At 37.2% G+C, this 127287-nt stretch overlaps 1 long non-coding RNA gene across 1 annotated transcript; it reads left to right on the top strand.

Moving 5' to 3' along the window:
• The first annotated feature begins 18780 nt into the window (after positions 1-18780).
• On the top strand, positions 18781-102215 carry LOC125150608 (uncharacterized). The gene is made up of 6 exons (XR_007146403.1): positions 18781-18818; positions 20817-20915; positions 77760-77991; positions 81028-81117; positions 83993-84070; positions 102020-102215. It is a non-coding gene; the product is annotated as an uncharacterized LOC125150608 (long non-coding RNA).
• The last annotated feature ends 25072 nt before the right edge of the window (positions 102216-127287 follow it).

The following is a 127287-nucleotide window of genomic DNA, read 5'->3' as shown; positions in this document are numbered from 1 at the left end:
AAAGCTGAAAGGTAGCTATATCTCTTTTACTTTCCTTAGGGAAAACTGTTTTCCTATTTGGTCTTAGATCTGCTCAGTGTAAACAGCAAGTCCTAAATCACGACTTTTGGAACAATACATTTCCAAACAAATCTATGCCATAACTTCCTGTTAGAATGTTCCAATTTTATGGGTTAACATCTCCTGTCTTTCTAGCCGCAGGAGTTTCTGGGTTTGTAGACTTGTGGATGTGAAAGAACTATGTTATAGTCAAAACTATAAGTGCTTTTATTCACCCTTAATAATTTATTAAATTCCAGTTTCTTAATATAACTGCACAATAAATACACAGTCTTTGTTGCTTAGAGAGCAGCAGCATTTTTTCTTGTTAAGATTAAGCTTTGGGCTTCATATATTTGTAGAATGTTGGGATTACCACACCTTCCAAGATAATTTTTTAACATTTCTATTTTACAGATGAGAGAATCATAGGAGCAAGCAAATGATTGTGTCAAAGATCTCACTGCTTCAGTAGTGACAAGGACTCTATGAAATACTAGATCTCAACATTTCATAGTCCGTTCTGTTTTCTGACGTGTCGCATACAAACTCATAGCATTTCCATACACATCTCCAGAAATGAGCCTCCGGCTCTCCCTGCACAGCCCCCACTAACTCCCAGGGAAGTAGGATTGTAGCTTGAAGTTTCCCTGACTTTTGTAGTTAAAAAAAAAAAAAAATCTCTGTTCTCCCTTTATGATGCAGTGGAAAGAGCTTTTATTTGGAATCATTTATTTAACCATTTTTATTGAATGCCTTCTCTGTGCCAAGCATGAGACCAGCAGGACCTGGGAATACAAAGTGAATGAGGGATGTGATCCCGGCATTTATAGTCTGTTTGAACTTCTAGTCTTGCCACTCAGCAGTTGTCTGTCTTAGGCAAATCATTTCACCTCTCTGAGACTCCACTTTCAGATCTTTAAAATAAGGGCTAATTCTATTTTTGAGAGTTGTGAGGATTAATTAACATTAAAAAAAAGGTAAATGTCTTGGCATATTTCTGACAAATAGTAGGCGTTCACTCAACAAATGTTAGTATCTTCCCTCCTACATCCAAGGGTTACTTTGAGAATCAAATATGATAATGAACGTGGAAATGTTTTGTGAATTGGAAATGGAGTCATAGACAAAGTTAGAGTTTTAGGGAGTCAACACATACTACCACTTTCTTCACCTTGCAAGTTCAAGTCAAATGAGAAGAGGCAGACATCTCAAGATCAAAGTAGCAACCTAATTATAGATTAAAGCTGTACTGATGATTGTAGTTTTGATGTGCTTCCCAGTGCTTTACTATAGAATTAAATGTACCCACTCAGGCATATGCAGAAAGGGTAGGTACAAGTCTTATCCACTGGGACAGGTAACTTACGTCCTGTAGAGAGGCCAAGAGAACCCTGGAGCAGAGTTGCATATGGGCAGTTCTGTTTTCAAACACACCACTCAGGTAAGCCACTCCACCTTATGTGGGAAAGAAATTGAAAGTGCATTTTTTTGGGGGGCGGGGGGAGTCTTTCTGCCTGGAAAGGAAACACGACAACAGAAAAATAATAAGTCTTTTAACAGATTCACACGTTGTTGTGAAGAAACTCAAATTTAGCCTCCCTCTGCCAAACTCCCTTTCTCATTTACGGCTATTTTGGAAATGGCTATATCATATATTAAAATATCTTTGTATTTCCTTCAAAGCTGGTTAAAACTCTTTTACCAGATTATGATATGTTCAATGAAAAATGCAGATTAGAAAATTCTACCATATTACAGTGTATAATATATTCTGTACATGTAATGTATATTGTATGTATGTTTTGTGTGTGTGTGTGTGTGTGTGTGTGTGTGTGTGTGTGTTTGTATACTAAAAGAATGTATATTTATAGAGGAAATGGAGAGTGAAATTACATTAAAGTGCTTAATGTGACCATTTCAGGTGTGATTATGGATGATGATGTTTATTTTTACTTTTCAGAATTTGTGAATCATGTGTTTTTAAAAAGTTGACAGACCCCTTCCCCCTCCAAAAAACCAACTGAAAAAAAAAAGCACAAATAAAAACCCAAACCACCCCTATTGTTTCTTCTTCCCTGATTTTTGCAAAGTTTTATAATTTTTCCTTTGTGGTTTTTTTTCAATACAAACTCACTCTGTACACTTAACAGGGATGGAAGAAAAATTCACCGTGGGACTAATCAAATATTATTAAATTGCAAATTTCAAATATTATAGGTGACATTGTCATTCCTAAATACCTACCTTCTAATTATTTGTGAATAATGATAGGTCCTGAAGGTAAGGTCAATAATTCTAATTCCTTTTCTTGATCAGCATGTGAGAGAGCCATCTGTATTTACAGTTCTGTGAAATATATGTTCATATTCTTTGCCTATATTTTCTATTGTTTTTTGAAATTATTCTGCTCAGTATGCAGATACTCTTTGTATACCAGAGAAGTATTAGAAAAATATTTGTATATTCAAGAAATATTAGCCCGTTGTCTGTAATTTGAATTATAATTATTTTCTCACTTTGTTATTTTGCTGGTAATCTTTGACATAAATTTTGGTGAGTTTCTTTTTTGTCATATAGGTTATATTTTTAAAAATTAGGTTTAATTTAACCATCTTTTCTTTTATAGCTTCTCTGTTTCCATACTTAAAAACACTTCTACTTCTGGGTTATGGAAGTGGTTTTTTCCCATATTTTCTTCTGAACTGCTATGTTTTCATTTTTACATTAAATATTGATATATTGGAGTGTTTGTTAGAATAAGATATGGGGTATGGATGCAATTATATTTTCCCCCAGATGGCTATCCAGATTTACAGCATCATTTATGGAATAATGTCATTGCCTTATCTTTATTTTATACTAAATTTTTGTATGCATGTGTATTTATTTCCTGACTTCTATTTTGTATTCAAGGTTCCAATTTTTAAAAAGTTATCATACTTTAAAAGTTACATTGTTATGTTTTGTATTTTAAAATATGGTTAGTTAAATCCCATCTCTTTGTTCCCAGAATACAGCTAAAAGTGAACTCAAGAGTTGGTGTTTGCTGGAAAAATCACACATATATCTATCATCTTTAATTCCAACAACTTCAGCAGTTTCTTTGTTTTGGTCAATATTATAGCTTTTGCTACCTTGGAAATGTGCCACTTGAAATGACATTTAGTCAAGCGCCTATGATGCAATTGATCTTTCAATTATTAGCAATCTGGAATGCAGCTGGGTTTCAAGTAGAAGGAAAAGTCAAGGATGGGCAACTTCCTTATGTAAAATTGGTTATTATCATACAAAGGCAGGGACAGAACAAGGAGCTTTGGAGAAATATACATCCTTTTTCTTTATCTTTTGCTGAGACAACTTTTCAGGATCTATCTGGATTGAGAAATATTGCCTATTTCTCAATTAGAAAAGCCTAGTGGGTTGTGCCATCATAGATGGCAAATTTGTGTGTGTATAGGTATGTGACATGATGGGTACTTAAAATACATCATTCTAAATAGTACACGAGCTCAAAAATTCATTCCACTGGTAAATATGCGTCTTCTCATCCAATTCAAGAAATAATTCCAATCTACTTGAACATGTCATTAATTTGCAATATGTCAATACTGTCAGCGCATTGCAAATTTTAGCAGTATTTATGTAGATTTAAAAAAATGTTTATCTTATTTTTGAGAGAGGGAGAGAGAACACAAATGGGGGAAGGGCAGAGAGAGAGAGGGAGACACAGAATCTGAAGCAGGCTCCAGGCTCCGAGCTGTCAGCACAGAGCCTGATGCGGGGGTTGAACCCAACATCCGCAAGATCCTGACCTGAGCCAAAGTCAGATGCTTAACTGAGCCACCCAGGCACTCCTATGTAGCTTTTCCTGTGTGTTATAATTACTAGAAGGAAGCATCTCCAAAAAATAACTAGAATTCTTTAATTCAGCATATGTTTTCTGCCTTCAGTTTATATGGTTCACTGTGACTGACTTAAGAATTCATCTTCTAGAAATTTATCCTCAGGAAATAATGAAAATCTTAGCATATATACAGAATATATATATACACAGATATATATATATATATATATATATATATATATATATATGTAAAGATTGAGGAGAAGGAGGAGAAGGAGTACTATTTTTTACTACTCAGTCTTTTATCATCAACCTGATCCTCTATCCTGACAACATCTTTGTAAATGTTATTTTAAACTGAATATGCCATACCTGTAAATACTCTAAGTTACATAACCATTCTCCTAAATGGGAGCATTTCAGTTCTAATTTGGTTAGTTTAAGTAATGCTAAGTTGTACACCTTAAACTAATGTAACATTGTGTGTCAACTATACTCAAATGATAATAATAAAAAAGTAGTCACTGAAGAGAAAAAAATAGGGATACCACAGGTAATATCAGCTATTAACCTTACACTATAACTGTGAAATGATATTAGTGGTCCTCTGAGTGTTGGGATTATGGATTGTCAATATTCTTAGCTCCCGATTTTTGTGGGTTTTTTTTCCTAAAATTTTTTACAGTCAATGAAAAATGTAGTACTCTGCATATTTTGTGATGGGGGAGTTGGGATGAGAACATTTAAGTTCTACTTTCTTAGCAAATTTCAATGATAGCATGCAGTGTTATTAACTATAATCACCATGTAACATAGCGGATTCTCAGACCTAATTCATCTTACAACTGAAAGTTTGTACCCTTTAACCAAACTCTATTTTCCCCAATCCCAGTTCCTGGCAACTACTTTTCTATTCTCTATTTCTATGAATACAGAAGTGAATGCTGCAACGAACACGGGAGTATAAATATTTTTTCAAGATAATGGTTTTGTTTCCTTTGGATATATACCCAGAAATGGGATTGCTGGATCACATGGTAGTTCTATTTTTAATTTTTTTGAGGAACCTCTGTAGTGTTTTCCATAGTGGATGCACCAGTTTACATTTCCACCAACAATGCACTGTTTCCCTTTTCTCCACATCTTTGTCAGCATTGTTCTCTCACCTTTTTGATGACTGCCATTCTAATAGGTATCAGGTGTTTTGCTCTGCATTTCCCGGTGATTAGTGATGTGCATATTAAAAAATTTTTTTAATGCTTATTTATTTTTGAGAGAGAGAAGGAGAGAGAGAGAGAGACAGGACACAGAATCCGAATCAGGCTCCAGGCTCTGAGCTGTCAGCACAGAGCGCAAATTGGGACTCAAACCCACAGACGACGAGATCATGACCTGAGCTGAAGTTGGACGCTTAACCGACTGAGCCACCCAGGCGCCCCAGTGCATATTTTTATGTACCTGTTGGCCATTTGTATGTCTTCTTTGAAAAAAAAAATGTCCATTCAGGCCCTCTGCCTGTTTTCTAGTTGTATTATTTACCTTTTTTGGTATGAATGAGTTCGTTATATATTTTGACATTAACCTCTGATCAGATATATGGTTTGGAAATATTTTCTCCCATTCCAAAGGTTGCTTTTTCATTTGTTGTTGATTTCCTTTGCTGAGCAGATCTTTTTGATTTAATGTGGTTCCACCTGCTTATTTTTGCTTTTGTTGCCTTTGCTTTTTGTATATCCAAGAATCGTTGCTCAGACCAATGTCAAGGAGATTTTTTCCCCATGTTGTCTTCTAGGAGTTTTACAATTTCAGGTTTTAAATGTAATCCTTTAATCCACTTTGCGTTAACTTTTGTGAGTTGTGCAAGATAGGGGCTCAATTTTATTCTTTTGTGAATATCCAGTTTTCTCAACACCATGACATTAATTTATTTTTGAACATTAAACCAGTCTTGAATACCTTAAATAAAACCCCAGTTCATCACACTGTATAACTCTTTTTATGCATTGTTGGATTCAATTTGCTCATATTTTGTTGAGGGTTTTTGCGTGTATGTTCATGAGAGTTATTGATCAATAGTTTATTTGTTGGTAATGTCTTTATCTGGTTTTGGTTCTAGGGTAATGCTGTCCTTACAGAATAAGTAAGAAAGCTGCTATTACTAAATTCTTAATCTCTACTCTTTAATTCACCTGCTGTGCACAATGCTCCATTTCTCCCTTGTATTACCCTGATAGACACCACCCTGATTAGATCATTTCACTATCAAGGTCATATATTTTTTTTAAGTCTTTGTGTTTAGCATATTATACTGAAGACTTGCCATCCAAGAGGGGAATTAGCGTGCAACACAGCACAGTATACAATTCTAATTTATATTATACAGGCTTCTTTTAAATACCCTTGTGCTATTTCATATAATGTGAACCTTTTTTTTCAGTAATTATTCTGCCTCATCTATCTGTGGACTTTAGTTGTATGGCAGGGCCCTTTTTTTTTTTTTTTTTTTTTGGTCTTTTCTCAGCTCTCTTTTCAAAAATCATCTGGTTTTATAACATAATTCAATTTTCTTCAGTTAGTTCTGGGCCTATGTTAGTGTATAAGTTGGGGGAGGCTGATATTGTTTGTGTAATAAAATGAACATTTAATGTTTATGTCATGGTTTGCTGTGGGTCCGTAGAGAGGCTCTCTGCTCCTTGTAGTCACTCAGGGCACCAGGCACCTTTTATGTAGTGGCTCTACCATCTCCTTGGACAAATGAAATAAAGAACTTGAAGGAGGTCCAAGAGATTTTGGGGTCAGGCCTGGAAGTGTCATTTGTCACTCGCTCCTGCATTCTACCATTCAGAACTTATTCACTAACTCCAAGAGAGGGTGCAAAATACTGTCTGGCTGTGTGCTCCAGAGAAAATTTAATGTTCTCTGATGAATATATAGGACTCTTTCTGTCAACCCTCAGAAAAATATTAGGTTGGTCTGCTAACTAGAAGCCTAATCTGGGTCTCCACCCCTTTACTAACATTTTAGCAAAAAATTCCTTTCTTTATCCATGACCTCACCATCTTAAGCAGGACTTCTTGTTTGGTATGATAATCCCAAATCCCTTAGAAAGAAAGGTTTTCATCAATTTTATTTCTTTGTTTTATTGTTTGTTTATGTAAGTGTCTTAAACGGTCCTTTTTATTGTTTCTGTACTTAGCCTAGTTTATGCAGTATGCATATATACTTTGGTACCTTTAAATTTTTCACTAATAACACTCAAGGGATCTTTTCTTATGGATTGATGCTATCTACCAGAATCTGAAATGATACTGGCTGCATTTAGTTCTGATTTTAACTAATAGGCTCAATGTTAATGTCTCTTGAGCTTTTTGATTATAGTTGGAAATCTGTCCGTACATTTTGTAAAAAAGCCTGCTTCTTTTATTGTCCTGTAAGGATTCCCCAGTCACCTTTTTCAGTTTGTCAGCTGCTTTCTTTATTTTTATTTCTTATCTGTTTCCAAGTTATTCACTGTAGCTACCTTGATTTCTTTGTCTTTTTTTTTTAAACTTTGATTGCTCCCCATGTTCTCATAATCAACTGGGAGGTTGTTTATCACTCCTTACACATTCAGTCCCCCAAAGTGAAAGGAGTTAATGAGTACTTCAATTACTTCTGTTTGCTCCCCATTCCCTGACCTTCCCACTATTTTTAGTCTCCCAGTGTGTTTTATACATTATGGTTGCATTTTGTACAATTTCGTTTTTCAGAATTTTAATATGTGAATCAATTTGACTTTGAATTCACTTTTTATGGACTATTTTGTGACAGTCTTTATCAAGCATTTCTGAGATCAACCAATGCTATACAAATAAGGATTGTTTAAATTGAACTCAGGAGAGGATTTCTATGGACATGGTATGAGTTGAAGAGATTATAATCCCAATAAACTAGGAGAAGCAATAAAACGTTTTGTTGGAATTTAGATTTTTTTAATATAAAATAGCTCTCAAATGAAGCCCTTTCAATGCATACATCAGTTTAGAATCTGACTACTAGGCTGCTGCTTTTGCTAGTGAGATTATCTCTCTTTTTTTAAAGGTAATGGGTTAAATATAATGGTTGCCCTTAGTAGAGTAACCATTACAACAAAATAATTGAAACTAAGGTTTAAAAAAATCTTTTTTGGTGGTGGTGATCATTTTATGGAGGGTAATTTCTTAGAAGGATGTGGATAGAGAACTGTTTCTTGCCCTGTGAGTTTCTGGAATAGCTAACACTTTTGTTTCACTGACAGTAATATGTATATGGTTTATTGGCAAGCTTCTGCGTCCCCAGTGTTCCAGAAGCCACTGCTTACTATAGGGATGACCGATGAGCACGTTATCAGGGCCTGGCCAGTTTGATTGATTTGGAGATGGATGTGTGACTCAAATATGGCCAATAAGAGCCCCACCAAAAATATTTGCTGGAACTTTCAGCAAAAAGTACGTCCTCCATACCTGAGTTGCTAGATTTTAAGTTGGAGCTGCTGGGAGCTCTTGTTGTTGCCATTAAGTGGAAAGAGCTCTGCCTAAGGACAAAGCAGAATGAGGAACGTGGAATCAAGAGTGAGAAAGAGAGGGGCACCTGGGTGGCTCAGTCGGTCAGGTGTTCGACCTCAGCTCAGGTCATGAGCTTACAGTTCATGAGGTCGAGCTCTGTGCTGACAGCTCGGACAGAGCCTGGAGCCTGCTTTGGGTTCTGTGTCTCCTTCTCTCTTTGCTCCTCCCCCATTCATGCTCTGTCTGTCTCCCTCTCAAAAATAAACATTAAAAAATTAAAAATAAAAGAATGAGAAAGAGAGGATTTACTGATGGTAGTTTTGTAGCCCTAGACCTATTTAATGGAGTCTCAAGTCAGGACCTCTTAGACTTCTCAGGAATGTCAGACATTAAGTTGCCTTTTCATGTAAACTAGTGTTGGTTGAATTTCTTTCACTGACACTAAAAGTATGCCAACTGAATCACTGATTACCTAGAATTTTTTTTTTAAATAATGTCACCGAAGTAGAATATTCATTTCTGTGGGGCAAAAAGGCCCTTTTCTATATTATTCAATGTTTTATCTCTAATATATATTACAGTAACTGGCACAGAGCTATGTTTAATACATACTTATGGAATGGATACATGATTAATTAGTCCAATTTAATTTAATAATTTAGTTCAATCTGTTGGACACAACTATTTTGTGCAATGTCTTATCTTAGGAGATGGTAAAATGATAAAAGGAATAAGAGTCTGTGTCTCTAGTTTCTGATTTTGTGTAGGCAATGAGGTATAACAATAATTTAAGGCAGAATAAAAGAAGGGCTAAAGGGAGTTAAAGTTGTATGTTGAGGTGTAGCCAAATCATCAAAGGGTTTTAGAGTCAGATTACCTGGATTTGAGTCCATGCTCTACACTTGTTAAATGAGTAACTTTGGCTACGTAATTTACACTCAGTTTTCTTATCTGTAAAATGGGGGTAATATTTGTAAGTTCTTTATGGATTTGTCACGAGGATAAATCAACATATCCTACTTAAAATGGTTGAAATGTCTAGGATATTTGAAATACTAAGTAACTTTTAGTTTTTTTTATTTCAGCAAGCAGCCCATGGCTATCACATGATTTAAATATTGAAAGGAGAGAGAATTGGATATAATGTAACCCTTGGAAGCTGAATACTGACATCTCAAGTCACTATCAACTATTAACAAAATCACACATTCATGTGAAATACAAAATGATCCAGCAAAATCTTGCTTTAGTGTTAAGCGAGTTCGATTTATGCAGTGGTGTTTACTTTTGAGGAGACGGGTTAAGACCTGCATCCTTGGTAACTGGGCACAAGAAAGTAAAGACCTCTATGTTATATTTTTAACATTTTATTTTAACGTTTTATTTATTTTTGAGACAGAGAGAGACAGAGCATGAACGGGGGAGGGGCAGAGAGAGAGGGAGACGCAGAATCGGAAGCAGGTTCCAGGCTCTGAGCCATCAGCCCAGAGCCCGACGCGGGGCTCGAACTCACGGACCGCGAGATCGTGACCTGAGCTGAAGTCGGACGCTTAACCGACTGAGCCACCCAGGTGCCCCTATTTTTAACATTTTAATAAGAATCAACTTAACGTTTTAAACCCAGAGTGGTAATGGCAATGTTGGTTTTTTGAAAATTAAAAAAAAATTGTACGAGATATTATGCAGGAGGAAAGGGGAAAAAAGGATTTAACAGGATATATCTGTTTACTTGTCTGCTATGAGGTAGAGATGCAGAGGATGGAATAATATATAGAGTTAGAGATGGGCTTCTAGTTCGTGAATATACAATGCTTAAACTTCATAAAATCTGAAAGTTTTCAAAGTCTCATTCCGGAATAAATATCCTTCTATGTCACAAAATGCTTTTTATAACTACTTACATTCTTTTTTAGTTTAATCTGCACTTCAAAGTAGTAATTTCCTGAGGGTCTCTGGGCATAAAGGAAATTGGGGGTGGGGGGAGCACCTGGATGGCTCAATCTGTTAAGCATCCACTCTTGATCTCAGCTCAGGTGTTAATGTCAGAGTCATGAGTTCTAGCCCCATGTTGGGCTCTGTACTGGGCATGAAGCCCACTTAAAAAAATGAAAATGGAGGCCTGTTAGTGGGAAAAAAAGTAACTTTAAATATCCTTAATACTGCTGGCCTACACATTTGAGAAACATGGGGGTATTTCCACTTGATTCAGGGGTCTTACGGAGAGAACGGAATAGCACGGTATAGTAAACAACACAGGCTTTGGAAATAGTAATAAGAATAGCGTAAAGTTGTGTGACCTTGTATTGCCTATATAGCCTTTCTGAGCCCATGATTCCCCCTGAGTAGAAAGTAGATAACATTAACTTCATAGTCTTTTTGTGAGGATTAGAGATAATATTCACAGGGTAACACTCTCGGTTTTTGGCATGTGGGAGGTGATCGATGTATGATAGCTATTCTTATAAATTATATATTATCTCTGGTTATTAATAACAGAAACACATCCATGAGATTTGCTATAGTAATGGGAAATATAAACATATCAAAATAAAAATAAAAGAATGGATGACTACTATAAATTCGAAGGGAGAAAGATGTGAATAAATAAAACTGTAGAGACAAATGCTGTGTAACAACTTGCAAGATTTTTGTAGGTGTTGATGAATCTTAGCTGATGTCATTGCTGATGCATAGCCATGTTCAGCGTTGTCACTTAACTCTTTCCATTTCGACCTGCTCCAAATCCAAAGGGAAGAGGGTAGAGGGTGTCCAGACAAAGATTAGGACCATGAAACAGCTCCTCCACCTCCTCTCCTCAGGCTGTGTGCCTTTTTTTATGTAGCCAGTGAAGTACATGTAACTAGTTTCTTCCAGGAACCAGAATTCCTGTCAGCGTTCTCTAGCCAACTTCCTGCCCTTGCTCCTACAGCCTTTTCTGGCCTTCTCTCCTGACCTCGCACTCTGTCCAATTTCCCTTTCTTGTTTGTTTAACGAGAAGTTCTCTCACCTTTTCAAAACTGTGTTCCTCAGGGGCAGTCTTAATACACCTCACACCATGGAAGGAACACAGCCCTGCCAAAGAAGTATAAAACATACCGTAGGATGTCAAAAGCAGTTATTTGGCGTGGGGGGGAGGGGGGGGCGTAAGGACTCTTCATTGTCTTCGATTGGAATAGATGAAATTCCCAGATGTTTATTTTACCATATGTAACTTTATCCACTGGCCCAGGTGTATCCTTAAGAAGTAAGTTTTCTTCTTTTTCTTTTTTAAGGGAACGCTTCTCTGAATTTGTATGTTGTCTGTATGTAGGGACCATGCTAATCTCTGTATCACTCCCGTTTTCGTATATATGCTGCTGAAGTAAGCCTGCTTCTCTTCTCTCCCCTTCTCTACCCTTCCCTTTCTGTTTTCTTTTCTTTTCTTTTCTTTTCTTTTCTTTTCTTTTCTTTTCTTTTCTTTTACCACTTACATATGGTCTGTCTGCAATAGTGTAAAACTTCTTTTTACTTTAAGCACATACACATTTTTTCCTTTTTTCCTCCTGTTTTCTTTTCTTTCTTTTTCTTTTTTTCTTTTCCCACTTAACATATGGTCTGTCTGCAAAAGTCTAAAACTTCTTTTTACTTTAAGCACATACGCATTTTTTTCCTTTTTTTTTTTTTTTTTTTCCTTTTCTTTCTTCCCTGGTAAAAATCTTGCAAAGCAAGTCCAGGATATAAAAAGGAAAATTCAAAGCTGCTCTTGTTGAGGGGTATGTGGGTCTAGATCTCTCACTGCTTTTTCATCCCCATTATTTCTGTGGCCTCCACTACAGTAGCTCTGAGGAGCCCCCCTGGCTGGGGGAAACACAAGTGAAAACACTTGAGTTAGTGACATGGGTTATTACCTGGAATTCTGAAGACTCAAGTTTTAGCTTCAGTTCTAACATTAAATTTGCATGTGTCACTGATAGGGTTAATTGTTTTATCTGTGAAACAAAGGTTTAGAACAGTGGTTCTCAATTTTGGCTGCCCGTTAGAATCACCTGGGGAGCTCTTAAAAATCCTGATGCTTAGGCCTCACTCTCTACCAATTAAATTAGAATCTCTGGGGCGTGACCTAGGCAACAGCATTTTTTAAAGCTCCCTGGGTGATTCCAGTTTGCAACCAAGTTTCAAAACCTCCAAAGAATTTTTGAGTAATAGTGTCCCACAAGTCTATGGGTCTGTGCAGCTTGTTTTTGTAGATGTCGTTAGAATGTGAGCCTATTCACAGATAGATGGTACTCAGTGAGGAGTGGGGATGAAGGTGGGCATAAAGATTGGAAAGTAGGAAAAAGTTTTTTGATTATCTTAATAGCTCAGTGTGTTGGGCAAAACACTTAATTTTGTTATATCCCTGATGGGAGTCATTTTAACTTCCTGTAAAATGATGCTGTCAACTGAGAAATCCTATTTAAATGCAATGTTATTATTTTTATACTAATACTGATACCATTTCTCAATATGATCAGTCAAGAATTGCATCTAAATACTTTATTCACAAAGGAAATAGAAAAGGCATTGACTACTGAAATGTAAAATATGGTTAATATCCCTCAGTTGGTGGTATAGATTGAAGATACACTGAAACAACATGTTGATAACAATGGAAATCTTGGATACTGAGATGCTGCATTAAAAGTGTGTCCATCAAAGAGGCAAAGAAAAAAATCCCCAGGATTACCTCTATGAGCTTCTTGTCAGTTATGAAAAACTACTGTTTCAACAGAGTTTTTAAATTAGGGAAAAAAAAATTCACAGTATTGGTAAGCAATTGATTCTAAAAAATATACAAATTGGATGACAATGCCTAGGCTATAATCTTCAAAGTCAAATGAATTTATCATGATTGTATAAATTACAGTGAATACCAAATAGTTTAAAAATGATAGCACAGTTAGAACAAAATGATTGATATTACATGTGTTAGATGTATAGCTAAACAGAAATACCTTTTCATTTTCTTATTACCAGGGCCATTTACATATTTTGTCTCACATTTGTGCAGCTAATAGGTGTTCAAGATTTGTGTGCTTTGATCTTCCCTTTTAACAGAGTAGCTCTTTTCTGGAACTTGGTGACCTTTAAATAAAAGAAAAAGTGCAGTTATCACTTGTGGCAGGGTGATATATTAATAATTTTATACCTTGTTCTTAGGCTTTTTGCTGGAATAGATTTACCAGCAACGGAATAAAAAAAAATAATTTTACACATTTTCCGGCTGAAAGGTCAGCCAGTGCTTAGTGTTTTTGTGTTCTAGTTCTTACCTAGAGAAAAGTTTATACGAGCTTTTTTATGTGGAAATGCCCCCAAAGGTTGGCTATAAGCCCCAACATTGACTTGACAGGTGTGGAGAGTCCATAGAGACAATTTGACAACACGGAATTGAGCCTGTAACAGCACTGGCCACTTTGAGCTGTGTTAACAAAGACAGTGATTCTTTTAGCAATGGCCATGAATGACCACCAGTTGAGAATTTGCTATACTTTTCTCAGATTTTTTAAGTTCTGATGTCTTGGTACAATATAAAATGAATGAATGAGTGAGAAGAATGGGGCTGGGGGGAGAAGGGGAGGGAGAAGCGGGGAGAAACATGCAGGGAAGTGGAATGTAGTGAAACAAAAAAAATTATTGATGTTGGTCTTTTCACTAAACTTGGTCAGTGGAGACTGGGAGCTAAATATAATTTGATTTAGATAAGTTAAAAGCACATAACATTTCCCATAATTTATGTGTTATGTAGCACAATTCTTTTTCTTTCAAATTTTTATTTAAACTTTAGTTAGTTGACATAGAGTGCAATATTGGTTTCAGGAGTAGAATTCAGTGATTCATCACTTACATATAACACCCAGTGCTCATCACTTATAGCATAATTCTTAATTGTCACATATCTTTGAAAATGTATAATTGGTCAAAATAAAGCTCAATATTCGGTCATTAGTGAGTTACCTTGTTTTAGAGAACAAATCTCTAAACCACCTCTGTGAAATCTTCTCAGTTTGCCCAGTTCCATTGTGATCCCTTTTCTACTATGCACTTCAATTATTTATTGTCTATATCATTCATTTTATGACTTAGTAATACACTGCTTTGTGATTTTTTTTTTTTGGTTTGTCACATCATTTAACTTGCATTTTATTAACATATGTAGATTAAGTTTCTGCTGTGATAGGAATTGCCTAAAAAACGTTGAACAAGGTGGGGTGCCTGGGTGGCTCAGTCTGTTGAGCGTCTGACTTAGGCTCAGGTCATGATCTCACAGCTCATGAGTTCGAGCCCCGTGTCGGGCTCTGTGCTGACAGCTCGGGGCCTGGAGCCTGCTTCGGATTCTGTGTCTCCCTGTCTCTGCCCCTAACCCCCTAACTCATTCTGTCTGTCTCTCTCAAAAATAAATAAACATTTAAAAAAAAAAAGTTGAGCAAGCAAATGTATGAACATTGTTGTAGACTGTGTCCTCTAAGAGTAGGAACTAACAATACCGTTTACCCATGTGTTTTCAGCAATGAGTACAGTGCAGGCATGTGGAAAGTACTCAGTACCTGTTTGTTGAAGGACTACATGAGTAGATGAAGAGACTAATCCAGAATGAAGGCACAGTTGAATGTATCCACTTGAAAAGTTGATTCATTCGTATCTCAGGAAAGATTAGTCTGTTACACCCAGATACGAATTTCTAATCTAGCAATAGATGCTCTTTGCTAACATATTTAGGCAACCAATCTGATTAATGTCATAATAAAGGGAAATTTGATCCGACCTCACAAATGATAAGGCCTCTTTTAATTTTTCAACCAAGTCTCATATTTTGTATTGGTTTATTTTTCTCTTTTCTGCAAAAATGAAGATAGCAATTCTCCCACCAACACTCACACTCCATTGTCTCTCAAGCTGCAGCTCATAAATTCTGTTATTTTTCTCTGAGAGTTTATATCCTGAGTTTCACCAAACCATCGTATCGTGCCACTTCACTTTATCTCAGGGACATCTGAGAGATGAACTCGAGTTTCTTTTGGTGGAATTGTTAGAAACTTCCTGTACGATATTTCTGCAACAGTTTAAATCAGTTCTTTGGCAGTTCTCTCATTGAGATATGGGGTCCCTGCCCACTCCCCTTGTATCTGGGTGGGCTCGTGACTGCTAAAACCAAGAAAATATGGTGGAAGCGATACTTTATGCCTTGGGTGTTCTGACTTGTGAATAAAAGGCCATGGGTGTTCTGACTTGTATGTTGGAACAATGAGTTTCTGTATGGGAAGCCTGACCACACTGAGGCCACAGGCTGGAGAGGCCATGCATAAATGTGCTCACCTAATCACCTACCTGAGGCCAGCTTTGCAGCCATCCATTCCAAGGTGCTGCATGTGTGTGTGAAAACACCACCTTGAAAGTGGGTCTCCAGCCTCAGCTGTCCTAACTCCAGCTATTTGAATCATTCTCAGCTGAGGCCCAAAATATCAAAGCGCAGAAACAAGCTGTACTCTGAATTTTTGACTCACAGTCTCTGCGAGCATAAGAAGAAAGCTTGTTTTAGGCTCCCAAGTTTTGGGGTGATTTTTGCATGTGAGAATAGTAACTGAAACGATTTCAAGACCAGCTTTTGTATACTGAAAGATATATTTTATTTAAAAAATTATAATCAAACAATGATTGTTATTTGTCCTTTTATAAGTAATATATCATTCTAAATTTAATCTGGGAAACTTCAAATTTACTTTTATTCTCTTCTATTTTAAAGTTTGAAAATCACCAAATGATAAATTCAGTGGCTTGTTTCAGCATATTTTAAGCACATTTGGAAAATATTTTAATGTTTTTTTTTAGCTGCTGCTATTTTTGAGGAGGGTGGGTTGGGAAGAAATATAAGTTACTATAGAGTGCTGCCTCTATTTTAACTGTACCTGGAGTTATCACTATGGAGGCCTGACTTAGCTCAGAGTTCCCTGAAGGCATTGTTCCCAGCTTGGGTCATTTTTCCACTGGACTTGCTTCTGGCATATGTTAACATATATGACAAAATAAAAGGTTTACATTGTCAAATAGTTGGGAAATATTGCATCCTATATGCTCTTCTTAGAGAGTCATAATGAACATTAGTATATTGAATAATCTGAGAGGTCTTAACATAAGGAAATCTGTTCAATTCTATTTAAACGAGTGTTTCTAAACTCTTCTGACCACCCTCAGGTCATTTGACCACAGAGCCCTTTTATAGAATACATCTATAATGTTGGTGTTTTCCATTAGCACTTTAGAAAATGTGGATTGATCTAGATGGATTCATTATTAGTAAATATTCAAAGAGTTTGCTTCATTTTTTTCCTTTCATATAAGTCTTCAAGTGTAGGAAGTACATGAGAACATAAATGCTGGCCTTTAGAACTCCAAAGAATGAATGAGTAATAAATGTGAAGGCAAATATTGAAGGAAGTAGGATCAGAAGGAAAGGCACTAACATGGGGCACCTGGGTGGCTCAGTTGGTTGAGCAACTGACCAGCTCAGGTCATGATCTCATGGTTTGTGAGTTCAAGGCCCACGTTGGGCTGTGTGCTGACAGCTCAGAGCCTGGAGCCTGCTTCAGATTCTGTGTCTCCCTCTCTCTCTCTGTACCTCCCCCACTCATCCTGTCTCTCTCTGTCTCAGAAATAAATAAACATTAAGAAAGAAAGGCACTAACACCAATTAAAAGCTATTGTAAATAACCTAGCTCTGTTATTATTAACTAGCATCCTCTTCCCCAGCTCCATTCCTCCTACTTGATTCCAGACTTTTTCTCGGAATTTCCAGGAGAAGCACAAAAAATGTTGTTTGAAATAGGCATGTTTAACATTAAGGTAATTTAAATTTGTCTTTAGTTGTACTATTTAGCTCTCTTGAATTTTCAAATAATAGCAGAAGAGGGTGTGAGCATGAATATTAAGCAGGTGAGAGCTCCAGGACTAGGTAGAAGAAAACATTGACAACTTTGGACAGTGAGGTAACAGCTTGGTATCCCAGTCTAGTTGGGGAGTGGTATATTCTTGTCAATCAAGTTTGCAGTTATTTCATTTTTTAAAATGTTTGCTTATTTTTAGAGAGGAAGGGAGAGAGGGAGAGGGAGAGGGAGAAAGAGAGAAAGTGAATGAGCAGGGTAGAGACAGAGAGAGAATCCCAAGCAGGCTCCACGCTGTCAGCATGGAGCCTGATACAAGGTTCAGTTTTCCAACTCTGGGATCATGACCTGAGCTGAAACGAAGAGTTGGATGCTCAACCGACTGAGCCACCCAGTTGCCCCCCGGTTATTTCATTTTTGACAGTGAAATTGATATTACTGTTTAGGTGTGAGGGTTGAACTGTAGAATGCTCTGGATTGATTTTTCAAGAGGTATATACGTTTTTAGAAAAGCAGCACTTTAACAGCTACAAATCTTTAATAGAGTTGCTAGACCATCAACTAACATGTCAACACACCTTGAAAGAGGCTTCATCAAATGCAAAGGTGAAGTTCTGTCAGATGTTGTTAGCAGAACAGAATAAACTCATAGGAAGAAGGAAGTATTTCTTCTAAATACCCTGGTGTTATAAAACACAATGCTTCGAAAGTCCTCAAGAAGGTGTTTCAAATAGGACGTCTGGGTGCAAATGTGAGAGATTGAAAAGGCAATAAAGTAAATGAAAGCACTTCTCAAAAGATTTAACTAGGGAGTGGCAAAAATGCCAAAGTGAAGCTTTGTTTAGTAATGTGAAAAAACAAAAACAACCCAAAAACCCAAACTCTACTTCCTTTAAACGGAATCAACTGTGGATTCCATGAGGTGAGAAAGAAATGAAAGATAACACTTCACAGACTTGGAGAAATAATATAAATACTATTAATACTAACTTAAATTGGGTCAGAAACTGCTTTTATTAGATAGTTTCTGACAAAAATGGGTTATGTGGTCAAAGAAGTTCAGGAAAGTTATGTCAAAAAATGTTGGAGATCTTTTTACTCTAAGTTTTCTGGGGCTTTAATATACTAACATGCATTATGAATCATTCTGATATGCATCTATGGTACAGTGTTTCCAAAATTCACTTGACTACAGAATTTTCTTTTTTGTAAGAGATAATCTCTTTGGCACTTGGGCTCCAAGGGAGCAAACCTTGGGAACACATATTTAGCCCTTCTGTTTGATAAAGCTCTTGTTGACCTATATGATGAGACTAGTTGGTACATGGTCTGTAGGCATCTCATGGTTCCCCCTTGGTGTATTCATAGTTGTAATCATTACGACCAGTTTAAGTGGTGCTTGTGCCTTTTCCTGGATTAAATCACTGTTTTAATGTTTGTTTGTTTGTTTGTTTATTTATTTATTTAAACAGGGATTATTACCTTTTGTAGAGGAGAAAAATGGAATGAAAAAAGGTGAGTAGACTCTCTGGAAGTCATGTGATATATGTTACTGTATTAGAATTTGAAATTTATACTTCTTCCCTGTTTGCTGAGTGTTATCTTCTAGATTTTTTTATTTTTTAATTTAATTTTATGTTAATTCCAGTGTAGTTAGCGTTGGTTTCACGTGTACAATATAGTGTTTAAACAATTCCATATATTACTCAGTGCCCATCATTGTAAGTGAACTCTTAATCCCCTTCACCTATTTCATCCATCCCCCCCCAACCTGTCTCCCCTTTGGTAACCGTCTGCTTGTGCTTTAAGTTAAGGGTCTGTTTTTTGGTTTGTTTCTCTCTCTTTTTTTTTTTCTTTGTTCATTTGTTTGGTCTCTTAAATTCCAAAGTGAAATCATATAGTCTTTGTTTTTCTCTGGTATATACTTCACTTAGCACTATACTCTCTAGCTCTGTTTGTGTTGTTCAAAATGGCAAGATTTCATCCTTTTTAAGGGCTGAATAATATTTCATTGTGTGTATATATGTATGTGTATACACACACACACACACACACACACACACAGCTTCTTGTATGCATTCATCTATTGATGGACACTTGGGTTGCTTCCATATTCTGGCTATTGTAAATAATGCTGGAATAAACACAGGGGTGCATGTATCCCTTTGAGTTAGTGTTTTCATATTCTTTGGGTAGACACCCAGTAGTGCTGTTACTGGATCATATGGTAGTTCCGTTTTTAATTTTTTGAGGGACCTCTGCATTGTCTTCCACAGTGGCTACACAGGAACCCCCGTGCACTGTTGGTAGGAATGCAGAGTGGTGCAGCCGTGGTTACTTTCCAGATTAAAAAACGAAACAAAACAAAACTGTGTCTGGTTAACAAGTCCTGGCCTGGCTGAGTCCCTCTTCTCTGAATGGGACTCTGGTTTGACTTGAATTTTGAGAAAAAGGTCTGAAGTTTCTGATGAAAGGCTGTATGTATCTCCAATAGGGTTTACTCTTTGGATAGTAGGGATTGTGGTAGAGAATAACAGGAAAGGAAGGGAAAAACCTGTTCCCAGTTAATAAAGAAGACTTTTTAAAAGTGAAAGTAGCCTTTGCAACTTGAATAATCATGCAAAGGTGATTCCTAAAAATGAATATATTTTGAAGGATTTTAGAGAAACTTTGTTTCTGATGCAGAATTATTCAAAAGATGGTTAGAAACTTGGATGTGGAACTTGGGAGGACAGACTGGCTGGAAATAGCCTAGTCATCTTCTTACATTTGAAGATGAGGGAACAGCTATTGTTATATTAATAGTTCTCAAGTTAGAGCTCTCTCTCTGTCGCTTACTTTCTCATACTTCTCTATATTTTTTCACACTTCTACTGCTTTCTTTTTCTCTTGTATAAATCCATCTTTGTGAATCAGATATTCAATGATGGGGCGCCAATGGGAATATCTAATTTTGTGGCCCATTTGTAGGGAGCTAGTATTTTCTGGTAGGAGCCTTCTTTGCCCAAGGCGTGATTTTACTGTGATCATGGTGCGGAGGTCTGTTTATTTGTTTGCTTATTTTTTCAAAATCAAGTGTCATTATTTTATTCACGTGATTTCCTACATTTAATGTTTTGAATTCCCCTAAATAGTTCTTTGCATGTGGACAAGGCCTATTAAGGTATGGAAGTAGATTGATTTATCTGAAAACTGGCCGGTTTCCACAACACATGTACACCCTCTATTCCTAATTTGTGGAAATTATATGTTGAGAGCGAATGGTAGGTGTCCTGATAGAAGTTTGAAGGCGGGCACAAAAGGGAAGAGAAACTTTAATTTTCTAAAGTCACTCTTTGTGAGGAAAGAATGCAATAGCTTTTAGGAGTATCCCCTCCTGGGTTTGGTTATTTACTTTTTCTGTTCATGCTCTAGTAGAGTGAGCTCTTCACGCTGGAAAACTCAGGCAATATATTGTCTTCAAAACAAGCAAACAAAAGGTTAGCTCACCACTTCTTGCTCTTTCCTGTTTAGGAGGAGATTTTCCCTTGGGCAATTCCCTGGCAATTATGTAGATCTTCTGTGAGCCAATGAAATGTCTTCTGTGAGATATCAATGGTTCTCTGGGAATAGGTGAGCATTAACTTAGATGGCTATGAATATAGTTAGAAACAAAACTGAACCCTCCCTTCCTAGTGTAAAGCTATGGAAACTTAAAGAGAAAAATTCCAGTTTCTCAGAAATTAGATTTCTAGGTGGATTTTCTTCATAGCACCTCTCGCATTTTCCTCCTTATTTGCTTGCTGGCTTATGGGTTTATTCCATCCCATCCGCATATACACAGGAAGTTAAGATACACGTGTACTATTGCATTCTCAGTGTCTAAAATAGTGCTAGGCACACAGTAGGTTTTCAATAAATACTTGCCGAATGAATGAGTGGATTAGTAAATAAACACGTCTTCATTTTAAGGGGAAGAAACTGAGTCTGCTGAGGTTAAGTGATTAACCAAAGGTCATATAGCAAGCTCAAAGCAAAACTGCTTAAAACTGAATGCTGTCTCCATATTCTCAGACCAGTACAGGATGTTGGATGTTTTCCATTTTATCTATTATAACTGCATATGTTTACACAAAAAAAAGCATTTAGAAATTCAGACTGGATTATATGCCAGACCTAGGATAAGTCATGTCTGATGACGAATCCTTTAATAACCCATTGACACTGCACTTTTTGTAATGTGACAGTGCAATTTTTGAGTTGTCTGAGATTTTTCCTCATGCTTCAGTGTATTGAATAAACCTTGTAAATATGAAACTTGTATTCATCTTCCATTATGTGGAGTTCTAGGTACATTCTTCCATTAGATGATCTGATAACAGAATTATAATACTGATTTAAGAAATAAATGTATGTTATTATTCCTGAATTATTTATGGTTTTGAATCTATAACATAAATTTCATTTGTGTATTAATATTTTTCTCAGATAGTTATATTTTTACTTTAAATTGATTAATTTTACATTTTCCTTTTATACTTTAGTACCAAAACATAGTTGATTTTAGTGGACTAAATTAACTATTTACATTATTTCTATTCTTTCTCTCTTCCTTTCTTTTTGCCTTCCTTTTTTCCTTCCTCCCTTCCTTCTCATCCTTCTACCCTTCCTTCCTCCCTCTTTTCCTTCCTTCTTTCCTTTTTTTATGACCCAGAAGTTCTGTACCTGTTGGAAGATTGGCAATGCCCTGTTCTTGACCTGCGATGGTTACATAGGAGTTAGTAATTACACTAATATTTATAAACTGTATCATGACTGTGTCCTATACACTGTTCTGCACGCATATTTCATAAAAATTTAAAAAAAGCAAAGTCATATATTTCATATGCTTTTAAGTTTACAATGGATTTCAGTTTGGTCATGGGAACATATGTATATGTTATGATTTCTAATTCTCAGAAATCTGTGAAAGTTTCAGGGTGTGGAACTTTCTATTTTTGTTCCACCTTATGAACGAGCCTCTAAACACAGTGCTCGTAAGTGACTTACTCCACTTAAAATCTACTTTGATTAGACATGTAATGAATTATATAAAGAACATAAAAGATAAGAACTTCCTGTTTAATAATAAAATAATTTTATTTTTTATTGTTCTGGCATAAGTAACCAAGTAAATTTTTGTAAAATTCCCAATGTGCAAGGTAACAGTATTTTCAAGCCTTTTGCTTCCAGTATCCGTACTTTACACATAAAGACATATACTTAAGGCCTTCATACAGCATTTGTTGGATGAACATATCTTTGACAAACTTTTGTTCTTTTACTCCTTTGGGCAAATATATTTATCACATATTTCCCCGGCATAATGTAATTTTGTTTTGTCTTTTTCTGTCAACAGATAATTAAAAGCATTTTTTTTGTTTACAAATTTAATTGCATATTTATTGCTTTCTAGGTATTCATGGATTCCAAGTACAAACACGACGAGCTTATCTTGTGCAGATAAAAACTAATACTTTAAATAAATTTAAAAACCTCCTATCATTATATAATATAGCATTTGTAACATCCAGTGAAAGACAACATGCCGTGTTCACTTATATCATTTTATTTCCCACATGACAGGATATTTTTGCATAAATATAGCTGTGCCCACAAATAAAATTTTGAGTTCTGATCCTTTGAATTTAGGACTGAAGAAGGATTTCCCCAAGACCTTTTTAATATTAATTCTTCTTAGAATAAAAGAAAGTGAGGATCATGAAAAAAGTTAGAGAGTATTTGGTTCAGAATGTAGTCTTTTGTTCATATATACAACAGTAGATGTTGCTTCTTTGTTGTACAATAATTAAACTTTAGTGGGGGAAAAAAAAGAACCAAAAGGCAGGATACAGCTACTAATGAGCTAGTGTTGGGAGTAAATCAGCCACTTGGGAATGAATTCCCACTTCGGAAAACACAACCTGAAGGAACATATTCACGCTGATTCTTGATGACAGAAGCAAGGGAATAAAATTTATATAAAGAACGAATTCTGATTATATCATTGGGATTGCATTTGTGCAGGTTGCTTTGAGACTCACAGCAATGCTTTGTCTTTCCCCTTAACAAACAAGATTTGAAATCGGGAGCTACTGGGTAGTGGTCCCAGTATTCTTTCCCCTCTACCAAACTTTCTCTCATTGTGCTATTATTCGGGTTATGCCTATGGATTGGCACAGATATTTAACTTCAGATAAAAGACAGGACAATTTGAGAAAATTATTCTTTAAATTGCCTGATATTCACTTGGTCTCCTAAAATCTTCAAAGTTCCCTGCCAGAAGGTTAGAGATATAAAGAAATGTAAAGATCACAGGCCTTGAGCACAGTGTGCAGCACATTCTTATTTGTTGATGGAATGAATGATGAGTATATATGAAAGAAGGAAGGAAGGAAGGGTGGACAAGAAATTGGAAAAAATGTAAATGACTGTTATAAGTTGAAGTTAAGTGGGTGCTGTAAGAGTAAGCCATTCCTAGTTTCGTGGAAGGTTAAGAAGAGAGAGAATTAACATACAGTTGGGAGAAACACAGGAGAATTTATGGAGTAGTAGGTCAAATGTGAGATGAATTTTGAGGGATTACAATCAAGACATATTGCATGGAGGAGTTGGTAGTTGAGGTAAGTGGAATGAAAGTTGAAAATAATGTTGGGCTTATTTTGTTGTTGTTCTTTTTTCCAGTTTGAATGAGAACCATGAATCAACCTGAACTTGGATACTCTTTATTTGGAAAGTAGGGCGTTTTAAGTGAAATCACCCTTCCCTAGCAAGGGCAGGGTTTTGTTATCGATCTTATCTTCATTATTAATGCAAATTAATATTGTAAGACTTTGACACTTTACATGAAATGGTGCCTAGCATTTAGTAAGTGCTTTGTGTTTGTCAACTCAGCTGATTCTATCTCAAGTTAGTTACAGAAAACAATGAACCAACTGATCCTACTTGTCTGGTTCCTCTCTTTATCACCTTTACTGGCTTTTCCCAAGGCTCAGTTCTTGGACTGCTTCCATTCTATGTCTGAACTGACTATTGGGATCATCCAGTCTCATGGCTTTAAATACCATCTATACACTGACTAGTCACAAATGTACAGCTCTAGCCCTGAACTGTCCCATGAACTCCAAGTTCTTACAGGTACTACTTATGTTACATCTTCTGTCAGATATCTAACAGTCATTTCAAACGTGACATATCCAAAACTGGATTTCTCAGTGTGCTCCTGCCAGGTTCCTTACTTCATCTAATGCCACCCAGATCCTCCAGTTGCTCAAATCAAAGACCTCGGAGTTCCTTTCTTTTATACCCCACAACCAATCCATGAGCAAATCTGTTGCCTCTATATTCACAACACATTCAGAATCTGACCATTTCTCTTGATCTCCGTCACCGCCACTCTGGCTCATTCTACTACCATCTCTCCCGTGGGTCACTGTAGTATCTTCTTACACGGTTGTCCTGTTTGCACACTTCTTTCAGTTTGCACAGGAAGAATCTTCTCTGTAATGATCCTGCTAAAATGTGTATCAGATCATGTCACTCTTCTGCTTAAAACCCTCCAAGGGCTCCCATATCACTGTGAAAGTCCTACAAACCCTCGTACTATCTGTCCTCATTCTCTCATTTATTTCCTTATTCGTTCCATTCAGGACCTACTGCCTCCTCGTTGTGCCTAAGAAGGAGGCTAAGTGCTTTCCTGTCTGAGGACCTTGGCACTTGCTGTTGCTTTTCCATGTAAAATGCTTTCTTCATTTCCTCCGGGCCTGTGCATAAATGCCTGCCTCTCAGTGAGACTTTCTCGGACTATACTGTTTAAAATTGAAGCCCTGAATATTCCCTATCTCCTTTAACTTTTCTTTGTATCCCTTATTGCCATCTAATATACTTATTTTAATCAGCTATTGTACTTATTATCTACTCTTTGTAAAGAAGTACACTTTTGCCACAGCTCTATTCGTATTGCCTAGTAGATACACAATAAATGTTTGTCAAAAAGTGAATTGTAGACATTATGTTAACCAGAGGTTTTGTAGGTTTATATTCTCATACTTGCTGGTGTTATAGTTTCATTTTAACAGTTCTGCATTTATCAATTTGGTGGACTTGGACAGAGGGGTTATTTGGATTACTATGAGTCTCTGACAGTCGTGGGCTGTAGATTGCTTACACAGGTTCTCCAGAGCTGATTATACGCATCTTGTGGCAACTCTGCATTTGGTGCTATCATGTTGGTAGCCAGGTGGAAGTCTTTACATCTTAGAAATTGGCAAATGTTACAGATCATGACTTCTTTTTCCTCGTAGATTGGGTTTTTAAATATTTTAATGCACCCCTGGTTGTTGGATAGTGTGTAGAAGGGTTAAGGAAGGTGATTTGATAGTGAAGATACCTAACCCATTCAGCCACAGACCGTAGCAGGTCCTTTGCTGTATAAAGCTCTAGGATTTTATTTAGTCATTCATGATTAAGGGACTCAGTGCTATGAAAGGGAGACACACCAGGAGAACCTGCATTGTAGGAGAAAATCAGTAGTCATGATATGGAAAGGAGTATAAGAAGCATTGGTAGTTATTTGAAGCAGTCAGTACATTCCTGACTATGTTCAGGGAATGGTTGCATGATAGAGGTATAGGATCTACATCATTAATAATGGAGGAGTGATGGTAGCTAAATAGTGACAGGATCCCAGCCATAATGGGTTAGAGGTGAGGAAATAGTTCCGTTCCTAATGGGGAACTGGAAATCTAGACAGGGACATTATACACACAATATTAGTCAGGGATGGAGTACTATCTGTAGCATGGTATCTCAGGGAGACTAATAAGTTAACACCCATTATTAACTTTTTCACTCTTCATTTTTTATTCAGCCCTTAGAGCAATGGTTCTGAAGTTGGAGAATACCTCAGCGTGACCCGAAGAACTTGTTAAAACACAGATTACTGGGTTTCATCCTATAGTTTTTGGTTGAGTAGATCTGGGGAAAGTCCTGAGAATATGTATGTCTAACAAGATTTCAGAAGACATTTCATGTCTAGAAATCTCACTTAGATGACCACTGATTTAAAGGAAAAGCAAGGGGCACGCAGGGAACGTAGAGACTGACAACTAACAGTGGCAATGTCCAGCCTCCCTAACATGGTTCTGAGCAAGTCAACCATAGTCCTGAACTTGTTCACCCGGACAGTCCAGCAATTATCCAGGTCCTTACTCTTTGGCAGGCAGTTAGATTCCCTGATGATCTTACTCTTCCTTCCTCAGAAGGTGGCTCATTCCTAACAATGTAATATAGTACTCTTCTTCAGAAGAGTTCTGATTAATCAGTTTTCTCATCACATTTCCAGTAATAGCAATACTTCTTATAATATTTTATTGTCCCTGACTGGCAAGTTCCTTGGTTTAGCTCTGAATCACATGATGATAAAGCAATATAGTCTCAGCAATGATTAAGATGCCATTCTCATCCCCAGCATGGTGGAAACCAGGTGTGTTAGAAACAAGACTAATTCAAGGCTCTGCTAGTTAGGCAGTTGACCTTATTACACATCTACATTTTCAGAGTGTGTGTGTGTGTGTGTGTGTGTGTGTGTGTGTGTGTGTGTATGAGAGAGAGAGAGAGAGAGAGAGAGAGCAAGAGGTCAAATGAGAGGTCAGATGTGGGTGTCTGCAACTGAATCTACCGGTAGAAGAAAGTACTAGAACCTCCCAATTATAGTCAGAAAAAATTAGGAAAATAGAGCCTCCTACAAATATTCTATTTGTTTATTGTTATAAAGTTAGAGTCATCTAATTGTTATACAAATATATTAACATCTTCTATGCAGATGATGTACTGATACAACTTACTTGCTAATGACACATTTCATTTACTTATTTATTTTCCCCCATGTTCTCTTATATAATTTAATTTAGTTTCTTCAAATTATTTTTTAAATTAAATTATAGTTGACACACATGTTATGCTCATTTCATATGCACAACATAGTGGTTCAACACATATTTTAAAAACCTGTTCATTGAAAAAAATCCCTAACGGACTTCTTTGAACCTCACTCAATGAATGAAAGATGCACTAGTTGAACCTGAAAGCCTTTGTTTGGATAAAGATGGTATTTTGAGGCAGAAAATTAAATTTCTTTCAGAAGTATCTTAACATGTTGAATTTCTATTAATTTAGATAGACTTTTCTAATTAATCCAAATTGTGGAAATTTGGGTATGGGTACCGATTTTCTCTCTTCACTAATCTTTTGGTCTTCCAAGCTCTATTAGGTGAGATAATAATTAGAAGCTTAGTGGAAAATGGCATTTAAGAAGAAATATAAAGGTGAGGAAGATGTTTGCATCACATCCTGAAGCTTGCCTAGTTTTCATTTGTTAGTTCTTGGCTTTCCAGTTTATTATTATATAAGTAGATTTGCACTCCATTAGTGATTCTTTGCCCTAACTACACTTTGGAAGCACCCTTTGAGAATAGTAATTTCTCAGTTCCACCCCTAGATCTTCTAGTTTAATTGGTCTAGGATGGGGTCGGGAATTGGAAATTTTTGAAAGCTCCCTAGATGATTTTAATGTGCAGCCAGGTTGAGGACCATTGCATGAGAGAAAAACAAAAATCATGATGGCTTAGAATAACTGAACAAATACCTTTTGACAGGATTTTAAGACCAGAGGCTGAATCTAATGATTCTATAGTGATGTACATTTCACTTATGCTCTTAAACATAAAAAAAAACATATTTAAACCCATTATGGTCGTGTGACATGACTAAGAGCAAAGATGCTGTACACAATCTACAGATGAAAATGGTGAGACTTTATATTTTGTACATTTCATTGGGTACTTAATTTTCAGAAGATTTGTGTTGGGTTATGTGTTGCTAAACATTAGACTGGAAATTTTCAGTTTCATAGCAAGAAGAAGCTACATCTGCATATTTGATTAAATGCTTTCCTTTTCATATAAAAATTTGATCGTCAATGGATACAACCTTAGCTTGTGTTTTCATCTTATTTTGCAGCCAGTATTAGCTTTAAATAATTTCAGGCACAGTTTGCTTTTATTATCCTTGTTTATTTTGACTTATTCATCACATTCAGGATGTTTACAGTGCATTCCTAACTTTGGGGTCATTATTAAGCTTAGAAGTGACATTAACCTTCCCAGAGAGAATTCTCGACACAGGAAGGCTGACAGCCTGATCCTCTAATATGAAATCACAGGTTTGAAAGGTGAGGAAATTGACCTTGAAATCTTCTTTTTGCCACCTACTGGACTCTGAGCAGTCAAAGTCATTCTGACTGAAGGGCAAGCTGGGCTATTTGCTCTCTGCCTTTTACTACACTTTTTTTGTGGCAGACCAAACCTTTATTAGAAGACTATTGAAAATTCCATAAGCCCAGCTGTCAGAAAGATTTCTTTGTGGTAGCATATAAGCACAGTAGTCTCTAGGCATGGAGAGTGCTTTCATAGCACAGCTCACATCTTCAGAACAAACATGTGTCAGAGTCGGGATTTGAACTCAAAGTTACTGACTCCCAGACTTGTGCTCAGACTGGCAGGTCCTGCTGCTACTCAGATGTTTGCTATTGTAGAACTGAGCTGAGCAGCAAAGAAAAAGCATAGCCTGTGAAATAGCATGGCTGTTTCACAGCTGCAAATATGTGGCCCAGGAGCTTGATGCTTCCGCCAATGATAAGCGAATAAAAAGAAAACCATCAGTTGTCATTTTAATAGATACATTGATGAAAGAGTGGAAATGTGGAAAGAATACAGTGGAATACTTACTCAAGCAGGTTTTCTCTTGACTTTCAAATGACAAGAGGGATTTTTCAGAAACCACAGTTGAGAACTTTAGATCCTGGAGTAGGAATATTCAATATTCACTGGAGAGAAAGTGTGACCATCTTTCAAGGGAGAGTTCTTGTGGGGTACTCTGTGGAAACGCCTTTGTTTCCATTATTCTTTCCAGCATGGATGGGTATTTGCAAAACGGGCAGAGGCTTTGTTTTTTTTCTGGGTCTGATTAATCTCTCTATCCACTGCAAGTATAACCAGGGATATGATTAGCTAAAAATGGGTCCCAGTTCAACCAGTCCAAGTATAATGTGAGCTCTGCATTATACTTGAAAACCATTTAGACAATTGTTGCTAACCCTACTCTCATCAAAACAGAAAGTTAATAAAAAAAAAAAGTTCTTCATGAGAGCATTTGAAAAAAACAATTACATTTCCTCCTCCCCCCACCCCAAAGCTTTCCATAATTAACTGCAAATTCAACAATTCCAAGTGTCCACCATGCCTTGTTAAAGGAGATAGGGTTTTTTACAGGATCACCATCCTAGGATTCTGGAGACTTCTCGGAGGATGCTTATGCATTATACAAATCTATGCTTCGGATAATTCTCCATTCCATTCAGGAGTCATGTCTTCTACAAATCTGCAATTTCTGGGTGACAGATTTCCCTTAGGCTAATATGTTTTCCATATGTAGAGACATGGATACTTTCCATTAATTTCAGTGATCGCTGCAACTAAGTTAACTTTAAGTGAAAAGTTAGTAAACTATAAGAGGTAACAAGAAAAGTATTATTTACAGCTTATATATAATATGCATCTGAACACACATGAACATATATTGAGTATGTTAATATATACATACATACTTAATAGCTCTGCTACTTTAATTCTAGCTCCTTTGGGCATTCTTTCACCAGGTACTGACTGAGGGAATCTGTTAGTAATGTGGGTAGCCCTTTGAAGGGGAGATTACAGAGGAGCAGATGGGTACGTTTGGTTAGAAATGTGTGATTCTAACATGATTTGGCATATGTTGGGAAGATGCCCCTTCTTTCTCTTTTAAAGAATGTTTATCTGAGAGAGAGAGAGAGAGAGAGAGAGAGAGAGAGAGAGAGTGTGTGTGTGTGTGTGTGTGTGTGTGTGTGTGTGCATGCAAGAGCAGGGAAGGGGCAGAGAGAGAAGAAACAGAGGATTCGAAGTGGGTTCTGCGCTGAGAGCCAAATGCAGGGCTTGAACTCACGAACTGTGAGAACATGACCTGCGCCAAAGTCGGATGCTCAACTGACTGAGCCACCCAGGCACTCCGGTAAGATGCCACTTAGAATCATGGTATATGTAGCTGGAAATCATCGTAGAGCGCTTGCAGTGCAAACATCCTGTCTGCAGGTGAGAGACCGAGGCTCAGAAAGCTAAGTGCCTTGTTTTAGAGCACTGAAGTGAGTTAGAAGCCTAGAGAGGCCTAGAAGCTAGAGAACCCCTAAGACAAGGTTACGAATGCCTTGCCTTCTCTCTCTGAAAGGTATGGGCAAGTTAGGGAATTGTTAATTTGTTGTAAAATGACACCACGAAGCAAATATGTTGGTGAATTGCATAAACCAGGGATACCTATAAAGAAAATCATAAAGTAGTATTTTCCCATGGCCTGTCATTCATTCTCCTTCCCTCTTTTCCTATTTCATCCCACCTCAGTGTGCAGGAGCTCATGCTCACTGTCAGATTCTGGTTCCATAAATACTCTGACTGTTGTCAACCTCAGGCTCACCATTTTGGCTGTGTCCCAAGACTCATAACTTCCTGTTACTCTTTTTTTATTTTTATTTTATTATTTATTTATTTATTTATTTATTTATAATTTTTTAATGTTTATTTTTGAGAGAGAGACAGAGAGAGACAGAGCATGAGTGGGGGAGGGGCAGAGAGCGAGGGAGACACAGAATCTGAAGCAGGCTCCAGGCTCTGAGCTGTCAGCACAGAGCCCAACTCGGGGCTAAAACTCACAAACCATGAGGTCATGACCTGAGCCGAAGCCGGTCGCCCAACTGACTGAGCCACTCAGGCGTCCCAGTGTTACTCTTAATTCGCAAGTACTGTCTTCTTGTTGTTGATATGGTTTTTTTTTAAGTTATTCAGGAATTCTGTGATCTTCTTAGGATAGTGTGAAGATATTCTAGGTATAAAAGATAAGCAACCATTTACTGAATTACCTTCCAGTGGAAGGTGTAGGTGCGTGTGCATACACACGCACAAGTGTGCTGTATGGTTTCATGTGCATGTAATTCACCCAGAGATCGTCTTAAAATGCGGGCTCTGATTCAGCAAGTCCGGGTGAAACCTGAGATTCCACATTTCTACGTTGTCTTAGGTGATGCTGCTGGTTCATTGGCCACACTCTGGGCAACAAGACAATTGCTATAATATTTAAAATATTTGCATTTTAATAGAGGACATTTAATATTTTAACCTATAAAGTGACTTAACATGGGAATTTCATGCAAGTGTGTTTTTGACAATCCTTGTATCACAACATACAGTCAGGTGGTTATTGCCTCTGCACGAGGTCCATTCTGTTAACCTTCACTGAGGTCTTTACATAAAAGAGAGTCCAGAAGGTCAAACAAATTATCCCTCACTGATCACAAGTTTCAACCATCAGCAATTTCCTCTTCCCATTTATGTATTCATAAATACATTAAGAGCTTCCCATGTACAAGGTGCCAATTTTGTTTATTTGCCTTTAAAAGGAAAAGATACCTTTATTGACTATTCTTTATGTTTTAGTTGATAAAAGCAGTAAGTAGGTTTTCATTTTAATTTGGGAGGAAATTAGTTTTCTTCTTCTTGCTCCAGCCCCCATGGTGGTCCATTTCTTTCACATCTACTTTGTACTCTGTTTTTTTCTCTCCATAATTGCCTTCTCAAAACCAGTTAGAATTTGTCTTCCTCTCTAAATGTTATACAGTGTGCCTAGCAGCATGGCTCAATTTTGTTCCAGCATCCATTATGGTGACCTCATATATTTATATGTTCAGAGAAGTCTTGATGAATAAATATACACTTAAATGTTCATGGCATTTAATTGCCCTGGCTCTTTGAGGTAACCCGTCTCCATGCTGGTTTTCATTGACATAAGGATGATACTTGTGGGTTTTGGTTTCCCTCTGTAGACTCTGGTGATGTAGTTATTCTCTATTCTTTATGTATTTGTGTATTTTTCAGTCAAATGGCAACACTATTTTTATAAATAATATCTCTAATCTTACCAGTCCTACCTGTGATTTTGCAAATATCCTCTTTGGGGCATGCCTAAAGTAGAATAATCTTATATACATGCGTTTCTCCATGTATCTTTGTGTCCTGAGGCAACTAGGAAAGATAAGTAGGTGGTTCAGATTAATAATTCTTTCAGGTGGTGTGGGAGCTGCTCAGTAAACAGAGATTATGCTCCGTTTATGCTTAAAACTTTCAGTGGCTGTTACGATGCTCTTACGATGAAGTTGAAAAAGCTTGAATGAAAGCTGGATCCCCCAGCCTCATTAAGCATGCCAGACTCCCTCAAGCGCTGTCTGTTTTAGCTTTGCCTCCTCCTTCTTTTTAGTCCTCCTCTCTCACTCTTCTTACCACAGGGCCTTTGTGTGTGCAGTTCCACTGCCTGGAGGACTCTCCACCTATGCAGTCAAACCTCTGCTCTTTTACATCCCAGCTTCATTATCATTTCCTTGGAACTGACAATGGCCTTCCTATAATCTCTGTTATGTGAACTCAGAGTATCATGCACCCCTTCATGACACTTATCAGCATTTCACCTGTACATTTCTTTGTGGGTTGATTAATGTCTTTTACTGCTACCAAATTATAAGCTCCATGAGGCCAGAAACCAGGATGGCCTTCTTTCCTCCACATTTTCTCAAGTGCTTTGTGTAGTATCTGCCACACAGTAGATGTTCAGTAAGTACTTCAATAATTGATTTTTAAAAGTCTCCCACCATTTCCCCCTTTCCTTTTGCCTTTTATTTCTCTTCTTTTTTTAGCCTCTTTCCTCCTTTTCCCCTCTGTTCTCTTTCTTTGTTTCTCTTTTCCTTCTTCTCTCCTCTTAATTTGTGAAGACTATTGTACTGCTGAGTTCAAGATTCTGTGAATATTTCCTAATAACTAAAGGTCATAATAGCATGCTGCCATTTTACGTGAAATCAAAGATGGCCCCTTCATAAGAGAAAATGACTATCACATCTTCCTTAAATGAGGACCTATATCAAGCACTGCAGCAAGGGTGTTTTTCCATTTCATTTCTTTTGTTCTGCTTGTGGCTTTGCTGAATCCATCCATCATTAACATTTATAATTTAGCACTGTCTTCTGGCAGAGTGTGATGCTATCTGTATTGCTGACAGATTTGTCTCAGTCTTGGTCTTGGGTCTTTCAGCTGTCTGGTTTCCCGAATTTTGCTTATCCAAGCATTTCATTTGTCACACTACCTGCCATTGTCACCACGTTTGTCTTTATCCTCAGTCATTAGTTTACTATGCTCTGTCTTAATTCCATTATAGGGCTTGTTCTTGCTATTTTTATTTGTCATGGTATCTATTTTGGTAACAGATGTAGTTGTCAGAACATCTCCTTTACTCCCATTACTGGTGTCACTTGTGCATTTGGTGTTAAGAGTTGGTCTTATGTGCTATTCTGGGTCTTTCTCTGTACACATGTTAGTTTACTTCATTATTTTAATTGTATCAGATCTTTTCTTCTCCTAGTGATATATAACTGTGGTTCATTTATTTCTTGCTGATTCTGAATATTGTTGGGTTGCTTTGTCTTTAAGACAAGCATATTTAGAAGGCCAGATCAATGGAGCAATAGATGAGAATGGAAATTTATGAGTATTTGCTCTGAACATGTGTGCATTCAGTCAGAGAGCTGAGCTACAGTGTGTGCAGTTGATCATGTGAGGAGAGAATGTTTGTTTACTGGGGTTTGATTTTTACTATGGGCTCTTCATATCTGCATTAATAACATATTGTACAAGATGAGAGTTTTTCTTTTTGTACTATTTAAAGTTAGTACATTTTTATTGTAAACAAAATTTTAAAAATATACTGCATCTTTCCTACTTTTGGGTGATGGATTAACAAAACAAAGGAAAACAAATTTATCCTAAAAGGAATTGATTGCTTGGAGGCAGATCTCACTAACCAGTGTTTAACCAAAAAGTACAAAATGAGGAGAAATATGGAGAAGTGCTGATAAATAAAAATGAATAGAATTTGTCTTGAGGATGGGTACAAATAGTATAAGCTTCTCAGATGTAACCACCTAACGTTTACAACTGATTCTCAAATGATTTAAAATAACAGATATCAGGAACATGACAGGGATGTCCACTGTCACCACTGTTGTTTACCATAGTGTTGGAAGTCCTAGCCTCAGCAGTCAGACAACAACATGAAACAAAAGGCATCCAAATTGGCAAAGAAGTCAAACTTTTACTTTTCATAGATGACATGATACTCTACATAGAAAACCTGAAAGATTCCACCAAAAAGCTGCTAGAACTGACACATGAATTCAGCAAAGTTGCAGGATACAAAATCAAAGTACAGAAATCGGTTGCATTTCTATACACCAATAATGAAGCAACAGAAAGAAAAATAAAGAAATTGATCCCATTTACAATTGCACCAAGAACCATAAAATACCTAGGAGTAAACCTAACCAAAGATGTAAAAGATCTATATGCTGAAAGCTATAGAAAACTTACGAAGAAAATCGAAGATGACACAAAGAAATGGAAAAACATTCCATGCTCATGAATTGGAAGAAGAAATACTGTTAAAATGTCAATACTACCCAAAGCAATCTACACATTCAATGCAATCCCAATCAAAATTGCACTGGCATTCTTCTCAAAGCTAGAACAAACAATCCTAAAATTTGTATGGAACCACAAAAGACTCCAAATAGCCAAAGTAATTGTTGAAAAAAACAAAAACAAAAACAAAACAGGAGGCATCACAATGCCAGACTTTAGCCTCTACTGCAAAGCTATAATCATCAAGACAGTATGGTATTGACACAAAAACAGACACATGGACAAATGGAATAGAATAGAGAACCTAGAATTGGACCCACAAATGTATGGCCAACTAATCTTTGACAAAGCAGGAAAGAGTATCCAATGGAAAAAAGACAGTATCTTTAGCAAATGGTGCTGGGAGAACTGGACAGCAACATGCAGAAGATTGAAACTAGACCACTTTCTTACATCACACACAAAAATAAACTCAAAATGGATGAAAGACATAAATGTGAGACAAGAAACCATCAAAACCCTAGAGAAAATAGACAACAACCTTTTTGACCTCAGCCGCAGCAATTTCTTGCTCAACACATCTCCAAAGGCAAGGAAATTAAAAGCAAAAATGAACTATTAGGACCACATCAAGATAAAAATCTTCTGCACTGCAAAGGAAACCATTAACAAAACTAAAAGGCAAACAACGTAATGGGAAAAGATATTGGAAAATGCATATCAGATAAAGGGTTAGTATCCAAAATCTATAAAGAACTTACCAAACCCAACACCCAAAAAACAAATAATCCTGTGAAGAAATGGGCAGAAGGCATGAATAGACACTTTTCCAAAAAAGACATCCAGATAGCTAACAGACACATGAAGAGATGCTCAACATCACTCATCATCAAGAAAATACAAATCAAAACCACACTGAGATACCACCTCACACTGGTGAGAGCGGCTAAAATGAACAACTCAGGAACAACAGATGCTGGTGAGGATGTGGAGAAACGGGAACCCTCTTGCACTGTTGGTGGGAATGCAAACTGGTGCAGCCGCTCTGGAAAACAGTGTGGAGGTTCCTCAAAAAACTAAAAATAGAACTACCCTATGACCAGCAACAGCAGTACTCGGAATTTACCCAAGGGATACAGGAGTGCTGATGCATAGGGGCACTTGTACCCCAATGTTTATAGCAGCACTTTCAACAATAGCCAAATTATGGAAAGAGCCTAAATGTCCATCAACTAATGAATGGATAAAGAAGATATGGTTTATATATACAATGGAATACTACTTACCAATGAGAAAGAATGAAATCCTGCCATTTGCAGCCATGTGGATGGAACTGGAGGGTATTATGCTAAGTGAAATTAGTCAGAGAAACACAGATATCATATGTTTTTCCTCATATCTGGAACTTGAGAAACTGAACAGAAGACCATGGGGGAAGAGAAGGGGAAAAAATAGTTACAAACAGAGAAGGAGGGAAGCAAGCCATAAGAGACTTAAACACAGAGAACAAACTGAGGGTTGATGGGGGATGAGGGAGAGGGGAAAATGGGTGATGGGCATTGAGGAGGGCACTTGTTGGGGGTGAGCACTGGGTGTTGTATGTAGGCGATGAATCATGGCAATCTAACCCCCAAACCAAGAGCAGCACACTGTATACACTGTATGTTAGCCAACTTGACAATAAATATTAAAAACAAACAAACAGGGGCGCCTGGGTGGCTCAGTCAGTTAAGCGTCCGACTTCAGCTCAGGTCACAATCTCGCGGTCCGTGAGTTCGAGCCCCGCGTCGGGCTCTGGGCTGATTGCTCAGAGCCTGGAGCCTGCTTCTGATTCTGTGTCTCCCTCTCTCTCTGCCCCTCCCCCATTCATGCTCTGTCTCTCTCTGTCTCAAAAATAAATAAACGTTAAAAAAATTTAATAAAAGCAAACAAACAAACAAATAAATAAGTAAAATAAAGTAGCTTAGAATATATGGGAGAGTTTGAACTTACTAAAAGATAGAAGGACAACCTAATGCCCAGGAGTTGTGGATACTTGCTCCGTGGAATTAGCTGTAGTTTTTCTAAGGTTTAGAGCTAATCCATAAGTTGTAAAAGAAAAGAGAATATATGAAAAAGTCAAATCATAGAAATCCTATAAGTGTGTAAAATATTTTATGTCCAGTCAACTGATTTAAACAAGACCATACTGGAATTCACATTCTTCCTCTACCCCATGATTTCATAATTGCTTTAAAGTTGGTATTTGAACTGTTTTGTTAGCTTGATTCTTCTAGACTGAGAAAATTGGAATATTGATCACTTTGAAGAAAAATTCAATATCATTGTGGAGTCTTAGGAGTCAAGAAATTTAAGAGAAAGTGGATTCTTTTTTTTTTTTATTTTTTTTAAAGATTTTTTTTTTTTTCAAAGTTTATTTATTTTTGGGACAGAGAGAGACAGAGCATGAACGGGGGAGGGGCAGAGAGAGAGGGAGACACAGAATCGGAAACAGGCTCCAGGCTCTGGGCCATCAGCCCAGAGCCCGACGCGGGGCTCGAACTCACGGACAGCGAGATCGTGACCTGGCTGAAGTCGGACGCTTAACCGACTGCGCCACCCAGGTGCCCCAAGAGAAAGTGGATTCTTGAAGGTCATGAAAAAGACTTTATAGTCCTCACTTGTTAGTGTCTGCTTTCTATTTCTAATTTTTACAACTTGAACTTGCCTTTTTACCATTAGATCATAGGAAAATGGGTTTTTGTAGGGAAGAGGGAGATGTTCATGGGGATATAGATTTTCTATAACTATGAGACACCTGGCATTTATGAATTTGATAGACCTACATAGGTTTTTTGAGTGAGAAGGAGAACATTCTCCACTTTTATCCTGTGAAGGAATAAAGCACCCAATAGCAATTTATGCAGGAGAATGTTTCATATGTATACATTTAGATACCCTTGTAAGAATCTGCTTTCCTGTATTTTATGGTGTTGTTCCCACTTTGTACCTCTGTGGTACTTGGTTCACAGTTCTCTCATAAGACTTTTTATTTCTTCCTGATTGCTTATCTTTTACCACCCTTGCAATGAGTTGCTTTGATGTGGCTTACTTATCCACATTTATTATTAAGTCAGTACTTTTTGGATAATTGGTTTTCAATATATGATTGTTAATAGATGGTCACCAATTTATGATCTATGCCAGATAATTAAGTATTACGGATACATGCTGTAAATCATTTTCCTGTTTGAAGATTTTATAACTCTAGAATACGCCAGTGGAAAAAAAAAATCTATGTTGAAATATTTGAGGGCAGACTAATAATCTTCATGTATATGTGTAAAATATTTGAAAAGGTAGTTGAAAACAAAAACAAGTCTTTGAAATGTCAATCAAATACTCACACTTTGCAGAACACCATGCTTTAAGTATGACCTCCAATTTACTCCCTGTAACAACCCAGTGAGGTAGGGATTTGTAGTAGATACTTCTTCAGGGAGCTGCTGACTCAAAGTAATCTCCCCTTTTCTCGGAAAAATGTATGAGACCATAGTGATTACATTTGTACTCTTAACCTTAAAGTTCTGGCCATAGTTTTTTGATCCAGGGTTGGTTATGACCCCGGCAGGGATAGTCAGATTTTATCTTCTAGGAACTGGAAATGTGGGTTGGAGAGATACTAAGAATTGTTGCAGTGGAGTCATGTTAATGGCAGTCAACAATAAGTTTTCTGCATGGAATTGTTGAATCACTTCATTGTACACCTAAAACTAATATGTTAACTATACTGGAATTAAATTAAAACAATGCAAAGAAGTTTTCTTCACTTATTCAACAAATATATATTGAATACCATAAATATTCCAGGCACCAAACAGAGGCTGGAGATTAAATAAAAGCAAAATCAGACATAATCTCTGTTCTTAAGGAATTTGTACATTATAAAGAAGGAGGAAGACCATAATTAAATACTCACAAAATAATTAAAATTATAAACTAATGTAAATGAAAAAATGGAATATCGTTCCATGGTAGCAAATAACAGTAGAAACAGCAGCACAAAAGATTGGGAAAACTTCTATAAAGAAGTAACATTTACTTTTCTATCTGACCATTTAATGTTTAGAAAGAATGTTAAGTAGGTGAAAAGGTGGATATGGCTAAGAGTGAGACATTTAAGGGAGAGGAAAAGCATGTCAGAGGCCCTAGGATGCAAGAAAAGAGCATGGTGTCCCAGTGTATTTGAACACTGAGAATGGGAAAAAAGTGGGCAGTAAGTATGGAGGGTCTTGACTGGTATGTCAAGACTTTTGTCTCTATTATAAGAACAATGGCATTCAACTAAAGGCAGGTATCTTAATGTGATCAGGTTTAGTCCAGGGAAGAGTTGATTTTAGTTTGTTATGGTAAAAGCAATAGAGTGGGAAGAAAAATGGATGGGTCTGAGAAATATTTAGGCAATAAAGTCAACAGAATTTGGTGATAAAACCTATCTAGTGGATAAGAGAGATAGAGCTGTCATGTATGATTTCAAGATATTTGGATTGAGAATGAGAGAGAAAAATTCACTGAGTTAGAGAACCTTAAATAATATTAAAAACACTGAGCAGTATTTCAGTATTAAACAATGTAGGATTTTTGTGTGCCCATTTGAGATCATAATGATGGTAATGGATTTCAGTTCTAGTGTATGTAAAGCTATGCCAGTTTTGATGTTTGGTGTTTAATAGTAGAGTTTGTCTAGTAAAAGATAGTGGCTAAGACTTAATTTTCTGGATACTCTTCAGGAGAAGAAATACATGAATTGTGTTCACCATAGTGAACCAGAGTGCCATCTGGTGACTATTTACACAAATAGTAGGTACATATACCCTGAGGACAAACTTGTAAGAGCTAACATTTATTGAGAAACTATTATGTGTCTAGAACCTGTGCTAAGATTTATATAAAGCATCACATTTATTAATACACTATAACACATTTAAATTTAAGTGACAATATAAGGTAATAATATTAATATAAAGTATATGATTGAATGGAATATGAATTATATAAATAAAAAAGTTATAATAAGGTTTCAATAGGATGATGGACTATGCCTTTCTTTCCCCAAAGACACATGAACATTCACATAACTTATTAGTTTATGAGAAAACTTATAATTAACTTTGCTATAGGAAAAAAAAAGTCTTGCTAAAGGAAAAAGGCTCATCTGTAGCTCTTGAGTTACTCTTTACAATGTAACCTAGGCTTAGGAAAAAAAGTTAATGTTCTTCTGCATAATTCATCTGTTCATTTACTCAACAATTAGGATTATATATTGAGCAGATACTATGATGATGTGCTATTTTACTGAAGATGCAACAGTGAAAAATCTATGCAAGAACTTATATCTTTACAGAGTGTTCCATGAAGGGAAACAGAAAATGACTTGTAAAATATATAATAGGCCAGATAGAGCTAAGTACTGAGGGGCAAAAAAAAGCATAGAAAGAGAATAAATAGTGGTGGTTAAGTAAGTTCAAGTTTGTTGCTATTTTAAATATATGTCAGAATCCATGGAACAAAAATTTCAAGGAGATAAAGAAATAGACCATATGGACATTTTGAGGTTGAGTGTCCAGGTATAAGGAACAGAAAGTACAAAGACCCTGAGGTAGAGGTGTGCCAAGTTTATTTAAGTAAAACTAAGGAGGCCAATGTGGCTACAGTAAATTAACTCATGGAATGAGTTAGGAAGTGTTCCTTCTCCTTCTATTTTCTGGAAAAGATTATGAAGAACAGACATAATTTCTTCCTTAAATATTTGATAGAATTCATAAAGGAATCATCTGGCTTGGTCCTTTCTTGATGGAAGATTGTTAAGTACTGATGCAGTTTTTTAAATTGGTAGAGGTTGATTCCAATTATTGATTTATCTTTGTGTGCCTTTTGGTAGATTGTGTCTTTGGAGGAATTGGTTCATTTCAAATTTGTGGCTATAGTGTTTAAAGGGTTTCTTTATCTTTTTAGTGTCCATGTGAACAGTACTGATGACTTCTCATTTCTGATATCAGGAATTCATGTCTTCTCTCCTTTTCCCCTTGGTTAGCCTGGATAGAGGTTTATCAGTTTTATTGATATTTGGAAATAGCAGTCTTTTGGTTTTGTTGATTATCTTTATTATTTTTCTGTATTCACTGATCTATGCTCTATTTTTAAAATTATTTCTCCTGCTAGCTTAAGGCTTAAATCACTCTTCTTTCTCTAATTTCCTAAGATGGAAAGTTAGATAACTGATTTTAAGTCATCCTTCCTTTCTGATATGTGCATTTAATGCTATAAATTTCCCTCTAAGAACTGTTTTAACTGTATACCACAAATTTTGATAAGTTGTATTTTTATTTTCACTTAGTTCATTAAAAAATTTTCTCTTGAGATTTCTTCTTTGCCCACCTGCCTTTAGAAGTGTGCTATTTACTCAATAAATATTCTGAGTTTTCTAGCTATCTTTCTGATTTGTAGTTAAATGCATGGTGGTCTGTGAACATACTTTGTATGAATTCCATTGTTTTAAATTTGTTAAGGTGTGTTTTATGGCCCAGAATATGGTCTGTAGGTAAATCCTCAATGTGAAAAGAATGTGTATTCTGCTGTTGTTGGGTGGACTATTCTATAAATGTCAATTAGATCAAATTGATTGGTAGTGTTGTTCAGGTCAGTTATGTTCTTCCTGATTTTCTGTCTGCTCAATCTATCAGTTACTTGAAAGGGAGGTGTTGAAGTTATGAATAGTAATAGTGGATTTGTCTGTTTCTTATTGTAATTTTATCAGTTTTGCCTCACATATTTTGATGCTGTACCATTAGGTGCATACACATTAAGGTTTGTTATGTTTTCTAGATAATTGATGCCTTTATCATACACAATGCCATTCTTTAAAAGACCCCTGATGATTTTTCTTGTTTTAAAGTATGCTTTGTCTATAATTATAGTTATAGCTTCCTTTTGGTTCACGTTCATATGCTATATCCCTTTTTATATCCCACTACTTTTCACCTGAGTCTTTATATTTAAAGTAGGTTTCTTGTACACAACATACTGCATCTTGTTTTTTTATTTCGAAGCACTCTGACAATCTCTGTCTTTTAATTGGTGTATTTAGATCATTCACATTTAAAGCGATTATTGATATAGTTAGGTAATATATCTTATATTTGAAAATATTTTCTATTTATTGCGTTTGTTTTTTCTTTCTTTTATTTTCTCCTTTTTTTATGCCTTCTCTCATTTTGAGTATTTTGTGTTATTACATTTTATCTCCTGTTTTGCATATCATTTATAGTTCCTTTTTTAGTTAAGGAACTTTAGTGGAGACTATAAAAGAACATTTTTAACTAATCTAAGTCCATCTTCAAATAACACTAAATCACTTCATGTGTGATGCCAGCAATTTACACAAGAGTATTTCCAATTCTGCCTCATCTCTTATGATGTCATTCGTTTATTTTCAGTTTCAGTAAAATTTTGACTTTTACTTATTAAAAAGATGAAAGTCACAGCTTTTACACTTTCTACATGTTGGATTTGAAAACTGGAAGTGGATTGATCATCTTTTAAAGAAATCATCTCCTGACATAACTGTTTATAATTTTTTTGGGCTATGGGTCAAAACAGTTTCCTTGCTTTCAATGTCCTTTCACTAGGGCAAGTAACATAGTTGAAAACACGTGTCCTGGAAATTCTAAGGGGAAAATGACAAGCTTTCAAATCTGTCTATCTGTCTACCTACCTACCTACCTACCTATATATCCTATTTTAAACAGGAGTTTTAGACTACTATGAATGAGAAAAAATTTTGGCCATGTACAGAATTATCCAGTTTAAAAGATGTAACAATACAACTTGTATATTTATCAAGTATGATTTATTGTTCTTTTTCCAGTAATGTCAGCTTCACTTACATTGTTCTCTTTCTAAGCACCGTAAGTATATTAAAAGCATAGAATTCAAAACCCTCATAGATGTAAATAATTAGAAGTTTATGGGTAAAAATAACCAAAATAGACTTGCACTTAGAACTGTTGATCAATCACTTACAAAGGTAAACATTCACATTTTATATTTTAAAAAATATAAACCAATTCTCTATGGTATTCTAAAAAAAATGCCATATCTTTCTTTTCTTCATTGCATTTATTTTTCATATTTCCTATGCTTAGAAACAAAGGTATTTATAAACTACTTAAACCCTAAATTTTTTGTTTGCTGCCTGCACAGTATGCATAAATTGTCGATAAATACTTTGAGTGAAGCTTAACTGGTGTCCTACTGAAACACACAGGGAATGGGGAACCTTAGCTGAGATTGGTCACTATGGTTTTTAAAATCTTAAGAACTTAGGGCTATAAAAGCCACTTTTTCAAAGCTGCAAGCAGTTTTGATTGTTCAGAATGGAAGCCTTAAATTTATCCTGAGTGGAAAATATCACACTAATACCTCCATTTCAGACTAAGAGTTCCAGTGTGCTATTCCTGAGTCTACTCTCTCAGGATTTTCCTTTCTTTCTCTCTCTTTTTCTTTCTTTCTTTCTTTCTTTCTTTCTTTCTTTCTTTCTTTCTTTCTTTCTCTCGAAAGAGAGAGGGAAAAAACATTTGTCATCTTTCTGTATATGTATTTATTTATTTAAAAAATTAATGTTTGTTATTGAGAGACAGAGACAGCATGTGAGTGGGAGGGGCAGAGAGAGAGGGAGACACAATCTGAAGCAGTCTCTGAGCTGTGAGCACAGAGCCTGACATGGGGCCTGAACTCACGAACCGTGAGATCACGACCTGAGCTGAAGTCTGATACTTAACCAACTGAACCATCCAGGCACCTTGGCTTTCTGTATATTTAGAATGCACTCTGCCATATACAAACCATGACTTGTCCAAGCAGAATTTTGAATGTTTTTCACTTGTCCCAATTTAGTGGGCAACGATGATTATAAGTGGAGAGAACTATAGGCTCAATTTACTCATGCTGGATTTAGAACTATAAAAAAGGAACTGGGATATTAATATCTTACACACTGTATTAATAAAGATAATCCAGAACACAGTGATTATGGAACATTGGTTTGGATATTATTATCTAGACTTAGGCCATAACTCATGGGTGAGTAGAAGGGAAAAAGATATTTTATAGCATAGTTCTCTTTGATCATGTACTTATGAGAAGTCAGCCAACTCACATCCTGGTCTCCAAATTTGGGACTCATTTCACAGATAATAAAAGAGTTTAGGGATCACCAGCCAGGATTCCTGTCCTTAGCTGCCATTCCTGATGCTCACTAATGGCAGTTGATGAGAAAGGACATCTCTGAATGGTGTGAGAATCAAATGGTGGGTACAAATTTCTTCCTGTCAAAGATTAATTGACCATATAGTTGTGGGTTCATTTCTGGGTTTTCTCCTCTGTTCTATTGCTCTTCTTTTGTGCCAGTAGCCTTGATACTGTCTTGATCACTATAGCTTTGTAATATAGGTTGAAGTCTGGAATTGAATTGTGATGCTTCCAGCTTTGTTTTTCTTTTAAAGGTTATTTTGGCTATTCAAGGTCTTTTGTGGTTCCATACAAATTTTAGGATTGTTTGTTCTAGCTCTGTGAAACTGATGTTGGTATTTTGATAGTGATTGCATTAAATGTGTAGATAGCTTTGGGTAATATGGACATTTTAACAATATTTGTTCGTCCAATCCATGTGCATGGAATGTTTTTCCATTTCTTTGTGTCATCTTCAATGTCTTTCATCAGTGTTTTATAGTTTTCAGAGTAAAGAGCTTTTACCTCTTTGGTTAGGTTTATTCCTAGGTATCGTATGGTTTTTGGTGCAATTGTAAATGGGATTGCTTTCTTACTTTCTCTTTTTCTGCTTCATTATTGGTGTAATGCAATGGGTTTCTGTATAATGATTTTGTATCTGTTCTAGAAATTTTTTGGTGGAGTCCTTCAGGCTTTCTATGTAGATTATCATGTCATCTGCATATCGTCAAAGTTTGACTTCTTTGCTGATTTGGATGTCTTTTAATTCTTTCTGTTGTCTGATTGCTGTCAATTAATCTTGTACAAAACAGGAATTAATAGTCAATGTTAAAAATACAGTTTCTTCAACAAATGGTGTTGGGAAAACTGGACAGCAACATGCAAAAGAACGAAACTGGACTATTTTCTTACATCATATAGAAAAATAAATGCAAAATGGAAAAAGACTTAAATGTGACACAGGAAACTGTTAAAAACCTCGAGGAGAACACAGGCAGTAACCTCTTTGACATCGGCTGTAGCAGCTTCTTATAAATATGTCTCCTGAGGCAAAGGAAACAAAAGCAAAAATGAACTATTGGGACTTCATCAAGATAAAAAGCTTCTGCACAAGATAAAAAGGAAACAATCAACAAGACTAAAAGACAATCTATGGGATGGGAGAAGATATTTGCAAATGAGATATCTGAAAAAGGGTTAGCATCCAAATAAATAAAGAACTTATCAAACTCAGCTACCCCCAAAAACAAGTAATCCAGTTAAAAAATGAGCAGAAGACATGAATAGACATTTTTACAAAGAAGACATACAGTTAGCCAACAGACACATGAAAAGATGCTCAACATCACTCATCATCAATGAAATACAAATCAAACTACAATGATATATCACCTCATATGCATCAGAATGACTAAAATATAAACAAAAGAAACAACAGGTGTTGGTGAGGATGTGGAAAAAGGGGAACCCTCTTACGTCAGTGGGAATGCAAATTGGTGTAGTATGGAGGTTCCTCAAAAAAGTTAAAAATAGAACTACCCTATGATCACGCAACTGCAGTACTAGATATTTACCCCAAAATACAAAAATACTAATTCAAATGGATACATGCACCCGGATGTTTATAGTAGCATTATCAGCAAGAATCAATTTATGGAAAAGGCTCAAATGTTCTTTGACTCATGAATAGGTAAAGAGGACATGTTACACGTGCACACACACACACACACACACGTGCATACATACAATACAAACACAATGGAATATTACTCAGCCATAAAAAAGAATAAAATCTTGCCATTTGCAACATGGATGGAGCTAGAGAATATTATGCTAAGTGAAATAAGTCCATCAAAGAAAGACAAACATCATATGATTTCACTCATATGTGGAATTTAAGAAAGAAAACAAACAATTATAGGGGATAAAAGAGAGAGGAAAACCAAGAAACAGACTCTTAACTATAGAGAACAAACTGATGGTTATTAGAGTGAGGGGATGGTGGAGGGATGGGTTAAATAGGTGATGGGGATTAAGGAGGACACTTGTGATGAGCACTGAGTATTGTATGGAAGTGTTTAATCACTAAATTGCACACCTGAAACTAATATTACATTGTAGGTTAGCTAACAGTAATTTAAATAAAAACTTAAAAAATAGATATAGGTGGAAAAGTATAAGTATCAGCCTGTTGGAATAAATATGTGCTTAAATCATTGGAAAGGAAAAAAAAAAAGAAATTCGTCCTGTCATCAAGCATTTTGAAACACTGGTTTCTGAGGGTAAATATGTCAGTGGTGAGAGATAAGGTGGTTCTACATGTAAAACACAAAGGAGCTTGACAGGATGACTCCCAGTAATAGAATGAGAGAACCGGGAACTGCCATATATAATAGTCCTCAATTATTCTTGAGCCACATTTTTTTAAAACTTCAAACTTTCAGTGATGTTTCTTTTCACATTATGTAGAGAATTAAGGAAAAAGTTTGATCCACTTTTTTTTTTTTTTAAGTAGGCCTCACACCCAGAATGGAGCCCAACGTGAGGCTTCAACTCATAAACCTAAGATCAAGATCTGAGCTGAGATTAAGAATTGGGTGCTTAACTGACTGAGCCACCCAGGTGCCCCCACTTTTTAATCATGTAGACCAGTGATTCTTGACTGGGAGTAACTTTGCCACCTAGGGGACATTTGACAACTATTGGAGACAATTTTAGTTGTTACAACTTGGGGTGGGGAGAGGAGGGCCACTGGTATCTACTGGGTAGAGGCTAAAGATGTTGCTAAACATCCTATAATGCACAGGCCTTCCCTTCACAAAAAAGGATCACCTGTCCAAAATGCCAAAAGCGTTGAAGTTTAGAAGCCCTGAATTTTAGATATTTTGAGGAGATTCCTATATGGGCATGGAAAAGTTTGAAGTCAATTGTGATTTATATGTTTACAGGAATGTATTTAAATATACACACATACACCAGAATAGGCGCTCTTAGAATTATCTATCATTAGCGTGGTAATGACCTTCAGAAATAATGTCATGTACCTAACAGTCCCTCATCAGCACATGAAAAGCAGCCAGCAAAGCCAAATTAAGCTTGTGGGAACAAAGAATTGCACTTCTTTCCTTATGATCTTATCTGAAGTAAATAAATGCTTTAATTTGCTTTGAAGCTTTCTTTTTAAAAATTATTGATCAAGTCTTGGCTTTATGTTTGCGTTGTGCCTGGAAAGTTTATGTTATTACTATAAATGTTGATTTTTAGTGATTGATTATGGAATACAATGAAGTTGTCTCTGGACCCTGGATAAATTGGTGATGGATACTCCTGCAACAGTTCCAGAATTTGACATAAAACATTCCCTGGAATAGAAGCTTCTTTTTTTCTTTTAATGTTCATTTGTTTTTGAGAGGGAGAGAGAGAGAGAGAGAGAGAGAGGGAGCGAGCGCATGAGCACAAGTGGGGAAGGGGCAGAAAGAGAGGGTAGGACACCAGCTCTGCACTGAGAGCCAGAGTGGGGCTTGAACTCATGAACTATGAGATCACAACCTGAGCTGAAGTCAGACACTTACATGAGCCAAAGTCAGATGCTTAACCATCTGAGCCACCCAGGTGCCCCTGGACTAGAACATTCTAATAAAACCCATTCTTCCATGCTGAGCAGCAGAAGTCAAGTTTTACTTTCCACGAGTGGTGACTGAAATGATAGATGTCAGTCTTTACTACCAATTCTTTGGTCAATTTGACCTATCAATAAATCAATTTGCTTTATGGTCTAAGCTTAAGAACATTGGAATAGAAATGGAACATTATGTTCTAATTTATGTGATAACAATAATGTTACGATTAGAGAAGGCATTTTATAATTATTTAGAAATCAAAAAAAAAAGATTCTAGAACTAATAAAAGTCTTCTTTTTACCTCTATGACCTGAGATAGCATTTTCAGAAAGAGAAGCCCAAGATGCTATGACTGTTAAGGTGGTTTGGGAGGCCATATTGTGACTCTCCTGGTGGTAAAGAAGCTGTTGTCATGTGACAGTTCTCCCATGGATAACCATTACCTCCTGTCAGTGAGAAATGTGAAGATTAAAAACAGTGTCACCAAACACTGACACCATCCTGTATTTTTTATTTAAGAGCTGCTGAAAGATTTCCCGCTGGCTGATCAAATATGTGAACAGCTGGCTCCTGACCATAATCTGTCACTTGCAGCACATTTCAGACTGCCCATTTAAGAGCAACATAACATCCCTGGGACCTTCAAGCTAGTCAAAGGGGCAAGGGAGCTTATAAGGAAGCACATCGTTAGCCTAACCCATGGGTAGCCCAAAGCCCATTAAGTGGTTTGTGAGTATCAAGTTTCATGGGTAAAGAAAGGCAGAGATTCACGGACCCTCAAAGTTTTTTTTATAGCATGGATTATCAATCCTGGGATTGGGTTGAGTTTTTGAGAATCTAAATTCTTTTGGTTGATTAAAAGAGAGTTATACTGTAGTTCATTATCACCTGAATAGCATAAGCAGTGGCCTGGAATTTTTGAAATGGATGCTTGCTTGTGTATCTGACTGTCTAAGAACCTATCATCTCTTTAAGAGATTTATAAATAAATAAAAAAAAGAATAGTTGTTGTATTCTTTTCTCATGACCCACAATTAATCCTACTCTCCTCTATCAATCAGTGACTGGAGTGCCAGTTTGGCTGATATCCCTGTAATAGAAAGTCTCATTTGAATTGATTGATCAGCTGGATAACTTAGATAAAATGCAGTCTGCTTTTATTCATCTTTCTGTTTAATAATGAGCTGTCTGGAATTTCTACTCCTCTGATATATGTTGTATTCTAATAAAAAGCAATCAGCTGCAGAATTTGCTGAATTCTGTGTTCTTGGTTCCTTGATAACGTCTAAGGAACCTGCCTATTTTTGTGCTGTTAAAATACTGTCTTTTGAATCAAGTACTGGTCTAAGCCCTTTTAAAATGAAAATTTCCAAAATGTTGGGATTCCATTCTCAGCCAAAATAGGAGTGACCCTCTTTGGCTGCTTTCTCAAAGTCAACCTAGAAAATTGCCATCTACCTCTGCCTAAAATGAGACTGGAAAGGCAGATAAGAGCTCATTTACGAAAGACCGTATTTTGGCAAGATAGGATGCTTGGATCCTGTCCTTTGTGCCAGTGAGCTAGGTGAAGTTTTTTAGAAGGGACTGATATGCATTTCTTGTTGGAGTAAAAAATAGTAATGATAAAACCAGAAAGCAGCTGTTTGCAGTAGCCAACCAAGTCTTCCTCAGTGATTGAAAAGACACTATTTGCAGTCCCATCCCCAAATTTGTCAGTAAAATAGGTTAACATTTTAACCATATGATGCTCTTTCTCCCACCAATAATTGGTATTTGAATACAAAGCAGGAAAAATACTTGAAAACACAAATCTCATTGAAGACCTGTATTCATTAAACAAATAGTACCTTTTATATCTTCCACTTTATTGCATACACGTTTAAGCCAATCTCACTGATGGAAAAACACCTGCTTTTCAGAAGGACATGAAGGGATATGGAAAGGATGGTTGAGAAATAAAAGTTTCATATGATAAACTCAAAGGAAGATGTAAAGACCCTTAAAGACCCATATTGTATGTATGATTATAATTCAGGATTCAAATTTATGGTACAATTAAAATACCTGAACATTTGAAAATCTTAATATTGTTGCCTCTCAAACAAGGTCATAGGGTTTTTTAAAGCAAGCTTCTTATCTTACACTTTCTTTATTCTCCATAATGCATACGAATCATGCATCATTACACAAAAGATATTCAGTGATTACTTGGTGATTGACAGATTCTTTGTTTGCAAATTTTTTGAACACTAACTCTGAACTAGGTTCTATGGGGGATTGAAAAAGGCATGAGATGTAGCCACAGTTCATTCCATAAATGTTACACCTGAATCAAACCAAATAGAACTGAGAGACACAAATGTACTTTATGTCCACATAGCATAATAGTAACATCTGTCTTTCTTTTCTGTCTCTAAAGAAAATATGAGGGCTGTTCATAACAACCAAAAATCTTAAGAGAGGTTGCTGTGAATCTAGTGAAATTGCATTTATGTCTTATGCAGTGCATTCTTAAATTTCAAAAAAATACATTATTAAGTGCCCACTTAATATTTGAGAAAACATTCACAATAATATATTCACAAAAGCAGAATTGGTATGAGGATTAGATTTCCTTAAAAACTAAACAGAACTGATTTTCATGTTAGCAGATCACCATTACTCCTTTCTCCTATGCCAAATCAGCTCAGTACACTGAAATATCTCAAAAGAACAGTTGAGAAGAAGCTTCTAGGGGATTGAATGCAATTTTCCTATAGCAGAAGATTTTTATTTACCATCCATCAGAGAAAAGCAAGAACTCTTTGGGCAATTGTTCTTTTTGCCATTGATGCAGAGCTGGAATGTGTTAAATAAATCTTGGGGGCATTTCAGATCCTCCTTCAAACTAGCTGGAAGTTTTGCTCCCTTTCCTAACCATATTGCGTTATGTAATGATAACTTTTAAATGAATCGTTATAATACAGAGACATGTCCTACAAATTTGATAATGGTCACCATGAACAGCAGTATGCAATAAGGTTTCCTCAGCAGGGACATATTCTTTCTGGAAGGGAAATTTAATTATCTGGCTTGACTACTGTGTAATTCAAACGCTAGCTGTTGCGGCTCTTTTATACTACACAATGGTGTTAGTGGCAAACAGAAAAGTGACGGTTACCACCCTGTAGGCGAACTCACAGAACTAAACTAAGCAGAGCTTTGCTTTCACTCAATTTTTGAATTAATATCCAGATTTTTAGGCATTCCTCTCTCATAAACCATGTATGATAGGTGAAAACGGTGGGGATTTTAATTATGTGATGATCGCATGCCACCTTCTTTTGCTGCATTTCATCTTCTACCTTTTGGTAGAGGCGGGGGGAGGGGGGGTGAGGAAGGGAAAATACCATGAGCCAAATAACGGCACAGAGGGAAAGACAGACACACTCCTTACCAATCCTCCATAAACAATTACAAAAATAGTTTGAGTTTCTAAAAAATAAAACCACTATATAAATTTAAAATTGTTGTTATTAATGTGTTGATATTCTGAAGTGTATAACCAAGCTGTTGAAAAGGGAGGAGTTGATGAGGTGGAAAGGGAAAGGTTGGGGGGAAAAGTGCTGCTGGGAGCGTCTAGTGGATTTGTCTTTGAGACGTCCTGCTAACCTGAACTTCTTTGGTTGCTAAGAGCACGAACAGATTGGAGAACTTGAGGTGAGCTTGCCCAGTCCATTGAAAATGGAAATTGCCCAGTCCATTTGTTAGTTTGTTCTTCTGGCAGTCATAGTTGTTAAAGCAAAGGTGTACAAGTCTGTGATTTTACACATACATACTATTGAGTAGTAAAAACAAAACAAAACAAAACAAAACAAAAAACCCAGCAAACCCAAAGTTAAAGGACTTAGATTTAAGAACTACTACTTGGATTCTGCTCTTTCCTAGTTTCATGGCCTTAGTTTTGATATATATAAAAAGCAAAGATAAAAGGTCTAGGTCACTAGGTCACTCTGTGAGACGTTGTATCAATGATAAGAGATATTAACTTTGAAAATAATTTATAATTATTATATAATTAATTATAATTATAATATAATATATATTATAAATATCTAAGAAACGTGATGTTAATATTATTATAATGAACTAAGGAGAGAGTGGTACCTAGTGTGTAATTAAACCTTCTTGACTCTTAATCCCTTTAGAAAGAATATATATTCTGTGACTTTCTGTTGAGGGGGAGATAGTGCTCATTTACTCACCCTGGCATTTTCTTGTGAACAAATGTCACCCCTCTCCATCCAGAAAAATATGCTTCCTGGCATTTCTTATATATCACTTCTTTCTCTAGCTGCTGAAGTGAAATCAAAGGACATGTGTATGTAAGTCTAGACTATTTTTGATATTATAAGTGATACACAATCATTGTACTTCTCTGTGTAAAGTAGATGGCAACGTGAAGAGTTGTGTAACATAATTGGCCCCACATTCTGAGAAACTGTTCCCTGAGCCTTCTGATTGGGACAATCTTCATGGTCAGTCTACAGTGCTAATCTGATCATGCTCTTCCTTGCTTAGAAAGTTTCATTGAAACATTCATCACCTTTAGAGAATAAATCCAGTGTTATTTGCATTGCACACAGTTCACAATTTGAGTTCTTATCTACTAGACTCATCCCCCACTGTTTATACCTTGGGCTTAATTAATATTTTTGTAGTTATCTAAGAAAATATTGCCATTTGATGTGACTTTGCACATGCTGTTTCCTTTACCAAATGTTTTCTTGCTGCTTTGCCCTCATGGAAAACATACACTTATTCTTCAAGAGCAAGTTCAAGAGTTGTCTAGTCTTTGAAGTGTTCTCTGCTTTTCCCGGGCAGAGAGATTCCCTGCCTCCTCTCTGCCACGAGGTACCTTTACATGCTTCTGTTTATGGCACTGCTATTTTGGAATGGTTGAAGAATTTCCTAAGTCTAAGGATGAAACTAAGAGTAGGTGTTTTCTTCCAGTGGAAGAGAGAAAGAACAGAGATTCACACTGTAAGATCAAACCAGAGAGCAAGGAATTCCTACCTCTTATTTCTCAGAATGGAGGCAGGGTGCAGTTTCCCACCACTCCATGCTAATGGGGGACAGAACGTTGTTCAAGCGAGACAGAGACAGCTTTTCTATTAGCACGTTCCTGCAGATGCAACCACAAAAGCAAGGATAAAAATGTGCCATGCTGTGCTAAGTTGCTCCAGGGAAAGGGCCCAGAGTACTCTTTCCTCTCTGAAGCTAACTGAGTATAATTTTTGCTCTTACCGGAAGCAGAGAGGGATTTCAGAGATGGACTACACACACATGTAGGTAATCCAGGGGTACTCTTAGATTATATCATCAAAAATGTCATTCTCTTATGAGTCAGGCATAACATTTTTGCCTGAATTCAAATGAGCTAATTCTAATTAAATACTTTAATAATGCAAGACCTCAGTAGGCTGCAATTACTCTGGATTAGGAGATCATTTTATGACCAAAGGAGACCACCACTTATAGTAGCATTTTCTAGGAGGTCTTGGCTCTTGCAAGGAAGTTTCCTCTTTCAGGGGAACTGTAGGTATCTTTATTTCCAGTTGGGCTGTGTATACCCTTTAGTTTAGTTCCTGAAATGCATTCCTATTATACCACCTCTGACGATGATACTAATTTTCTGACGAAGGATGTTTCATTTCATTTAAAAATTGAATTTCTTTCAAGTCACAGAGGACTATGGAATACTTCTGGGAAATCATTTCAATACACCTAAAGCCTACCACTGCGCTGTTGTGAAGAAGACCAAGTGTGATCAGGGTTAAGTATTCTGCAATCCAGTGAAGCCACCTCAAAACTGAAACACTCTGAGAGAACAGACAATCTTCTGACCTTTCAGCTTTTATACTCTATCTTGGCAACAAAGAGTTTTGCTCAGAATGAATATATAGTTACACGCCTCCTGAATTTCCATGGTAAAAGTGGAGAACCAAGTGTATCCAATTGTTTAAAATAATGATGGATTTCTACATTAAGCCATGACAAGCCCCAAATGGTTTTATTTTCATGTGAATTATTCAGGTTAAATCTCCCAATTTCACCTTCTTGAGAAGGTACAATAGAGAAAGCCCTCCCATAATTTAACCTTGAGAGCTGAAAGCAACTTGAGAAATCTTCCTTCTGCAATAAGTTACCCGGTTGCACCTCTTGGTTGCACATGATCTAGCTCTCTGCCACTGTTTCACAATCTGTAGACAGATGTGCACGAAGGATTCCTCTAAAACCCTGGTTAAATGACCCTTAGCTCAGTAGTACACATTTAAAGCCACCCATGGAGGCAAGGTAGTGAGATAATTTCTATAATCCTATTTTTGGAAAGTCAGGGAAATGATTCTTCTATCTCAGATGGAAATTCAGTGGGGTCCACTCTACTTTGTGGATTCCCTTTTGTGTGTTCATTGGTGTTTCTCATGACTGTCTTGGGTCCTCTTCTATGTATAAACATGCTTTTGGAGTAAATGCATCCATTTTCATGATTTTAATTACCCAATGAAGGTTTCAGCAGCCCAGATATCTCCCTGGGATAGGACTCTTAATATCTATTTTTTAAAGTTTATTTTTATTTATTTTGAGAGAGAGAGAGAGCATGAGTAGGGGGAGGGGAGAGGGTGAGGGAGAGGGAGAGGAAGAGAGAGAGAGAGAGAGAGAGAGAGAGAGAGAGAGAGAATCCCAAGCAAGGTTCTGCTCTGCCTGATGTGGGCTCCAACTCACAAACCTTGAGATCATGATCTGAGCCGAAGTCAAGAGTCAGATAGATGCTTAACTGACTGAGCCATCCAGTTGCCTCAGTATCTATTTTCTGACATCTCCACTTGGACATCCCACAGGAATCCCTATTGCAATGTGTCCAAAAGTGAACTTACCGTGTTTCCCTGATCCTCTTCCAATGAGCACTCTCTGCTGGGTTTGCTCTGTCAGGGAATGGGGCCAGCAGCTAGCTGTTGGCTTAGTCAGTCATCAGGAAGAAGAGTTACCCTTCTTCCACATGCTCCACACAATTATCAACTCTTGCCCAGCCTATCTCCCTCCTCTTGAACCAGTAATTATTTTTTCCATTCCTTTTGCCCCACTTTGTTCAGGTCACTACTGTACAGAAGACACTCAGTGAATAAATCAGTCAAATGTATTTAAATTGGTAGAGGCTTCAAGCTAATTGGTAATTGGTAGGTATTGGGTTTTCTGCCTCCACTACCCCCCCCCCCCAACCCCCCTCCTCAGCCCTAGTATTGCTTCCAGGCCCTAATTTATGTGTCTTTCCGTTTTGGTGTTACTCAGTCCATGATATGGAAGTTTATTGGGAAGATAAATTAGTCTTCTAACTGAAATCTGCAGGGGTTTTTTTGTGGGGTCTTTAAGAAAGTCAGTCATGTGAACAATCCTGTTACCTCTAAATCTGGATTATTTTTTGTAACATAGCTCTGTTTTAATTTTTGTTAAAAATGGAAACAAATTCATCCTTTCTTTTCTTTTTTAAGATTAATATTCTTAACAGAATATTTCATTACAAAGGAGTATGGCAAATAGTGATTTTCCACTTTAATATGGTAGTGAACATGCCTTCTCCTAAGACTTTAGCATAAGTGAATCTTTTTTCTATTAATAAGTACTATCTAGTCTTTAAATGGGCAGTCAACTGTCAAACCCTCAGATGGCAGAAAAGAGCTCATTTTACTAGCCTAGCTATATACTTGCTACTATTGTAGGTGTAGACTACAATGATTTCATGCTGTGCCTGTGTCAACATCAGACTGAGATTTCTTTCATCTTTCTTTTTTTTCTTAACATGTGTAACTTTCCTTATTTTGTGAATACCTATAAAATATTGACATTTCTTTGATTTTCTTATTTTTCACATTTTGCTAAGACAGAAGTATGGTATTATTATTCTATGGAAAGTGTTTTCATCTAAAAAATAATGTATCATGTTAATTTTCCCACTTGTTTCTTGACTGAGTGAATGACTGTTGTTTTCACCACTAAAGTCTAGTGTAGTTTGATCTTTTATTTATTTATTTACATTGTAATTTTTTAATTTAAATTTTATTTGTTAACATACAGTGAAATTTTGGTTTCAGGAGTAGAATTCAGAGGTTCGTCACTTGCATACAACACCCCATGCTCATCACAACATATGCCCTCCTTATTAACCACCACCCAACTATCCCGTCTCCCACCCACCTCTCTCCATCAACCCTCAGTTTGTTCTCTATTGGTAAGAGTCTCTTTGATTTGTTCCCCTCTCTTCTCTTTTTCTTCCCCTTTCCCATGTGTTCATCTGTTTTCTTTCTTAAATTACACATATAAGTGAAATCAAATGGTATTTATCTTTCTCTGATGGACTTATTCACTTAGCATAATACATTCTAGTTCCACCCATATCATTGAAAATGGCAAGATTTCATTCTTTTTGATGGCTGAGTAATATTCCATTGTGTGTGTGTGTGTGTGTGTGTGTGTGTGTGTGTGTATATATATATATATATATATATATATATATACACCAAATCTTCTTTATCCAGTCATCAGTTGATGGACAGTTGATCTCTCTCCCCAGTTTGGCTATTGTTGATAATGATGCTATAAACATTGGGGTGCATGTACCCCTTTGAATCTATATTTTTGTATCCTTTGGGTAAATACCTAATAATGTAATTGCTGGATCATAGGGTAGTTCTATTTTCAGTTTTGGGGGGAGCCTCCATACTGTTCTCCAGAGTGGTTGACCATTTTGCATTTCCAACAGTGCAAGATGGTTTCCCTTTCTCCACATCTTTCTTGTTAACAACTGCTGTTTCTTGTCTTGTTAATTTTAGCCATTCTGACAGGTGTGAGGTGATATCCCATCATGGTTTTGATATGTTTTTCCCTGATGAGGAGTGATGTTGAGCATCTTTTCATGTGTCTCTTAGCCATCTGATGTCTTCTTTGGAAAAGTGTCTATTCATATCCTCTGCCCATTTCTTAACTGGGTGGTTTGTTTTTAGGGTGTTGAATTTGCTAAGTTCTTTATAGATTTTGGATACTAATTCGTTGTCAGATATGTCATTTGAAAATATATTCTCCCATTCCATAGGCTGCCTTTTAGTTTTGTTGACTATTTACTTTGATGTACAGAGCTTTTTATCTTGATAAGGTCCCAATAGTTCATTTTTGCTTTTATTTCCCTTGCCTTTGGCGATGTGTCTAGGAAGAAGTCGCTGTGGCCAAGGTCGAAGAGGTTGCTGCCTTTTTTTCTCCCCTAGGGTTTTGATGGTTACCTGTCTTACATTTAGTATTTCATTCATTTTGAATTTATTTTTGTGTATGGTGTAAGAAAGTGGTCCAGTTTCATTCTTCTGCATGCTGCCATCCAATTTTCCCTACATGGTATGTTGAAGAGACTGTCTTTTTTTTCCACTGGATGTTCTTTCCTGCTTTGTCAATGATGAGTTGATTATATAGTTGTGGGTCCATTTCTGGGTTTTCTAGTCTGTTTCATTGATCTCTGTGTCTGTTTTTGTGCCAGTACCATACTACATTGATAACTGCAGCTTTGCAATACAGCTTGAGATCTGGAATCTTGATACCTCTGGTTTTGTTTTTCTTTTTCAGGATTGCTTTGACTATTCGAGGTCTTTTGTTGTTCCATACACATTTTAGGATTGTTTGTTGTAGTTCTGTGAAGAATGCTGGTGGTATTTTGATAGGGATTGCATTAAATGTGTAGTGTAGACATTGGGTAGTGTAGACATTTTAACAATGTTTGTTCTTCCAATCCATAGCCATGGAATGGTTTCCATTTATTTGTGTCCTCTTCAATATCTTTCATAACTCTTCTATAGTTTTCAGCATACAGATCTTTCACCTCTTTACTTAGGTTTATTCCTAGATATCTTATTGTTTTTGGTACAGTTGTAAATGGGATTAATTCATTGATTTCTTTTTCTGCTGCTTCATTATTAGTGTATAGGAATGCAACATATTTATGCATATTAATTTTTTTTTCAATATATGAAGTTTATTGTCAAGTTGGTTTCCATACAACACCCAATGCTCATCCCCAAAGGTGCCCTCCTCAATACCCATCACCCACCCTCCCCTCCCTCCCACCCCCCATCAAACCTCAGTTTGTTCTCAGTTTTTAAGAGTGTCTTATGCTTTGGCTCTCTTCCACTCTAACCTCTTTTTTTTTCCTTCCCCTCCCCCATGGGTTTCTGTTAAGTTTCTCAGGATCCACATAAGAGTGAAACCATAGGGTATCTGTCTTTCTCTGTATGGCTTATTTCACTTAGCATCACACTCTCCAGTTCCATCCATGTTGCTACAAAGGGCCATATTTCATTCTTTCTCATTGCCACGTAGTACTCCATTGTGTATATAAACCATAATTTCTTTATCCATTCATCAGTTGATGGACATTTAGGCTCTTTCCATAATTTGGCTATTGTTGAGAGTGCTGCTATGAACATTGGGGTACAAGTGCCCCTATGCATCAGTACTCCTGTATCCCTTGGGTAAATTCCTAGCAGTGCTATTGCTGGGTCATAGGGTAGGTCTATTTTTTAATTTTTGAGGAACCTCCACACTGTTTTCCAGAGTGGCTGCACCAATTTGCATTCCCACCAATAGTGCAAGAGGGTTCCCGTTTCTTCACACCCTCTCCAGCATCTGTAGTCTCCTGATTTGTTCATTTTGGCCACTCTGACTGGCGTGAAGTGATATCTGAGTGTGGTTTTGATTTGTATTTCTCTGATGAGGAGTGATGTTGAGCATCTTTTCATGTGCCTGTTGGCCATCCGGATGTCTATTTTAGAGAAGTGTCTATTCATGTTTTCTGCCCATTTCTTCACTGGGTTATTTGTTTTTCGGGTGTGGAGTTTGGTGAGCTCTTTATAGATTTTGGATACTACCCCTTTGTCCAATATGTCATTTGCAAATATCTTTTCCCATTCCGTTGGTTGCCTTTTAGTTTTGTTGGTTGTTTCCTTTGCTGTACAGAAGCTTTTTATCTTCATAAGGTCCCAGTAATTCATTTTTGCTTTTAATTCCCTTGCCTTTGGGGATGTGTCAAGTAAGAAATTGCTATGGCTGAGGTCAGAGAGGTCTTTTCCTGCTTTCTCCTCTAGGGTTTTGATGGTTTCCTGTCTCACATTCAGTTCCTTTATCCATTTTGAGTTTATTTTTGTGAATGGTGTGAGAAAGTGGTCTAGTTTCAATCTTCTGCATGTTGCTGTCCAGTTCTCCCAGCACCATTTGTTAAAGAGACTGTCTTTTTTCCATTGGATAGTCTTTCCTGCTTTGTCAAAGATTAGTTGGCCATACGTTTGTGGGTGTAGTTCTGGGGTTTCTATTCTATTCCATTTGTCTATGTGTCTCTTTTTGTGCCAATACTATGCTGTCGTGATGATTACAGCTTTGTAGTTGAGGCTAAAGTCTGGGATTGTGATGCCTCCTGCTTTGGTCTTCTTCTTCAAAATTACTTTGGCTATTCGGGGCCTTTTGTGGTTCCAAATGAATTTTAGGATTGCTTGTTCTAGTTTCGAGAAGAATGCTGATGGAATTTTGATTGGGATTGCATTGAATGTATAGATAGCTTTGGGTAGTATTGACATTTTGACAATATTTATTCTTCCAATCCATGAGCACAGAATGTTTTTCCATGTCTTTATATCTTCTTCAATTTCCTTCATAAGCTTTCTATAGTTTTCAGCCTACAGATCTTTTACATCTTTGGTTAGATTTATTCCTAGGTATTTTATGCTTCTTGGTGCAATTGTGAATGGGATCAGTTTCTTTATTTGTCTTTCTGTTGTTTCATTATTAGTGTATAAGAGTGCAACTGATTTCTGTACATTGATTTTGTATCCTGCAACTTTGCTAAATTCATGTATCAGTTCTAGGAGACTTCTGGTGGAGTCTATCGGATTTTCCATGTATAATATCATGTCATCTGCAAAAAGTGAAAGCTTAACTTCATCTTTGCCAATTTTGATGCCTTTGATTTCCTTTTGTGGTCTGATTGCTGATGCTAAAACTTTCAACACTATGTTAAACAACAGCGGTGAGAGTGGACATCCCTGTCGTGTTCCTGATCTCAGGGAAAAAGCTCTCAGTTTTTCCCCATTGAGGATGAAGTTAGCTGTGGGCTTTTCATAAATGGCTTTATGATCTTTAAGTATGTTCCTTCTATCCCAACTTTCTCAAGGGTTTTTATTAAGAAAGGTTGCTGAATTTTGTCAAAGGCCTTTTCTGCATTGATTGACAGGATCATATGGTTCTTATCTTTTCTTTTATTAATGTGATGTATCACGTTGATTGATTTGCAAATGTTGAACCAGCCCTGCATCTCAGGAATGAATCCCACTTGATCATGGTGAATAATTCTTTTTATATGCTGTTGAATTCGATTTGCTAGTATCTTATTGAGAATTTTTGCATCCATATTCATCAGGGATATTGGCCTGTAGTTCTCTTTTTTTACTGGGTCTCTGTCTGGTTTAGGAATCCAAGTAATACTGGCTTCATAGAATGAGTCTGGACGTTTTCCTTCCCTTTCTATTTTTTTGGAATAGCTTGAGAAGGATAGGTATTATCTCTGCTTTAAACGTCTGGTAGAACTCCCCTGGGAAGCCATCTAGTCCTGGACTCTTATTTTTTGGGAGATTTTTGATGACTGATTCCATTTCTTCGCTGGTTATGGGTCTGTTCAAGCTTTCTGTTTCCTCCTGATAGAGTTTTGGAAGCGTGTGGGTGTTTAGGAATTTGTCCATTTCTTCCAGGTTGTCCAATTTGTTCGCATATAATTTTTCATAGTATTCCCTGATAATTGTTTGTATCTCTGAGGGATTGGTTGTAATAATTCCATTTTCATTCATGATTTTATCTATTTGGGTCATCTTCCTTTTCTTTTTGAGAAGCCTGGCTAGAGGTTTGTCAGTTTTGTTTATTTTTTTCAAAAAACCAACTCTTGGTTTCGTTGATCTGCTCTACCGTTTTTTTTAGATTCTATATTGTTTATTTCTGCTCTGATCTTTAGTATTTCTTTTCTTCTGCTGGATTTAGGCTGTCTTTGCTGTTCTGCTTCTATTTCCTTTAGGTGTGCTGTTAGATTTTGTATTTGGGATTTTTCTTGTTTCTTGAGATAGGCCTGGATTACAATGTATTTTCCTCTCAGGACTGCCTTCACTGCATCTCAAAGCGTTTGGATTGTTGTATTTGCATTTTCATTTGTTTCCATATATTTTTAAATTTCTTCTCTAATTGCCTGGTTGACCCATTCATTCTTTAGTAGGGTGTTCTTTAACCTCCACGCTTTTGGAGGTTTTCCAGACTTTTTCCTGTGGTTGATTTCAAGCTTCATAGCATTGTGGTCTGAAAGTGTGCATGGTATGATTTCAATTCTTGTATACTTATGAAGGGCTGTTTTGTGACCCAGTATGTGATCTATCTTGGAGAATGTTCCATGTGCACTCGAGAAGAAAGTATATTCTTTTGCTTTGGGATGCAGAGTTCTAAATATATCTGTCAAGTCCATCTGATCCAATGTATCATTCAGGGCCCTTGTTTCTTTATTGACCGTGTGTCTAGATGATCTATCCATTCCTGTAAGTGGAGTGTTAAAGTCCCCTGCAATTACCACATTGTTATCAATAAGGTTGCTTATGTTTGTGAATAATTGTTTTATATATTTGGGGGCTCCTGTATTTGGCACATAGACATTTATAATTGTTAGCTCTTCCTGATGGATAGATCCTGTGATTATTATATAATGCCCTTCTTCATCTCTTGTTATAGCCTTTAAAGTCTAGTTTGTCTGATGTAAGTATGGCTACTCCAGCTTTCTTTTGACTTCCAGTGGCATGATAAATAGTTCTCCATCCCCTCACTCTCAATCTGAAGGAGTCCTCAGGTCTAAAATGAGTCTCTTGTAGACAGCAAATAGAAGGGTCTTGTTTTTTTTAACCATTCTGATACCCTATGTCTTTTGATTGGTGCATTTAGTCCATTTACATTCAGTGTTATTATAGAAAGATATGGGTTTAGAGTCATTGTGATGTCCATAGGTTTCATGCTTTTAGCGATGTCTCTGGTACCTTGTCTCACAGGATCCCCATTAGGATCTCTTGTAGGGCTGGTTTAGTGGTGACGAATTCCTTCAGTTTTTGTTTGTTTGGGAAGACCTTTATCTCTCCTTCTATTCTAAATGACGGACTTGCTGGATAAAGGATTCTTGGCTGCATATTTTTTCTGTTCATCACATTGAAGATGTCCTGCCATTCCTTTCTGGCCTGCCAAGTTTCAGTAGAGAGATCGGTCATGAGTCTTATATGTCTCCCTTTATATGTTAGAGCACGTTTATCTCTAGCTGCTTTCAGAATTTTTCTTTATCCTTGTATTTTGCCAGTTTCACTATGATATGTCGTGCAGAAGATCGATTCAAGGTACATCTGAAGGGAGTTCTCTGCGCCTCTTGGATTTCAATGCCTTTTTCCTTCCCCAGATCCAGGAAGTTCTCTGCTATTATTTCTTCAAGTACCCCTTCAGCACCTTTCCCTCTCTCTTCCTCCTCTGGAATACCAATAATGCATAGATTATTTCTCTTTAGTGCATCACTTAGTTCTCTAATTTTCCCCTCATACTCCTGGATTTTTTAATCTCTCTTTTTCTCAGCTTCTTTTTCCATAATTTTATCTTCTAGTTCACCTATTCTCTCCTCTGCCTCTTCAATCCAAGCCATAGTTGTCTCCATTTTATTTTGCAGCTCATTGATAGCATTTTTTGGCTCCTCCTGGCTGTTCCTTAGTCCCTTGATCTCTGTAGCAAGAGATTCTCTGCTGTCCTTTATACTGTTTTCAAGCCCAGTGATTAATTTTATGACTATTATTCTAAATTCACTTTCTGTTATATTGTTTAAATCATTTTTGATCAGTTCGTTAGCTGTTGTTATTTCCTGGACGTTTTTCTGAGGGGAATTCTTTCGTTTCGTCATTGTGGATAGTCCCTGGAGTGGTGCAGGACTGTGGGGCACTACCCCTGTGCTGTCTTGAATAACTTGCGTTGGTGGGTGGGGCTGCAGTCAGACCTGATGTCTGCCCCCAGCCCACCACTGGGGCCACAGTCAGACTGGTGTGTGCCTTCTCTTCCCCTCTCCTAGGGGTGGGATTCACTGTGGAGTGGTGTGGCCCGTCTGGGCTACTTGCACACTGCCAGGCTTGTGGTGCTGGGGACCTGGCGTATTAGCTGGGGTGGATTGGCAAGGTGCAGAGGGGCGGGAGGGGCAGGCTCAGTTCACTTTTCCTTCGGAGATCCGCTTCGGGAGCGGCTCTGCGGCACTGGGAGGGAGTCAGACCCGCCGGAGGGATGGATCCACAGAAGCACAGCGTTGCGTGTTTGTGCGGTGCAAGCGAGTTCCCTAGCCGGAACTGGTTCCCTTTGGGATTTTGGCTGGGGGATGGGCGAGGGAGATGGCGCTGGTGAGTGCCTTTGTTCTGCACCAAGCTGAGCTCTGTCGTCCAGGGCTCAACAACTCTCCCTCCCGTTGTCCTCCAGCCTTTCTGCTCTCTGAGCAGAACTGTTAACTTATAACCTTCCAGATGTTAAGTCCTGCTCGCTGTCCAAACACACTCCGTCCGGCTCGTCCGCTTTTGCAAGCCAGACTCAGGGGCTCTGCTTGGCCGGCGGGCCACCCCTCCAACCCGGCTCCCTCCCGCCAGTCCGTGGAGCGCGCACTGCCTCTCCGCCCTTCCTACCCTCTTCCATGGGCCTCTCGTCTGCGCTTGGCTCTGGAGACTCCGTTCTGCTAGTCTTCTGGTTGTTTTCTGGGTTATTTAGGCAGGTGTAGGTGGAATCTAAGTGATCAGCAGGATGCGCAGTGAGCCAAGTGTCCTCCTACGCCGCCATCTTCCCAGGATCCTCTCTGCATGTTAATTTTTATCTGCATCTTTGCTGAATTCATGCATTAGTTCCAGCAATTTTTTTGTGGAGTCCTTAGGGTTGAGATTTCTATCAAAAGCAAGAAAAGATTTTTGTTCTTCCATTGGACAAAAATGGAGCATGGAGGGGAATGTGGGGAATGGAGAATGAAAGGTTTTGCCTTTGGCTTCCCAGTCTACAAATTAAGACTTTTTCATTCAAGGGAAAGGAAAGTGATCAGTATTAACAGACAGGTATTAACATTGAGCACAGGTTAAGTGCAGGGTAAGTTCTAGAGCAAGACTTTATCAGCCCAAATGTATAGTAGTCTTAAAGTGATGACATCATTTGTAAAGAACATCAAGTCCTAAATTGTCCTTGGCAATGTGCTAATCTACCTGCATGTCCTACACCCATGTTAAACTAATTTTCAAAATAGTAGATCTAATGAACTGACAAGCGGACTGTAAAAATCTATTTTCCCTGATTTTTACATTCAAAAAGCAAAATTTATTATAATATGTCACTAAATATTTGTCACTAAATGACTTTCATGAAATATGGAGATGAATTTAGGTTATTTCCTAGAAATTTAAAAATTTTAGTGTCTATGATCCATATATTTTCTCTACATTTCTTTGTACAGTGTTTTTTGGTATAATTTCAAAGTCTTTTGGGCTATATTCATAATGTTTTTATTACCTAATTTTGTTAAATGCTTCCTTTTCCATTACTAGTATCTTTAGTGATTCCTCATTATTTCCTTCCTATTGAATTAGTTGGAGCCTTTATTTGTAATCTGTCAGCTCATTCACAATGTTTAATTTCAGTTATATCTTCTTTTTTTAATGTTTATTATATTTTTTAATTTTTATTTTTCTGAGAGAGAAGAAGCAGGGAAAGGGCAGAGAGAGAGGGAGCCAGAGGATCTGAAGCAGGCACGAACTGTGAGATCATGGCCTGAGCCAAAGTTGGACACTAAACTGATTGAGCCACCCAGGTGCCCCTAATTTCAGTCATTTCTTTAGGCAGATACCTGTCTTTTCAATTATTAGGACAGTTGTAGAACTTACATAAAATGTATGTATATATATTTATAAATATATAATTATGCATACATCATATGTGTTTATATTATTATAGAATAATACAATATACCATTAATATTTATACATGTTTATCCTATGTATATTTACTTACATTCATAGAAAGTGTGCATATATAAAAGGTGAATACAGTGTGCAGAATTTTCCAAATTTATTTAATCACAAGCCTATCTGTTTTTAGTAAAGCGTCTCACAGGAATGGTGTTCTGTGGAATACATTTTGATAAATGTCATTTATTCATTAGTTCTATCAATAAATATTTATGTGTCCATTACCAGGAAGACAACAGAAATTAAAACAGTAGGGAAAAGAATCCTTACCCTCATGGAAATTACATTTTTCTGGAGGAGACAGTCAATAAACATAACAAAGAAAATAGTGAAGTTTATTAGAAGGTGACAGGAACTGTGGTGTGAAATAAACCAGGGAGGAGACACGGAGCACCTGAAATAGGGCCATAGTTTGAAATAGATGGTCTTGCAGAGACTTATGGCAAGAGTGATATTTTAACAAAGATTTAAAGGAGGTGATGGAGAAAACCAATGCAGATATTAGGGGGCTAGGATGTGCTTCCAGCAGAACAAAGAACAAGTGCAAAGGCCCCAGGTTACCTAGTTTTAAAGACTGGTAAAGAGGCCAGAGGCAATTTTGATGAGTAAGAAGGTAAAAATATATCCAGATGCTTCCATTTTGTAACTGGTTACAGGTGAGACTGTGTTGACAGAGATGATGGTTGATGACAAATTTGTGAATTATTGTCAGTATAGTAAATTTTTATTTTTCCTTTTATTTATACATTTACTTATTTATTTAAATAAATTTATTTTAAATGCATAATATGTAACATGAAATAAATATGTTATATGAAAGATATAATGAACATTAATTCAGTCACATTTACCCAGCCCTCCCACTACCCTCCTTTTTATAAATGCAACCGTTATTGCTGGTACAATCTGTACTCATCATATTTGTAAGCATATCTGATAAACTCCTGAAAATATAATTGCTATATTTACAAGTATATGTTATGTGTATTTAAAAATTATTGATAGGTAGGTATTATTATTCCCTGGATATTACTCCAACTCACAATTCTAACATCAGTGTGCGAAGCTGCCACTTTCTCTATAATATCATCAAGAATATTTTTGTTAATGTTTATTTATTTATTTTGAGAGGGGAGGGGGGACAGAGAGAGAAGAAGAGAGAGAATTCCAGGCAGGCTCTGTGTTGTCAGTGCAGAGCCCAACGTGGGGCTCAGTCCCACAACTGTGAGATCATGACCTGTGCCGAAGTCAAGAGTTGGATGCTTGCTTAATGATTGAGCCACCCAGGTGCCCCATCATCAAGAATAAATTTTTTAACCTCAGTTTTCTATACCAACTGTCAGATTAAGCTAATTATTTTATTTATTTTTTATGCTACTTATATTTTATTGGTGTTTTTATAGTAAAACGACCTTAAGGACAGTTTCAAATGAATGGCAACATATCAGGGAAATTTGAAGTGCCAAAACTGCTCTCTTGAAATGGAAGCTAATTATTTGCAGTTATAAAAAGGTCACTGCAATAGTTTCTGGTAATCAACAAAGAGATAAATTTATACAGTTGTTGCTCTCAGATACAAGTTTTTTTCCCCTATTGTTTGCTGGGTATATTCACAAATGCCAAATTATTCTTAGTCTTTATCATTTCACTAGGAACATTTTAATATGTCATTTCATACACACACACACACACGTGTATATATACACACACACACATACATATATGGAGAAGAAAGATACATTTCTGACTAAAAAGTAATAATGAGCACAAGTTGATGATCCATATTGGTTTAAACAAATATTTGATAGATTTAGGTGACAGATGTGCTTCCTTCTAAATCGAGTATCTAAAAACATTTTGAGCTTTTTTTTTTTCAATGGAAGACCATATGAAAGATGGTGGGGCCAGAGTTAATAAACGACATTCAGCATAAATGCTGCACCAAAGTTATTTCATGGCTTTGTGATATTCATGGGTTTTCAATGTCAGGTCACAATGATTTGTTTCTTTAGGTAGAGGTTCCCAGAAGCCCTCAGGTTTTCCTTCTAAGATATAGCTGTACTAGTGAGCAGTTTGATTTGGAAGCAAAATTTCAGGCATAGAGGGAATGCCATTTCTATGAAAATTTAAAAATAACCTTATGCTTAGTTTAATTTTTTTTAATCCTTCAGTTACTATTAACGGGAATAGGGGAAGGTAGTCTGCAGAGGAACAAATTCTCAAGTTTAGGCAGATTCTTCCTTTAACACTTTTAGAAATATCCACCCTACTGTAGCACCTTAAACATAGTAGGTCATCAGTAAATATCTGTTTAATAAGTCAAAGAATTAAATAAAAGAACAAATAAAGATATATGGAGTGCTTTAGGCAAACTAACTGGTCTGGTCTTCAGTTGCCTCATGTATAAAATGGAGATAATAATAGTATTTACTATATAAGAATTGTTAATTTACATTATATAATGCAGGCAAAATACATTGTAACTTGCCAAGCACATAGTAAAGCTCAATAAATATTAACTTCCATGATGATGCTTTTCTTTATAGTGAGGGAGAGAGTTTCATAACTTTCATTAGTACTTTCATTTATAGTATAAAAGGGAAATAAAGTTTCACTGAATAAGTCAGGGCTGTGTAACAAAGATTTTCTTCAAAGAGGACCAGAAAATTTGCATTTGTTTAGCCAGATTCCTTCAGCGTCTTAGCTATTATTGGTTGCCAAACTGACATCTTGAATATTAAATCATTTAGTCACTAGCTACCACTTTATCTAGACCCATATCATTAATGCCTAAATAAGCCGCATTATTGGGTGGATTTCACTCAAAACTGACTTGAAGCTTGTGTATATGTCACTCATGTCAGTGCATTCTTTTGTTTTTGAATTTTATTTATTTACTTATTTAAAAATTTACATCCGAGTTAGTTAGCATCTGGTGCAATAATGATTTCAGGAGTAGATTCCAGTGATTCATCCCCTATGTATAACACCCAGTGCTCATCCCAGCAAGTGTTTTCCTTAATGCCCCTTACCCATTTAACCCATCTCCCCACCCATAATCCCTCCAGCAACCCTCAGTTTGTTCTCTGTATTTAAGAGTCTTTTATGTTTTGTCTTCCTCCTTGTTTTTATATTATTTTTGCTTCCTTTCCCTTATGTTCATCTGTTTTGTATCTTAAATTCCACATATGAGTGAAGTCATATGATATTTGTCTTTCTCTGACTACTTTCGCTTAGCATAATAACCTCTAGTCCCATCCACGTAGTTGCAAATGGCAAGATTTCATTATTTTTGATTGCCCAGTAATACTCCATTGTGTATATATGTGTATACACATATATACACCACATCTTTATCCATTCATCTGTCATTGGACATTTGGTCTCTTTCCATACTTTGGCTATTGTTGATAGTGTTGCTATAAACATTATGGTGCATGTGCCCCTTCAAAACAGCACACCTGTATCCCTGGGATAAATACCTAGTAGTGCAACTGCTGGGTCATAGGGTAGTTATATTTTGAATTTTTTTGAGGAACCTTCACACTGTTTTCCAAAGTGGCTGCACCGGTTTACATTCCCACCAGCAGTGCAAAAGAGATCCTCTTTCTCTGAATCCTTGCCAACATCTGTTGTTGCCTGAGTTACTAATTTTAGCCATTCTGACTGGTATTAGGTGGTATCTCAGTGTGGTTTTGATTTGTGTTTCCCTGATGATGAGTGATGTTGAGCATGTTTTCATGTGTCGGTTGGCTATATGGATGTCTTCTTTGGAGAAATGTCTTTTCCCCATGTCTTCACTGGGTTTTTTGTTTTTTGGGTGTTGAATTTGATAAATTCCTTATAGATTTTGGATACCAGCCCTTTATCTGATATGTCATTTGCAAATTTATTCTCCCATTCCATTGATTGCCTTTTAGTTTTGCTGATTGTTTCCTTCGCTGTGCAGAAGCTTTTTATCTTGATGAGTTCCCTCATGTCAGTGCATTCTTAAATTTCCAATATTTACTTTCATGGGCTTTGACTAGCTTTCATGACTTAAACCTAGCTCACTTCTCTAGAAAACTGGGAATATATAAAAATAAAATTTGAGCATACTAAGCCAGATAACTATGATTATATACTTATTAATAATTAAAAATGGTATATGGCAAATATAAAATAAATCTTTTCATAGAAAGTCCAAATTCTTTATGCTTCCAAAATTCCAATCTGTGGATGGTCTTTGACCCAACCACGTACTTGAAACGACAGGACTATTTCATAGGTCAGCTTGAATTTCAGCTGGCACAATTACCTATCTTTCAAGACCTTGTATCTCATATAGTCTATGATGGTGGTTCCAAAACCAAAATGATAGCCCAAAGATGACAGTCTGACAGACTTTTCTGGTCGGTCAAGAAATTAGAAACAACAAAACAAAAAATAATATAGTATGTTCTCCATAAATTTAAAATTAGTCAAGTTTTATTTTTTAAAAATTTAAGTTTTTTATTTATTTTTGGGGGGGGGGCATAAAGAGAGGGATACACAGAATCCTGGAAGCAAGATCCAGGCTCTGCACTGTTAGCACAGAGCCCAAAGTGGGGCTCCAACTCATGGAGTGCGAGATCATGACCTGAGCCAAAGTTGGGCACTCAACTGAATGAGCCACCCAGGAACCCCAAATTCTGTCAATTGTTAAAAATAATTTGAGGGGCACCTGGGTGGCGCAGTCGGTTAAGCGTCCGGCTTCAGCCAGGTCACGATCTTGCGGTCCGTGAGTTTGAGCCCCGCGTCGGGCTCTGGGCTGATGGCTCAGAGCCTGGAGCCTGTTTCTGATTCTGTGTCTCCCTCTCTCTCTGCCCCTCCCCCGTTCATGCTCTGTCTCTCTCTGTCCCAAAAATAAATAAACGTTGAAAAAAAATTAAAAAAAAATAATTTGAGATGTCATTGTATTTTTTAAAAAGTTTTTATTTATTTATTTTAAGAGAGAGAGAGAATGAGGAGAGGAGGGGCAGAGAAAGAGAGAGAATCCAAAGAAGGCTCCAGTCCAGAGCCCAGGGCAGGACTTGATCCCACTAACAGTGAGATCATGACCTTGAGCCGAAATCAAGAGTCAGATGCCTAACAGATTGAGCTACTCAGGTGCCCCAGTTATCTCATTTTTTATGTTTAAATACCATTATAAAAGGAAATAATGATCATAGTAGTTAATAATAATCATTGTATATCAGCCAAAACAAACAAACATAAAAGAAATAGTTGATTACTCCATGTGTGTCCTCCCTAACATATTTTTTTCTTAGCTGGTTAGAGAATAAATTCTAATCTTTCTTAGAGTTGTACTTCCCATTTAGCTTGCTAATGACCATCCCTCTCTATGATATAATATTCTATTAGAATCATGATACATTTATATTTATTACTTGAATCCCATTAAACCCATTCCTTCAGTGAATATATATTGAACTGTATTTCTCTCTCTGTGTGTATATTTATATGTATGTATTTATATGTATGTATATGCATATTAATGTATGTATAGAATATACATATACATACATATATGCTCATATACTTATACACATGCATTAACACACTCTTTCTCTACAAATAGTGTATCACTACTGCCCAGCACTGCATTTAATTTGACACATTTTCTTAATTTGAACTCTTTCCACTGTCACCTTTTTAATTCTATTCTATTTCCTGCTATCTTAAAATAAAACTATTTTACAAATATATAGTTGAAGGGTACTTAGAAAGCTAAGAAGCAAAAATCACCATCAGAATCCCAACAGTATGTTTTGTATTCACTGAAAAATAAAACAAAAGCAAAGAATAAAAAGTACTACAATTAGAAGTATAACTTAACTGAACCTTGCAAAAGTACTATAGAGTTTGAGTTATTTTTCTTAAGAAGAATGAAGCCTACACATCATTGAGCTCCAGATTTGGGGGAGAAGTTCTAGCTCACTGCTTTTCGGCACTTGAATCGGCTTAAAGGGAATTGTCTGTCGTGCTTGATGGTTTGGCAGATTCTGGAAGCTGCTGGATGTTCTGGGCTCAATGGAGTAGAACACCACAGCCTAAAACTGATTCATGATCCACTTAGTGGAGAAGGAAGTTTTTGCCTGGGGGAGTTATCTTTTCCTTTAACATTGTGTCCTGGATTGTGGCTCAGAATAATTTCACAAAACATTCCAAAATGGAAACATTTTTTCCCATGCTTACAGTATAGGGGTTGATGCCTTTGGGTGAAAATCTAGTAACACAGATGAACTGTTGTTGTTGTTTCTTTTTGGATTATCTTCACAGCTTAATTTTGTTGTTGTTGTTGTTCAGCACTCTTATTTAAAATATTCTGGGGGCGCCTGGGTGGCTTAGTTGGTTGTGTCTGACTCTTGATTTTGGCTCAGGTCATTATCCCAGGATCGTGGGATTGAACCCCTTCACACTGAGTGTACAGCTTGCTTAAGATTCTCTCTCTCTCCCTCTACTCCTTTTCCCTGCTTGCTCTCTCTCTCTCTAAAATTAAAAAAAATATAACAATAAAATAAAATTTTCTGAAAAAAGATTGGTAAGTCTAGAAAAATCTGTCTCCTTTCCAAGTTATAAACTAGAAGTGAATTCCAGTAGTCTCCAAAAATGCCTTTGACTTCTGTAGAATAAACTTTATAAAATGCCTTTGGGTATGCAGTCTTATTTTATAGGCAGTGCTCCTATGAAAGAGACCCAAAAAGTGACTCTTCTACATCGGCTCAGCATTTAAGTGTTCTAGGATGTGCTATCTGACTCTAAGCTTTCTAAGGACTCACTGTTTCTGATATTCTGTATTATTTCTTTCATCTAAAATATTTTTCTGTCCCTGTGTATTTTACTTACCCATTTTGACTTGATGATCCAGTGGAAAAAATTATAAGGAAATCAAACCTCCTTAATTGTTTGCTAAGCAGGTTGAAACTTTCTCATATATTCATTTCCTTGGATATTCATTATCTTTCACCTTTTTAATTCCTTTTCTGTGTTTAGAGAAAAATAATGGTTTATGAAAGTCACTGAGAGATAATTATCTGCCTGTAATTGATGGCAACTACTTGGAATTTTCCAGAGAGTATGAGGGTTATGGCTGGTCATCACATTAGAATCTGTCTCATGGGTTTCCATCATGCTGTTTGGAAACAGTGTGAGAAATAGTAGGAAACTACTAAGAATTTCAAGCTAACATGACCCAAGTGGCTTACTCTGGATCTTGTCTGATATTTTTCATTTTTAATATGAATACTGGGATTTGTGATTTAAATTTTATTTGGCAAAAATCTTCCTGCTAAAAACTTGAGCTTTATTTTGTCTATTCTTTGCTTCTATGTTTTCTTCTTCTTCTTTTTTTTTATTATTAGAGAATTAGAATAATTAGAACACAAAGGATCACCTCCTCCAGAAAGCCAACAATTCCCATTCTTTTGTCCTTGTTCACTAGCTTGCATGATCATATATTATCATTTATTTTCTAGTTAACGTATTTATACTTTGTGCATCTTTTCCCTCTTCCCCACCCCTAGTTCAGCTCTCCATCTGGGCTGTCTATGTGGCCTCTCCTTTGTTTCCCTAATAGTTATTGTGACAAAATTTTCTGAGTTCTTGGTCTGGTTAAGATTCGGAGCATATGAAATGGAGAAAGTAAAGTTAAAAAATGGATTAGAAGTGCCACAGTGCAGTGCCATATAAGAGGACACAATATCAGAGAGGTAAATGCAGTTCTAATGCTCCTCAAATTTCTTTAGCATAAAGATGCCATTTCTGTCCAGGCAGAACTTTTAACATTCTCTTTTATTGTGAATATAGTGAGTGTATAGCAAAGTACATAAAATAAATAATATTAGTGCAAAAAGCACAGCTGTGTCATGCCACCTTGGTTAAGAAAGAGAACATTGCCAGAATCCTAGAAAATCTCTGCATTACCCATTTCAATGCTGCTGATTTTTATGCTAACCATTTCCTAGCTTTCCTTAAAATTTTGCCTTGATTATGCAGTCTGTATAATCTTGATGCTGTTAGTCCTCTACCCTGCCTCTCACATTTCCTTGGGCAGTTGCTGCATGGCAAAAATTCACAGATGTCCACCTATTTGGAGAATTGCCATTGGCCAAATGGGAATCTCTGCATCCTCAGTACTGACTGGCCCTGTGGCACAAGAGGCCATCCCTGAACTCAGGGTGGATCTAACTGTTTGATGTTCCAGGGCTTCACCTTGTGATCAGACTAAAGCTAGTCTCTAGCTAAGATTTTATTCTTGCAGTAGTCTTTCCCCTGCCTGCTTTGTTTCCTGTCCTGACAGCATAGCTCCAATAAATGAATCTCTTGAACAAGAATCGCCATCTCAGGCTCTGATTTTAGGGAGTCAGAACTAAGACACTTTCTGTATTCGTTTTCTATTGTCATTTAACAAATTAGAACAGACTTTGTGACTTAAAACCACACTCACTTATGATATTACAGTTTCTGGGGGTCAAGAGAGTCCGGGTATGGCTTAGCAGCGTCTTCTGCAAGGTGGTAATCAAGGTGTTGGCTAGGTGGGGGAGTTCAACTAAAACTTGACTCTGGAAGGATCTGCTACCAAGCTAACTCAGATTGTGGGCAGAATTCATTTCCTTTTACTATGAATTGAGGTTTTATTTTCTTGCTAGCTGTCAGTCAGCTAGAAACCTTTGTAGGAACTCAACTGGAATTCCTTGCCAACATGGTCCCCTGGTTAATCAAAACCAGCAAGGAAAAGAGAGATTTCTAGCAGGACAGGTGCTACATCCTTATGCAACATGATCATGTATATCCCATCATTTTTTTGGTATCCTGTTGGTTAAACGACAATCACAAGGCAATTTAGACTAGTTTTGGCTGTTTTTGGATTTTATGTATTTGGGATCACACATTGCATGTTTGCTGTGTCTGTTTTATTTTTACCCTCCCATTTTTGTTTTCTATGCATTTCCAGTTTTCTCAAATCATTTATTATATTTTTAAGATCCATGTTTTGCTTTGCATGTGGTTGCATTCATTTGTATTTTTCTGTAATATTTTATTTAATGCAAACTAATGAGTTATTTTTTCATTCTACTCTTTAGTTGGAATATTGTTGGTTTTGACGGTGTCTACATTTTTTGCTGTTGCAAACTATGCAATTATGAGAATAGTTGTGTATATGTCCTGATGCATTTAGTCTCCTTTTTTGTGTGGAATTGTGCTTCTGAAGCTTCAGCACACTTAGGAATCATTTGATGAACTTGTTAGAATGTCCCAAATTCTGGGACCCAACACTAGAGTTTGTTTCAGAAGGTCTTGATGGAAATTTGCATCTTAAGGTCTTAGGTGATGCTGGTGTCCACACTTGAGAAGCCACTGATGTAGAATGCATTCTTAGGTGTGCAATTGCTGGCTCAAGAGTATTGGTATTTATTAATACATATTTCTAGTGAATTTAACATTGTTTCATCGTGTAGACCATTTCTCTAATAATTCTCATTGCCCTAAAATTTGCTTTGTTTGATATTGCCATAATTACATTAGCTTTTTGGGGGTGTTGGATTTATCTTTTAAAAAGAGTCTTTGGGCACCTGGGTGGCTTAGTTGGTTAAGTGTCCACCCATGGTTCGTGGGTTCAATCCCCATGTCAGGCTCTGTGCTGACAGCTCGGAACCTGAAGCCTGCTTCAGATTCTGTGTGTGTGTGTCTCTCTCTGCTCCTCCCCTGCTCACGCTCTGTCTCTCTCTCTCTCTCAAAAATAAACATTAAAAAAAGTAAAAAAAATAAAATAAAAATATTTTTACTTCAAAGCGTTTTATACACTCCAATTTCAAATTGTGTATGTAAAAGGGCTTATAGTTAATATTATTTTTAAAAATCAGTATAATGATTTTTTAACTTAAGCATGTATCTAATTTACATTCAATACAATTACTAAAATATTTGGCTTTCAGTTGATTATATTCTTATGTCATTAATAATTTTTTTCTTGGGGTGCGTGGGTGGCTCAGTGAGTTAAGCATCCAAATCTTGATGTCGGTTCAGGTCATGATTGTACCATTCGTGAGATTGAGCCCTGAGTCAGGCCCTGTGCTGACACCAGAGCCTGCTTGGGATTCTCTCTCTCCCTCTTGCTCTACCCCTCCCCCAGTCTCTCTCTCTCTCTCTCTCAAAATAAATAAGTATTTAAAAAAATTGTTTTCTTATTTTATATTCCTTTTTCACTTTTTTGCTATATATACACACATACACATAAATACATACATAGTCACAATATATAAATATACACACATATATTTAAGAGTTTGGAAGTTATAAATTTTTCCCTTCCAAATGTTTTTAAAATTTTTTTTTTTTTCAACGTTTATTTATTTTTGGGACAGAGAGACAGAGCATGAACGGGGGAGGGACAGAGAGAGAGGGAGACACAGAATCGGAAACAGGCTCCAGGCTCTGAGCCATCAGTCCAGAGCCCGACGCGGGGCTCGAACTCACGGACCGCAAGATCGTGACCTGGCTGAAGTCGGACGCTTAACCGACTGCGCCACCCAGGCGCCCCGCAAATGTTTTAATACAGGTATTCATGGCCATACCCTGGAGATAATACTGTTCCTATGCTTTATCATAGATTAATAACTATCTTTACCTGAATTATCCTTTCAGAAAATGTAAGCATCTTAGAATACTTTTTACTCAATTACCTCATCTCAATTTATATACTCTTATGTGTTTTGATTCTCTTTCTATACATTAAACCCCATAAGACACCTTACATTTTATTTTCTATTATCAATGTTTATTTAAATTTGCCACATATATACTGTTTTCTTTACTTATCATGTCTTCCTGAATTTCTGAGCTTAAAATCTGCATGAATGTAGTAAGACTGGTTGTTTTATTGTCTGCACCTAATAATTCCAATATCCAGATTCCCAATGGGTCTCTTTTTGTTTTCTGTTGTTCCTTCTGGTTTGGCTTATTTTGTTTCATGAGTCTGATTGTCTTTCTGTGTTGGACATTGTATTCAAAAATTGCTTTCAGAAATAATCTGAGGCTGACAATGGTGTTTGTTTGTTTATTTGTTTTTCCCGGAGAGGATAGCATAGTCAGGGCCAGGGCAGCAAAGAAATCCAGTTGAAAGGATTCAGAAACTATTTATAGAGTGTTCTGGGGCAGGAAACCAACAAGGGACACTGAGTCACTTGGTCTAGTTTAAAAGGACAAGGGGAGGTAGCAGTGGAGAATCACCTGTGAAGCTTTACTTGGAGATGAGTACAGCCACTGCATGAACTATAGCAGAAATGGAGGTGGGGGAGGCAATGCCCTGATTTCTCTATCCTCCCAGCCTCTGCTGTCCTGACCATGCTTCTCTTTGTCCAAAACCGATTAGAAGCCAGAGGACATGGGAGCCTGAATGAGTCAATTAGGTGTTAGTGATAGTGAAACAAAGAGCAGGGAAGAGAAGGGTAGAAAGTAAATCTGGAGAGCCAATGTGGAATAACAGATACAGTGGGTGTATTTTTGCTTCTCCTGCTCTTTGCTGGGGCCATGACTTGAGTTTTTCTGGGACATGTAAGTAACTTATCGGAATAAAGTCCAATCTTTCACTGTCAGGGTGAGAGAGCCTCTAGGCCTAAACTCAGAAGGATGGTGACTCAACTGGAGTCTCCTATCTTGATGGGCTCTCTATGCCATCCTCTGCTTACTGAGTCCCTAAAAGTAAAGCTCCACCTTTCAGCTGTCTTCAGTCAATCTGTAAAGCCTCCAGGGCATAAGCACGACTTAGCTATAATGTTCTTTGATCTCTACCCGATTACCCACTTTCTGTAATATTTTTACAAGAAATTTTGAAGGAAGATGGGGAGGATCTAACTATTTTCTTTGTCTTCAGTAGAAAGGTTGAGCACGGGTTGGCAGACCATGACCCATGGGACAAATCCAGCCCAATACTTGTTTTTGTAAATTAAGTTCTGTTTGGAAAAAAAAAACCCATACCTATTAATTAATATATTGTTAATAGCTGTATTCATGATGCAATGGCAGAGTTGGATAGTTTAGCTAGAGACAGTAGGATGCCACAAAGCCTTAATACTTACAATCTAGCCCTTTATGGAAAAATTTTACCAGATTCTGCTAAACATGCCCATCATTTTCAGAAACCAATCATCCTTCCCACAAGAAAATTTAAACATATATAATTCACAGTGTGAAGCATCTTCATATATACCATCTAATTAAATTTTAGTGGCAAACTTGATCGAGTTGAGTTTCTTTATTATTATAGATCTATCTAACGATGGTGATATTAATGAAATGTTCAGTGCTCAAACCGAAGTTAATTGGTAGGAAAATAAGAAAGAAGTGGTGTAGATTACTGGAAAAGGCCAATAAAACTGCCATTGATGGAGATAAATGGAAAACTGGAACTTCAAAGTGATTAAAAATATGATTAAGAGATTTAATTAATGTACACACAAACAAATATTAGGCTTATAATCATTTAAATCATATTTTGATACTTTCTAGCACCTACTGTGTGGCTGATAATATGCTACAATTTTTATATGCACTCTCCCAATCAAGTTCCAATCTCTGTTGAGTTAATTACAATTCTTCTCATTTAACAGATGGGTAGACTGAGTTCCAGAAAGTTTAACCAATTTATTTGTGATCTCAAGATTGCAGGCAACAGTTTTGGGATTTGGATCCCCTTTAGAGTGAAAGCAGCAGAAGGACCAGCTGGGGCCACTTCATGTACTTCTTTAGACAACAGGGTTGTGCTGCCCCAACAGGTTTTGTTCATGTTGTAAATACGGTAACAATACCATCTCTGACTTTTTGTTTCAGTTGTATCCTAGAAAAAAAAACATCAAATGGCAGAGGCAGAAATGTTTACTTCTAAGAAACAGTAGGACAGATCTGATTGATTTGGACTGAGGCATACTGACAATTCAACAGTAGCTGGCTGAAATTGCCTTTTCCAACTGAAATAAGCAAGCCTCGTCGAGAGCACTGTAGTCCGCCCGCACCTGCTGCAGGAATCCTTTGCAGTACTTCCGAGGCAACGCGCATCTTGGAGGTATCTTAAGACTCTGTTATGTATTTATTATGTTCATGGATATCAAAGAGGTGGAGGACAAGTTTGGAAGCTTCAGATAAACTTCAGATAGGCTCTGGGAACTTCTAATTGCATTTTTTTAAGTTGTGTTTTATGTATACTCTTTATAAAAGATTTCTTCCCCATAAATTCCTAAGAGACTGTTCCTTAGCCTGCACTCAACACCTGGAAAGTTTTTTGTCTCTTAAAATCCAATTGATGTTTAGGTGTCTGTGCCTTTGTAATGTCCTCGGTTGCTTTCCCAGCAAGATGTTTGCACTTAGGACTTCGTTTTGCTTTAACTTTGGCAAAGATTTGCCCTGAGTCTGAGGCCAGGAAGGAAGTCATTTAGGCCCCAGAAAGACAAATTCATCTTGACTGGTAAGTAACAGAAAATGGGTTTGTTGTTACAGAAAACTTACAGGCTTAACTTGAGCAGCTGTGAATGCTGCAATCGATTTGAAATGGTTGTTTTAAAAATAATTAACTACAAAAACAAATGCATAATTAAATTCTAAATATTGTTATACTGGTAGGCATGTTTATATATTGTAATTAGTCTGAGGTGAGAAAAAGAGCCCAAGGAGGTTCCTGAACCATTAGAATACTTCCAGTGTCAGAATGCTTCATCCTTCCCTTCCCTATTTTTTTGCTCCACCCTCCTAATTTTGTTACTTCTTAGTCTTGAAGAGAGAGAAATATAGGGGAAGAAATGATAGAAAAAGGCAGAAAGATTGGTACTTTCTAACACTGGAAACACAAATCATATGACATCAGTGGAGAATCAGTTCGCTTGGAAATTCAAATATGTGACCTCCCCGTAATGTAACATGAACGATTACTGAGAGTTGATCTCTATGTTTTTTAGAATGTGTCCTTTAACAAACGCACAGTAGATGTGCTGTCTCTGGAAGCATTGACCAGTGTGTAAAGTCTTGTTTCACGCCAACTTGAAACCATTGAAAAATATTTTTGTGAGTTACCTTTACATGTCCTCTGTAGGACAAAGATAAAATAAGAGAAGAATAATTTTTATATGACAATGAAATGGACTCTTAAGGGTGGAGGAAAGGATTGGAACAAAAAAAAATGTCAGTACATTTAAATTAAATTTGCTTGCAATGATTGGTTCAGTTTCAAAACCTCTTCTGGTTAATAACCATTTTGCCACACACCTTAGCCAAAGGTCACTACTATCCTGATGGTTCCACCATTATAGATTAGTTTTGTCTACTTTGGAAAATTATACACATGGAATCATACAGTATGTTCTCTTTTATGTCTTTCTTCTTTCATTCATGAGATTCACCCATGTCATTGCATTTGGTTTTAGTATGTTTGTTCTCATTGTGTGACCGTACTACACATTATTTATTAATTTGAGTGTTGAAAGATATTTGGTTTGTAGGACTGCAAACCAGGTAAGTGGAATCCTGGAAAACCTTTTTTACCCCAAGGTCTCTGCCTATATAAGTGATTTGAGTAAAAATGAATTACAAAATTTATGGGCCTATGTGATACTGATTTATCAATAAACATTTAGAATAATAGGTAGAGAAGAGGTACTTACAAATTTGTTTATTGTCCAATTGGTAGTCATAAAGATTCTTCATAATATCCAAATATCTTCTAAATAAGACCCAGGAATTATGTCTTAATGTTCTTAATTGTCACATGTCTTATTCCTGGCTAATGTTTTTCTTACTATAAGGAAAAGTGAGCAAGACTTTACTATCTGCAATGCCATGGCTCTTCAGCACCTGTTGGTATTGAAACACCATTGATTTTCTTGCCTTTGCATATCCCTAATACCTTTTTGTTAAATGCTGGTTACCCATGATGTTGCATCACCCATGTGACATCTGTGAATATTGGCTTCCAATGCCTCTCCCAAAGACTGTTACTTTACTTCATTGATTGTGACCACACATGCAAGTCTTATCCATAGTGTGCAGTATCAACAAGAATTCATTTCTAGCCATGATAAATTTAACATTCAGAATTTTATAGGATAAACATAGAACAACACATCTTGTTAGCTATGTCTTCTCTTGAAGTCTTTTGACTAGAATCAGTATAATCCTAGAATGTGATATCTTTTGGTGTTGGTTATAACCCCTGCCTTGTATTTCTTCCCACCATTGGGAATGATCAGCTAGGAGTCGATCAGTTTGTACAAGCAGGGTGGTTCCCGTCCATACAAGGTATATCCCTGCCATGTTCGGTATGGCTTAAGAACAATCAAGGGAAGCATCAAGAGGACCCACTAGCATTACAGAGCATCAGTCTGGTTAGCCCATGGAGGAGATAGCTATGAGCAGCCCTGGAGGACTGGCGGATATGAGATACACATTCTATGGAGAAGGTGGGGATTGTACTGGCTGTTCATATGGGATGAGTGCTGCCACCCTCACCACTGCCAGGTGCAATAGACTAGATGTGACACTGAAGTAAGAGCTGATACATGGATGTACATAGGTGGTGAAGTTGTCAGTGGACTGTTAGTAGCCCAGAGCCTGTGTCTGTCTTGTGTCACCCCAAATTACTGTATTAGCATCATTCTGGTGACTCAATCCCATGTGATTTTATAGAAAAAAAATGCCAAACAAGGAGTCCTGGACCTCCTTGGGACATCCAGTCAACCCCATGAGTGGGGTAGAGTGTTGGAAAGCACCTAGGAGAGGGGAAACAGGGAGCAGTACCCATATGAGTCCTGGTCTGGGCTCAGACACCCTACATGGATGGCAATACCAGCTCCAGCTGATACTACCCACTTGAAAGAGAGATAATTGCAAGGAAATCACTCAAAGCATGGGGTTCCTTGAGGCATTGGTAGGTAGAATGCTGCATGTTTAAGGACGATACTATTGGGTTGTTTCTAGTTTTAACCATTACAAGAAAGCTATTGTGAATATTTTTGGTGCACATATGAACTGATTTCTGTTGGCCCTATACTCAGAGTGGAATTGACTATAACTAATTATATATAACTGAACATAGCATGCATGTTCACTTTAGCAGGTGCTGACAAGTTTCCAGAGGATTTCTATCAAGTCACACTCTCAGAAACCTGACAATATCAGATCTCCGCACCCTTGTCAGCATTTGGTGAGGTCATTATTGTTATTTAAAACAAAAAAAATAAGCTCTTCTGGTGGATTCAGTGGGACTTCATAATGGTTTTAATCAGATTTTTCTGATGAATAATGTTATAGATACCTTTTCATATGTTTATTGGATATGTTGGTATCCTTGATGATTTTCAATTTTTCTATTGACTCTATTTGATAGAAAAACATCTTTTTTTTCTTATTGCTTGGTAGAAATCTTTTTCTTATTGAATGTAGGAGTTCTTGATATATACCTTTAATACTAGTCTTTTATTGGTATTTGTATTGCACATATCTTTATCCTATGTAACATTTAGGTTTTTATTCTCTTAATGGTGCCTTTGAGTGACAGAACATTTTAATTTTAATATAATCCAACTTATCAACATTTTCCTTTATTGTTAGTACATTTTTGTCCTTGAGAAAGGCTTGGTTTCAGCCTTTCATAGGGCAGTTTTCCCTATTTTTTATGGACCACACTCTTTAGGGTTTCATCTGAAATTCTGGGTTCTTTACCAGAAGGAACCTCACCTTGGCAGACCCTGAGCTCTAACCCTGTCTTTCAGTACCAAAAAACTTTGGATATTTTTGCTCATTGTTTTAACCTCTCAGACTTACTTTCCACTTGTATTCTTGGTGACTTGCATATATAGCTTTGGTGTCAGCTAACATCTCGTGGGGAGATTGCATATAGAATTTTCTAACTCACTTTTGTGCCATTCCTTCCTCTGTGATCTTGGCCCTGCAAATCTGGGCATCTCCAAATTCTAATTTCTGTCTCCCCAGCCTGATGGAACTGCCTCCAGCTCCAGATTGCTTTCTGCTTCTCTTTCCTGGGCTGCAAATTGGTAAATTCCTCAGGAAAAAAAAAAAACCCACAGAGGCAAATTTGAGTCTCACCTCAGTTAGCTTATTTTCTGTGATGTTGATCTTTCAAGTCCTGTCCTCTTTGGATCATTTATTATGCTTTCAAATATTCATTCATTCATTCATTCATTCATTTTTGTATTTATTCAAAATAATCTGCTTTTATTGTTGATCTGAGAGAGAGAGAATTACTCTGATGCATGACATATGCTATCATGCCAGAGGTGGAATGAAGTCATAGTTCTTAAAATAATCCTTTAAGCATGCTACACCTGGGGAGTTTCATTGGTCCTAGTTGGTATCTAGTTCCAGCTTTTCTCCATCTTTATGGCCCCTCCTATCCCTTATCTTTCTTTTCTGTAATTTTATTTCTGTTCCTCTTCGGCAATAAAAAATTCCTCTGTTTACCTTATGCAGAGTACTGCTGTTCTCTCTCTCTCTCTCTCTCTCTCTCTCTCTCTCTCTCTCTCTCTCTGTCTCTTTCTCTCTTTTAATCCTTGAACTCTGTAGTCACCTTAACTGGCAGGACCCATTGTCCATTCCAAGCTTTTAACTCTCATGTGAGGATAGTTCCCACTTTAAGAGGAACTCTAATGCAGTTGTTAGAAAATTGTCCCCCTACACATTTCTACAAAGGTATGTATCAGTTTTTATATAAATGATACCTAATTCCAAAGAGAAATTGAAGTGGCTTGACAGAAGGAAGTCAAAGTCCTTATGTCTGAAGTATATTTTTTTGTTTTTATCTTGATCTTATTTTTTTGAGTAATATTTCCTCTATATATGTTCTACTATGTTCTAAAATCTTAGAAAATATTTAAAACTTCAAACCTGACTTGAAACTTCTTGAAATTAAAGGAGACTTACTTATTTACTTATTTATTTAATGTTTACTTATTTTTGAGAGATAAAGTGTGAGTAGGAGAGGTGCGGAGAGAGGCAGGGGGACAGAAGATCTGAAGTGGGCTCTGTGCTGACAGCAGAGAGCCTGATGCTAGGCGTGAACTCACCAACCTTGAGATCATGACCTGAGCCAAAGTCAGATGCTCAACAAACTGAGCCACCCAGGTGTCCCTTCCTTACCTAATTTTTAAAAAATTGACTTCTAAATGAAGCACTGATGCTAGGAATATTGCTCTGTTAAGCCTAAGTTTCCTTTAGGCTCATCCTCTGGATTCACTTAGATAAATTATCATTTGCGCAGACTCTCAATGTATATATGCTGTTCACTCATTCAACACATATTTATTGAGTGCTAACTCAGTGCCATGCTCTGTGCTACGTGCTAGGCATACAATGGTGAGCAAAACACACATGATCTCTGTCCCCATGGAGCCTACTGTTCTGTGGGGAGGAGCAGATATTAATAAAATGACATAAAATGCTACCTCAATCTACAAATGGAAAATTGTTGACAAGAAAATGTGTGGCCTCTGTGATAGCACAGAAAGATCACATATTGGCTGGGAGTTGCTAAACAAAGCCTCGTTATGTGGATATTTCACCTAAGGTTACATGCAATTTCTATCATTACTCTGAATAATCAGCAAGGTGAATGATTTTGTTACAACTGTGTGCTACAACTATGTAGCATAACATTTCTAATCATCATGAGATCATCACACTAATAAAATTCCAGTATATAAGACGTATCCCACAAGCCTACATATTATATGGCTAGGATGTCCTTTATTTTAAACATTGCTCTATTTAATGGCATAGGTGGATGGCACAGGGATAGAGAAAAAGATGGTTCTTTGTTGTATAGTACTAAGTAAATTTAGATATTCAGTGTATTGTTTTAAATTTTTATTTATGCTTCCAGTTGGCGTTGCTAGGTGGAAAGAAGGATGTGCTGATATTTTTCAGGGCAGATCATATTTACTTCTGGTCTTTGAGCATAAACTTCAACGTATATACAAAAATGATGAAAATTGAATATCTTGGAAGAGAATACCTGCCAAACACTATTGTCACTTGAAATGCTACTAATTCTGTTCTTGCAGCTTTGCCGAAGGAACGCTATGAACAAAGCATGCAGGGATGAATGTGTGTCATATTCTCAGGGAAGGGCGAGCATAACAGTAAGTACAAAGAGAGGTAGAATGGAGTGGAAAAAATAGAGTGGACCCAGATTACAGGTTGAGGGGTGTCCTGCTAAGAATTTGTAGGTAATAGGGGAGCCACTGAAATGGGTATGTTGTGGCAGGGAGGATATCTATTATTTGGTAAGATTGCTTTGAGAAACCTGAGAAAATGGATTGAAACGAGGAGAGTTATGGACTGAGCCACAGTGAACAGATAATATCTGGGAAGGGATGGTATTCGAGAGTCTCAGATATGTCACCTATGATTAAAGATAATCTCTGTTGTTGTTGTTGTTTCTTTCTTTTCTTTCTTTTTCTTTTTTACTTTTAGGAAAAGCTTAACAACTGGAGAATTTTAATGAATCTGATAGGATTGCGAGATTACTAATTAACAACAATCGATCTTCATTTCATAATTTGGGGTCCCTTATCTGATTTTCCTATTACCTTAAGCATTCTATGTTCTGACTTTTTGCTTTTGATTCCCTCAAACTATGCTGCTCACAAATGAAGAATACATTAATGTAAATATGTAAGGAAGTTCTCATCTTTATCATTTGCTCCTGAGCCTTGGACAGTTCTGATGTAAATCATTTTAGAAGCCTCCCTAATTAAAATGGAAACCCATTGTGTCAGTTTGTCTGAAGGAACTAGAGTAATGTATATTTGAATGTTTGTTTGAATATAGCTTTTAGGCTATTGACAGAAATTTGAGAAGGAGGCCAAGTTTAGCACCATGGGCCCAGAGAAAGACCAAAGCTAGGCATGAATATTTACTGACAGGCGGTTAAGCAAAACAGCCACTCTGCTGTTTGTATTTTCACTGTCCTGGATATTTGCTTCTTATTAATCTTTTAGGATGTATTCTTCCTTTGCTGAATCCATTATTAAACAGAGAACAGACATTGTGTTAGTAGCATTGTTTGTTCTTGCTCAGGTTGATGGAGAAAAAAATATGTTGGAGGTAGTTAAAAGAAGTTGTATTACTTTTCTAATTATGTGCATTTACAAACAGAACAAGATTTCTAAAAAGACATCCTGTATTTTTAGTTGTTTTTAGGTGAGAAAAGTATATATCTTAACACTAGATTGTAGAGAATGATCTCACAAATTCTCTAAAATCTGCCTCTTGCTCCCTGGGAGTTTTAATAGAAGTATAAAAACTATTATGCTGATGAGTTTTTATGATAAAAAAAGAATACACTGGATTTTGTGTTTCATGGGCCAGCTATGGATTGCTTCTCTAGGATGATTTTGCCATTTTTATCTGCAGTATTTTTTTGGCAGTATTATTGTCTTATAACAATTAAAATAATATTGTTCTATTAAAATTAAATATGTAGCTACAGTCTTCATTCTTTTAACAACCTTGTAGTTTAGAGATAAGGTTGCTGAGGCCCAGAGAGTTTGAGTAACTTGCCAAATATCACGTAATGGTAAATAAAGACACTGATATTCAAATTTAAGTCTGCCTCCAAAGATCCTATTTTTTTCTGATATACCCTGCTGTTTTTTCACAGAGATAAATGTCACACCAAATTATATTTCTTCTTCTACTCAGAGGAGGAGGATGAGGCATGGAGGAGTTGTGTCTTGACGATATGAAGCAATGAGACCTTGTTGTAATAAAAAATGGCAGCCAGTCTTTCAGTGGCTTGCTCATTAGTGTCTCAAAATAAAGAATTCAGTTCTGATGATGGCAAATTCTTGGCAACTAACAAAAGGAAGCAAAATACAAACATTTTGAAGTAGGCTTCTACTGATACTTCTGTCTGAGAGATTTATACTTTTGTCTCTTTGTTTTCCCAAAGTGTCCGTTTCAGGAAAACCAAATCTCCATTTCAGTTTGACCTGAACGGGTTGTGTGAAGCCTTGTCACTTACTGCTTGATGGATGATGTCATGATGAGTGGCATGTACAAGGATGGAGTCAGTGATCTCAAACTTTCCAAAGCTTGATTTGTATTTTAAGAACGTATATGTCTGGCCAAAAGGAAAGATACATTCAGTGGCAAAGAAGCACATTTTGGCATTTTAAAAGCCCATATTGTTAAATTGTGCAATTGAGACTGTATCAGGGATTAATAAACTACAGCCACTCGGACCAATCTCCATCATCTGAACTTGTTTTTGCATGGCTTCCTAAGTTAAGATGGTTTTTTACATTTTTAGAGGGTTGTAAACCAAAAACCAAACAAACAAATTCAAAAATGCGAAGAATATGAAAGAGACCTTATGTGCTCCACAAAGTCCAAAATATTTACTATCTGCCCATTTGGAGGAAGAGTTTGTCTATGCCTGACCTATACAATGATGGTTAAGATATCTAAACATATACCAATTCTATTCCATGCAGCTTGCCTTAGAGAAACAATAGATTTGTGCTTGAATCCTATTTACTGCTTGTGTGAACTTGGGTAGAATACACAATGTTCTTGAGGCATGCTTACCCATTCTTGAAATAGGTATAATGTTATCTGTGTCATAGTGTAGTCAGAAAGATTCTGTATGTGAAGAAAGTTTTAAGTGTCAAAGCAGATTGCAAAGTAGAATGTAGAGTATAATCTCATCTTTGTAAAAACATGTTTATTTTTACGATTTTATTCACATGAAAAATGCCTGGGAACATAGCCACTGAGTTGTGTTAACAGTGGCAAATGCCGGAGAGTGAGAATAAAAAAAAAAGTTTACTCTATTTTATATGGTTCTGTATTAAATTTTTAAAAGGTACTTCTTTGTTAATTACAGAATAAAAATAATTTAAAAACTTTTGGCTTATCATAGGGATAGGGTGAGTGTTGATCCTTCCTTTTTCCTTAAAGAAGAATAAAAGATTCTCCTGATGGCAGATTCTAATTTGTGGATTTGAACAGCGTTTTGGAAAAGGCTTAAGTCTTAGCCTAGGATAGCAGAGCTCAGATTATTTAGGAGAACAAACATGTAAGTGTCTTTTAAAATGTACTTTATTGTTTAACAATTTGTAATGTCCTGACTTCTGAAAGGAAAATTAGATTCAATATTTCATTTCAAGTTTTAGCCTTTATATGGTTGGATGGGGCATCCTCAAATAGGATGCCATCCTCCCTGCATCTCACTTGGGGGAAAATTCCACCACTTATGTGTCCGTCTGGACTTTCTTTTATCCCTGAAGTCAAATTCATGGAAAGCTCAGCCTAACCTCAGTGGACCCAACACTTCTGTTATTATAGACTGTTACTATGACTGAAAGTATTTCTGTAATTAATGAGAAATAAAAGACATAATTAGCGACATTCTCCTTCCATTATAGCCCAACTGGGGCTCCATCAGGTCTATAAAGATTTCAGATTCTCTTAGACTGTTAGGCAATGCTGTTTGCCATGGTCTGGCTTCGTCCAGATATATAATGTAAATTGAAAGAGCATTATATTTATATAATGTAAATTGAAATGTAAATTTCATCTGAAGTTGAGGAAACATGCCCATTAGTTTCATTCCTAAGTGCTATGACTTCTAACTAATGATGCTTTGGTGAAATTCCAACACTTTCAGTATACCCAAACATCCTCAAGACCCCACAAAACTGTAAGATCCCAGGTAAGGTCACTTGAGCAGCTTCTCACCAAGACTGATGGTTACTCTCGTCCTCTGGAGCTGCCATGCTCTTTTGTTCTTTGCACAGTGCACAGGCCCTGCGTATCATTCCCTGTAACTCCCACTCTTCCAGGACCAGTTTGCCTGCCTCGGATTTCTCTCACACCTATAATTCTTTTTTTTTTTAATTAAAAAATATTAATGTTTATTTTTGAGAGAGAAAGAGAGAGAGAGAGAGAGAGAGAGAGAGAGAGAGCATGAGCAGGGGAGAGGGCAGTGGGGGGAGATAATAGATAGATAGATAGATAGATAGAGAGAGAGATAGAGAGGTAGAGAGATAGGGATACTCTTAAGCAGGCTCCACCCTCAGCCTGGAGCCCAGTGTGGGGCTGGATCCCATAACCCCAGGATTACCACTTGAGCTGAAATCAAGAGTTGGACGCTAAACAAATTGAGCCATCCAGGCGTCCCTCTCACATCTGTAATTTTGATTCACCCTCACACTCTATCTTTCTGAGGTGTGGGTCATCCGTTTTCACCATTGCTCTCCACTGTCCCTAGGATTACCATTATTCATCTTTTAACCTGTTTAAAAAAGCTTTTCTTCTTGGAGATGTTTCTTTTACAGGATACAATGCAGTTGATTTAATTTTATTACTCAGCTCTCTTGAATAGGATTGTCTCTGTGTTATGTCTCTGTCCTGTTAAAGGGATAAACAGTCTGCAGAGAGGAAAGGAAGATGGGTTGGTTTAAGTTCAAGTACAATTTTACGTGGCTTCCACTCAAGATCCTACAAGGCCTGATGAATCTCATTCCTCATGTCTCAGTGTCTGTCCCTTAGAATGCTGTGTTGTCTTCCTGAATCTGTCCACCACCATGGCTATCCTTTCTCAGCCAAGCCTTCAGTTATAGCTTTGGTCGAAAACTGTGAACAGGGCTTGGACCTTTCCCATAGGAACTTTGTTTCTTAGGAAAACTTTGGGAGGGATCTAGTTGTCTGATAAAGTTCCTCTCTGTATTCTATGACTTAGTTAAAAAAAATGTTTACAGTTTTTTTTTAATACTTTGATTTCCTAAAAACTGCAAAAGACAGTATAGACTTCTCATACTCTTTGCCCAGTTTTCCCTGTTGTTAACATCTTACAATAGTACATCTGTCACAACTGAGGAACCACCATTGGTATATTCCTATTAACTAAACTCAGTCTTTATTTGGATTTCACTAGTTCCGTGATTCTTAAGGAGGTATTTTTTTGCCAAAAGCACAGGGGATATATAGGAGAGTGTTGCCTGTTATATTTTGGATTAAGCTCTGATCCTTTCTAGGTAATTTGGGGTGGTGAGTTGCTTGGTTGACAATTAATTACATTATTTTCTAGGTGTGTCCTGATTAAGTGACTTGAAAGGGGTGCCATTAGGGACAAACGTTTTTTCACACAGCAGTTCTTTGCGTTTTTAGAACTCCAAAGTAAGAGGACAGATTAGGGTAACCTGAGTCTTCTTTTAGTGAAACCTTTTGCTGAGAAAGAACAGGCAAAGGCCTCTGCTCCAATTTTAGTATATGTGCTGCTGGAGGGAGCACCAAAGGCCTCTGCTCATGTGGCTCCCCCTGCCCTGGGGCTTCATGGGAATAATGCTGACTTCAGGCAAAACTACAGTGCCTGGGAGAGCAGTAGGGGCTAAGGAAGGTTTACAAATAGGATAAAAATAAAAATCATTTGGATTTTTGGAGAAAGCAGAATGAAGTGAAACCAGGATGAACTTAAAAACATAGAAAACTATTAAAGTGCCCAAGGGGATTTGGGTTAGTGGTCATAGAAAATCTTGTATGATTACTGTACCTTCTTTAAATGTAAAATCTATCTCGTAAATGTTCTGAAGATACTGTATGTGTGTGTGTGTGTGTGTGTGTGTGTGTGTATTTGAGCTGGCAGGATGACATTTATTAGGCAAATAAATATTGAACAGCTAGCTAGCTGTGGACTAGACACTGTAGTAATTACTGAGGATACTGAATAAAGAAGACTGTTCTTGCCCTCAAGAAGCTTATGACCTGGCTGATGGTGACCTTACATATGTATAACCTAGCAGTTTTTCTTTTCAACTATTTCTCTTCCTCCAATTTATACTGCATTTTATCTGGCATGGCAGGAGATGTCTAGGTATGGCAATATGACCATTGTCGTAAGTTTGTCCTTATGACAAATATAAACACAAATTATCACCTTCATTAACAAATGTTGATTAAGTTTTTGCTCTCTGTAGCACTTTTACCAGCCATTAGGCAAATAAAACCAATGTAAGACATACTCTATCCCTTTTTTACCCAGTGTATTATCCTAAAAAGAAAAACAATGGTACAAGTTAGCCCCAGTTCGTTCTGAAGAATGTTACAGATTTAAATTCTCAGGGAGATTAGGAAAGGATGCAATCGCTTCCAACTGGAACCGGAGGTGAAACCTCATGGAAGAAAGCCTCAGATTATGCACCCGAAGTAAAACCTTATATATTCACAGGGTTCTCGAGGGTTGAACTAGACCAGCCCAATTTATTAAACACCCTCCTGTTTTCTTTGGTATTGCTCATTTTCTCACCTTTTTGTGCCACGATGACCAATTATGGTGAACATCATTCATTTCTCATTAGCTGAGTTAGAAGAAATGGTTAATATAGATTAAGATTGGCAGCAACAAGCCATGCCACCCTGGGAGTTAACACAGCAAGTGTGGAAATTATCCTGGTCTCTTCACTTCTCTGGGTTCCAATGCAGACCTTGAAATACCCTATACCAGTGATTAACTAACTGGTTATCTGTATATTGTGCCACAGTATAGACTTTTGGCCCAGAGTCCTAGTTCATGGTTGAAGTAAATACTTATTCTATGCTTTTTCTTGATGTCTCCAATTGCTGTTTTACCCATAGGATATAGTTGGAGACTGTCATAATTCTGCCATAATATTCCAAATTTAGTTTTCAAACAGTCTTTGTCACATGCATTGTTATTTTTAAGATACAAGTGGCACAAGATTTATTATGCTATAGTCATATATATATGTATATGTGTGTGTGTATATAATTTCCTACCCCCTAAGAGGTGAATTCTGTAGAGGAAATGAAAATAAAAATTTCATAGGGTGTAGGGCAGAGCAAATGCTCATCACAGACTTATCTGACAAGTCTCTTTCAAGAGCCTGTCCACAGATTGAAGATTCACTCTTTGCTCAATTTGCATCCTTGGCCCAATAAATGTTTTATGACCTCCCTCTATGAGCACTCACAGCCAGAAGGAGGTAATGCAAAATTGATCTGTATATTAAAACTGCTGAGCCAAGCGGGCTTGCTCCTGGAATTACACTGATTATGTGTATATGTGATTCAACAGGCCCTATTGAGACACCATAGTATTTGAAAAGACACCCATCAGCTGCATTTTTTATATACACAGTTTCTTCTTTTCCTCCTCCTCTTAACCCTCTGGACCAACTCCTATATTCACATTTTTAACTCCCTTTGGGCTCATGAATAGCAATAAGTGTTTTCAGAAAAGAAAATGCTTCACCATTATGCTCAGCAGTCTATTATTTCTAGAATACAAGGAAGGACATAGACCTTCAAATCAAACACACAGAGGTCGGAATCCCAGCTTTACCATTTAATTGCTATGTGGATTTGGGCAAATTATTATATCTCTCTGGGCCTCATATTGCTATTTTAAAGTAGAGATAATAACATCTACCTGCCTGAATTGTTGCAAATATAACTGGCATAGCCAGGCTTTCGCTGTCTGTGAATATAAAATGAGGTCCATTTCCTTTCATATCCATGTTATGATGGTGGAGTTAACGCTGACATGATAGATCCCCTTAAAGCATGCTCTAATTATTTCTGGAAATGACACCAGGTTCTCTTTTACATGGGCTAAGAACAGATTTATTCACGTTTTTCATTCTGTCCTTTTTTGACAAGCTCCCAAGATATTCATTTATATAACAACTATTTTTATTGATACCTATTTTGTGCTAGGAGCTTTTCTAGCACATGGGTTATTGCTGAATAGGACAGACAAGGTCCTTGTGTTCGTGAAACTTATAGATTATGTGGAGCATCTGGGTGGCTCAGTTGGTTAAGTGTCTGACTCTTGATTTTGGCTTAGGTCATGATCTCCACAGGTTTGGGAGTTTGAGACCTGCTTTGGACTCAGCTGTCAGCACAGAGCCAAAGCTGTCTCTTGGAATTCTCTCTCCTCTGTGCCTTCCCCATGCACACATGCTCTCTTTCTCTCTGTCTCTCTCTCTCTCTCTCTCTCTCTCGAAGTAAATAAACTTAAAAAAAAAAAGAAACTTACAGTTGTCGCAGGTGAGGGGTGAGGGAGTCAGACCAAATAGATAAATAATTATAGATAAGGATACTCTGAAAGAAATAAAGCAGAGAAATCCTGTAGAAATTGACTAGCAAGCTGTTATAAAGGAACAACATTAGAGATGATAGGTAGTTGACATTTGAGCTAAAACCTAGATGGTGAGATGGAGCCTACTAAGTGAAGATCAGAAGTAGAGGAAGGACATTCCAGATTGAAGGAGCTACAAAGACAGTTTTGAGAAAGAGCCACGGAGTTAGAGCAACTGAGGGAAGAGGAGTATGTTTCTGGTCATCAATTCTGACATGTGGGTTTCTTCCCACACCACCAAGCGCTTCATCAACACCAGCTGGGTGTCTTGCAATTCAACTCAATTCTGACACTATCTACCCAGGAGAGAGCATCAGATTCCACAGGGTAAGGGTTTAGTCCCATAACACTCGATACTATCCCACCCTGAACTTGCACTTCAGATGCCAGGTTGCTACCTGTGCTTCTGACTGACTGGCTATAAATCAGAGCTTCCCATGACCCCCTCCTTTGGTTTCATTAATTGCTAGAACAGATTATAGAACTCAGGAAACCAGTTTACTCACTAGATTACTAGTTTATAATGAAGGATATCAAAGGACATGAGTCAACCTACATGTGAAGAGATATATAGGGCAAGGTATAGGGAAAGGGCACGGAGCTTCCACGCCCTGTTCTTGCACACAACTCTTCCCGGATCTCCATGTGTTCACCAGTGAGGAAATTCTCTGAACTCTGTCCTTTTTTTTTTTTTTTTTTTATGGAGACTTCGTTATATAGGCAGTGTTGATTAAATCATTGGTCGTTGGTGATTTATTCAGTCTCCAGCCCCTTCCCCCTTTCCAGGGAAGTCAGGTGGGTGGGACTAAAGGGTCCAACCCTCTAATCATGTGGTTGGTTCCTCTAGGGCCAGCCCCAATCCTTAGATGACCTAGGGACTTTCCAAAGGACACCTCATTAACATAACAAAAGACACTGTCATTCTCATTGTTTATAAGGGTTCTAGGAGCTTTGTGCCAGAAATGAGGGATGAAGACTAAATATATGTTTCTTATTATAAATCACAGGGAGTATAACTGAAACAGTGAGAAAGGGTAAGGTAGTACAAGGTGAGTCTGATAATTGCGCAGGGGCCTGATTATGTATGTCCCTGCAGGACATCAAAGGGCAATTAGAATGACTGGAAGATACTGATTGATATGTTTTAACAAGATAAACCACATGATCTAATTTACTTAAAAAAAATTAAGTAAATTTTTAAAAAAAAACCAAAAAACTTCTGGCTGCTGGATGTGTAAGAATATGAGTACAAGTTTGGAAATAGGGAAAATATTTTGGCTATGATTGTAGTTCAGATAGGAGGGGTCACCTGGGTGGCTCAGTGGGTTAAGCGTCTGACTTTGGCTCAGATGATGATCTCATAGTTTGTGGGCCTGAGCCCCACGTTGGGCTCTGTGCTGACAGTCTGGAGCCTGCTTCAGATTTTCTCTCTCTCTCTCAAAAATAAACATTAAAAATTTTTTTTCTGGCAGTGGCTTGTGGGTATGATACAGAGCATGAGTTCTGTTTTTCATAAGCTGGTACTAGTCTTACTATTGAAGATGTCAAGTAGTTAGATATACAGCCTGAAATCTAGGGTTTAGAGAGGATGGGAGATTTAAATTTGAGAGGTATGAAAATATATATAGTATTTAAAGCAATGGATGTGGATGAATTATTGGGGAATATGAATGGGAGATAAAAGAAGAGGTTATAGGATCAATCCCTAGAGTACGCTAACATTTAGAAGTCAGCTAAAGAAGAGAAGAAAGTAAAGAATATTGAGAAAGAGAATTAATGAAGCTGGGGGAAAATGGAATAATGTATGATGTTCTGGACTCAAGACAAAAAAAGACTTTTAAAAAGGTAAGAGTGTTTGAATGTACGGCTAAGAAGTGCAGCGAGAGGAGACAGAGAAGGGATTACAAAATTTGGCAGCATGGAGATCACTGACAAGAGGAGCTAGTTCATTGAGTCATTGATGTAAAGAGTGAAAACCCAGTTGAAGTGAGGTGAAGATAAGATAGGACCTGAAAAAATGGATATAGATATGTATTTCCAGACATTTGGCTATTGAATAAAGAAAGGAGACACTCTTTGGCAGAACATGAAAGGTCCAGAAAAAAACTTTTTTGTTTGTTTGTTTATTTTTTCCAAATGGCAGATCCAGAACCTGTATACTTTTCAATATTAATAATCCTTGGAGAAGAATAATTGATGGTCTTGGAGAGAGGGGGAATCTTTGCCACAGTGAAATCTTTGAGAAGCCAAGAGAGGATGTCTATAGAACACAGGTGCTCTGCTGGCATTTGATAGATAAGGATTGGTCTTTCATGGTAGGGGAAGAGAAAGCAGTGACTGCACGTTCATTTTGGGGGAAACTGAAGACAATTCCATCTGATTATTCTATTATCTCAGTGGAGTACAAGGGAAGGTTATTATTTAAGAGTGAGCAGGGAGGAAGAGGGGTTTTGGAGGGTTTGCGGAGAGAAAAGATGTGAAATAGTCTCCGAGGGGAGAGGCAGTGCCAGTCTTTAAGGAAATGTTCTGGTCTTGCTGGGCAGGCTTGAGTACCCTCAGAGAAGGAAACAAATTTGAAGTAAGACCTATTAGCATGGTGGAGTGCCTCTGCTCCTGCACACGCTCTCGAAAGTGCTATTCAACACACAAAACACTGCTGGCGGCTGCTCTGAGAGGTGCTCTGTGAGGGACTAGTCCCTTTGGGACCATGTTCCAAGCATAAAATCAACATCCACAGAGCAAGGTCATGCTACAATTTTTAACAAAGTTTTGGATCTGGTGGAAGGAAGCCATGATAGTATGAATTTAAAAGTATTCTTGAACATAGCTACTCTTGCAGTTCACAGGAGAATTTTCAAGGAAGGTCTGATGAGCATTTTGATGCTTATAAGTTGACTGGCTCCCAGGTAGGTAGTAAGGGTCAGTTTACCCTGTCCAAAGAGAATGTCCTTGAGAGTGGCTGTTCTGTGTCCAAGAACCAGGTACGCCAAGGCCCAGAGAGATGAAAATACTTCATTCTCATCCCAGCCTGAGGTGTTTCCCAATCCAATCTCCATTTTTTGTCTCTAGAATTTTCCTCTTCCCAGGTTGACTGACAATAGTAATATAAAATCACATTTTTAAAGCTTATTTATTTATTTTGAGAAGGAGAGAGAGAGAGAGAGAGAGAGCAAGCGCACATGAGCAGGGTAGGGGCAGAGAGAGAGAGAGAGAATGAGAGAGAATTCCAAGGAGGCTCTGCACTGTGCAGAGCATGACATGGGGCTTGATCCCCATGAACCGTGAGATCATGACCTGAGCTGAAATCAAGAGTCAGTTGCTTAACCGACTGAACCACCCAGCCACCCCAATATCCAATCACATTGAAGAAAGTCTGTCTTAACCAAAATGGATGTAGTCTTACTTAATGGCCTGAATAAAATAACAATATTAGTGCATTTGGATTATTCCCTCTAAATGACATCATGTATAGAACATCAGTTCTATCAACATCATCATCATCAACATCAGGTTGACTCTGATCAAATACTTTTTTTAAGTCAATGAATAGTAGCTTGAGGGCAAAGCCATATCTGTATGCTTTTTCCATAGTTCTTTCTATTTCAGCTTCATACTTCCTATTTGAGCTACTTAAGAACATATACAATTCCAATGAGCAATAGTATTTTTTTAATCTACACACCATCCAGGAATACAGCTTGCAGAAACACAGTTTATGCAGGGCAATTTACATTGCCAAATAGAATTCATGGCAGTGCATATTTTATATTTTTCCCTAAAGAAAATATGTGTGTGATGGTTTTACATTTGCAGAATTATGGCTCATTCAAGAGGTTCTCCCCCATGCCATAACTACAACAAAGGGTTTCTGTTTCCTTCCACAAAGAAGAGTTGAGGTCTCTTCTATGTTGATGTATAGATAACCCCAGTGACTTTGTTTGTTTGTTTGTTTGTTTATTTATTTATTTATTGAGAGAGAGAGAGAGAGAGAGAGAGGGAGAGGGAGAGAGAGAGAATGAATCCCAAGTATGCTCTGAGCTTTCAGTGCAGAGCTCAATGTGGGCTCAAACTCATGAGCCCATGAGATCATGACCTGGGTCAAAATCAAGAGTCAGATGCTTAACTGACTGAGCCACCCACGTGCCCTCCCCTCCACCACAACTAACTTTTAAATAGTAATTTTCTGAGGCTTCCAAAACATTTAGCGTTGAGTTGTGGTCTAAGGACCTTGCTAAATGAATTTTAAAGATAACATGTTTAATGTGGCTTGAACATACCTACAAAATAATAGGGGCCCTATCTTATAGATTTTAAGTTCTATATAAGTTAATGCTATAGTATTATGGTACCTACATCATAGGTAGATACCTAGAAAATGTAGATTCTTTTACCTATAATAATCATTGTTTCTTTCAAAATACAAAATTAAAATATTATAATGTACATTACTATTTGTACAAGTGCCTAAATTTGCATTATATACTGAATTTCTGCTACTTGATTGGTTCTTCTTCACGGGCTTATTACTCCAGTTTATTAAAAATTGGCATTTGCTATAAGATGGATTTGTCTTGAAACTTTCCCATGGATCTATTTATCAAAATGGCTTAATTTAACTTCTAGGATAAATTAAAAATAATAAATTATAATAGTAAAATTTTATTATACCACTTTATTAAAAAATAGATTGTTTGCCATACTGGGAATCCAATTTACTTAAGTGTTTACACTGGTGGGGTGATTACAGTAGGGTCAGAGAAAAAATGAGAGGAAAAGAGAGAGAAAGAGATTTACAATAGATTACAGCAAGAAAATAAAACCTTAGAGTATGACCATGTAGGTTAGCAACTATAATCATAGAAAAAGGAAAAAAAAGGACGATGTCTCAATGACTGGAAACGAGATAATTGCAAATAATGCACCAAACTCCAGGCTACTGCGTGAAGAGCTATGAAACAGAAAATCTTGGCCTATTGTGAAAAAATTAATATTTCTGATATTCCTTCATTCACTCACTTAATCATTTATACATCAATCCTTGCATCATGTTTAGATGAGAACAGTGAAGAAAAAAATTGATGTCTAAATTCTGAAAAAAGGTAATGAAATAAACTCCTATTTGGTTATATGTCTTTCTTGGTAGAGACATGTGCATACTTGATTGGTAATCATAATTAATTCTACCACTTTATAAAGGATTAAACCTGCAAAACTATAAAACTCCTAGTAGATAACATAGAAGAAAATCTAGGTAATGTGGGTATGGTGATGCCTTTTTAGATGTAACACTGAAGATGTGATCCATGAAAGAAACAGTTAACAAGCTGGGCTTTACTAACATCACAAACTTCTGCTCTGCAAAAGACAATATTAAGAGACACAGAAGACAAATTATTTGCAAAATAGTTTTTGGGAAAAATATTTGCAAAAGACACATCTGATAAAAGACTGTTACCCAAAATATACAAAGAGCTTTTAAAACTCAGTGGTAAGAAAATAAACAACCTGATTTAAAAATTGGCCCAAGACACCTTAACAGACACCTCATCAAGAAAGAGACACAGATGGCAAATAAGTACATGAAAAGGTGCTCAACGTCATATACTTAAGAGAAATGGAAATTAAGACAACAATGAGATACCACTAGATACCTATTAAGATGGCCAAAATTAAGAACACTGACACGAAATGCTGATGAGGATGTACAGCAACAGGAACTCTCATTTATTGCTGGTAGAAATACAAAAGGGAACAGCCTCTTGGGAAGACAGTTGGACCGTTTCTTAGAAAAAGAAGACATATTCTTACTATATGATCCAGCAATTGTTTTTCTTGGTGTTTGCCCAAAGGAGTTGAAAACTTGCGTCTACACAAAAATCTGCGTGCAAGCGTTTATGGCAGCTTTATTCATAATTGACAAATCTTAGAAGCAGCCAAGATGTCCTCCAGTAATTGAATGCGGAAATAAACTGATATATCCAGACAACGGGATAGTATTCAGTGCTGAAAAGAAATGAGTTAGTAAGCCATGAAAAGACGTGGAGGAAACTTAAATACAAATTATTAAGTGAAAGAAGTCAACCTGAAGAGACTACACACAATAATTCCAACTAGGACATTTTAGGAAAGGCAAAGCTATGAAGACAGTAAAAACATTAGTGTTGGCAGGAGTTTGGGGGTGGAGGGAGATGAATTTGCAGAGCACAGAGGATTTTTAGGGTAGTGAAAATACTCTGTATGATATTATAATGGTGGATATGTGTCATTATACTTTGGTTTATACTTGTGGAATGTACAATGCCAAGAATGAACCCTAAGGTTAGCCATGGACTTTGAGTGACTATGATGTATCGATATAGGGCTATCTTTGGTGAAAAATTATACTATTTTGTTGAGTAATGTTGATAATGAGGAGGCTATGCATGTGTGGGGGCAGAGTTAATGAGAAATCGCTGTACCTTCCTCTCAGTTTTGTTGTAAACCTAAAACTGCTTGAAAAAATAGTCTTTAAAAAAAGCAGGCCCTTGACATCAAAAATCCATATGATCTTTTTTGGCCAATAGGACTACTGTGAAATTGAGATGTGCTGACTCTAAGTTTATAACACATACTGGATTTTGAAGTGATAGTAATAATGATAAAAAAATATAAGATATCTCAATTTTATGTTATATGCTGAAATGGTATTATTTTGGATATATTGGGTTAAATAAAATACATTATTAAAATTGATGTCACTAGTTTCTTTTGCTTTCTTTCAAATGTATCTAATAGATATTTAAAATTATACATGCAGGGGCACCTGGGTAGCTCAGTCAGTGGAGCAACCAACTTTTAGCTCGGGACATGGTCTTGCGGTTCATGGGTTTGAGTCCCTCATTGGGCTCACTGCTGTTGGCACAGAGCACGCTTTGGATCCTGAGTCCCCCTCTCTCAGCCCCTCCCCTATTTGTGCTTTCTCTCCCGAAATAAACATTTAAAAAAAACTTTAAAAAATTATAAATGCAGCTTAAATTATATTTAAGGACAATACTGTTCTAGACCAGTCTGCCCCCAAATAATGAAAATTGTTGGAAATAATGGAGGAATTAAAACACACATACATAAATAGGTATTTAAGAGAGGTTTGCGACTTTTAAGGTGCAATCCACACTTCTTAGATCAGAGGAATTTATATAGGTTTCTTCTGATTTTGACTTAGAATTTATTTCTGAAGATTTGTTTTACGGATTGTGCTGACTTTTTTGTTCATCTCTCCTAGTAAATTAATTGCGCTTGCAGGATTTTTCTTTGTTTTCCGGTACATTTCTCCTTCCTTTCATGTTTGTCATCTATTCTCCGACCTGTTCCAAGGTTTGAAATTGACTCCATATATGACTTTCCACATGGTGTATTTTGAGGATCCTCTGAGAAACGATCTAGGGTGGGATCTTTGTTTCTCACTATAAAGTTGTTTATGGCTTTCCATTCTCAGCCACCCTTTGGGCATCACAATTCTGACTTTCTCACTCCCACCTCCTCTCCCTCCTTCCCTTCACTCTGTGTGGTATGTGCATGTGTACTTTGGGTTTTGTGGGAATTCAGAATGTGTGATGTCTAAGAATGGAAACTAAGGTAGGTTTTTTTTTTTTTTTTAAGCTGTGTTAAGAAACAAGTAATCAGACAAATGCTGTAGAGGATTTTGTTGAATATCGGTCAGGAACCCCGTTCTGTTTGAAATGAGGTAGCATCCAGCATATTGACATGAATGAAGCTGACACTTGGATGCAGAAAATTCACTGAATATAAATTTAAATATTAAAGAATAATGAGGTTATAAGTGCCTGAAAAATTGCTTTTGCTCATGCCCAGTAGGAATTTTCATGAGCATGGAATTATGTAACTGTTTCTGCCTCTCTGAAATATTACCAAAGTTTAATTGGCAGTTGTACAATTGGGTGGAAATTTTTTAATGGTTTACTGTTTTCTATAGATTGAAGTCTTCACTTATTATTACAAAACATCTTCATACATTTGACAACAATAAAACCCAGACAGACAAAATGAAAATGTTGGTACCTTAAGAAATGTAAGATGTTGGTCAATTTATAAATGTGGATAGATCTGTTAAATGTCCAGGAATGTTAAGGTATTTTACCCTCTATTTATTTTAGACAAAAATATAGTCACAATTTATAATTGCTTGTATTTAGATGATATTATATGTGTATCTATATGTGTATAATAGTCCATAAGATAAATGGCAGTATCTTTCATTATTGTCATATCTTTACTTCTGCATCTTTATATTTGTGAAATTAGACATTAATTTGGAGGTTTAATGAATGAAATATTTATATGCAGGAGTTCCTGGGTGGCTCAGTCAGTTAAGTGTAGGATTCTTGATTTCAGCTCAGGTCATGATCTCACAGTCATGAGATCAAGCCCCAAGTTGAGCTCTGTGCTGCACATGGAACCTGCTTGGGATTCTCTCTCTCCCTCTTTCACTGTCTCTCCTCTGCTTGTGTGTGTGCCTGTGCTGTCTCAACATAAAAAAAAGAAAAAGAAAAAAGAAATATCTATATGCAGATTTACTGCATATGTTTCCTATTTATATATATTCCCATAAATGAGTGAACAAGTCTTTACAAGATGTTTTGTAAAAATCATTGTTCTTAAGATATTCACTCATTATACCTAAGCTTGGGAATGGATATTTTTACATTTTACATATCTTTTGTTCAGGTGAAATTTGTAAATATTAACTGAATGTCTATTATGCGCAGGTGCTTCTTTCTACTTGCCTAATGGGGCCACTGATACTGATGGTTGTATTGTGGTTTTGTGTGAAAATGTCCCTGTTTTAAAGCATTTGACTGTGATGGGACATAGGTCAACAGTTCTCAATAGTTCAGGAAGAAAAGAGTATTTTGTACTTATAATTATGCACCATACTTACAATTTTCCTGTAAGTTTGAAATGTTTCTAAAAAACAGAAGGAAAAAAAAAAGACTATCACTTGGCAACTGTTTGAGCTTGGAAAAATAACTTCAATGTTCTGAGCTCAGTTACCACACATACTAATATCTTTTTTTAAAAGTTTTTATTTACTTATTTTGAGAGTTAGAGAGCACACATGGGCAAGTGGGGTAGGGGCAGACAGAGAGGGCAAGAGAGAGAATCCAAGCGGGCTCCACACTTTAGTGAGGATCCCGATGTGGGGCTAGATCTCATGAACCACAAGATCATAACCTGAGCCAAAGTTGGAACATTAACCAACTGAGCCACCCAGGTGCCCCTGGGAATACTAATATCTTAAAAAGTTGTTTTAAGGATTAGGATTGTAAGTTAATTATAGATTTATGATTTCTTATTTTATTCAGCGGTTTATAATTTGTTAGAGTCATTATTTACTTTGATGTTCAAATTATTCCATATTTGCTAGTGGGAGCCCCTTCTAATTTGAAAGCCTGTTTTAACATCCTTGCAACAATCCTATTTTATGATTAAAAAAAAATCTTTAAATTGCATCAGTATAGCACATCAAAGTACACATGACATAAGGGCATTTGCAGACATCTCAGAATAGAGATCCGGACAGTGGTTTGCAACAACACAAAACAAATACAAAGTCCCTGAAGAACCACTGTGTTACAGAGAAAGCAGCACCTGTAGGAGGTGTCTGTGATGGCAAGCACTGGGACAATAACCTGAAGTGTTGTTTGCTCTATTCATGGTGGTAGGCAGGGTAACCCTCTGATTAAAAAAAAAAAAAGACATTTCCTGACTTATTTCAAAAAATATTAATCCCACAGAGAAAGAAAATATTGGCTAGGAAAATGGAATTCTAATATTTTTGCTTATAATCTCTGAAAACTGAAGAGATGAAATTAACAGAGGGAAACATGGGGGGAGGTTGTAATTTCCCTCTTTTTCTTACCTTTAGGAAAAACCAGACCCAAGCTATTCCAGACACATGATGTGATTTCTTCAAGACCTCCAAAAACAGGAGACTCCACCACCTTCTCAGTCTGTTTCAACATCTACTGATACTTACAGCCTGGAATTCTATGTCTCTAAACCAAGTATCATGTGCTGCTTTAAGATGAAACCTGCTATTCTTGTTCCATAGTCAAAAAAATTAAAAATCTGGTTATCATTCTCTTCAAGATGTCTGTAAGGGAGTAGTTTTAAAATTTATTGTTGCCGTGTTCATTCTCTACTTCCAAGGAGTAAGGATGGAATATTTTCTGGATTTTTACTCTCTGCCAGAGAGGCATTTTACTAACATTTACTGAGTACTTACTATATGCCAAGGGTGGACCTTACTAATTTGTTGAAAGCCTGAATAGAAAGTTGAGTAAGAAAGAATTCTTTCTCTGCCTGTCTTCAAGCTGTGACGATAGTCTTCTGCTTTCAGACTCAGAATCAGATCAGAGCTTATACTATTGTGTATAAGACCAGTCCAGACCAGACCCTCTCAGCCTCCATAGTTGTGTGAGCCAACTGCTCATAATTATCTATCTATCTATCATCTATCTATCCATCAACTATCTGGCTAGCTCCTGTGGGTTTGGTTTCTCTGGAGAACCTTGACTAATACAATAAGCAAGAAACAGAGCTTGGAGCCCAGGCAGTCTTCAGCATCCTTGCTCTTAACTAACACACTGACTTGTCTCTGATTCAATAAACATTGTGTAATCTTCACAACTCAGCACAATTGGTGGGATTTTTTTCCCTCTCTTTTACAGATGAGGAACACAAAACTTAGAGAGGTTAAGCAGTGTACCTGTGATCAAATAGCTAAGCTAGTAAATGGCAGAAATAAATTAAAAATTCAGATAAACACGGCTCCAAAGCCAGTGGTATTTATCTTCTAAATTTATCTTCTAAATTTATATATATATATATTTTATATATATTTATAAATATATATATTGTGTATATATATAATATATATATTGTGTATATATTTATAAATATATATATTGTGTATATATATTATATATATATATATATATATATATATATATATATATATTTTGTAGGCAGGAGAGGGAAGGAGAATATTATCTACAACAGGGGGCCTGCTCAGAAAGGAACAGAAACCATTACTTTGCCTGGACAAGAACTGTATTTATCAGGTGTATTTCATCAGGTGGGCTCCAAATTAGATCTATAAAAGGCTGCAAAGGTAAAAAGACTTTCAGCTCCCTTCTTAAAGAACAGATAGTAGTTGCCATTTATCAAAGGCCTGTTATGTGGTCAGTACCATTCCTGGGTATAATAATCTTTCACTTAGTTCCCAACAGAAACCATTGAGGTAGTTTATTTTCATAGGCTGGGTTTCCCAGGAGCAGACTCTAATATAAAGATTCAAATGCAAATGATATATTATGGAGAAACCAATAAGGGATTGAGGAAAGCAGGCAGAGCAGGGAAGAAGGAAAGCAAGCTTACAAATTAAGGCAAGAATTGACTCACAGAAAGTGACTTCAGCCTGATCCCATAAGGGCCACTGGAAAGGAAGGCATGCCTCAGGGTTTATCCCAGCCTGAGGCGTGGAACAGTGCTTTCCTCAGCCGCTCATTTTCTACCCTTGGTGAGTGTTGTTCTGGTATTTGGGAAAGGGGGGCATATAAACTCCCAGGCATTTATGAAGCTCCAGTAGCCTGAGGGCGGCCCAGGGAAGAAAAGTCACATGTGTGGTCAAGTTGGAGATAAAACCACCATCAAATTTGGGGAGAGTGCACAGAAACAGTAAAGGGATCTGAGGGAATACCCCGTTTTGCCTCTTCTTGATTCCCCTACCCGAGCCTGTCTTTCCTTATTCCTGGCTCAATTAACAGCTACAGACCCAAGGACTGAATTACCCTGTATCTTGGAAACCAATCACACAGTTGAGGAAGGCAGTTGAGAGAATCAACAAACTCAATTCCATTTCCTAAAGGGTTTAGTAGCCTTCTAGGCTTAGAACTCCAGAACTAGTGGTTTAGGAAATTGATTTCCCATGTTACAATTTATGAAATTTTAAAACATTTTTGTAACTTTATTTAAAAAGCATTTAAAACTTATAAAAATAAAATGAAGCCTCCTGTAAGCTAGCCAGACCTCTGTCCTTCAGGGCAGCAATGTCCTGTCTGTGTACTTTGCGGGACCTCCTTTTCCTGGACCTCACAAGACAGCAGCTCCTACCTGGGTTGTTTGTGTTCCTGGTGGGAGCAGGTCCTGGACAAAAATAAGTCACCTGCTGCCGTAGGGACCAGATACCTTGTGGATTTCAGATGTATGAATGCACAGGACACAACAGATGGCATCTTTGAATTTTGCTTTTCTGAAAGTCTCCTTTCTTTTTCCCTGACAAATCTTATTTATACTTCTCTAAACTTGAATTATTAAGGCTTTGTGGTCTTGTGTATGCTGCAACTTGATGAACAGAGACAATAGCACTAAGTAAAAGTGTGAAGAACAACTTTACATTTTTATAGCGTTTTTCACAACCATTGTATCCCGAGGCACTTCACAGGAAGTAGCAACACCGACTTTTCCTATAGGTCTTATTGGGGTGTGAATTCTGAAACCCAGTTCTGGCCTTCTAAAGCTCATTTGATGGCGTGGGAGACTAAAAAAGGCACTCTTTAGCTTTTTTCTTTCTTTCTTCTCTTTTTAAATTTAACTTTCCTTTGAATTGTTTCCTTTGATGTTTTTATACACCTCTCCTTTAAACAAATGTTTATTTAACATTCAGCAATGTACTAAGCAATAGGGCATAACATGGCAAACAAGAGATAATTTTGAATTTCATTTAAAAAATTTTGAAGTTTATTTATTTATTTTGAGAGAGAGAGAGAGAGAGAGAGAGCAAGTGGGGGAGGGGCAGAGAGAGAAGGAGAGGGAGAATCCCAAGCAGACTCTGCACCACCAGTGCAGAGCCCGACGTGGGGCTCACGCTCACAAACTGCAAGATCATGATCTGAGCCGAAGTTGGATGCTTAACTGACAGAGCCACCTAGGTGGCCCGTGAATTTCATTTTTGCCACTTTGAGCCTGGGTTTTGTTACCTATAAAATGAGAGTTATATGTTTCCTATGGGGAATGAAATGAAGTGCTGCATATTAAGGTCTTAGAACAATATCTGGGAGTCAGCTAATAATTAGGTATTGAGAACTGATTGTGTGTGTGTCAGGCACTGTTCTAGGGAGTATGAAAATGACATAATGCTGCTGTCCTCAAAGAACTTGCTTCAGGTAGAAGGAGACAGACACAGCGCAGAAATTATAAAAATTTAATTACCAATAAGTACAATGAACCAAATAAAATGATAATCCATTGGAGATAGGAAAATTTTCACTGGGGTCATCAAGGAAGGCATCTCTGATGAGGTGACCTTTTGAGTTGGGACCTGAATGATGAGGAGGCTGCCAGGTGAAGACCTGGGATTAAGTCATTCCAAGCTTAAAGTGCAAATGCCCTGAGATGAGAATGAGTTTACATATTTAAGATCCAGAAAGAAGGCATGTGGTTGGAGCACAGTAACCATGAGCAAATGGCGGAAGAGGAACTTGGAGAAGTAAGCAGGGGCCAGATCATCTAGGACCCTCCACTCTGTAGGAAGGATTTAGAATTTTATTGTGTTTGCTGTGGGGAGCCACAGGATGCTTTTAAGGAAACTAAGCAGTAGTGATTGGAGTAATATTGAATTGGGTTGACTTAATTTCACTTCAGAGTGGAAAAAAAAACCATAATAGGGTCAAGAATGTGGTAAGAGGGAGCCTTTGTGATGGTGGTCCAGGTGAGAGAAGAAGTTGCTAACTGGATTGGAGTTAGGGAGTGATGATCAGATGTGGGATACCTTTTTGAGGGTATTAAAACTGGACTTATGGGGTTGGCTGTGGGAAGGGGTGGTGGGTTTTGACTAGCACAAATGGATGAGTGGTGGTGTCATTTTCTCTGAGCAGGAAGACTTGGATTGAGTTGATAGTTATGCTTGGTTCATGCTAAGTTAAAGTGAAGTTAAAATTCCTCTTGCACATGTAAAAAATGAAACAGCCAAATAAGCAGTTGGCTATGTAAGTCTTGAGTTTAGGGAGATTCCAGGGCTAAATGAAATTATCAGCAATTAGGTAACTTTTAAAATCATAGGATCAACTGAAATCCTGTAGAAAATAATAGCTACTATTTATTCAGCACCTACTAAATACCAGATACTGTTGTATGTGATGTATGCATTAACATCTTTATTTAATACTCACAACAATCGGACAAGGTAAGAGATGTTCTTATATCAATTTTACTGATGGGGAACAGAGACAAAGAGAAGTTAAATATTTGCTCAGTTATATACATAGTCAGATGAAAAAGTCAGAATTTGATTGTAAGTAATCTGGCCTCAGTTTCCAGGCACCAGAGTATAGAGAGAAAAGAGGGAATAGGATTCAATTCTAAAGCAATTTAACATTAAAAAAAATTTTGAATGCTAATTTATTTTTTAGAGAGACAGAGACAGAGCACAAGTGGGGGAGGGACAGAAAGAGAGAGGGAGACAGAATCTGAATCTGAAGCAGGCTCCAGCTCTGAGCTGTCAGCACAGAGCCTGACATGGGATTTGAAATTGTGAACTGCGACATCATGACCTGAGCAGAAATCAGATGCTTAACCAGCTGAGCTACCCAGAAACACCCTAAAGCAATTTAACCTTTTGAGATCAACTTAGAGGAGCTGTGGTCTGTGAGACAACTGAGGAGAGGTGGTCAATGAAGAGGGAGGAAGTCTAATTGCTGGTGAGTTGTGGATGCCCAGATAAGTAAGTTAATGAGTAGGTAAGAGGCTGATGCACCAAATGTTACAAGATCACCACTAGATGTGTTAAAATTGGAACAAAGCAAAGAAAATGAGCTCTTATCCTTGAGCAAAGGTGTTATGCAAATCTGTGAAGTGGTTCATGTATTTTTGTGGGCCCACATCTCATGCTCTACAAAAAATATAAAATTTATGTGGGTTAAAGATTTAATTCTGAAATTTAAACTTTAAATCTTTTAGAAGAAAATATAAGAGAATATATTATGAGCTGGGAGTAAGAAAGAATTTCTTTTATGAAAATAGCCAATGCTTATTAAGTACTTAAAATGTTAAATGCAGTTACAATAAGTTAAAGATATTAATACATTGAATCCTCACAACAATCCTGTAAGATTATCCCTACTTTACAGATGGAGCCACTGAAGCATATAAGGCTAAGTACCCAGGGTTGTACAGCTGATGAGACGTGGAGCCAGGACCCGGGCCAGCACGACAACTCTGAAAACCATACACTTTAAACACCATTCCTTATTAAGTCTAAGATAGGATACAAGTACACATTCCATAAAGCAAAACATTAATGGACTTCAGTACGTTTCATTAAACATTTTTCATCAAAAGTTATCATAGAGAAAAGAAAGAGACAAACAACAGACTGGGAGTGTACATCTGTAACACATGTAACCAACAGATGATGAGTCTCGTGAATATTTAGAGAGCTCTTAAGATGATCAATAAGAAAAAGACAAAGAATTTCACAGGAAAAAAGGGCCAAGGACTTGAACAGGTGTATTTCACAGAGAGAAAATGTAAACCATCTATCACCTAGAAGTTACTCAATCTCCTTGATAATTATGGAAATACCGATTACAATCGTTTGGTTACTTAGGTAACCATTTGATACCCAGAAGATGGGCAAACATAAAAACATCTGGCAATAACAAGGTTTGGTTGGGACATGGAACAATTTATGCTGTTCATGGAATGCAAACTGGTGCAATTTCATAGGAAGACAATTTGGTGTTATCTAGTAGAACTGAAGATGTGTACCATGTACGTCCCAGTTTATATCACTAGTAAATATGTGATCTAGAGAAACTTTTATGCCTGTGTATCAGAAGACATGGCTAAAACATCTACAGTGGATTTAAAAATAAAAAAAATATTCAAACGAAGAAATAAAATCTGGAAATAGCTAAAATATTCATTGATACGGGATAATGAAATGAATTGCGATATATTTATACAATGGAAGGTTTCTCATTGTCACTGTTGTGGCTATTGTTGCATTGTTATTGTTTTGTTTTGCTTTGTTGTTTAAGATGAGAAGGGTAAGAAAAGACTAGCATGGTGATGCAGATAATTGAAAAGAAAGTGCTGAACTGGTGATATAGAGAGGGAAAATAAGACTAGAAATAAAGCCCGTAAGAAGGCAAGAGGAAATGAGATTAAAAGCTCACATGTGCCAGTTGGACTCAGGAACAGACAGATGGGAGGCAGGTAGGTGGATACCTCTGCAAGTTGTGAATGAGGTGGCAAGAGGGTGAGATGGTTCCTCTGCATCTATGCTTTCTATGATGTTTGAAGTCAAGTCATTGTATGGGGACACTTCATGGAGACAGATGGTTGGAGAATTGAGGAAGAAGAGGAGGTGTAAAAAAATTCCCAAAGAATTGGAAAATGGGTAAAACAATTGTCAAGATACTAACACTCTCCTGTAGAAGAGAAACAATACTCAGAAAGATGAAATAAATTCGATGAAGCCCCATAGCTAGGTAGTAAGAAGTCTCGACTTCTTACACAGGTCTTCTGTCTCAGGTCTGGTATGTTTTCTCCCATGCTTTGACTTCCGAGAGGTGAAAATTTGCTTCTTTTTATGGATCTTAATGATCCCTGGAATTTCTGGATGAGTTGGAATTGTTTCAAAGGTCTACCTGCTCCAGGAGTGCCTGGGTGGCTCAGTTAGTTAAGTGTCTGTCTCTTGGTTCCGGCTCAGATCATGGTCTCACGGTTTGTGGGTTTGAGCCCCATGTTGGACTCCACACTGACAGTGTGGGGCCTGCTTGGAATTTTCTCTCTCTCTCCCTCTCTCTCTGACCTTTCCCTGCTCACATTATCTCTCTCAAAATAAATAAACTTAAAACAAAAATGTCTGTCTGCCCCAGGCACTATTAAGGAGATCAGATACCTGTCGTTTTTGAACTTATATAGCATCATTGTATTCTTATTTGGCTTATTTTAAGAGTAAAACTACAGGTAATGAGTGCTTGTTTGAGGATTGTAATTTTCATTCATTTATTCATTTGAAGCATTGAGCACCTACCATGTGCTTTAAAATAACGGTGTGTTGTAATATATTTATGAGCACCTCTATAACTTGGGGGGGGGGCAGAAAACCCCAGGTAATTATGTCAGATGGTGATAATTTCTACGGAGATAAATTAAGCAGAATAAGGGGGTTGATGGAGAGATTATGATCTTATATTGGACTGCTGAATGAACAAGCTTCAGAGGACAATGGGAGGAGAAAGATTAGACACGGTGGGTATCTGCAAATCTTTAAAGAAATTTTGCTATAAATGAGAGTAAAAGGGATTTGTAGTCAGAAAGAATGTAGAAGTCAAGGGAGAGCTTGTGTTATTTTTTTCAGGTGGGAGATTGTGATGGTTAATTCATGTATCAACTTGATTGGGCCATGGGGTGCCCAGATATTTGATTAAACATTATTTTGGGTATGTCTGTGAAGATGTTTCTGAGAGGAGATTAACATTTGAATCTGCAGACTGAGTAAAGCAGATTCTTCTCCCCAATGTGGGAGGGCCTCATTCAATCCACTGAAGACCTGACTAGAAAAAGAAAAGGCTGTGTGAGGGAGAATTCATTCTCTTTCCTACCTTGGTATGTTTAAGCCTGGACATCATTCTTCCTCTGCGTTTGAACCCAAAATTAGATGGGAACTTCTATCATTGGCTCTCAAGTACAGGTCTTGGGACTTCCCAGTCTCCATAATCATGTGAGCCGATCCCTTACAATAAATCTCTTTATAAAAACAAATTGGAATTTTCCAGTAAAGAGGGGAAAGTGATGATTCTGGAAAGGGACAATTGCTGGTATAATATTCTTGTTTAACAGAGAGGGAGTGGTCTCGAGTGAACAAATGGAGAGATTATATACAGATAGTTCATAAAAAAATGGGATGTAAGGAAGAACAGGTTCAGGAACAGGTATGTATATGTTTGTGGATGTGGTGGTGCATGCTTGTGGAGGTTCTTTTTGATTTCCTCCATTTTCTCAATAGAACAAGAAGCAAGTTCCATAGCTGAGTGTAAGAAGGGGTATAGGTGTTGAAAATTCGATAAGTAAACAATTTTAAAGGAAAGAATATACTAACAAATAATTTCTTACATAAAATGAATTTCTGTACAACTCTAAAGTCTGATTTTTTGTGTCTTCAGTTCAACCTCCGCATTGATATTAAAAATCTTATAGTAACTGAGAAAATTGCACTTTATCCTATGTGTAGTATGGATAATAAGCATTAAGTATCGAAAAGGTTAGTGGAGACAAGTGAAAAATAACAAAGACCTTGAGTAATCCACAAAGAGATCCCTCTCTCCTGAGTACTTTCATTTTAGACAGAGATTGACTTTGTACTCTGAAATTGGACTATGAGACTTGATATATGTTCTGTATTTTTTTTTTAAGAAGCTCAAGCATTTTGCCTGTGCTTTCAATTTTTCTCTAAAGTGAGGGAATGTTTTAACATTTATCCATGTGCAAACATTACTCTTGTAATCCCAGAGGGTTATGGAGACCTTGGTTTACCCACCACATCACTTTCCTTTGCCCATGGGCGGCTTTACCTTGTGTATCCCAAAATTTCTAAGAGGCCCTGCCCTTTCCAGATGGGTAATAACTTATATTTTTATTGATCTCCAACTTTGACCCAGGTGCCTGTCTCCCCGACAAAAGTGTAGACCAGCATATAATAAGTGCTAATATTAAAACACAGAACCTTGTGTTTTAACATTTATGACAAACTAAAATTTTAACTTCCATACTGCTAAGGTATGGGGAGAAGCAGGTGCTAAGTTGTAACCAAGTAAAAATAAGTAGGAATGGACAAATCTAGGTGGAGAAATCAAACCTCCATGGGGATTAACTTTTTCCTTCCTTCCACTTCTGCTTTTTTTTTTTTCCAGCTTTGTCTATAAGATTAAGATTGGAAATGTGAGCACAAAGAGCTCTTTGCTACAGTTTTACTGTGTGTTTTGCTCATTCAGGGAAATCTTCGAATCCAAAATAAACTTTCTGGCTTTTATGAATTTCTTTTTTTAAATTTTTATTTAATTTTTTTTTTTAATTTACATCCAAGTTAGTTAGCATATAGTGCAACAATGATTTCAGGAGTAGATTCCTTAATGCCCCTTACCCATTTAGCCCCATCCCGCCTCCCACAACCCCATCATTCTTAAAGCCAAGCATGCTGTCTTATTGTCAAAAGACATTAGCTTAATTTGAAAAGTACTTTCCCATAAGTAGATTTTGTTCCAATGATGTATTCATTGATTTTTTTTCAACTTGTGTTGTTTTTTTTTTTCAGGTGTGTGTGTGTGTGTGTGTGTGTGTGTGTGTGTGTGTTTGATTAGCAATTGTAATGTGTTATTTTTGCTTGGTGGAGCCTTCTCTGGAATATGAGCTCTTTTTTACACAGCATTGTGTCTGTTTTCATGATTCATTTATATAAAAAAGAGACATATAATTACCACCCAGGAAGTCTGGGACAGTAGCACCTCAGAGTTACTTGTTATTGTTGTTGTTGTTGTTATTGTTGTTGATACTTAATTTTATTTTGCATATATATTATTTATGAAAACTTTATAAATCCTGCCAAAACACATTGCTGCTGAATTGGAAATGGCATCACAAGAAAAATTGCCTGGTGTGGATCCACAGGCTTTGTGGCCTGTTTTATAAATGTGCCTTTTTGTTGTTTACTTTATAAATCATGTATGTAGAAGGAAGAAAAAGAGTGATTTATTAAATGTTTATGAGAAACTCTAGTACACCCTGTTTTTAAAGTGCAAGGAACAGACAATTAGCTCAGGGATTTGTCATTCAGGTTATTGATCACAACGGGGGTCTAAATGGAGGGAAAATGTGAATTTCTCCTCAAGCCAACAGTCACGGTACAGATGAAGTAACCCTAATTTTGAATTCCCTTTCCTTCTCAAAAGTTTATTATCACTCAGTTTGCAGCGCTGAGATCTTTAGCCTTTGACCGAGAGAGAAAGAAGAATTTCTGAAGGGGGCTCCCTTTATCCCCTTTTATCAGTTTCCTTAAGGAAGGAAGACATGTTTTTGTCTCTTTTCTTGCTTAAGAAAAAGGCTGGCATAACGTTATAGATCTTGTTGGCTGCAAAAGAAGAATAACTATATCAGTTTGATTGAAGGTGTCAGAAATGTTTTGGGAAACAGCAGAAGCAGAGTTCTAAGGTGGGAAAGGTTTGACATATAGCAACGGCAGCGTCTGCTTTGTTTGTGTTTTGATTTAATACACCGACTGGGTTTTTAAGCATATTATGCTAGAAGAGTGAATTGCTTATTTGCCAGGATGGCTAGAGTGTGTTTTGTGGACGTTTGTCCTTATTTTACCTCCACGTTTAAACAAACAAACAAACAAACAAACGTAATTTTGAGATTTTTGTGAAGGGTCTGGTCGACTTTTTCCCCCTGGTTGAGAATGGTAGGCGTCTCTCAGTCGGATGAAAATGAAGAGGAAGCAGTGTTTTAGGTAACAGATTGTTTTAATAAAAAGTGTCCCTCACCCACAGAGATTCTCTGTTGTATGCATGGCTGCTGCTGGAAATATTTGCCTTTTAATGGAAATAAATAGCTCAAAATCAGAGCTCACACTAAAGAAAGTGAATCACACCCATAATTATCCTTATATTCTTAATTTTTCCACTTGTTTACATGTGTGCATTTTGATGAGGCACTTCACTTCCTGGTGCCTTAGTTTTCATATTCACATAGTGGGGTCCATAATATGCGTTTATAACCCTGCTGAGAGGATCAATGAGGTCCGTGTACATGAAGGGGCTTAATAAAGAGTATGTGATTCGAGCTTTCTGGATGAAAGGTGCTACGTGAGGACAAAGTAGAGCAGCCTCCCACAGGTAATGCCTTTGCCTGGGTAACTCTGATTATAGGCTTTCTTTATCTCTTCAAAGCAGAGATTTTTCTCCTTGATTCCTTCCTATATCCTCGTTGTGGAAGCTAAGATTCCTATTTACTCAGTACCATTTCCTTTTGAGCATGCATCCACCAATCAAGGAACACACTTGGCAAAAAGATTTGTTTACTTAGTGCACACATGGTCAATCACGTAAACGCAGATAGGAAAAAGGAACAGCATGAAAGCGATGTCCACATCACATCCAGCCCCCAGATGGCTCTCAGAACCTTTGCCATCTCAGGTGGAACAAAATTTTAGAATATGTATTTTCAAGTAAAGCCACTGTGTCCCCAAAACATTGAATAAAATATTTTTTGGAGTTAATTTAAATTCGACTTCATTCTATTTCCATGTCCTGTGCGGCTCTAGATAAAAGTGATAACAAGAAATAATTTTATACAACACTTTAAAGTGTTTACAAAACATTTTCACGGGCATTCTTTAATTTGCTCCTCACAACAGCCCTGTGAGGTGGGAAGAACCTGTGTGCTTGGGAAGGTTATGTAACTTGTCAAAAACTACCCCGCTGTTAAGTGGCAGTGTGTAATTTAGAACAAACGTCTTTGGTGCTTTTCCACATTTTCTGGGATGGCAAGTGAGTTTCAGCAGACATTCCATCTCTGATTAATAAGTAGTGGCTGTCTACAGTGCTGTGCTCAGTGGCGAGTATCTGAGGGAAAGAGGGCAGTAATTGACTAGTGATGTCTGTTCTGTATGTGGGCAGAGCACTGGGTCACGAGTGATGCGTATCTGCCAACCCAGAATGTACTATAACGTGGGTGCTATGGACTGAAAGTTTGTGTGTGCCTCCCTCCCCTGTTTGTCTGTTGAAATCAAATTCTTCATGCCATGGTATTTGAAGGTGGGGCCTTGGGGAGGAAATTAGGTCATGAGACTGGAACCCTCATGAGTGGGATTAGTGCTTTTAGAAGAGGAGGCCAGAGCACCAGCTTGCTCTTTCCACCTTGTGAGGAAAACACAAGAAGACGGCTCTTTATAAAGGGGACGTGGTCACGCACCAGGACCTGACCATACTAGCACCCTGCTCTTGGACACTCAGCCCCAGAACTGTGTGAAATAAACTGATGTTGTTTATAAGTCACCTATCTATGGTAATTTGTTATAGCAGCCTGAATTGACCATGACAGTACGTTGTTTTTAAGTGTCTTTTGTCCCTCTAGTTCTCATTTACAATTGGTATTGCTAAACAATTTGTACCAGGGGTGTGGACTGGGTGTGTTATCAGCCGCCGTATACAAACAGCCGCTTGATCAGCACGAATTTAATTTAATTTACCTAGATTTCTGATTTTGAAATGTGGCAGATGATTATGATACAGGTATACATTTCCTTGAACTTTCAGTCTGTGTGTTTATTTATTATCACCAATCCCCCTATTTATCCTTTAGAAACTCTTGCAGAGTTTGGGTTAGGTGAAATCTATTTAGAAAAACTGATGCATGAAAATGAGAAGGTAAAGGCACTGGGTAACAAACTTCTTCTAAATATTGGTTGGTAAAATGAAGGAGAAATAAGGGGAGATGATCTGAAATAGAAGTAATATGGCAGGGAATCTTAGTTTCCTGACATTATATCAGGTAGGTGACAGTCTGTCCTCAGTATTGTAAGGAGAGCATTGATTGCTGAAGTAAGTTATTTTAGGAGAGCATTAATATTATGGTAAATAATTTAGGCCTATCAACCACAGGAAGTATCCTATCTTAAAAGACACATCAGAAGACATGTCTTTTGGCTTTTAAGAAAATGATATAAGACTCATGCAGTTAAAATTATTTTTGAAGCTGACTATCCCTAGGTGCATAACTGTACTGATATTTTCCCATCAGTTTGCAGACAATTGGCCCACTTTGGTGATGAGTCATTCAGTTCCACTTTGAATCTTGGCATTGGAACAGACATAGATAACTCTAGTGTGAAAAAAGAAATTTCCATATTCTTACCTTAAAATTAGATTTGGAACTCTATGACCTGCTATTTTGTTTCTTTTACCAGAGGTTTTTGCAATGAAATTTTTATAAAATTGCTCTAATACATTTTTATAGTTGGGAGGGACCATTTTAAAATATGAATTGGAATTCATCACTGTGTGATTGGCTTCCAAGTCTGTATCTTCCGCCAGGCACCTCCTTAGAGTTCTGGAGCATATTTATTGACACAAAAGGAGATTTGGAGTGGAATAAGGAAGAAAGGTGGGTGTCATTATTGATATTTGCTAATTTTTGACTCTGCTATAACAACCTATCCCAGTAGAGATAATTTACTCCCTAAATCATCTCTAAAATCTGACCATATCACTCTGAGTCCATTGTTAGAAATGTTAGGCTTAACCTTAAACCAAGCTAGCAATCTCTCCCTGGACTTTTAATGATGTCATAACTGATTTTCCTACTCTTTCCCCTCTCCTATTCATTATCCAGATGAGCTTTTTAAATGAAGCTGCTAAACATCCTTCTCCACAACACTAGAGGGTAAAGGCATTTTTATTTCTAGAAACAAATTGAATCTGCTCACAGACCTTGGGTCCTGGAAAATTGAGTCTCAGATAGTACAGTAGATTTAGATGAGGGAGGCCAGATTCAGACTCTTCTAGCTCAAGTGCTGAATTTGTAAGCCACGTGATATTGAGCAGATCACGTATCTCTTAAAGCCTCTTGCTCTTTCCTCATGTGTAAAATAAGGACAGCAGTAGTCTTTAACTCACAGGTGGTTGTCAGTATCCAATGAGACAATCCCAGTAAAGATATGTTGGATGTGAGGTCGTGCAGATCATCCTCAAGGCTGCCGTGGGCAGTTATCGCTGCCTGTCCCCAAACTCCATAGCATCAGTGCTTGGCCAAATCCACAGGAACTCTTGCTGTGGTCTTCCTGGTCATGATTTATATTGCCCACCTTTGGTAGGCATCCTATATTGCAAAATTGAGACCCGGGATTCTGCTCTAATGCAACCCCCCACACCTCTACCTCTAACTTCATCCCTTCTGTCAGTCAATACCACATAATGGACCTGATGATGGAGTCAGGGAGTGGGGAAAGGGCAGGGAGGTAGAGATAAAATGGCTACTCAGCCCTTTGGATAAATAATCCTGGCCTCTCTTTCCTTATGTCAGATGGGACAGGAGAAGCACAGTTTTATTTTTATTTTTTGGTCCTTAATAACTTCTCATTATCCTAAAGTCAACTCTTATTACATCACCTACCTTGATTTCATATCCTTTACGGCCAAGATCCACCCAGGCACAGAGCCTATGCCTATGGTATTCCAACGCACTTCCTGTCTTTCTTTGCCTGGTGAATTTCTACTGGTTCTTCGTATCTCAGATTAAACTTTCTCAGAGAAGCTTTCTCTGATGCACCAAGTGAGGACAATTCCCCCTGTTGACAACATATTTTATATTTCTGTGTGTTCCTCCACTCATGATCTGTCATAGTTTATAATGATCTTTCTAATGTGCATGTGGTAACTCCCTCACATCAGACTGAAGGCTCCAGGTGGATAGAAACTATATCTGTAAGGTGTTGACTGACTGAATAAGTAATTTTTTTCATAAACACTGAGAATTTATATGGTCTGTAGTACCCTACTATCTTTTAAAATTTAGTTTTTACTTTTAAGTTTTTTAAATCTGATCTGCAAAGGACAGCAAACATGCAATAATCTATTCTTAATTACATTATAGCTGAAGAACAATTTTCATGTTTGGATTTTCCTGTTGCCTTCATTGACCAAGCATAGGAATTAGTCATTACTGCTTTCTGTTGTCTGCACCGTTTATTGCAAACTACTGATATTTAGAATTAATCTTTTTATAAAACATTTTAAGGTTATATATCAATTCACAAGGGCACATATACACAGAGGTAAATACTTCCTTTTTGTTTTTTTAGAATGGTATTAACTATGGGCTTTCCAAATCTTCTTTCTCCTCTTTTCCTTCTCTATCCTGCTTCCTTCCTCTCCCTCTCTCCTCCTCCCTTTCTCCCGCTCCCCCCTCCATATATACACTTCCTGATCTGAACTCACAACTGTAGGAAACCATGGAAGCATCTATCCATTGGTGGCCTGGTTAGCTCAAAGTTAAGACACATGCAATATTGAAATATTCTCTTTAAACTTCCAGCTCTCCATTGTGATTTAAAAATTTGCATTATCATTTTAAAGGATTAATTTTCTTTGGCAGTTCTTCCAGGATTCTGCTCTTAAAATCACTTTGGGAATTAACAAGTGCATTTGTTTTCCAAATCTGCTCAGCTCTGCACCTTCAGCTCCAAAGCGCTCAGAGCTTGCTTCCCTCATTCTCTCCTTGCTACCCCAGTTAACTCAGAGGATGAATAAGTCCTCAGTAGACTAGTAAAGAGGCTGCTCTGAGATCTCTCCTTTTCTCTTTTGGGGGGGGAGAATTACCTTTGACAAATTTGGCATGAGTGCTATCAGTCAGTTAATACTTCATGAAACGCGGACTGGAATAAAATTAATCTTCAGAGTACTGGCAAATCAGTTACACTTCTGCTAATTAGGATTCAGTGTGCATGAGAATGTTATTGGAGACGGAATACATCTTTCCATCGTGTAGTTAATCTGATTGTTTCCAGCTCTACTCTCTGGAATCAGTATAACCTACAGAGCTAAGTCTGGGTAATATGTTGGTCTTACACCCCCATCAATGCTAAGAAGGAATATGCAGTAACTGGATGAGGTGATGTTGGAGGTAATTACGACCCTCCTTAGCCTCTCAAATATTCAAAAGATTCCTTAACCCTGTAATAGGTTGCCAAACTTTAATGTAAGGGCCATGATGTGCAGGTGCTACTTTTTAAATATCATTTTTGTTGTCTTAAGTGTAGCAGTACCAGGGAGACCTTATGGAATGGGAGAAAAATAAGAAAAAGAAAATTACTATTGTACGGCTGCTCTAACACATCTGGTATCATTTTGATGTGGACTCTTCTAAATTATTTGTACATGTATTTTTAAGTAGCTGTATTTACAATTTTGTATACTGATTTTTCTTTGATACCATTTCAGAAATATTCCTACATTATAAGGTAGAGGTCTTAAAGTATCAATATGATATTATGTAGCTAATAGATATGGCATAATTTGCCTAAATATGTCCTATTATTAGACATTTGGGCTTCCTGTAGCTCCTCAATATTTTAAATAACATTGTAATGAATAGTTTTGTGCATAGATATTTTGATTTATTTTCTTAAAAGAAATTCACAAAGTGGTATTATCATTGCTTGACTTTTGAAGGGTTGATATTAATAACATTCTTCTTCTTGAATTGCCATGGAGTCTCAGAAGGAGAAACTGTGAGCTCACATGATAATTCTATAAGAGCTTTATCCATTGAATAGTTTCAAATACCTTTCAGTTGTGTTTCTTATTTTCCCTTTTTTGGAACTAGGTAAGTCAATTTCATCTGTAAAAACATCACTACCAGTAGCCACAACTCTGTACTTAGTATCTATGTTAATATGCCAAGCCCTTCATTTATATTATGTTAGTTGATTCTTATAATAATCCCACAAAGTAGACATTACCATTGCACCTACTTTGCAGATGAAGAAAGGAAGGTTCAAGATGGTTGGGTAACTTGCCTAAGGTCACACTAGGAAAATGGTAGAACTGGATGTTAAGCCCTACTCTTATGATGCACTTTACAGCTTAATTGTATGGACTCTCTGAAATTATGGAAAGTTTTTCACCGTGTTCCTCAGAAGAACCAAAACTTCATGCTGTGCACATTTTAAATACCACTCTCATTGTTTATTGAAGTGAATACATGCTATTTCATCAGGTGAATAAGAACTCGGCAGAAACAGTAATCACTTAAGGAGAAATACTGGATACAATTAAGTAATGGATCATATATTTCTGGGTTTCTGCAAGGCTAGATTGAAAACTTCATGACCAAAAATTCATGCCTTTGTGTTCACAGCTACATTTCTAACCTTATGCGATAGTATTCACAGAGGACATTCACTGCGTGTTGGATGCCCATCTCCAAATGCTAACCAATTCTTTCATAGCAATTTGCTACCTACAGCATCAGAACTATTCACTGAGTCTTGACTAAGCTTACTTGTAAGTTACTCAGAGTCCTTTTTTATCTATTAAATCCCTCTCCTATAATAAGAATCCTATAACATTAAAATACCTCATTGGAGAATGACATAATTCTGCCACTTGGAAAAAAAAATAAAGCAAACAAAACATCATTAGGCCTAGAGCCTACATAAGTAATTGCAATTAGAGAAAAGGAGAACAGCTGAAAATAATTTAAAACCTATAGAATCGAAATTGATAAATGATTAATAAATAGATCTAGAAAATGTAACAATGATATGAGGTCAAATGAAATTCCACTGAACTCTTAAAATGTTATAAATTTTATTTATGGTGATATGTGGCTATACTTTATTATGTTTAAAATTATGTGGGGGGAGTCTTCAATGTTAAAAGTTCCTAGGGTTGCTGAAGTCATAACACTGCAGGCCATTGCTATTTGGTTCAAATAAAAGACAGCTCATTAGTCCCATACTGATTCCTCTGGCTGTTGAAGGCCAGATTCCAGAACGGCAGGTGTAATCAATAGACACTTGTTAGTCTTTCTTACTGTTGGGTATCGGGGGTCAACAATTGGTGAGCCTTAAAAAAGTATGAACTTTTCTTCCTCTAGTTAAGTCCTGTTCTAGACTAGTATTTTTTTTTCTTTTCTCTCTCTCTTTTTTTTCTTAACTCTTATTTGGTCAAATATGTGCACACATATAAATTTCCTGAAATTATTTTCTGCTTAGGGATTATCTTTTAGATACTGTTCAGATGCTTCATGTATTCTCATGGAGACTCTTAGTGCTGTTGCATGTTAGCCTTAGCTTTAGTTCTGGGAAATATTTGCCCTAGGGGTGGAAACTTTAGACTTTCTGGAACCAGAGCTCATGAAATCAGCCTTGAGTCAGTTTTGCTTCTGGGTTTGGACCGGGATGTTTGAGCTGGGTTTTGCTACTGATCTTTGGTTGTTGTGGTTGTATTTCCACCAGGAGTGCCTGGGTCCCCAGATGTTATCTATCTGATTGATTGAACCTCTGCTTGTTGCCGGTCAACAGTCACAGGATGAGAAATTCTGTTCACCTGTAGGGCTATCCACCTGTTTCTACTTTTAGACCTATTTAATGCTTAACACCTGCCTGCCTGCCTGAACTTCCTTCAGTATCAGTCCAGTCTTCCTTTAGTTCACTTCGAGGCTTTTCCTAACAGCCTCTCCATCTGTCCATTCTGGCTCCAGTGGGACGGTCTAACGTCTGTGCCCGGTCTCCTCCAGATTGGCCGTTTGTGGTACTGACAAAATCCCTGGTCCTGAAGCAAAAGAGAACACCATGCAGTTGAAATACGTGAGAAGCAGAACGCAGTGAGTATATAATATTTAAGTAAAACATAATGTTTTATTTTATGTTACTTTAACCCACATTGAAACCTAGTGGTTTTTTTTGTTGTTGTTTCAGACAATTGTCACCTCAGCTTTTTACTTTATGTTCTGTATAGAAATCTTTGGTTTCAGGCAAATGGAGTCAGAATGAAAATGAATTCTTTTACTTTCTTTTTTTTCTTTTTTCTTTGTGGAGGGGAAGGTGTGGTATTTAACTACCAAAATATGGTTATTGGAGGAAAAGTTTTGAGATTTAAATATGGAACCTTATTTTCAAAACTATTTTCTATATTAGCTTGAATTCTAAGAATCCTCCTTCAGTAACTTTTTCTCTCTGTATTGCTACTCGTGATTGCAACACCTCAGCCTTGCTTTCTCTCCCTTCTAAGAGAAGTTGCCGCTTTTCATCCTCAACACCCGGTTAGCCATTGACTGATGTTGATTATGGCAGTTTGCTTTCTTTTCTGGAATTGGAGACTCCCATCTTGACCCTGGCCAGTCACTTTGTGCTTAGTGTATTACAGTGGGAACCAGGTTAGAAAGCGGGACTGGATTTGTATGGAATTCACCTGTGAATAGTGCTTCTTATGGAAGCTCCGTCATATCACCTCTCTGAAAGGACATTTTAATTATTCCTAATGAATCCATTTTCCTGGTTCATTTCTCCTTTATTTTTGGTTGTTTGTCATCCACAGGTGGCAGATTTATCAACTGGATGACCTGTTTGTGGGGGAGTGGCTTTCTTCTATTCTTACTTGGTGTTTGGCTTTATCTGGTGATAATGATTTTCCTCTTGGATTTGTATGTGCATCTTCCTCGTTTCCAGTGCTCATATGGAGAAAGAAAGCACAACATGGCAGTGTTCAATATAGGGCGAACTATTTGGCTATTCTGACGTCTGATAACCATCAGTGTACTGTTGAGTTCCTTTTGTTGTTGAGTATATCCATTTTGTGGCTCCAACAGGCTATCCCCCCCCCTTTTTTTATTTGAACATTGGAATGGGAATGAGACCAAATAAGCTGAAGCAGAAAAATTATGTTTTTTAATCAGAATTGCCTAAAACTATGGTTGCCCTTACCTTCTGGTGTTCCAGTGGTTAGCTGGTGTTCTATTCTACAAACATCAATTACTCAGCCCGAAATGATTTAGATTTAAAGCGAAAGTCGTACCCTTCTGTAATTATGGCTATTTGATCAATGGTCTTGACATTTTTACATTTTCAGTATTGTGAAGAGAAAATCCAGTTTTAAGGCTTGCCCTTTAAGAAATTAGAAAATTAAAAATTAATCTGATTGAATATTGCACGTCTACAAAAAAGAAAATTCCAGATGTCATTAAAAGACAGGTGTTCCCTTTCCAAAACCTGACATACATAGTGAATACCAGCTTTAATATTTTGATGACCTCTTGGGATAGAAAGTTAAAAACGTGCCAAATATTTCTAAATATTATATAGCTAATGGGGTTGAAAAACAAGGCCACCTCTGATGAGTGGGTATTTCCCATAAAAGAGTTCCCCAAAATGTTCTGTGCTTCATGAAACTATCATTGGTGAGATCTATAACGCAGTGAATCCCAATTTTCTAATACAGTATGTGAATTATAATTTTTACATAGGGAATGGTATGTAATTTATAAAGACTATTTGATAAATAAGGGTCAGACCCAGATTTAGAACGAAACACACTATCTTCTAATTGAATGTTAATTCGGGACTAATTTGAGGACTCAGGTGATCTCATTTTCCTATGAGGTAAAACATGGAATGTTAGAAATCAAGAGACTGGGATTAAAAGGATATGAGGTTGAGTTTTATATTTGATTCTTACTAGAAATGTGGTTGTCGACTACATAACCTTCTTGTACAGTTAAATTTTACTCACAATATTGCTTTAATTTAATGAGCAGACAGTATATGATCATTTAAGGCAAGTTATAAACATTATCTAGCTTAATTTTCATAATACCATGGTGAGATAGATGTTGTCATATATGTATTAAATAAAAATAAATTGAGTCTTGGAGAGGCTAAGTAATTCCAATTTCATAGAGTGCCAAGAGTCAATATCCAAAGTGAGACCTCTTTCTTTCCTTTGTGAGAAATGGTATTAAATTCTCTTGCAAGGTGTTGTAAGAATTTAATGAGATAATGCAGTATATTTCCAGCCACTATATAAATGCTCTATTTTGGCATCCTATTTGGCCATCCTGTTCTTCACTCTTTACTTGTAGTCATTCTTTAATTCCTGCCTTTTATATTTCTTTTAGCTTTCTTTACTTCTTAGTTTTCTCAGTGTTAGTGCCCTGATTTAGGACGTTATTTTTCTTTGAATCATTTTCCCTGGCTCTGCCTCTTAGCATTTCATGTCCGTTCCCTTACCTGCATGTCCTACATATCGTATAATATAGCTTTGGTCATATGACCACCTCCATACTCTTTCTCGTAAGTTTTTCCAGGAACTGAAACTAACCTTCCATGACTTACAAAGCAGTTTTAGTTCTTAGCATAACTTTTAGGACTCTCCCCAAAGTGGCCATGTACTACCTCTCCAAGCTTAGATACACTTCAGGGCAGCAAACTTAACTAGTCTCACTCCCTGAGCAAGGTTTGTGTGTATCTATGTTTTGCATCTCTAGTATTGCTCACATTATGCTTTCCATCTGCCAGGTCTTCCTTTCGTACTCCCGCTGTTGTCCATCATTTTCATGCACAAGTCTTAAATGGCCAGTGGAAAACTATCTCTTGCATGAAGTCTTTCCTGCCTTTAGCTAGAATCTTCTTTCATTACTAAAACCTCAAAAACTAATATGACTGGTAATGTTTTCCTGGCACTCTATTAGTTGTGTCCACATTTTCTTCCATTGTTAACTCTGTCCCCCTTAAAGACAGACATGATGTCTTGCTCACCTTTTTATGTTCTAAGTAGCACCACATAGACCTATAATATCTTATATCTAGTAGAATCTTGGCAAAATGATTTTTAGTTACATAGATGGTCCAAAGAGAGACACTCTGGAGGAGAGCAAAGAGCGAAAACTTTGGGAAAAGGTATAATCAAGTTAAATAAGATACCTGCCAATTGAGAGATGAATTAGACCTCATATCTGTAAAGTGGGCTGATAGTGTCTATCTCAGACGACTGTGGGGAAGATATATACAAGCAGCATATACTGATAGCTGGTACTCTGGTATGTGATATGTGTTGGCTCTTGTTCTCAGAGCTACATACATATTTTGCACTTCATTCTTAGAACTGCCCTGTGGGATAAGTATTATTATAACATTTTTAGAATGGACAAACTGAGGCACAGGAGGTATTCAGTCTGTATTATTCTTGCCTAAGTTCACATGGCTGGTAAGTGGAGGAACTGGGACCTGAATCCAGGCAGATGTGTTTAAGCACTGCCTTCTTCATTTATTTTCCCCTTGTGTAAGTGGAGGATTTTTTTTTTTTCTAAACTGAAAGGGGGATGATTACATTCATGGGTTCAGCAAATGCTTGTAGGTGATGTCAGTGCGCCAGGCAAGATGTGGTCTCTGCCCTGAGGGAGTCTCAGTCTCGTGGGGGAGGTAGGCAGCAGGCGAGCGGCATGACAAGCCTTGGCGTTCCAGCAGTCACAGTTGCTGTGGGAGAACAAACTTATTTCCTGTACACGCAGGTTTTCTTTTAAGAGTGTTCTTTGCAAGGGGGAATTTCTTCTGTTTTTTGATGCCATAGAAATTAAATAATTGAAAAGAAGTCCTGTTACAGGTTCAGGAACTAGGCCCTAAATAGCCTATGATTTCCGAAATCTCATATTTATATCTTTTTTTCTGTTACTTGGTTCTTTGAATTGTTCAAATCAGAGGGGCTGCTTCATGGACTATGATCTGTAGATCAAATGAAACCTTAGGGAGGAGAGCTTTGATAATCTCCCATTCAGACCCAGGTGAGGAAGGTCCGGTATGCCCGAGACAAAATGCAGGTGGGCAAATCTGACTCATTGTATTCTGAGTTGAATATCTTTAGACAAAGTGAGAGAAATAGCCATATAGCTATGAGACTCTGTATGACAGAAGTTAATGTTTTCATGGTTCATATTAAGATGTTTTTCAGCACTCTTTCCCTACTAACTGCCCTAAAATAATAAGTGAATATCCACAAAAAGAAGAAATCTGTTCTAATGGCACTTATCCAGTCTACTTGAAGGTAAAATCTTACATAGTATGTGTGTACGTATTATTTTCTGGCAACCAGCCAGCTACCACATACCTGTTTGGCAAGATAGTTGATTTCCTTTCAGAATGTGATATGTACACAAATAAACATTGAAGGAGGTAAGAGATGGGAGAGCCTAAAGAAAAAAGGTCTTGTTTAGTATAGCTACATCCCTCGATGATTGTCATACCTGCTTTCCTTTTTCATACCACACGTTTGCATATGTATCATGGCTCTAGGCATATGGATTTGAAATTTTCATGCTCAGTGTTTTCCATTTTTTTCTGTCTATAGGTGTTCTTGTCTGAGCGAGGGGAATTCTACTTGTTTAATGGGTTTCTGTGAATTGGCAACAGTCTGATCACTTGATGATATTCCAGGAGAAGTTTAGACAAGTCAGAATCACTCCAACACTACCCCAGAAGGGATGGAAACCTTTTCCAAGCAGATAGTAGCTATATTTAAATATGTCTTCTTCTCTAAGACTCCAAAATTACATGAAAAAATGTCTTTTTCCCCCCTGAATATAATGTTTTTTTGCTCATTTCCCTAAGTCCAGACTCATGGGTTAGGTATGACTTGATGTTAGATGGACGGCACCATCGTGTGTCTCAACAGAACAGTGGTATTTTAGATGCTTCCAAGAAGTATTTTAGGTGCTTCCAGGAGAGAGAGGGGGAGGGAGAGAGCTCTAGGGCCCCACACCAAGTACATGAATGCTGTTGGTCAGGCTGGAACAAGTAATGTTGAAGAGCTTACCTGATGATTTTTAGTGATCAGCTGCATTTGAAAACCATTATAAGCATGAGTTTGGTATTTTTAAACTTTAACGATTCTACTGTTCAGCCTGGAATGAGAACTACTTGATAGCAGTTGGGAAGTTAGATGGGGGCAAAGTATAGACTAGTAGGGATCATTGGACTAAACTAAATAGAGACAACCTGAAGACCGGATGAGAAAGGCAATAGATTTGAAATCTGTGATCTTTAAAACTCCAAGTCTCTAAGTAGCACTGACATCAATAGCTCTGCACCATTTCATTGACGACCTGTCTCCATCAAACTAGGATGTACATTTGAATTCTGGCATAACTATATTAGTGTGGTTGTCAGAGATGGGGAATGTGCCAAGCACTGTGTAAATGGAAGAGAAGACCATGGGATCCCCGTATTTGTTCACAATTAGGTGAGAGAGGTGGTGGGAAAGATGGGATGATCCTTTTTACTTAGAGTCGCTACTGTGTGACAATTATTTTACTATACTATTAATAGCGATGCCTGGGGGGCTCAGTTCGTTAAACATCCGACTTTGGCTCAGGTCATGATTTCACAGCTCATGAGTTCGAGCCCCACATTGGGCTCTGTGCTGACAGCTCGAAGCCTGGAGCCTGCTTTGGATTCTGTGTCTCCCTCTCTTTCTATCCCTTCCCCACTCATTATCTCTCTCTCTCTCTCTCTCTCTCTCTCTCTCTCTCTCTCTCTCTCTCTCAAAAATAAATAAAACATTAAAAAATCATAGTAACAGCTAACACTTTTATGGTGTTTTCTAATATGTCAGGCACTGTTTCTAAGTATCCTATATGTATTAACTATTTTAGTCCTTGTAAAAACCTTGCAAGGTCGAGACTATGAAGTTCCACATTTAGAGCTGAACCAACTGAGACCCAGACAGGTTATGTGACTTGGTCTAGCATCACAGAACTAAATAATGGCTGAGTTTAGATACCTCTTAGAATGCACTCTCCTTGCGTCCCTGCTTTCAACTACTTTCTTAAATAATCGACTTGGGTGTCCATTTAGAGTGTCCTTCAGAATCTGTGTATAGATGGATGAAAGACTGAACTGCTTTCTGAGGAATACAAGGATCGCTGGACATTGATCACATGACTCCTTAATGTGCCCCTCAAGGATGCTCCTTTCTTAAAGCAAAGGCATGGGCAAATGCAACAGTTGTTATAGAATTGCAAAAACAATACTTGTGATGTCAGTGCCTTAAGTTTATTAGTGGCCTGATAAATTCTCCTGTAGCCCTCATTCTTAGTCTCTGCTTACATCTCCTTTTAGACATCTGGCTTTCTTGTTCAATTTCTTCTTTCCATGTGCTATTTTTCTACTTTGCACCTCAGGCAAAAATACAAAAAGTTCAAACAAAAACCAAAATCACCCTGTGTGACATCTAGCCAAAACAATGTGACAGAAGGTATCCATCTTTATGCCTTCCTTTCTAGCACATAATATGTTCATATTTAATATCTCCAATTTGGTCATCTGTCTTATGTTGTTGTGAGCTTGCTATGATCACCAGACTAAGAGACCCGTTTTATATTCTTTACCCCAGCTTCAGCTGCTAGTTATCCTATGCCCTTTAATGTTATAAACAAACAAACAAGGAAACCAAATCAACAAAATCCTGCCACGGCCATCAGCAAGTGGCGACATGCCCATTTGACGGAAATCCCATCCTTTGCTTCTACCCCCTGAGAATTCCTGGACAGTGTAAATTTCTTTTTACACATCCTTGCCCT

The sequence above is a fragment of the Prionailurus viverrinus genome, chromosome D4, assembly GCF_022837055.1.
Source record: "Prionailurus viverrinus isolate Anna chromosome D4, UM_Priviv_1.0, whole genome shotgun sequence".
Taxonomy (NCBI): Eukaryota; Metazoa; Chordata; class Mammalia; order Carnivora; family Felidae; genus Prionailurus; species Prionailurus viverrinus.
Note: the sequence above shows the minus strand (reverse complement) of the source record. Positions and strands in the feature narration are given on the sequence as shown.